General features: G+C 32.1%; 2 protein-coding genes, 4 long non-coding RNA genes and 1 other non-coding gene across 12 annotated transcripts; 3 read left to right on the plus strand and 4 right to left on the minus strand.

Moving 5' to 3' along the window:
- Nucleotides 1-5,267: 5,267 nt before the first annotated feature.
- On the minus strand, nt 5,268-31,550 carry LOC127721725 (calpain-5-like). Of its 2 annotated transcripts, XM_052228522.1 has the most exons (12): nt 31,418-31,550; nt 26,105-26,407; nt 25,113-25,324; nt 23,361-23,556; nt 22,880-23,061; nt 21,494-21,568; nt 17,976-18,132; nt 12,217-12,339; nt 10,042-10,238; nt 8,937-9,058; nt 7,200-7,351; nt 5,268-5,602 (listed from the first exon to the last, which is right to left on the minus strand). In XM_052228522.1, exons 1-12 carry the CDS (start codon nt 31,430-31,432, stop codon nt 5,420-5,422), a joined length of 1,917 nt encoding a protein of 638 aa, XP_052084482.1. In that variant the 5' UTR covers nt 31,433-31,550; the 3' UTR covers nt 5,268-5,419. The 2 variants fall into 2 exon arrangements, with proteins under 2 accessions (XP_052084482.1, XP_052084483.1); XM_052228523.1 differs by lacking the exon at nt 7,200-7,351 and having other exon boundaries at nt 5,462-5,602.
- Nucleotides 31,551-40,613: 9,063 nt separating this feature from the next.
- Nucleotides 40,614-43,413, minus strand: LOC127722436 (uncharacterized). The gene is made up of 2 exons (XR_007991728.1): nt 43,297-43,413; nt 40,614-40,680 (listed from the first exon to the last, which is right to left on the minus strand). It is a non-coding gene; the product is annotated as an uncharacterized LOC127722436 (long non-coding RNA).
- Nucleotides 43,414-44,705: 1,292 nt separating this feature from the next.
- LOC127721726 (periostin-like) lies at nt 44,706-87,609 on the plus strand. Of its 2 annotated transcripts, none has more exons than XM_052228525.1 (21): nt 44,706-45,712; nt 58,618-58,783; nt 60,707-60,816; nt 63,774-63,928; nt 66,302-66,461; nt 67,582-67,696; nt 68,866-69,010; nt 71,934-72,093; nt 72,989-73,248; nt 74,431-74,590; nt 75,840-75,954; nt 76,524-76,671; nt 77,646-77,811; nt 78,481-78,595; nt 82,572-82,716; nt 83,425-83,560; nt 84,245-84,371; nt 85,200-85,359; nt 85,729-85,897; nt 86,210-86,312; nt 87,333-87,609. In XM_052228525.1, exons 1-21 carry the CDS (start codon nt 45,593-45,595, stop codon nt 87,569-87,571), a joined length of 3,174 nt encoding a protein of 1,057 aa, XP_052084485.1. In that variant the 5' UTR covers nt 44,706-45,592; the 3' UTR covers nt 87,572-87,609. The 2 variants fall into 2 exon arrangements, with proteins under 2 accessions (XP_052084485.1, XP_052084484.1); XM_052228524.1 differs by lacking the exon at nt 44,706-45,712 and adding an exon at nt 51,692-54,181.
- A 1,935-nt stretch (nt 87,610-89,544) lies between these two features.
- LOC127722480 (U6 spliceosomal RNA) lies at nt 89,545-89,651 on the minus strand. Its single transcript, XR_007991760.1, has one exon. It is a non-coding gene; the product is annotated as a U6 spliceosomal RNA (small nuclear RNA).
- A 3,281-nt stretch (nt 89,652-92,932) lies between these two features.
- LOC127722437 (uncharacterized) lies at nt 92,933-94,717 on the plus strand. The gene is made up of 3 exons (XR_007991729.1): nt 92,933-93,102; nt 93,921-94,044; nt 94,493-94,717. It is a non-coding gene; the product is annotated as an uncharacterized LOC127722437 (long non-coding RNA).
- Nucleotides 94,718-117,940: 23,223 nt separating this feature from the next.
- On the minus strand, nt 117,941-124,384 carry LOC127721727 (uncharacterized). 3 transcript variants are annotated; one of them, XR_007991416.1, is made up of 3 exons: nt 124,239-124,384; nt 122,050-122,230; nt 117,941-118,336 (listed from the first exon to the last, which is right to left on the minus strand). It is a non-coding gene; the product is annotated as an uncharacterized LOC127721727 (long non-coding RNA). The 3 variants fall into 3 exon arrangements; XR_007991415.1 differs by lacking the exon at nt 124,239-124,384 and adding an exon at nt 123,280-123,388; XR_007991414.1 differs by lacking the exon at nt 124,239-124,384 and having other exon boundaries at nt 122,050-122,644.
- Nucleotides 124,385-129,906: 5,522 nt separating this feature from the next.
- On the plus strand, nt 129,907-136,470 carry LOC127721729 (uncharacterized). Of its 2 annotated transcripts, none has more exons than XR_007991418.1 (3): nt 129,907-130,361; nt 134,376-134,461; nt 135,829-136,470. It is a non-coding gene; the product is annotated as an uncharacterized LOC127721729 (long non-coding RNA). The 2 variants fall into 2 exon arrangements; XR_007991417.1 differs by having other exon boundaries at nt 129,908-130,232.
- The last annotated feature ends 7,709 nt before the right edge of the window (nt 136,471-144,179 follow it).

Consider the following 144,179-nt stretch of genomic DNA (forward strand, 5'->3'; position numbering starts at 1 on the left):
AAAGCTTTTGCGGTAATATACATCAATCAACTTTCTCCACTAATTGGTGAATTAAACGCTATTCAACTTTCGTCAATTGACATACATATTTTCTATGACTAACTTAAGTGAAAGAAAAACTTAAGGTATGTTACCGCCTCTGTGGAATCGTGGTCAGTGTGCTATTTTGGATTGGGGTGGGTACGTTTGGTTGTTTCTCAACGTAGTATTAAGGAAAGAGAGCAACGACTGGCTGTTATATTTCATTGTCATATAGACTGGACGTGTTTTTTCATACATGATCCATTCCTTACATAAAACAGCTGATCCAACTAAGGCAGTGGTCCTTCTATACCACTAGTTTAACTTAATATTTAAGGTCGTCCACACTACAAAGAAGATAGCTGTATCCCACATAGTTGAAATTCCAATGGGAAGAATCAAACACTAATTAAGAAAATATTTTAAATTGCATTTTTAAAGTTTTTCTATCATTGAAAAAAAATGCATTTGATTACAAGTTATCAAAGTGAATTAATGTTTAGTACAGTAACTGTTATTAAACATTGACCTCTGTTTTTTAAAACTCTGAAACAGTGTTTTGGTGTTTGTTGAGTTGCTAGTCTCAAGATTCTATAAACAGAAAATTAAACGTTCATATGGCCAATCTACACTTCGATACAGAATAATTATAGGCATAATTAATGGAAAAAATATCGGAAGAACAACAAAAATTATGATTACTTCCCATTTGCGTGTATCAGTTGTTGTTACTATGGTATAAATAAGAATCAATAGATTTAGGACGACATCAACAGATGCAATTGCAGTTGTAATTGATGCAAATATTGTTAGTTCCCAGTTCGAAATAACTAAACTGTAGAAAAATACAAGCAAGTCTAATTCTATTTCATATATTCTGTACAGTATCATGAAATGTTCAATACCAGTCTCAGTTATATCTGGTAAAACACAATAAATTGTTATTACGACTACTATATATGAAAGCAAAATGAATAATACTATGGTCACAAATAATCCTAATGCATTCGTTCCTCTGATATATGTTTCATTGTTTAAACCACATATAAGAATGAAAGAAGCGCAATTGAAAATAAATCCAATTGTTACTCTAAACTTAAGAATGTTTTTCTTTGTTTCTTTAAAAGGTTGTACTCTATTTTTGCAACAGCACTTTTTGTCAAAAGCATATTGTATTATTGTACACACGATATCCAAGTAAAAATCATCGCAAAAATCCATCACGACTAGACTTTTTAGAGAAACGCGCTTCTGTCGTATTAAAGTATAAGCCTGGTATCTTTGATGAGTTTATATAACTACAAATCACTCACATGAACATAATTATAAAGATAATATATAATCAAAGTTTTAATTCCAGTTTGAAATAAAACGCTAACGTGTGCAGTTAATATTTATTTAAATTCCAGTCAAGCAAAGCCTATGATCCTCATTGATAATGTGATATAACTTATAAAGTCAAATCATTTTGTTTAAATCAATTAACATTTCTACACTCCGTTTAAAACTGCCATAAATATTTCATTATCTCGTATATGTAATTCCTATGTTGTATCGTATTACACATCAAATTGACCTTCAATTTATTTACACTGTTGGCAGACTATCGGTGTGTTTATGCATGTTTAACGCCCTTTTCAGCGAACTTGTCTATAGCAAGGCGACATTTCACGAAACGAAACATTGCATAGTGTACACAGATCCCACGGAACAACTGTGTTTGCTCCTGTAGGAACATCTATTTATATTCGTTTGCGTAAATTTTTGAATGTCAATATGCCAAATGCTCTCACCTTGTTTATTACTTGTGGTTGAACTGATAACATTAAGAAATATTCATTAAAAAAGGTAAAAACAGCAAATATAAACAACAGCCTAAATTGCTCACCTAGACAAATATAAGTTAGTATTTTTGTAGATCTTCAAGTGCTTATAATTTGTCTTGGTTAAAATTTTTGCCTATATATTACAGTTGTCTTGGTAATAAACCAAAACTCAAAAATAAATCTACAATCGTTGTTTCGGGCCAATAACTGCTATAAGGAGTCATCCAATGTTTTTCCCCATATTAGCATTTTGAAGCTCAAGTTTTTTAAAAAGGTTTTGTTTAAATCATATCTTATGTACACCCACCCAAGGTTTATTACAGATTCAGAGGCATCGGGAGCGTACGTATCGCTTTAGATCGAAAAAAAAATGATGATTGTAGCTTAAAATCGTGAAAAAATAGAAATTTCGACCCGCTCTCTCGGCATTATTTTGACTATTACGTAATTCTTTCCTCGGACTTTGGGTTCGCCACTCAAGTATGTCTACTCACATTGGAAATTAATATTTTAGAAATATCCACCTATATTAGTACCATTTTTTAGGATTATTGGGATTTTGTTGAAAAGAAAACTGCATTTTTTAATTCAGGATACTGCACGGAGAGTGATAGGGAAAAGTGATACGAAAACTGCGTTAATTTTGATTGGCTGATCCAGCATCAGGAGACCATATAACGACATTTCCATTGGCTATTCGTTATGTCATTGTTAACTTTCAATGGTTAATATGATGGTACAACGGATATATGTGATTTCTTCGATAATATACAAAACACTCATATTTTCACCTGGAAATCCTCTTTTTATCAAATTGTAATATATTCTGAAGTGAGAAAAATATTACAAATGTCTGATATTAATGTTTGACGCCGGAAAGGACATGTGACGTAATGCTGGTGTTTGCAAAAGACTAGATCAATGATTCGCGGATTTTTTTATTGAACACAATCAGAGGGTTGATCATAAGACAAATAGATTTAACAACTCATGAGAATTGGATATCACTTGATGTCAAAAATCGTTATTTAATTGGGGGCCTCGGTGGCCGAGTGATCTAAGTAGTCGAACTACTGTATCACTAGCCAGTCAACATTGAGGTTGTGAGTTCGAATCCCACACGGGGCAGGTGCACTCGACTCCAATCTTAATTGACTAGGATTGTCCGTTTTCCTACCGAAGGTCGTTGGTTCTCTCCGGGCACTCCGGCTTCCTATATCTATAAAAACTGACCGCCACGAAATAGCACAATAGTGTTGAAAGTGGTGTTAAACACCAATCAATCGTTATTTAGTTTAAGGATTATGTACCCTTTTGTTGTTTCAATGCTAAACATGTGGAAATTTTATAGAAAATCCAAATCCTTTCCTTCTACTCTAATATTTGATCTTTCTTTACTTGATAGATAGATGAGCATTGCGTGCAGTGCTAGCAATTTTTTCCTAAGGACAAGTTTATAAATCAAAATATTGGTCAGAACTAATAAAAATATGGATCATTCGAGTACACCTTCTAGGATGCACTCGACTTTAGTGACTCCACACGAGTTTTTTTGGAATGAAAAGGTTGTTTATGACTTTTTGTAAATAACAAACGCTAGCACATCATGGACAAACAAGTGAGTAATCCATGTTTAAAATTTTATAACGAAACTCTCTGTATTAAAGTCTGTGGACTTTCTACAAAAATCTTGGCTTTATGGGCCATATTATCCCCATTTTCTATTTAATGCACTAAAACAATAAATAGTATAGCTTTAATTGGAGTTTCCTCTTGGTATATGTACACAATGGCATATCTCTAATATTCATTATCTTTGCTGTTTTGATATTATTGCACTGTGAAATTTCGTAATAAACATGGCGACAGAAGGGGTCATAAACCTTAAACAGTAATAATAAAGTCGCCGGAGGCTCGTTTATTATTATATTAAAATTAAATAACTCGAGTTCAGATCAAGCGATCTCCAAATCTCACTGTTATGAAACCTATAATTTGAAAATATCAACCAATAGACAACACTTGATAAAATAGAGCGAACATGGCTGTGTCGAAAGGTATGTAGTGAATGCTTAATACGCAATGCTAATAAAAGCTCAATCAACTCAACAGGATTTTTGTTTCTCTTCTAAATCCATTGTCTATTATATCCGAGTGCAGATATGTTAATCGCACGATGTTATGTTTCTCGTATAATATAGGAAGCCAATACATTGTGAGAACATTGTGATTTAAAGTACCAACTTTACGATCAGTCGCAAAGTTTATTTTCACCGATAGAAGAATAGACAATATTAAATTAAAGAATTTGTAAAACAAAACTATTTGTAAGAGTTCTTGCGTCAATTACGGTGATTCATTTATTTTCGTGTGTACCAATTTACGTGGATTGATGATAATTTTCGAGGATATTTAATTTCGTGGTTTTGCCAAAGTCTGCATACAACCTTTTTGGAAAATTGTAATTCGTTGAACTTTTAAATTCGTGGTTCACCTGAACCCACGAAATCCACGAAAATTGGTATCCAACGAATAATGAAGAATCCGCAGTACATTCCTTCCGATTCTCTTATAAACAAATCTGATTAATATTATTTATCGCAGTGATTTGTTTGTATTTTTTTTTAGTTATTCCGTTTCCTTCAAAACTAATATTTTATATCGAGAGGCCAGCAGGTTTCAGTCAAGTAGAAATATCAGTTCCAGTACGTTGATTTAATTTCAGTCATTCGGCATCATACAAAAGCGGATTGATATATTTATCTTTTGTATCCTTCAAAAACCAAAAAATTCTTAGAGTTCCATATCTGATAACGAGTTCGAGTGCATTGTTGCATTCGGATGTGAAAGAATTCTCTGTTTGTAATTGATTTATTGGCGTCATGACTGGAATTGGTGTCCAGTTCATGGCAAACGAATGTTATTCTTCAATCTCACCACGAAAGTAACTAATCATGTCAAATCAGATACATGTGTTACTAACTTAAAATGGTATTTTAAATTGAGTGATATACCTATATTTTTTTCATAATGAAATGCATTAAAAAATAAAACAAAAAGGATATGAATTTGAACCATACATTTTGCTAGACTGACGAGTCTAGTCGGATTTTACTATTCCAGTTCACAAGGTAACAGAGCTCAAGAAGACACGTCAACCAACCTTAATAAATTATCCTGACTCTGAGCGCACCAATACTTGTCTTCATTCTTATTTCTAGATGTCGCGTGCTTATCAGAAAGGTAGAAAATTTCAATTTCCAAGTCTTTGATTTTACCTGGTCGGAGTGGAGTTCGAACCTACGACTGACTACACTCAAGGCCGAAACGCTACTTGGAGACTTTCAAGAGGATAACACAAACTTTAAGAAAAATATGTAAATGACCGGAAACAATAACATATATATCAAAATATTGAAATCTTAGTAATAATAATGTATTCAAAAGGCATTCTAATATATATATATTTATACATGTATAGATTAAAAAGAACCAGCATCTCAGCAGTGAATGTACGGTTCAAAGATGTTTTGTAATACATACAATTGAAACTGAGAAACAAATACGAGAAGTTACAACAACTTTAAATCGTGACTTGATCGAATAAAAACATGAATGAGTCCCGATCTTTCTGCATACTTCTCTTTCCCTCTTCCAAACACATTGTAGCACTTTTCTTTTCCTTCCTCTTCGCCAGTATCTGTTACTCTTGCTTGGCAACAAAAATCGTCAATTATTGTATTGTTATTGAATATCTGAAAGATTGATTGATTGATTGATGTTTGAAATAAAAAGATGAAAACAACATTTTAAATATTTTATACGTCCTTGACGCTTTCTAGTATTTAGCAAAGAAGTACTTATAAATGAGTATTCATCACGATCATCTGCTGATGTTTGTGAAGAAATATGTTTTTTTAAGACCACAGCGCTGATTCGATTTTTTTTTTCGTGCTTTATTGCAGGGGTGATATTTATGTTAGTTCTGTCTAATGTTATTAGTTACACAGTGTGCTAGTGACCTAATATGATACGTACGGGGTCAGTATCACTAACCACGTAAATGCCGCATTAGGTCATCACTAGCACACTGTGTATCGAATTTATCTTACCGACTGTCTTAATATGGTGAACTAGGATGCATTTAAACCTTGATATCACAATGTTAAACACAACATTAAGCAGTGCGTTTAGTTATTTATAGTGAGAAAGTCAACGTCTCTACTATATGTTTTATCTTAAAAAATGAATCAAATTGAAATTATGTATGTTAACAATGTATGCTAATTTGTGAACAACACAGGTTGGATTGTTTTTAAATACACAACATCGACTGATCATGCATACAAAACAAAACAAGCACATAGACCTAATTTTAAATAAACATGGTTCCCAAGTGTTCGCTTTAAACCAATGAAATTCCGAAAAGTGTATAGGATGTAAGATAAATTCCTAAACCCATGAATGGTACTTTTTAACCAAGGACACGCAATCAGCTTTTCGTGCTTAATATCACCACATTTATTCGACCTTAATTGTAAATTAGTATTTGCTTTTCACAATTTAATGATTTCAGTATACTTACTCTTCCGCTTATTATTGTCATGAAGTAAGCAATTTTCCAGTCGCACAATATGATTTAAAAGTTAAGCAAATCTGCTACACAACATGTCTTAAAGTTGTGAAACAAATATATTTAGTTATGTAAACATGTAGTTAGGATAGGAACTTTGAAAAATACAGCTGTTGAGTTTTGAACAGTTTCAACTTTTCTGAACAATTTAAGTACAAAAATAGGTCGTAGTAAATTAGGACAATAGCATATCAATATGTTCAAATAAAGATTGTAAAAATCTTTGAAATAAAAGTTTAACGTCTTTGAGGAGGTAGGGTCAATTTTTCTCAATTTATTTTACACAACGACAAATTTCATATGAGTCTTGTAAGCATTAGCAATATACAGAATTATTGCTTCGTGTACGAAGCTACTTTAACATGAAAATGATAAAAATAAATCTTCACTTGTTTCGAAATATTCGTTTTTCTGTATGATATAATTTCGTCTTTTTGGAAGACTTCTTAAATTGTATCGTAGCATACATTCTAAAACTTGTTTTTTCTTGTCTGTGTAGCATTGGCATTTCAATCTGAATCGATACCTTTTAGATTTGCTAGTTGGTTGTTTTGTTAAAACACTTATATAAAAAAAAATCTTGATTTACTGTTCCAAAGAACGTTAAAAGAAGTCACATATTTAGTGTGAACGACAAGAATTTTATTGAATAACTTTCATCGAATACCCTTGAGACAATATACTTTGAAATCTAACACAGCAAATAAAACATACTGTACCTCTATAATTATTGGAACATTGGGATTCTTTCGATAGAATGTAACTTTTAAGTCCAACACAGCTTCACATTCATTTTTCACATTCTGCTCAAATGGAATTAATGATACAACCTTCTCACCTTCGCATTGTACCACAATTTTGGGATTAAAGTCTGTAATGAGTTTAACATAAAGATTATAAGTCCCAGCAATTTCCTCTAAGTGAATACAGTTGACAAAATAATACCTATATAGACTTATTGTGTTTCGTAAATATATTTAGAAATAAACTCATCATAGATGAAAAGACTCTGAATGTAAGAAATCAGGATTTCGGCATCTCTTGTATTTCTTGTATTTTTTTTTTTTTTTTTTTTTTTTGTGAAACGGAAAATCCATTTTGCAAATTTCTGATCAAAACCTTTTTATGCTAAATAGCATGCTCACAATGGTGAACAAATTGTTGGTTTTCAGTTTATGTTGTTATATAACTTTAACAATCTTTACAATTTAGACATCCTTTCAAAACTATTTTATTGTCGATCAATGTGGATTCCTTGTGTTTAGGGGAGCAGTTAACGCGGATTCACTGTATAACGCCATCTTGGATTGTACAATAGCAGTACATAATCGGTTTTTTTTTGCCTAGATCTGCAAATTTTGAAACAGATTTGCAATGTATGTGTAATATAAATAAGAAGATGTGTATGAGTGCCAATGAGACAACTCTCCATCCAAGTCACAATGTATAAAACGTTAGACTGTTTATTGTTATACAGAAAAAACAAGTGATTTATTGCATTATCCGAAATGTTTAAACAAATACCAAATATTTGTGTATTCAGAATAATTTTTTTTCAATTTGGCCATTTAAGGGAAGATAACTCTTACAATAAAAGTTGTATACTGGAATGATAGTGAAATTTTACTTGTAGCAAGAAAACAAGTTCGCTGACACCATTTTGTCTTTCTATTTTCTTATATCATATTCTAAAACTTATATATCTTCTCATATTTTATTTCAAAATTCTATCTCATAGATTTCTTTTTATTTACAAAAATGTGTTTTTCTCATGAACAATCTCTGCAAATTTATGCAATTTTGCACGTCTTGTAACTTAAAAAATAGCACGGTGATTCATACTTTTTATTATATTTTTGAAAAAAGGATAGTAATATCTTCACTTTGGCAAAGTATAGGAAAATTTTATCTGATGAAATATATACCGATGATCCATCTTAAAGCAATCATGAAAAAAAATAGAATAGAAAAAAGTGGCTGATATCTTATAATAACTGTTTCTGTAATCTACATTTGCATGTCTATCTCTAAAACATTACTCTATTCGTGATCGTCGATTAGTCCTTTAACCTTTTATAAAGGAAATCATGAAATGAAACACAAGCTCTAAAATATAGCATCAACTAGCAGATAATTACTCCATATGCCACACCCTTAGAGCTTATTACGACGGATACTTTGTTTAATTATAAAGTGTCATGTTCCTCTAGAACGAAAACTCCTGTGATTTTTGTATCCCGTAGAATGTCGGAAGATCCAATTATTCATCTTTAGCTGAAATTCGAAAGGAAAATAAAACAGACATATGACACACATGGACTCTTCAGTATTTCCTCTTTAGTAAATACATGGTAATTTATGTCAAGTTTCCAAGAGTATTGTCACTCTAATGTTACAAAAAAATAGTTACCTAATCGATATGTTAAAAGCAACCATTAATTGCTTGTTTTTCGTACCTTTGTCCTTTGATTCTATTGGTTTTGTTATTTTTTCTATCTTCAACACAGTAAGTGTTGTTACCATCACAGGCATGCTAAAACACGGACATGTTGTTGTAGGTCCGTCTTGTGTGAGTTCCCTTTAAAATACAGTCAAAATTTAAAATATATGCATAAAAAAAGAATCAACCTAAATAAAGCAGCTCTATTGTTTTTGATGTATTGTCGTTTTCTGTCAGAAAAGGATCTTTTTTAACATTATAAGCTCCCATGACCATCAAGAGTAAAAACATCAATCGAAATTAGTTATCAATTGTAGACATTAGTTCATCGGCACCCTACGGAGAGGCATTTTTTATATTGAATGAAGAATGCAGTGCAAAGAATACTTGCATATGTTTTTAAAACATGCTTGAGTGTTTTTGTTCTGTTGCTTTCTTATTTTCGCGATTTTTTTTATTTATTCTTAATGTATGCCCCTAGCACCTTCATCAAATATTGTATCTATTTGAACAATTTGTTGCAAAATTTGTTTAGTACATATACAGCCTGTTCAAAGGTTTTTTTTTAAATCAAAAACATTAAATACAAAACTGTAAAAAAGCAACAAAACAGATTTAAATTCAGTCAAAGCAATATGTCTTGACAAATTCTGCAATACTCATAATAGTTACTTATCTCTGTCTCGGATGAACATGAACAAAACCGTTCTCGTTTCCACTGAACGCTATCAACTAGTGACCTACTGTTTACATGAACAATACAACAGGTGCAACTAGTAGAGAAGTATCTACTTACCCTTCCCCAATACCTGAGATCATCATACGATTTTTAGATGATTCGTGCTACTTAGTTATCTATTAAGTAATTTCTTGTAGACTAATGTTTGTCATTTCATCGTTTTTTGTTTTGGCAATGTGATTTTTTTAACTTCTGATTTTGATTGTTTCTTTTGTATCTTTTGCCTCTTTTTCCTTGTATAGCGACTTGATTAACTGGTACATTGTTATTAGCTAAAATTTAAATTTGTTTTCCATTCAAAATTTCAGATACGTTCATTACATGCAGTTCTCGCTAAAATGAATAACGTATAAGTAAATATTTATTGGTGTATGATATGTACCTTACACTTCCTTTACTGTTGTTATATAGTCGCAACAAAAAATGACCATGTTCCTTTGGATCTTTTGTGCATGGTATTATTACATATCTGCCCTTGGGCAACGTACATGTTCCGAATACGCTCCTAGATTTCACCATCTCGGATGTTTCACACACTTTGACCGGTATATGCAATCTATATATTCTGTTCTCTTCGACCTGTTTTGAGAAAATAAACAGCGCTGTGGGTTTTCTAAAATGTCATTTATAATCAATACAGTTTTTAATGAATCCTGCATTTATATTATTCTCTCAGACTATAATTTGATTGTTGTTAGTTGAATTTTTTCTTTTCTTTTTATTAAATTATAATTTACACTTTCTGAAGATATAATCGTAATGAACGTTTTTGGTGTGATAAACACTATTTAGGAATCAAAATGTGTTTCTTTTTTATCAATAATTGAATGATTTATTATTACAACGTCAAGTGGTAAATCTGTCATGCTCGTTATCATGAACAATAATTACAATAGCCACGGTAGGTCCTTTACTAGAGGCCGTCTAGGATGAAGGTGCGGAACATTTGGATATCTACTAGAAAATTGGAGTTGTTGCAATGGGACAGTAACTTTACCTTGCAACAGACCACATACGGACCCCTCAAAGAGTTGTTGAAAGGATTCGTAACGTGCAGAAATCGTGGCACTCTCTACAAGAATATTACGTCCTCATCATCCTTGAGGATTTTTATTATTAATAAATGAATAGTGTAATTTTCTTGTTTGAAAATTATACGCTGTCACTTTTTTGTGGAAATTATACGCTGTCACTTTTTTGTGGAAATTCAGAATCTGTTCATTGTTTTATTTTTAAAATTTTGTCAGAATTAGTCAGTCGTTATATTCCACTGATCTACGATTACTTCATTAACGCCTGAATGCATAGACAATGGAAAATCTTCAATCAATCATCGGAGTTAGCGCGGGCTTTACCTATGTCGATAAAATTGAGCTGATTGCTGATTTGTCACCTCTTCTACAGGGCACCAATCAAAATCCAAATGGTGAAAAGTTTTTATCTTGTATGGAATTCAGGCCCTCGTAAGTTGGAGAGGTCGATTACGGAAAGGGGCTGAATTATTCGGATTAATATACCGCGTGCTTTTGAAACACTTTTTTCTCTATCTTACTACTAACTACTCAGTGGTAGTCTTAATCATATATTAATACATTGCTTTGCTTAATACGAAAAGCTATGCTAACCGTATCGTTTTATTATTTCTTTTCATATTACTTCATTCGATAGAAGGTTAACGCTATTTTTGTTTGTGTCATGTCTTAACATAGACCACGTTACCTTAGTTATCAGATAGGATAAAGATAGATTTTGAATCTACGTTTAAAAGACAAAATATTAATAATATAACTCAACAAGAAAAAGAATAAGAATAACAATATTTATTGAATCCAAATAAAAGGCCCATTTCTTTTCCGCAAGATTATTATTTTCTGTTTGGTATTAAATTAATAATCAAGATCCATTTTGTTACATCTGGTGATCCGTTTATATGGCGATCGCCATGGCAGTCAGCATTGTATAAAACCATCCGTTGTTCGACCTGCTAGTCAAATGCGTTTTGTTAAAATATAATTTTTAACTTTTTGGTCTTTTGAAAATGTTGTTTGTGCTGTATTTAGACCCTTCTACCAAGAAATCTATTTTGCATGCACACGTATAAAAATTGCGCTTTTTATCCAACGCAACCATAGGTGTGAACGTTGTTTTCAATTTAGACTTATAGTATTAATCATACAGTAATCTTCAAGGTATATTACATTAAAAATAAATGATTAAATAACTATACTCCATACGAGATGGTGTTTGAAAATATGAAAAGACATCTTAAGATCAATATGCACGGATTTTATTCCTATTTCAAACACACTGAGAACACAAAGCATATTTAATGACAAAGCATAAGGAAGTGACAAAGACGATGACGGGCATTTTTGACCTGCGGTACATTTAAATGAAACGGGCTTAAACAAAATTTTGAGTACTCCAACCTTGTAAATTATCGTATAGACTTAAACTCTGCGAAATGTCATCAATTGGAATACTATGCTATATGAAGATAGTTTGGTCAAAGAAGACCAAACGTTGAAAAAGAGAATAAACAAACAATTTTCTGTACCTTCATAATTGCGTATCCAATTGTATTTAACGTTCTTCCCGTGTGCGATTTTTTTAGTCGAATGTCATGCTGTTCTAAGGAAACTCGTAGTGTGTCTTCCTCTTCTTTAATGTCAAAAAGAAACTACAATAATATTTCTTGATAATATAGATAACAAACATAACATAAAAAGAAGGCGATGACAGTAAAAACAAATGCAACAATAACCAAAGGACAAAAGGCATATGCATGGAGATTTTGTTGGAGATATTTAAGATTTGATATACATGATATATTAGTTTTATTAGCAAAGTAAGAGATAGTAAATTTAAAAAAAGCAAATGTTCCATGAATCCTTATCAATCATATCTCCAAAAGCATATTGTATATGTTTATATGGTAACATGTATCTATCCAAGAAATGTAGAAGCAACAGGTTACCTCTGTTCATTAAATCGTCAGGAAAATACAGATCAAGGTCAAAAACAAAAACAGAATCGGTAAAAACATATGAATTCTACGAGGAGGGAGACCAGTTACGTCTACTGGAATGATAGTGAAATTTTACTTGTAGCAAGAAAACAAGTTCGCTGACACCATTTTGTCTTTCTATTTTCTTATATCATATTCTAAAACTTATATATCTTCTCATATTTTATTTCAAAATTCTATCTCATAGATTTCTTTTTATTTACAAAAATGTGTTTTTCTCATGAACAATCTCTGCAAATTTATGCAATTTTGCACGTCTTGTAACTTAAAAAATAGCACGGTGATTCATACTTTTTATTATATTTTTGAAAAAAGGATAGTAATATCTTCACTTTGGCAAAGTATAGGAAAATTTTATCTGATGAAATATATACCGATGATCCATCTTAAAGCAATCATGAAAAAAAATAGAATAGAAAAAAGTGGCTGATATCTTATAATAACTGTTTCTGTAATCTACATTTGCATGTCTATCTCTAAAACATTACTCTATTCGTGATCGTCGATTAGTCCTTTAACCTTTTATAAAGGAAATCATGAAATGAAACACAAGCTCTAAAATATAGCATCAACTAGCAGATAATTACTCCATATGCCACACCCTTAGAGCTTATTACGACGGATACTTTGTTTAATTATAAAGTGTCATGTTCCTCTAGAACGAAAACTCCTGTGATTTTTGTATCCCGTAGAATGTCGGAAGATCCAATTATTCATCTTTAGCTGAAATTCGAAAGGAAAATAAAACAGACATATGACACACATGGACTCTTCAGTATTTCCTCTTTAGTAAATACATGGTAATTTATGTCAAGTTTCCAAGAGTATTGTCACTCTAATGTTACAAAAAAATAGTTACCTAATCGATATGTTAAAAGCAACCATTAATTGCTTGTTTTTCGTACCTTTGTCCTTTGATTCTATTGGTTTTGTTATTTTTTCTATCTTCAACACAGTAAGTGTTGTTACCATCACAGGCATGCTAAAACACGGACATGTTGTTGTAGGTCCGTCTTGTGTGAGTTCCCTTTAAAATACAGTCAAAATTTAAAATATATGCATAAAAAAAGAATCAACCTAAATAAAGCAGCTCTATTGTTTTTGATGTATTGTCGTTTTCTGTCAGAAAAGGATCTTTTTTAACATTATAAGCTCCCATGACCATCAAGAGTAAAAACATCAATCGAAATTAGTTATCAATTGTAGACATTAGTTCATCGGCACCCTACGGAGAGGCATTTTTTATATTGAATGAAGAATGCAGTGCAAAGAATACTTGCATATGTTTTTAAAACATGCTTGAGTGTTTTTGTTCTGTTGCTTTCTTATTTTCGCGATTTTTTTTATTTATTCTTAATGTATGCCCCTAGCACCTTCATCAAATATTGTATCTATTTGAACAATTTGTTGCAAAATTTGTTTAGTACATATACAGCCTGTTCAAAGGTTTTTTTTAAATCAAAAACATTAAATACAAAACTGTAAAAAAGCAACAAAACAGATTTAAATTCAGTCAAAGCAATATGTCTTGACAAATTCTGCAATACTCATAATAGTTACTTATCTCTGTCTCGGATGAACATGAACAAAACCGTTCTCGTTTCCACTGAACGCTATCAACTAGTGACCTACTGTTTACATGAACAATACAACAGGTGCAACTAGTAGAGAAGTATCTACTTACCCTTCCCCAATACCTGAGATCATCATACGATTTTTAGATGATTCGTGCTACTTAGTTATCTATTAAGTAATTTCTTGTAGACTAATGTTTGTCATTTCATCGTTTTTTGTTTTGGCAATGTGATTTTTTTAACTTCTGATTTTGATTGTTTCTTTTGTATCTTTTGCCTCTTTTTCCTTGTATAGCGACTTGATTAACTGGTACATTGTTATTAGCTAAAATTTAAATTTGTTTTCCATTCAAAATTTCAGATACGTTCATTACATGCAGTTCTCGCTAAAATGAATAACGTATAAGTAAATATTTATTGGTGTATGATATGTACCTTACACTTCCTTTACTGTTGTTATATAGTCGCAACAAAAAATGACCATGTTCCTTTGGATCTTTTGTGCATGGTATTATTACATATCTGCCCTTGGGCAACGTACATGTTCCGAATACGCTCCTAGATTTCACCATCTCGGATGTTTCACACACTTTGACCGGTATATGCAATCTATATATTCTGTTCTCTTCGACCTGTTTTGAGAAAATAAACAGCGCTGTGGGTTTTCTAAAATGTCATTTATAATCAATACAGTTTTTAATGAATCCTGCATTTATATTATTCTCTCAGACTATAATTTGATTGTTGTTAGTTGAATTTTTTCTTTTCTTTTTATTAAATTATAATTTACACTTTCTGAAGATATAATCGTAATGAACGTTTTTGGTGTGATAAACACTATTTAGGAATCAAAATGTGTTTCTTTTTTATCAATAATTGAATGATTTATTATTACAACGTCAAGTGGTAAATCTGTCATGCTCGTTATCATGAACAATAATTACAATAGCCACGGTAGGTCCTTTACTAGAGGCCGTCTAGGATGAAGGTGCGGAACATTTGGATATCTACTAGAAAATTGGAGTTGTTGCAATGGGACAGTAACTTTACCTTGCAACAGACCACATACGGACCCCTCAAAGAGTTGTTGAAAGGATTCGTAACGTGCAGAAATCGTGGCACTCTCTACAAGAATATTACGTCCTCATCATCCTTGAGGATTTTTATTATTAATAAATGAATAGTGTAATTTTCTTGTTTGAAAATTATACGCTGTCACTTTTTTGTGGAAATTATACGCTGTCACTTTTTTGTGGAAATTCAGAATCTGTTCATTGTTTTATTTTTAAAATTTTGTCAGAATTAGTCAGTCGTTATATTCCACTGATCTACGATTACTTCATTAACGCCTGAATGCATAGACAATGGAAAATCTTCAATCAATCATCGGAGTTAGCGCGGGCTTTACCTATGTCGATAAAATTGAGCTGATTGCTGATTTGTCACCTCTTCTACAGGGCACCAATCAAAATCCAAATGGTGAAAAGTTTTTATCTTGTATGGAATTCAGGCCCTCGTAAGTTGGAGAGGTCGATTACGGAAAGGGGCTGAATTATTCGGATTAATATACCGCGTGCTTTTGAAACACTTTTTTCTCTATCTTACTACTAACTACTCAGTGGTAGTCTTAATCATATATTAATACATTGCTTTGCTTAATACGAAAAGCTATGCTAACCGTATCGTTTTATTATTTCTTTTCATATTACTTCATTCGATAGAAGGTTAACGCTATTTTTGTTTGTGTCATGTCTTAACATAGACCACGTTACCTTAGTTATCAGATAGGATAAAGATAGATTTTGAATCTACGTTTAAAAGACAAAATATTAATAATATAACTCAACAAGAAAAAGAATAAGAATAACAATATTTATTGAATCCAAATAAAAGGCCCATTTCTTTTCCGCAAGATTATTATTTTCTGTTTGGTATTAAATTAATAATCAAGATCCATTTTGTTACATCTGGTGATCCGTTTATATGGCGATCGCCATGGCAGTCAGCATTGTATAAAACCATCCGTTGTTCGACCTGCTAGTCAAATGCGTTTTGTTAAAATATAATTTTTAACTTTTTGGTCTTTTGAAAATGTTGTTTGTGCTGTATTTAGACCCTTCTACCAAGAAATCTATTTTGCATGCACACGTATAAAAATTGCGCTTTTTATCCAACGCAACCATAGGTGTGAACGTTGTTTTCAATTTAGACTTATAGTATTAATCATACAGTAATCTTCAAGGTATATTACATTAAAAATAAATGATTAAATAACTATACTCCATACGAGATGGTGTTTGAAAATATGAAAAGACATCTTAAGATCAATATGCACGGATTTTATTCCTATTTCAAACACACTGAGAACACAAAGCATATTTAATGACAAAGCATAAGGAAGTGACAAAGACGATGACGGGCATTTTTGACCTGCGGTACATTTAAATGAAACGGGCTTAAACAAAATTTTGAGTACTCCAACCTTGTAAATTATCGTATAGACTTAAACTCTGCGAAATGTCATCAATTGGAATACTATGCTATATGAAGATAGTTTGGTCAAAGAAGACCAAACGTTGAAAAAGAGAATAAACAAACAATTTTCTGTACCTTCATAATTGCGTATCCAATTGTATTTAACGTTCTTCCCGTGTGCGATTTTTTTAGTCGAATGTCATGCTGTTCTAAGGAAACTCGTAGTGTGTCTTCCTCTTCTTTAATGTCAAGAAGAAACTACAATAATATTTCTTGATAATATAGATAACAAACATAACATAAAAAGAAGGCGATGACAGTAAAAACAAATGCAACAATAACCAAAGGACAAAAGGCATATGCATGGAGATTTTGTTGGAGATATTTAAGATTTGATATACATGATATATTAGTTTTATTAGCAAAGTAAGAGATAGTAAATTTAAAAAAAGCAAATGTTCCATGAATCCTTATCAATCATATCTCCAAAAGCATATTGTATATGTTTATATGGTAACATGTATCTATCCAAGAAATGTAGAAGCAACAGGTTACCTCTGTTCATTAAATCGTCAGGAAAATACAGATCAAGGTCAAAAACAAAAACAGAATCGGTAAAAACATATGAATTCTACGAGGAGGGAGACCAGTTACGTCTACAGGGTATCCACTATCTGTGTTGCATGCATCACCCATCAAGTGAAACCATGCCAAGTAAAAAATTCACCAAAAGGCAATATGAAGCAATCTGTAAATTAACTGATCATAATACCATGTTGGTATCTGAAGATCTACGACAACGACATTATGTCGCAAGTAAGTTCAGATGAGACAATCATATCGGTCAGCTGATTCGTGATGTTGATCTTAAACCTTACGAAGGTTCTTTCTCGAAGTAAACAATTGGAAAGTTGAAACTATCATAAATTATGTTTGATGCCCATGTCAAGGAAAAATTCAAGATAATAGGCAAGAGTTCTAGTTTCGGTAGTATTCCTTATTTAAAATTCACTGAGATATATCAAATGAAATGTGGTTTATTGAGTGTCTGTAGTAATAAACATACAATAGATTAACGTGGATCGAAATTAGACAAGAAAATGAAATCAACGAATGTGATCCAATCATTAAACATTTATAAAAATCATCTCTTAGCGATGTAAAAATGCGTATAGCAATAGCTCAAACGGACCTTGTGTTCAAAGTGAACCAGTAACAATGAATCCATATTACACGTACCTGCGGGTTGCTAAGAAATAGCGGTGATTCAAAGTCACAGCCGCCAGAACGACCAGTTAAAGTCCACTCGGAATGCAGTATATTTTCGTTCGATGGTTGCAGTAAATGGCATATGTCAACATTTGTGAAATAGTTTACAAAATCTTCAAACGCCATCCTGTTCAGAAAGGGTAAATTATATAAGAATGCACGAATATGTATCTAAATAAACAAAAAAATATACATCACAAAGTAACACTCAAAATATAAGTACATATATATGATCTTTCAACTCGTTCGGATATATATTGTTCATTTAATTAACAGACGAAAACATTAACGGCAACACAACGTAATAATGAATCGATTAAATCGCGCTTAAAAGGAAAACATGTGTACTTTTAATACTTAATTAAAAAAACAATGTTAAAACTACTGATTTTTTTATATTAAAATATTCAAACTTTTTAGAATATAGAAACATGTAGGAGTTCAATGTTGGTGTGCACTTTTCAATTTGATATTGTTTTCATTTATAATTCGCTGTTGTTCCACAGTTTTATCCGAAAAATCATGTTACCGGAATTTGCACTTCAGCATATAATTCAATGTTGTCACTGGTCACGGATTTGTTGTCATTTCTTTCCTCACATGCAATCCAGTTTTTCCTATAAGGTATTCATGAAAACTGTTGTATTTTGTGACATAATTAGAATCTTAGGACGCGCAAGTAATATTATCCGTATTCAAACTTTAATTCGAATTCGTCAGTAATATAACCACAGATTCAAAATAAGGCTTTCTGCATTTCTTTACAATTTGGTAGTTGCAATTTCGCTGCAGTAAATATTTCTTCAAATTTTAAGGTCGTGTCTTTCTTTTTCTCAATTCACAAAACTGAAATTGAACAACATTTTTTGCGTGTATTAGATCGTATGTTGAAAACATTCTGCAGTATATTGTGTTCTTCTTAATACATTATTTATTCACGAATGTTTTGTCCTTTTCTATTTTGATGTTCACAGAACTAGAAATTAAAGATTGAAACAACAGACACGGCTTCCTCCGCCTCATCATTTTTACTTATACCTGGAATTTGACATCAGCGGTCATCTCAGTAGCAAAATCTTTGAAAAACGAGACCATTTTAATTTTGAACTTAAAAATTTCCTCACCTTAGAAGCAATATACCAACTTCACCTTCTTATGGGATATATATCTGCCAACGTATTCGGTATTCAAGAGCTTACCGATGCTACTTTATAAAACACCACCAGTTTTTAAGCAGATAGTTGATAAAGCAGGGTTATGTCAAAGAACGTGACGTCCTTGTTCTTAAAACAATTTCATCGGAAGATAACAAGGCTTTGCTGATAAATATTCTGCATCAACTTTACGAATAATACATGATGGTCTTGAAGCATAGATTCTAAATACCGACGGTGTTTATCATCTTAATAACGTGTTACAGTGTTCCTTTTAGTTGTCTTTTTTTACTGTTTAGTCCATTTTTGGTAATATCCGACTGCTATACAAATGTTCAAAAGAAGGACGAAATATACCAGAGGGACAGTCAAACTCATAGATCGAAAACAAACTGACAACGCCATGGCCAAAAACAAAAAGACAAATAATAGTACAGATGACACAACATAGAAAACTAAAGACTAAGCAACACGCACCCCACCAAAAATTGGGGATGATCTCAGGTGCTCCGGAAGGGTAAGCAGATCCTGCTCCACATGTGGCACCCGTCGTGTTGCTTATGTTATTACAAATCCGGTAAATAGTCAAATCGGTAGGTCATATTTGTGAAAAAGGAAGGGTATTATAGTTACGACATAAGGAGCATATCAGATATCATCTGTGAAACGGTTATTCCATAACGGTCAACCAACTCGTGATGGCGTCCGTAAAATTTACGAAGGAATGATTTCAACTTCACCATTTGGAACTCTTGGTTTAATAGCTTCCTTGTGAGCAGCATACCTCTATCAAGGAAATCATGATAGGAAATACTAGCCCGAGAATATCGTATCAATTGGGAGATATATACTCCGTATGCAGGCGCTGCTGGAATGTTGCAACATAGAAATGTAGTGAAAGTTTAGTTAGCTATAAAACCAGGTGTAATCTACCATTTTCTACATAAAGAAATGCCTGTATTCGTTTAATGTGTTTCGGATTTCAACTTTGCCGCTGGATAAGTGACTTTCAGCTTTGAGTTTTCCTTGGAGTTCTGTATTTTCGTCATTTTACTTTTTAAAAGGAAACTGCTATTGGATTAGAAGTAGAGGATATAACCTAGTCTAAAACGGCGTAAAGAAGGATTATATAGTATCGTACAAATACGACTATCAGGGTTTCAGGAGGCACACCAATAATAAGTTTCATGATAAATATGAAGATTTTAAAAAATTCTAAAAATAAAAACGAATTTCCATGACGCTGATCGTATAAAACATTTAGTACTTAACATTAAGTAGTTGGTTTTTTTTCTTTCTATCGATTCATCACCAAATAAGAGACTAATTTAGTTTCAAACATTGCCACAAAAACGTGACCACAATGCAACTAGCGTATTTTTAAATACCTGCGTACAAATTTAGTGAGTTCCAAGTTGAAACACTAGATTTTTATGTTCTGTAAGCATTCACTATTTTGTTTTTCAGCCCCCTCCTTAGCGAATTAAGACACGTTTCTGATAACAGGATGGTTGATGAATTAATCTCATACAAATTATTAGCACCTTGGCATTATTTAGTACTACTTTCAACTACTGTAAAAATAGGTCTAGTGTATTGCCGGCTGAATGATATGTTGATCCTTGTAGGTTTTTGATGGCACATGACGAAATCAAATATTGTTGAATATTTGTTAGCTTATAGTATATAGATATAAGAAGATGTGGTAGGAGTGCCAATGAGACAACTCTCCATCCAAGTCAAAATTTATAAAATCAAACCATTATAGGTCACAGGTCGACATTATATGTCGGTTTATTTTTTATCGAATAAATATATCTTAAAACAGGGAGTTTCCTTGATTTAATCTTAAATTCATTACTTGAAATAATTGTATTAACGAGACTGCGAAAATGCTGGAGTTGCTGGAACTGTCTCCTCTCTTTAAAAAAAAATAAAATACATCATATCACTTACTTTTTTATCAAAATATTTATGGAATCGTGGTCCAAAACTATGTAGGTTTTTTTTCATATTTTTTTTTTATTCTAGGTATCCACCTACTAATTTGATGGAGCAACCTTGGTCCCACTCGCAGTATTGCATCACAGTTTTACAAGATCTTTTACACAATTATTAAGTTTTAGTCCATCAATTAAAAATTGTTCTACTCCATATTATTCGAAATTATACACGTGATATCAATACATAACTGCTTTATTTATATTCATGTTGAATGTGTGCATATCTACATTTGAAAATAAAGGCAACAGTAGTATGACGGTGTTCAATAGTCATAAATCGATCATCTCCTATGATACTTTACGTGTGTAATAAGAACACTTTCATTCTTACCAAAATTCTCCTTTGTCTTTAGAAAATTCTAGCTCAGGCTTTAGTAATGGATCCATCTTTTGCATTTCACTCGATCTGTAATAAAAACAAATTTTGCTGCTTTGGACGATATCAAGTGATTGATTGATTGATTGATTGGTGTTAAAGCCACTTCCAACACTATTGTGCTATTTCGTGGTGGTCAGTTTTTATTTGTGGAGGAAGCCGGAATGCCCGGAGAGAACCACCCACCTCGGGTAGGAAAGTTAACAATCAACTAAGATTGGAAACGAGTGCACCTGCCCCGTTCGGGATTCGAACCCACAACCTCAGTGTTGACAGGCTAGTGATAGAGTAGTTCGACTACTTAGAACACTCGGCCACCGAGGCCCCTGACGATATCAAATGACATGTGATATATATGTATACGTTTTAATGGCACGTGCACAAATTTAAAGGAAATACACGGCCTTCATCCTTTGACGGAGACAGGTACACTAGTAAGGTAGTTTTGAAATCAAACGGTCATGTTGGTATGATTGATCATCTTATTAAAGACTGAACAATAAATCAGTCATTTTCAGTCTGTCATTATAAAAAAGAAGATGTGGTATGATTGCCAATGAGACAACTCTCCACAAGAGACCAAATGACATAGAAATTAACAACTATATGTCACCGTACGGCCTTAAACAATGTACATTTTCCTACTTACTTACTGTTGTAAATTCAGTAATGTTCACATATTTTGCTGACAGTCAATTAAGATCGGTTCAGTATTTGTTATGTACCTGTTTACCTCAATAACATACTAAATTGTATGAAAAGCTATTGAAGAGTACTGAATTAGCTGCGAGCTAGTGGTTGAACAGTACTGAATTTGGCGCAGTGGATGGATAAGCCTAAACATATACTTATACTGAACATGACTTAATAATTCATTTTTCAGATGATATTAAGATCAATAAGACACTCACTTAGAAAGTAAAAACCTGAATATGAGAATTTATATTTAATGTCTAAATGATAAAAGCACGATACTCCCAAAACACGAATATGTTATAACCACGTAGATAAACTTGAGTTAGCTATTCATATGAGTGACAAAACAGTTTATATTCCAGTGATATACATGTTCATCTATCTGTCGCTTGTAAAACATTTGTTGACAGAATTATTGCGTGTTTTGATTTGCGTAGTTGAGTCACTGGCTATCAGACATATACCCGCATTTATCACATTTATTCACACATACTTAACACTTTTAAATTTCAGATGACAAAAGCCTTTTATTTATGAAGCTCAAAAAATGAAAAGCGTTTGGTTTATGAGATAAACAATTAGATTGACGATGATATGATTGGCTTTGACTGCTATTTGTTAAGAATGAACATGTTTTAAACGTACTTTTCGGACCATGGACCATTCCATTCCATCGTTCCCCAAGGATTTGCCATTTTAATCATTGATAAGTTACTTGTTCTTTTTCCTCGTTCTATTTTCAGTTGTTTGACATCAGTGACGGTGTAGCCATGCCCGAGAACGAAGCCTTGGGGTAATTCTTTTCCACGCTTGTCACCCGGTTTAACCTGAAAGAAATACAGCTTTGTCTTAAACTAAATTTATATTTCAAAAACGGAAAAACTTTTAGCATTTTCCACTTTCACCAATTAATAAATATCATTTATTTTTCTGTGATTTTTTATTTTTTCTTCCAGGGAAAATTGTATTCAATTTACTTGATTTATGATTTAAATGTGAAGATTACTTTTTTTGGAATCTATACTGTTTTGATGCACACATAAAAATATATTCTTAAGACAAAATGATTAATGTTATTAAAGTTATATAGAAAAGAATATATTAATTGATTTCTTATTTCCTTTACCAGAATATAGCATATAATAAGTGATTTATTTTCCATGGCTTCTTTTAGTTTTCCAAACATTGATCCACGTATACTTTCGTCTTTAAGGTCAATATTGGGATGAAGTAGATTTATTTTTTCACCAAAACCGCCTGTAAAGTCAACCAGTGCATCTATTGCATCACCGTCTGTTAAAGATTCGTAATCTCCAAAGAGCCTGACAAAACATTAATGTAAAACATATTTTCTCATAAATGTGCCATTTGATATAATTGTGTCATTGGTTTGAAAACCGATGTTAAAAACTCGTATATATCCAATAAATGATTACAAACACTGGTTTATTTTAAGTATTAATTTTTCATCTGGTTCCTTCAGAGCGACGTTATTCAATTGCATGAGTTTCTAAACATAACGCATAAACAATAAATTTTGAATTTAAACATTCAAGAGGGGAAACTCATAAAATATTGTACCAGTACCATTTAGACAAATAAACAAGCAACTGACATTTTTGTAAATCTTCTGTCGATATATGTAACGGTTTCAGAGGAGTAGAGATAGCAAGATATAGAACACTCCATTGAATTTTGACCTGGACCTAAATTCAAAATAAACAAAGGAAAATGAATATCAAGGAGTTACCGGATCGCTTCGGTGAAATTACTAACATTAGGGAAAAATTAAATATTCATTTTTTGCAGAGGCAATGGAGTAGTGAGAACAAAGAAACGAGTTCGGTTAAACATATGAGATTCGAAAACGTAATTACTGTTTGATATCTATAATACAAAATATGAAGACCTGTGTCGCTTCTCCGTATTCCAAAAAAAATCAATCAATATGGCTGTTTACCCTAAAGGAAGTATGAAAAATCCGGTTTAGTTTACCTCAAGGTAGTATTCAAAATGCATCTAAATATCCACCCTCATGATAATCTATTTTTGGTAGAGTTAGGAAATAATTCGGAAACCAAATGACTTTCTTGTCAGTCAATTTCTTCCCATCCTGCATCAATGTATAAATAAATATTTTTCTTATTCTCACACAATTTATCCTTTTCCAGACCTGTTGATAATTTTTTCATTTAACGTGTGGTTTGTTTGATCTCAGTTCTTCATTGGTCAAAATTCAATTATGACGTCAAATTTACTTGCTTTCCTCTGCATTTCCTATTGGGACGTCATGAAAAAAGCGACCATGCCTGATGATATCATATAGCATAGAAAGAACAAATCTGTTTGCAGATCCCTAACCAGGAGCCGGGCTTCAACTTTTTCTGCATGTGTGACTATTATTTCATACTACAGGTCGCACTTTGTAAATACAGCTGTTTCACAAACCACGCTTCTTTTGGGGAGATATATAATATTCATAGAAAATTTTTTTGTTAAATAAATAAATTCGTTTAACCATTACATATTAAAAGATAATCCTTAAAAGAGGGACGAAAGATACCAGAGGGACAGTCAAACTATTTATAACATTGTAAAACATGTTTTGTTATTTATAACATTGTAAAACATATGTTTTGTTATTGCACCCAAAATGTATGGATCTTAGAATCATAATGACCTTTTTAAGTGTATAATTCATTACTTGCCTTTAAGATGGTTTAAAACATAACGTTTATATGTAAATTGCATAAAATTTCTGCACCATTTTTTGCAGTTGAAGTAAAAATCTATTTGAATCGATGAAATTATAAGAAGAGCACCGCTGTCAGCATGTCAGAATGTGATAATTTGAGGGAAAAAGATGATTGGTACATACTTAGCATAAGCTTTCTCAAGCAATGAACACCAGAAAACTTCACGAGTTCTTGAATGACAGAATAATAACTTGTTATTCTTCGTTGGAAGCTGGTCATCGACTACAATGGTAATAGTTTCTCCAAACCTCCAAAAACGGAACTGGAACACTCCTGTGTAATCCGATTTGTCCAAAGCTCCTTTCCATTCCTGTTTCTTGAGATTTGGAATAACCTTGATAAGTCAATATAAATCTTTTGAACAGAATTATGCATCCTCCTTGCTTTTTCCTAGCCAACATATTGACAATTTTTTCCAACAATCCCCTATTCAGAAATCAATGTAAAACTTATGTTCTACATATACTTTCGTCTAAGTATTAAAGAATTGCACATTTAATTTTAATACAGGTAAACGTCTGTTTTTGGCCTTACTTTCATACAAAAAAACATTAAGCATCTTTTGCACGCATAAAATTAATGTTTAAAGTGTTTGAATCACGTAAAACATATTTTTCACAACAGAGATGTATTAAAAACATTATCTATTGAAAATTCGTCAAGTATAAATTGTGGTATTTCAGTTTTCGCAAAAACCATTTTTGTATTGTTATTCAATCTTCACTTAAATCTTATTTAACGGTTTCGGTATAGATATACTGGTACGTAGTTTTAGATATAATTCTAAAACTTCTTAATTTCTAAATTTTGATCATTATATGAAATATTTTATAGAAGTTATCAATCCAAATCGCCTCCATTATTTTGTCGACTGGCAGAACTAGAAACAGAAGAGATGCAACCGTGTAACCATGTTGTGCATTTCTTTTAAAAAATAAGGGGTAATAGTTTCTGTTGTTGTAATCTCTGTTTGATTTTTTATTTAACTTTTTTTTTAATTTCTTATCAAGCAAAAATGTATTTTTTGCAATGTTTGTTTGTATGATTAACTGAACAGCAATTGCACCTGTTCAATGTAGATAATAAGACATTTACTTATGATTGTTAGGCACACCTTTTCAACAATGTCCCGGTACAATATCAGAGTTCCAATAGCTGTTACAAACCATGTGTTTCCCAATTCGCCTTCATGTAAATCAAAAGCACTGAAGGCCTCTATGAGCTTTGGATATCTGCATAATTCACCTGGCCTTATCCATTTAATATCATCGTCACTTCGACTAAAGAATATTGATTTACTGTTTGGAGAGAATTCAGGGTCAGTAAAATTTTCTCCTTTCTGTATACAAGATCTTTTAATAGAATCATAGTCCTGATTTTTGTATTTTGACTTCTTGTTCATCACTACATTAAACGCCTGTCAATATAATCATTAACTTACAAAACATATAGGGTTAAGATGTAAACAGTACTTTCGAAATAATTCAAGATGGAGCAAGCGAAGGACAAAAATATCCAAGATTGAGGGCGTTAAGGATTTCTAAAAATGGTTCTAAACTTTCCATTAATAATTATTTTTTATCCAAATGTTTCTATTTTTGTTAGTTTAATAGAATATTCTTTTGTTTACTTGTCTTGTATATTTTATGTTGTTGTACACTTTATATACGTATATAAACTCTTCATAGTTATCAGGTTTTTCGAAGGGGTTAATTAGACATGACTTTGTTTTTGACGGAAATGAAATAATGCTATGGACGCATTAGTTAAAATTGAGCTGTTTGAAGGACAAAACCTTGCCAATTTGCGCATCTAACATTGTTGGGATAGATTTAAAACGGAAGATGTGGACTTTGTTTGCAAGCTCTGTATAACCCAATGTAATATCCGAGAAAGACCGTCTTTCAGAGTATTATTACATCTATACACTTTGAAGAGGTACAACATATTGATGTATTTTCAAGGATAGTATTATTGCATACGACTAACAAGCAGCAATGTATTCCACGTTCATGGAACGATTTTTATCGTTTTTGTGTTACAACCTCTTCAGTAGATGACGATCAAAGTCATCATTTGAAAATATGATTTCATGTTTTGATTGATCTAAATATTTCGGACACTGGACATGGTGAAAGCAAAATTTCTAAAATTATATAGAAGCGTGTGTTTAAAGTCAGCTATGTTAGAACATAAGCAAGCATTGAAAACCAGAAATTTAAAAACGATGTGGCAACTTAGGGTTAGTAAATTTACCGATGGGAGTAAAAAAAAATTATTTCGAATGATGACAGTTCAATTATTATTCTTTCACAGTTCCCAGAACCAAAAGGATTGAAGGGTTACAGTCTTGCACATTATCAGCAGGTCTGTACTTCAGGTGGCATGATAAACTCTTTGTTCAAATAATAAATTAAACTCATTACAATTCAGGAACCAATTGATTTACTATTACAAATATCGAAAGTGGCCAAGATGGGTCTCTGAGACTCATCATTTGACATATATATTCCACTACATAAATGATGTCCTCTCACTAAATAATAAATAAATCAAAGTTTGGTGACTATGTTGGACACAACGAACATGAAATAAAGGGTATAATGGCAACAAATAAGCTGTCCTAAAATCTTGACTTAGAATGGAAATTGACAACACGGTTCGGTTGAGAACAAAACTTTCAACAAAAGAAAATATTTCAGTTTCTTGATTGTGAACTCCCCCTTAAAATGCAGGAAAAATTCCTGCAGCATCTGCATATGGAGTATACATATACTAGTTAATACGATATTTCATTTCCTTTCATGATGTTCTTGATAGATGGTTGCTGCTTACAGGGAACCTATTATACAAAGAGTTCAAAGTGGTGAAATTGTAGCCATCCCTTTTAATATTTTACGAACATCATCATATGGAACATCGGTTTCACAGATGACAACGAATTGATTCTAATTGTCGTAACCACAATCACATCCTCTAGATCTGTTCCTCAAAAGTGACATTACAGTATCGGACTTATCACCTAATGAGTAGTAACACAAGGAACACGACGGATGCCATATGTGGAGCAGAATCAGCTACCCTCCAGGAGCATTTGAGATCATCCTCGATTTTTTTATTGGGTTTGTGTGGAACCAGTCTCTAGTTTTCTATGTTGTTTTTTTTTTTGTATACGGTTGTTGGTCGTTTTGTATGCCGTTGCCTTGTCATTTTGTCTTCAATTTATGTTTTTTTAGTAATTTTGGTTTCACTATGGACACAGTTGAACGGTTTAAAACAGAAAAAAGTTCTTCGTTTTTTTGTAGAATGATATAGATAAATAAAAAAATAAAAAGATGCGGTATATTTGCCAATGGAAAACTCTCCACCAGAGACCAAATGAAATAGAAGTTAACATGCAACTATAGGTCACCGTACGTCCTTCAACAAAGAGCAATGAGATAGTCTTTCTGGTAAGATATGGATTACTATGCAATATGCATTTCAACAGCATAATTCTCACGACTGTGGACTCTTTGCAATTGCAACTTTGAAAACAATTGCAAATGAAATATTTCAAATAGTTCTGCGATAAAATGAGAGAATCTGCTATTCCTGTAAGGAAGAAAGTTGTCTGTTCTCATTATGTTAACGACATTTCCCAACTATATAATATGTTTTTGTTTTAAATTGAATTATATATACATTGCGTGTGCAGATTCAGATACTCATAAAGTTTATGGATTCTAAATTTCCATCAGGAATGTATTCGGATATAACTTCGTCAATATAATGGAACTATAAACAACTGTCATACAAGTAGGCGGTTAAGCCAAGTTTAATCAACCAATATCTTCGGCAAATGCCTGTACCAAGTCACTAATGTGATAGCTGTTTTTCATTCGTTCCTTCAGTTGATGATATTTGTCTTTGTCAGTTTTTATGAACGTCCCTTTTTTTTAATTTACCTTGGAGTTCAGTTTTTTGTTTTTTTTTTTGTTATACTGTTTTACTTTACTGCACTTCTTGTACAAAATTATGATGAAAAAGTACCGTTATTTTCTTTTAAATTAAAATCTATATTTTAACGGAATAACTTAACAAATTATATTACATAGACACATCAATTTCATAATTGATGTTCAAGGTATAGAACCACTAATTAAGGCCCGGTCGGAAAGAACATACAAGAAAGTAGTACATATTTTAAACAAAATAGTTCCTACGCATAGCTGTATCTTTGTCAATAGGTGGAATATTTGGGTAGTTTTGGTATCAAATGAAAGCTTGGGGACTTGGAATCACTGTAGAACCCTTGTTGAAAGTTTCTTTTGAATAATAAAGAAGTATATACAATTTTAATAGGAGGGCTCATTTGCCCTGTTGTTCTGATCAGAAGTACCTGTTTTTGTACTATCAAACTTCCGGGAACCAGTACGCTCTAATATGCAATTAAAGGTATGTTGAATTTTTCAGCACAAGTCAGGATAAGGTATAGTTTTGACATGAAATAACTGCTACTTTATTTGAACTTAAGACAAAGTAGCCATTAATGCTTGAAATTGCAGAATTTAACATAGAAAGCAATGGGGCTATGAATTAGTGGTTTTATACCTATTACTGAAAGGCATGTGAAATTCTATTTTTAGAAATCATACCCTTTACAATGAAAATTAGTCACATTTGTTGTCATTAATCATGTTACATTATTTTTTTGATGTAACAATTATGTTGGTGTCAAATTACAACCCTCAAATTGCTACAATAAGGTATTTCAGCCTTTTTTGAGCATTTAGCATGCACACAGTTAAGATTTTACCTGAAGTTTAAATTTTTCCATTACCTTAGACTGAAACCAATGAAACATGTATATTATGACTAGTTAGTAGTATAAATATTGCTTTTGGTCAAATTATCTAGTGAGTGTTCATGTTTTATTGAGTTTCTTAGTGAATCATTTATTTTCAAATGAAATTGATGTATACTTATATAGGATTTCCAAAATCTCACTTGAAATGCATTTTATAACCAGTTTAGCAAGTTGTCTAGCTGGGAGATACATAAATTGCTCTTTTTGATCCATGTTTATACATAAAAGTATGGTTTTTACCAAATCACTCTCCTTTTTCAACATGTAGAAAAAAGGGGGGTCAAAATTATCTATTATTTTTTATGTTTGGACCACTGTATTTATATTCAAGGAAGAATCTTTGATAAAAATAAGACAAATATGTAAGGACACTGTTATTTGAGTAGATATTAACAAATAAGAACTGGTAAACATTGAAAAAATGTCATATCTGTCACTATTAGTATTCCTATGGAGTTTTCTTTGTATAACGCATATGTTACTACCAGTCCAATTTGAGCTTGAATTCAGTGATATTGTGTTTTGACTAAAGCTTTATGTGTTTTTCTGTGCTAGAAATAGATCATAGAAGGAAATTAAGTCAAGCAGAAGTCAATATAACAAGTTAGGTGCTGTTATAGGTATAGAACCACTAATTAAGGCCCGGTCGGAAAGAACATACAAGAAAGTAGTACATATTTTAAACAAAATAGTTCCTACGCATAGCTGTATCTTTGTCAATAGGTGGAATATTTGGGTAGTTTTGGTATCAAATGAAAGCTTGGGGACTTGGAATCACTGTAGAACCCTTGTTGAAAGTTTCTTTTGAATAATAAAGAAGTATATACAATTTTAATAGGAGGGCTCATTTGCCCTGTTGTTCTGATCAGAAGTACCTGTTTTTGTACTATCAAACTTCCGGGAACCAGTACGCTCTAATATGCAATTAAAGGTATGTTGAATTTTTCAGCACAAGTCAGGATAAGGTATAGTTTTGACATGAAATAACTGCTACTTTATTTGAACTTAAGACAAAGTAGCCATTAATGCTTGAAATTGCAGAATTTAACATAGAAAGCAATGGGGCTATGAATTAGTGGTTTTATACCTCAACTGTTCCGTCGGTCTTTTGTTCCGTCATTCCACTGTTCAGTTTAATGTAAGGGGTGCCATGACCAAGACACCTATAGATTGGTATGTATATATGTGTTCTTGCCAAATATGTATTTATTTGGACTTGATGATATACCGTTTGGGTTTTTTTCTATTCAAGGAAATGACATATTAGTAATTGGAATTTTTTATTTGACTGTTTGGTTCCTCATTTTAACTTTCAAGTTATTATTGTGATAGTATAATCGCCATATATGTGTTCTTACATTTCTTTGAATTATAAGTTTACATCATAAATTTCATAGTATCTTTTTTCCTGTAAACAATGGTTAATCTTTATAATATTATTTTACGTATAATACAAACAAGTCGATAGAAACCAAAGGTACATTCAAAACTCATAAGGTGAAGAGAAATGACAACACTGATTCTTTAATTAAAATTTCATGATCAAAGCTGACATATTAAATAAAAAATATACATTACCCCATCCATGTCCATTAAGAAAATTCTCGCTCAAATTGATTTAAAAAATGAAAAACGAAAAGGTCCCTAAAAAATCCAGATAAATTATAAAATATGAAAATACTTGTCTTACAAAATACATACACTATTTTGGTTGAATAAACCATTTGTTAACTGTTAGACGTTATGCTTTATAAACTACAATTACTTGATTGGATCACAAAGTCTTAGTTTACTTATTCGCTTGTTTCTCATGTTTCCGTTAACTGTTTGTCAAAGTGTTGATTTTCAAGTTCAATATACTGCGTTTAAAAAATACCACGGTTAGTTTATTATCTGATCAGAAAAATCAGAACATACTTAATGTGAGATTAAAATAGTTCATATTGTTTACAGTTCATGAACATTAAGATGGGGGAGTATTTTCCTTTTTTCCAACTTACATATATAAATGGATGTATGCCTATCCAGATTTAAATACTTAAATTTTTCGAAAGATAGTTCTCGTTGATGATATTTGATAATCTTTGTTTTAAATTTTTACTTTTTAATTTTATTGTAATTGATTCATTGATTATTGATATAATGCCACTTTCTGCACTATTATCCCTTACGATGATTGGGTTTTAGGGTCCGGTTATCCTGTAGGATATTGCGGACTATCGTACGTATTGTTACAGGGTTACATTGTAGATCTGCTTGTCTTTTGCTTTCATTTTGCTCCGACTATTAGCCATAATGGCAGTAATTTTTTTTATTTATGGAGGAAGCTGGGGTGCCCGGAGAGAACCTTGGGCTGAAAACTGACATTCCAAGTCAACTACGATTTAAGTCGATCGCACCTGCGACGTGCGGAGTTCGATTTCACAACATCTTTCTTCCAAGCTACTGATACAATAGAGTAACTATTAAAACAACTTGGCCACCGAAGCCTTTTCGAATGTTGACCTTGATATGGTTTAAGTACTGGTGTCGTTGGTGGTACTCTCTTATTGACATATACACTCATTTTCTTTGATAACAATATATTAATTTTTAGAATAAACCTGGAATCTTTGATAAGTTTTTACAGCTCTTCAATCGATACAATTCTGGTGGAAGTTAAGTCCCAGAAGGTATCAACAGCCCGGTAGTCAAGATTTTTGTTCAGACATGCAATTTCATTGATATTAACATTTTCAGTCAATGTACTGCTCGCGAAATGTTGAATAGTGTACATAACTAAGGTTCGTTTACCTCTAGCATAGATTGCCTGAGACGTTTTTTGCACAACTTTCCAAAGTTTTTGATTGTTAATGCTCCTTAACTTTGTATTTGATTTGGCCTTTCAGCTGTTTTGATTCGAGTACCACTGTTGAGTTTTATATAGACGAACCGCGTCTGTGGTACAATATGTTAAGCAAGGTATCAAGCGTACAAGTTAATGCTCGTCTCCAACTAGAAGATAATTTAAGTTGTATCTTATGATGTTTTGTACTTTATATACCTTTTCTTAGTCTAAAACATGTATCTGATATGTGTTTAGACTCTGGGGAGACTTGTGGCATACTCTATGATATAAAAAGTAAAAATACCGAACTCCGAGGAAAATTCTACACGGAAAGTCCCTAAGCAAATGGCAAAATCAAACGCTCAAACATGTTATGCTTTTTTAATGTTGAAAACCAAATAATTTAATTATTGATGTAAAACATCTTCTGATTGGCTGAAAGTTTTTGTCTATCAGCTCATATAAATAATTTTGTCATGTGGCCGTGACGTCGACAACGTTTTTTCATGATTTACTCCTTTAAACTATAAGGAATGACTGTAATATTTATCTGTCTGTTCGAAATAACCTAAACAATGTAGTGCACATTTTTAAATAAACCGCTACGCGTTTTATTCAGTGTGCAACAGATTTTTGACGTTATTTCGTCATAGAGAGAAAAGAAAAGCACAGTCATTCCTTAAATATTGACCAATCAATGCATTTTATGATTTAATTATTATTATACAAAATAGAAAATACTTATATGTTTTCCAACGGAACAACTCTGCATAAGATCATAGGGCAAATTTATGAACAGTCGTTTGTTGGATATCTGTTTCAGTAACGTTATACGCCAATTAAATAACAATCATAACAGAAATTGCATAAGCACTTTTAACGACATAAGCTTTAAAAGACTTTCCTTTTGTTATATTGTAAAAAAATAAATAATAAATAATTGATAAAGTATTATCGTATTTCGTTTGTTATTGTTGTTGTGGACTATAAATGCTTTTTGTGTTCATTCATTTGTTATGTGCCGTAATTCGATACAATTGTTATTGAATATATATGAGTTTACTGGGGTTGTCGTTTCATTGTCGTAAAATGAACTTCATAGTGTATGCCATATGTGATTTTAATTTATAAATCTTCCTTGTCTTTTCATATTACGCAACCATTGAACCGCTAATTCTCCGAATAGTATCTTTTAAATTTTCATTTCTTTTAAAACAAAGAGCATTCTTAAAATGTTGCCAATTGTTAATGTCATAAATTTTATTAGGTTCTTGATTCGAAAAAGGGTGAAAATAATACTTTTGTTTTGTTTAATCCAAACATAGGATTGGTACCATAGAAATATGAAATAATAACACAAAGTAGAATAAAAAGTCACATAACATTCATATTTCAAATGACAATATTTTTTTATATATGACACCAAGCCTTCTCCCGTCATGGATATACTACAGGTTACATTTGGGAATTAACACAGCGTCATTACGATTAAAGTGCCTGTGAACTATCAAATCGGTCATAACAAAGGAAAAGATTTATTGACATAAATTTTTAACTTTTTTATCACAATCCTGGTTAACCTAGGATTTTAGGTAAAAAAACAATACACTTATAGTTAACTAGCTAGGTTTGTTGTGCCTTAAGTTTTTATACGTTCTAGTTATTTATCTATATTGATATTTTTTATTTCCAAGATCTTTAAATATATAAATTGAGTGCTAGTTTTTTTTTTAATTGTTACGAAATGATAGCAAATGACGATCACATGTTGAGCAAGACGCACTTCTGAGCTTTTCGCTACAAGTCATTTGCCTTATTTCGTATTACTTAAAACAAAAACCACAGTTGTCAATTCTTGTTACATGTATGTTATTCTTTAATAAACGTGAACGTGAAAATATATAATCACGTCAATGGTTCTACCGCCGCCGTGTGAACTTGTGAGAGTTTTCAAGTGTTGGTGTCATTGGTTCGGTCCACGGTTGGTGAATCTAGAAACCTTATAATCGGTTGTTGCTTGTTTTCTACCAAGTATGTTGCGTAATGGTCGCCTCGGAGTAACAATGATGGTTCTCGGCAGGTAGTAAGTACCCTTATTATTGTATTATTTTCACTAGCTATTTGCGGCGCTCAATCCCAGTATTCTTGACAAAACGTATGTTGATGCATACATGATATTGGAATCCTTGTAAAATGCAAATAATGGGACGTTATAATTTACATCTTTTTGTCTAGCATAGTATGTCATAAAGCTTTCGAGTCACAATCCAGTTGCGTTAGCTAATGCGAATAAACATTATACTGTTTTGGCTTTTAAGTAGCCAATCAGAATATCCCTGTATATAAGCACCGCTACAAACCAATTGTAATGTAAATATAGTTATCTCTTGACTTTTATATATTTTTATTTCTGTAAACTATAATGCGTTCAAATTGACATGTCTTAAATCCTTCAAAACCAAGTACACATACAACAGGAATAAAGGATATATCTGCTTTCGGAAAGTCCGACACAGCGGAAATATACATTGCGCTATGGTTGACTTAAAAGCCGATTTGAATACTGTTTCGGAGATGGCTGAGTTGATTGTCTCGAAAAACAAGATTATTCATCTTTCCGATTTACAATTTTACACATAAAAATAATAGGCATTATTACAGGGAAAAAAATCGGTAGCACAACAAAAGTACAGATTAAATTGCATTGGCGGTTTTCACTTTTAATTATATTTAATACTAGTATCAATAGATTAAAGGCAATATCAACAGACGCCAAGGCAGTTGTAATGGATGCAAATGATGTTAGTTCCCAGTTGGATATAACTAAACCGTAGAAAAATAATAGTAAGTCTAATTCGATTTCATATATTCTGTACAGTATCATAAAATGAAAAATTCCGGCCTCAGTTATCTCAGTTAAAACACAGTAAATAGTTACTACGACCATTATATATGATAACGAAATGAATAATATTATCGTTACAAATAATCCTAATGCAGTCGTTTCTTTGACGAATGTTTCTCTGTTTAAAACACATATAAGAATAAGAGAGGCGCCATTACAAATAAATCCAAGAGTTACTCTTGTCTTAAAAACGTTCTTTTTTTCTTCTTTGAACGATCGCACCTTGTTTTTGCAACAGCATCTTTTGTTATAAATGCAAAGTAGGATTGAACATAAAATATCCAAGTAAAGATCGTCGCAAAATTCCATCACCACTTTCTGTTGAATTCCTTACTATATGTTATTATCATATTTCATAATACACGTATGTGTAAAGTTAATATTCATTTCAATTCCAGTGACATTTTGCCTTTTGTTTTGATAAATAATCTAGTGCAAGGTATTCAACCAAATGATTTTATTTAGATCGGTATAGTTTTACAAACCGTTTAAAATAACCGTACACAGTTCATTACCTTTGCTCTTTTAAAATAAACCTACTTTATATACTCATCCTATATTTAATTGATTGATGCCAATGATGGGTTTTTCAATTTGATTTTTTCAGAAAGGGAATTTGGCAAAACATATTTTAATAGTTTTAAAATCTTTTTTTCTTGACAAAAAAATAACAAAAATACCGAACTCTAAGTTATACTCATCAACGTAAAGTCCCTTATCAAATGGCAAAATCAAGTTCGACGGGGTCAACTCGTTCAACATAGTCTCCAAGCTTTGTATTATTGAGTGAGAAAACATCATATATATGTGTTAAACTCAGATCGACGTCCGTTCCTCAAAACAACGTCCTATGTACAGTCATTTTCTAAAATCCGTGTCCAATATTGTAACCCCCTATTCGACATACAATGTGATGTCATATGTTCCCAAAACGACATCCTATCGAATAAATAATAACGAATAGTGAATAATGGGTAAAGTAAATAAAGAATTAAGGATGTTCGCTCCTCTGTTTCAAAATAACAAGCTTTCTAAAAGACTGTTATAAATTGATAGTATATAAATAAAGAAACTAAAAAATCAGAAAAAAATGTAGGGTCTGTGTGCTCGTTTTCGAGGTATATACCTTTGAAAATTTGGCGGGAAATGATTCTCTCTAGACTTTTCATACATTAAACATTGTCATCCTTTTTCTTTTAAAACCTATGGAAAAATAACAAGGATTTTATAGGATTTTCAAATATGGCTTTTTAAACTATATATAATAAAATTGTAAACAGAAAAGTAAGGGTAAGCGGGATAAATTTTTTAATGGCACTACATGGATAAAACCAGAGGATTCAGAATATCTGGCAAAAATTCAAAAACAAGAGGCACAAACATCCTTAAAGAAAATGGCCAAAGAAATTAAAGAATAAAGAAATGAAGGATCCGCCATCCGAACCCTCTATTTATTTTTAACGAATGTTATTTAGTTAACAACGTTCGTGTGTTGTATTCAATGTAAATACTAATACCTTTCGTAAGACTTCTCCTTTCTATATCTCTTATGTAGGCGAGACATAATATTTGCTTGTACACTAATTGATACAAATATTTCCAAATGCATCTAGCTTTTCAGTCAAAAATAAAACTTAATCATTCTGAGAAGTTCATTTTGTGGGATTGATAAATGCGCAGCCACGTTGGAATAGTAACGTTACGTGTGAGTGTCACATCTGCTACCATTCCGAAGCACGTGAGATCACTCCTGGTTTTTGATGGGGTTAGTGTTGCTCTATTTTGTACATGTTATATGCTGTTGTTTGTCTTTTGATCGTTCTTATACGCCCGTCAAAATTTTGACGGGATGTTTTATGATATATTAATGTCCGGCGTCCGTCTGTCTGTCTGTCTGTCTGTCTGTCCGTCTGTCCGTCTGTCCAGTGTCCACATGTCGCACCGTAACTTGAGAACGACTTATCCAAATTTCATGAAACTTAACATAATTGTTTCTTATGATGGTCAAACAATCTGTATACCTTTTTGTGAAAATAAGATTAAAACTTTTTGAGTTACGGGACTTTGTAACTAAAACAGGGGGGTGTTTTTTTCATATGTCGCGCCGTATCTCAAAAACGATTTATGGTTATAATTGCTTAAAACTTTACACTCTTCTTAGTTATATTAATCTAAAGATCTGTATACTTTTTGGTGATGATTCAAAATTTTATTTTAGAGTTATTGAGTGTTTTTTGTAAAAAAAAAAGGGGGGGTTCACATGTCGCGCCGTATCTCAAAAACGATTTATGATTATTGCTTTAAAATTTACACATTTCTTAATTATATTAATCTAAAGATCTGTATACTTTTTGGTGACGATTCAAAATTTTAGTTTAGAGTTAATTATTTTTTTATAAAAAAGGGGGGTTTTCACATGTCGCGCCGTATCTCAGAAACGATTTATGATTATTGCATAAAACCTCACACACAAGACGACGGGCGTATCATGCGCTCGTGGCGCAGCTGTTTATTCATTTTTGGCCTCTTCAGTTCGTTTTCGATTTAAGCGTTTGGTATCTTTAGCCTTTCTTTTAATCATATATTTGGTTTTGAGAAATTGCCGCTCTCAATGCATGATAACAAACACATAGAATAATTATCATGGGCCTTCAGATGGCCCGTTGATGCGTTACATTGTACATGTCTCCCTAAAATTTAATCAAGATGAATATTGAATTCTGTATACATACAGCTGGTCTTAGCTTATATACATATTTTTGTATTATTTCCTACAGCTTTTATCACGTGTTGTTGTTGCAGACACTGTAACCTGCATTTACATCTCTCAGTGGTAACTCTATGTAGAAGGCCTAGAAGAAAAAGTTTTCCCTAGCGACGATGCGATATGTTTTTTTTTTATTAACAGCTCTTAAAAAATTATTAAAATTTTGTTAACTATTTAAAGCATGGCCAGTTTCATTTTGTTATATCTAAAATGACATATTGCTCGAGGGTTAAACATTTCAATATTTCAATGATTATTCAACTTAAACAGTAAACTTACAGAAAATTCCCGTTTCAACGTCAGCTCATGCAGTGTCAACACAAGATTGCTGAAAACTGCATGGGCTGGTGTTATCCTTATGGACAAACCCAATGACATGGTCTAAAGTAAAGTCTTGATGTACTTTTAGTTAAATTTTGCCTTATATGGAAGATTTTGATAATATACCCTGAATCGTTGACTATTTTTTTTCTCGTGTAATTTGCCGCCATGTTCATTCTAAACATTGCACAAATCATATTAGAGAAACAGATGCTACCGCTTTACTCCGATGTCTTCAATATTCATCCACTCTCGAAAGTTAGGTTTTCAAATTTTTTAAATGCTATGTAAACCTCGCATTTAATTTTAAAATTGAAGTTTAGAGAGCGTATAAACATCGTAATAAACGGGGTAGTGTGGTAAAATTTATATTTAATAGAAAGATTCGTCGTGGACATTTAAAATCGGTACCATACGATTTTATATCTTTTTTTCTAATTTATTTTAAATTTTGATTTACTACTAGTTTAGATCTTTATATCTCGAATATACCTGACGAAGGTCGTTGCAGAAACACGTTTAACGCGCACGGAAAATGTTTCAAGCGTTTTTTCTTTTTTTTTTTTTTTTTTTTTTCTTTTTTTTTTCTATTTTCCTTTTTTTTTTTAATTCAATAAACAAAAAATTTCGAATATTTCATTTGAAATACGATACATTACATAATAAAATACAAAACAGTTTCTTTCTACCATAAAATAATATTTTCATATTTAACCAAATATAAAATAAAAAATTAGACAATGAAATGATAAAGAAGGTATTTAAATAGACTTCAAAACTGCCGAAGGTTAAATTGATAGCAAATTTGTTAATCGTTTTCTTTAATCTAAATATAATGTCTTTAGATGTTATTTTACAAGGTACATTAGGGGAAAACATATTTAAAATTTTCAATTTATATTGCTAAAAAAAGATAAAACAGTCAACAAGGTGTTAAGAAGTATAAGTTGGGTGTGCAGTATTAACTTTTACAAAAGAACTTTCTTTCATTAAGCACATGTTAAAATTGTATCCCATAAAAAATGGTTTGAAACAACATTTTATTGGTTTTATCTATTTCAAAACTATCATTCGATATCAATTACCGAATCCGGAAAATGGGCTTGACATTTTTCAATATTTAATATTTTCTGAAGGTAAAACATCAGAAAATTAGGTGGCGCGTAGCATAACAAAATAGACCACTTTCGAGTTTGTCCTTCACCGGAAAAAACTCGTCAATTATGCGCGCCTTTATGACGTCATTTACCAGATAGAGGGGATCGCCTGTATCCCTGCACTATTAATGTTCATCAAGCGTCTTAGTGATCGTCATTGTGCAGGATAAAATAGAAATAATGTTTGTTCCGTAGGTACTTAATCACAATTCCCTAATGATAGCAGTGCTGATTGTCAATTATGAGAATTTAATTTTCCGAATAATTCGTGCAATATAGCATCATAGTTTTCCAACCACTCGCTCAACATGGGAACGGAAGTGACGATGCCCCTAAACGCACGAATGATGTTCACTAAAACCAAAGTTATCAAACATATCAAGTCATGCACACATAAATTAAACATATATAGCAAGAGTTCATATCAGTATATAAACATGCATCATAAAAGTTCTTAAAAGCATCTGACAAGTTAAACACACACTGAAACATGCACTTGTGAGATAAAAGCACAAAAGCAAAAATAAAATGGTTTGCACATTAAAAGCACATATAGATTAGTTAGTTACTAAAACTAGCACAAAGCAGCAGAAGCACTATAGTAAAGATAATAAAATAATATTGCCATGCTGAAAATAAAGCATTAAACCAAAAATAATGAACAGAAATTAACTGGTTTTGCAGGCAAAACATTGGCATGAGCTGCCAGACCACGAATTTATCAAGTTCTTGAACTGATTTAAAGATGATTGCTTACGTAGCACATCTGGCAGCTCTTTCAAAAGCTTAGCACCTGCATACCTTAAAGATTGTAGGCCGTATGCAGTTGTTCTTACATGTGGTAGGTCGGCTGTATTCTGGTATCTGAAAGAGTAAGTGTTTTCCTTTAAGTGTATTAAATCATCGAGATAAACAGGACAATCTTTATTAATAATTTTGAAAACTTCAATAGCCAATGATCGCATTCTTCTTATTTTTAAAGATGGTAATTTTGATTTGCAGAGTAGATCTTCATAACTTGCTGAATAGTCTTCATAGATTAACCTTGGTGCTCTCTCTTGAATTTTCTCTATCTTTTTTGTATTAACCTCCCCACAAAAGTGCCAAACTATTGGGCAGTAATTAAAGTTGGACATTATGAAAAAATAATATATTGTTAATTTTCCGAGTTTAGTCAGGTGTTTTCCTATCCTTTTTAATACATTCAACTGTTTGGATGCTTTTTTTACATATTATAGAGACATGTTCATTGAAATTTAGTTAAAATCTATTGTTACGCCTAGAAGTTTAACGTTATCTTCACATTCTATTTCATTACCTTCTAATTTAAATTTTAGGTTTTTGTCTTTAGTTTTTTTACCTACAGCTATTGCCTGAAATTTTTCTGGATTTGCTTTCATTTTATTTATTGAGAACCAATTTATCAAAATTTTGCTTTCATCTTCTAGAGCATTGATTAATTTATCTAAATCTTTATCTGCGTATGAAAGGGTGTTGTCATCTGCATAATTATAGAGTTCACTTTTATGAATAAAAAAGAAAATGTCATTTAAAAAGATATTAAACAATGTTGGCCCTAATATCGACCCTTGTGGCACCCCTTTAAACATTGTTTGCCAGTAGCTTGAATTAGTACCTACTTTAACACACTGTTTTCTATTAGTTAAATAGCTTTCTAAAATTTTAAGAGAAGAAGGGGAGACACCATAGGATTTTAATTTTAGTAGGAGGAGGTTATGGGGTAGGCAGTCAAAAGCCTTGGACAAGTCCATTAATATAGCTGCTACATATTAATTCTGATCTAAAGCCTTTTTCCAATCTTCAATTATTTTTAATAAAGCGGTTTGGCATCAGTATCCTTTTCGGAAAGCTGATAGAAAAATGTGGAAAAATGAATTAAAATATTCCACAAGTTGATTTTCTATAGACCTCTCAAAAATTCTTGAAATCATGGGCAATATACTTACAGGTCTATAGTTTCCTTTATCTAGAGTGTTTGATTTTTTATGCAAAGGTATTACTTGTGCTTCTTTTAATTTATCTGGGAAAACAGCTAATTCAAATGATTTATTTATTAATTTAGAAATTGTATTGGATAGTTCAGATTCAGATAATTTTAATATTTCTGAAGAGATTCTATCTTTTCCTGTTGCCATTTAATGTTAATTTCATTGATTTGTTTTTTAACAAACTCAGAATTTACTGGACTAAAACATAGTTCTTCTTTTTCTGGTTTGTTTTCTTTTATAACTTTAATACTGGGATGGTGTTCATCGATGATAGTATCTTTTGAGCCGATATCTTTGGCAACATTTATAAAAAAAGTTATTAAATAATTCAGCAACTTCATTTTGATAATTAATTATTTTATTGTCTTCACATAGTATTAGATCTTTTGAAAAATGTGAACCTTTGTTAGTTAAGAAGGGCTTGATTGTTGGCCAAAAATCTTTGCTGTTAGGTCCTCCTACACATCTTTCCATGAAATAGTTTCTGATGGATTTCTTTTTAATTTTATTAACCAAATTTCTTTGTTTTCTGTATGATTCCCAATTTGTTTTATTTATATAGTTTTGATATTTGTTATATGCCATTCTTTTTTTTTTTATATATTTCCCTTCGTAAAGTTTGATTCATGAATGGGGCTGGTTTGTTGATGGCTTTCTTTTTTTTTCATAGGTATATGTTTGTCTATAACCTCCATGAAATTTGTCTCAAATGTGTCATATGCTGTATTAACATCTGCTGATTCTTCTATTATAGCAGTTAAGTTTTTTCCATTTAAATCTGTCAAAAAATGTTCCTGATCAAAGTGTTTGAAACTTCTGTAATTTATGAAACCTTTATTTATTTTTGGTAGTTTGTCCTTAATTAGAGTGGAGATAATGTTACAATGTATGTACATCACTCAAACCACAGTTGAAATTTAAAATGTTTTGACAATAAGTTGTTTGGTTTGTAAGAATAACATCATTTAAGGTAGCAGGAGCATGTTTTGTGAAACAAGTTGGTTTATTTACCAGATTTGTGAAATCAAAAATATCACAGATATCATGTAGGGGGGTGCATTTTTGCTGGGAGAGCATGTTATAATTTAAGTCACCAAGTAGAACAAATTTATCATAAATGGTTGATAATTTATCACATGTACATATAAATTCATTTTTAAAATTATCATCTTTTATTGTAGGAGGTCTATAAAGACCTGCAATTAACCATTTTCTATTATTAATATGCATTTCTACCATAATTGATTCAGTAAATTTAAGTTCATAATTTTCTTTTCTATCGCATGCTATATCAGATCTAACATACATGACAAGTCCGCCACCATGGGATGTTCGGTCTTTCCTCTAGAAGTGGAAATTATCGACTTTAAATAGAGCGTCTGGAAAAGATTCATCTGTTTTTGTTTCTGCTATAATCAGCATATCTACGGTGTTTTTACATAGAAGTTCTTTAATGGAACAGAATTTGTACCTTAGGCTGTTGATATTAAGGTATGCACACGTAAATGTTTCAGGGTGCTTCCTTCGTGCTTCATTTAGTTCTGAAAATATATCATATTGATGTTCATCTCCCGAGTCACTGTTTACATTATTTATTTACCCATTTTGTGAACTCCCAGATAGGTTAAAACTGGTATTACAGCTCTGGTTAAATGTGTCATTAAAAAACGATTCCGTAAAGTTTGGGAGTCGCTGGCTGCATCCATAGCAATAAAATGTATCATCTGTCGTTGATAAGATGTGATATTGTGTACTTGAGATGTTTGTACATTTAAGGTGTGTCCAGTTGTCGCAAAAGTCACATTGAAAGGCCTTTTGGTTTGACCGCACTGATTTTTTGCAATCTGTACAGGGATGTTTGATAGGCCCTGGATTGATGTGAATATCACCACATAGTAAAATTGTTAATATAAAACAGAATTAAGATGTACTTTTGATCTTCCTATGTTCAAGTGAAATTTTTTCTGGTCGGCCATGTTGTGAGTAGCCTTAGCGCAATACTAAATGTCTAAGAATGCTACCTCGCATGTTGCTGTATAATTAAATAATGATAAATTTTCCCTGTCATGATCTTTTCCGATTTCATGATCAAAATTAGATAGTCGCTGGTGTTGGGAATAATCATGTACTTTTCCAATCTCCGGCGCAGAGGTCATATTCGTTCCGTTCCACATTACATAACACGGCATTGGTACTTTTCAATAACTTGAAGCATATTAATAACGTCGATATGGTGCTCAACATTACATAGCTTTGCTTTTAATCAATTAATGTGTGTCTAAAATTAAGACAAAATACAGCCCAATTTATTTTTAAATTGGAACAATATTCAAAACTTGAAATATTCTTTTCCAAATAGCAGTTTTCTTCCATCTTTAGACATTTAAGCATACTTCTGCACTTGAATTTTTATGTACAAGAACCCATATAAATTATAATTATAACATATACATGTATATATTTTAAAACCTAAACCTTTAGTGACCTCCTTTAAATATAATTATACGGTGTTAAATTTATTACGACGATGATTTTGATGAAAACAAAATTTACTGAAACGTGAAAGAGAAGAAATTTAATTCAATTTTTAAATAAAGTCGACAAATTCAATGAAAAAAGAGAACTTAAGAGGCAATTGTCGTATAGACGGAAAACACATAATCAGACATATCAAAATTACAATCTGATATCAAATTTAATCAAACATGTACCAGCTAGTTACGTAAATTCATCTGCAATTAGGTCCCAAATAATTACATCATTTAATAATTATGTTACCTTTTATTTACAAAATATCCTCTGGGATGCCTCAGGGATGTACATTCAGATTCGAATTACATTTAAAGGCATTGAAGTTTCCACTAAGCTAAATAGGTAAACATTGACACTGGATCGTTTTCATCTAATTACTTTCGCTAGAATTACTCATTCGGGTAGTTTTGTTATATTTAACAAGTTTCAAGGGTGTTCTGACATTTTAACTTTCATAAAACATGTAGTAAAGTTTGTTTTGCTGTTTGTTTTCCTTGAACTTTTGCGGTTATACATGCTCATAGCTACCATATAATCTAAACACAAGGATCCTTGGAGTTTTATTGTACAAATTACTTTATAACTACATGTGATATTTTAGTTTTCATTTAGAGGAAGGAAGTACGGTATGCGTCAAGCGATTGACGAATAAATCTGTTTCTGTATTATTTAAAAGAATTTTACTGTTTCAACAAAGGAGATATATGTAAAAAAAAAAGTAGCAGTTATATCCTTGTGTCCATTGTTGATATAACGGTCTACAGCCAGGACGATATCGAGTGACTTGATGCAAATGTGACAATCGTACATCGACAAGACATATTTAATCTAGTATTACTGATTATGCTGCAAACTTGGATGGAGAAGTTCTTTTAGGAAGAAAAAAAATGTTTTACAATTTGGGATGTTTATTATGTGCATAAAAAAGCATCGTGAATTTAAAAAGGATTAGTTTCATATCGATAATAATCAACTTTTAATCAGATCTTTAAAAATAATATTACAAATTTAATGCAACTGTTTAAAGGGTTTGTTGAAGCGAGTTATAAATTATAGCAAAACTGCATTAAACTCAAGCTAATAACTTAGTACATCGGTGAAAAAAAATCTATTTGAACCATTTAACACAGCTCAATTAAAACGCATCGCTTGAACGGATCTTTGATTCAACCACTGTGACAGAAAAAAACCGACTTAATTCATACATTATATTCTTGAAGACTTTGGCTACCAGGATGTTCAGGATGGTATTAGTAACGTGCTTCATCTTTGTCGGGATAGTGAATGTAGTGAATGGATATGTCCGGAATTTTACGTTGTATGACGTCATAATGGATGATAATAGATTCCGAAAGGTAAGTTCTCCCAATAAGCATTTATTATAACAACTTTGGTTTTCCTTGTTAGTTTATTTCTCAACAGTTATTTTAACATAAAAATCTAACAACTTGGGAATCAATGAAAATAAAAGCTATTAGCGTCACAGCGGTATGCTAGATGTCTTGCAAAGGATGATTAACGTTATTGAATTTAGATACATGTACTAGAAATTTACTATAAAGTTAAACAGCAGTTAACTTTACAAAAATTGGATATGTCAGGATTTTCAAATGTTTTAGTGAACAATCATTGGGTAACTGTAACCGTCAATTTCTGGGTACTATTTGTATCTGATGTAAACTTCTATACAGAGGGATGAGGAACAACAATATCCTGTCTTTGATTAATCCTCAAAGAGAAAGACTGTCAGTGTCCATTCACATGAATTACACTAATCTCGAACCCATGCTGTACCCTTATTTCTCATATGGTATTTAAAATATATTCAACCTCTTGAAATATATTCAACCTCTCAGAGTAATATATTAGTATGCTGATAATATAGATTCGATTAAACCTGCTGGTTAGTATACAATAACACAAAGAGAAACTGCATTGAATTGAAGGAAAGAGATTTAATTGAATTTTAATAACATGGCATAATTTTCATATCATCTAGTTTACATTTATATTGCACTGCTTTATACAAAATGCACCTAGAAATAAATACCAATAATGAATAATAAAACGTGCATAAGTATGTTCATGTCGAGCAGGGCGATACAACAGATAAAATCATATAAAAATCGTATATGAATGTATATATGCCTCTGTTGAATGATTGGTTTGCTTTCGAACAAGACATGTGCACGGTTGCAAATTTTGAGTAGTACACTTTCCTTTTCTTCCTAAATGAATATGTACATAAGATTTGTTTCAATTTTTTAAATTGTAAAAATCGGTCCCACCTTTTCTCTAAAGTACATGTAACTTGTACCCATCAAATGAGTTTGTATTAATGTACCTAACCATAGTTACCCTCAAAATAAAATGACTCACAAAAAAAAATTAAATGATAACATCCGTCACCAATTAATTCAACTAGGAGTCAAGCTGACTGGGAACGGTTGTAAATTTAATTTAAAATTCGAATAAATGTCTAATTTCAGATATCAAAACAACAATTTAAAACACTTTAGAATATCTTCAAAAAGAAGTGTAAGGTTGTGACACTTTCTGTGTCCACTTAGTTTATTTTGTTTGGATATGGTAATTAGTTTTGTGATAATAAACAATCCCTGGATTAAAAAAGTCTATAGTTCTCGTTTCCTGTTATTTATTTTTGTTTGGTTAATCTAAAGGGTCAATATTTGTAATTGAAACTGGGTAAATGTTTATGTATGTTTGACCTTTCATAAAAAGTACAAAATTTTAAAGATTGGCCTATTTTCAGCTGAACTTTTTCTAGACAACTATACACAAGAGTCTAAGGCAATAAATGTAAGCAACTAATGGTCTCGGTATTGTCTTCATTAATTGAGCAAAACCGAAACCATATTTGTATGCTATAAAAGGCTCCGGCATGACGACTGAATGTGTGTATCAATTTAAAAAAGAAAAACCAACAATAAACAAATACACAATGTATGACAGGCAGCAACCAACGACAACCACTGAATTACAGACTACTGCCTGTGAAAGTCTCAAAAGAAAATGTGGCGGGTTTTTCGAAAATGAATAAATTGTCTAGCAGATATGTTGTTTTTCTATTTAGTTTTCCTATCGGAGACGTTACATGGAAAGCTTATCGTCGCAGAGAATATTAATGCATCTGTTATAGACATTATGGCTTGTATATAACAAATTATGATGCAACTCGGTTTGTTGGATTCAATTAGACTGAATACGAATTCCCCTTACAAATTACTCCCTCGGGATGAAGAATATATCCCGAAGTAAATTAGAATCATTGGCCTTGTTGGTATCAATTGCATTTTATTAATCGGTTTTTAATCATCTGTCTTCTTCTTAACTTTAGTATACGACAAATTGAAAGACAAAAATCAATTACAATTCATAACTCTGCAAATCCTTCTTATTTAAGCTGTGGTAAACAAGATGTTGTTTCCTCACTGAACACTTATTCAACGTGCTATCTTCTTGCAAGTCACTGATAAGAATTTGAAAAAGGCTTATGAAGTCGCATTTGTCAACTTGGAATCATTTTATTTTTTTTCAAATAACTTAAGTAGATTGTACCCTTCTTCAAGGATTAACGAAGATTCTATTGTCCGTTATTGGCCAACATGTGTTCCGAATTACCCAAACTATATCGGACAATCATGTTGTTTGAACCACCTGTTCATACATGGATATTTTCATGAAACTATGAATTTTCTTTACAAATTCTTTGATAACTTTAGAAACAAATAGGAAAAAGCCTACAACACATTCCAAAAGAAAAGGTCTCTCGATCTAAACAAAGCTTCTACACATTGATTTGTACTATTACAAAGAATAACACATGAACTCCCCGCCCCTATCTATCTAACAATGTAGTTCAGTTTTGAATAAGAGAGAAAGAAATCGGCGTACTCGGTTAAATAACGTTGAAAGAAAGGAATATATTTCTGTGAAGAATTTACGAGGAAAGCAAAGGTTTATACTTTTCATGACTATAGTATAATGTCTTGCCCCGTTACCTATATAATTATATAGTAGGCCGTTAAATACATTTGACTTCCGTTGAAAAAACAATGAGTATATACAGGTTCATTATTTATTTAAAAGATTTTCAGCGTTTTACTTCAACATGTTTTATCAGACATGGGAGGCATGTATGTATATTTATTATCAAATGGTTATTTTCTTTATTTCTTTAGAACTGTTGAAGCATGTGAAAATTCACTTTGAACTCATTTCTTTATCATTAAAACGTGTCATATTCTCTTAGCATATTTAGGTTTTCTATAAGCTGGTTCTTGTTTTTACATAAATATATAAATACAATTTATAACGCTAGAAATCGTAAAACATTTATATCCGTTTAATACACAATGCGTTTAATCTTCGTCGGAATGTGTCATATTGTATATGTCATAACATTACGAGAGTGAGAATAGTAGTAAAAACCTGAATATAGATCTATTTAAGATATTTACATTGTGTAAGTGATGTAAGATACGTGTATTCGATAAGAGGTTTAACTTTATCTATGTTTTATAAAAGTGAAACAACCAAGAAAGTGTTATCTGAGATAAACGATTATTATTTCCTATGTAATAAAAAGTTATGCAATCCATTTAAGAGCGTGTGGATAGGGGTTTACAGAATAGAGAATAATGGGAAAAAGTATAAAGAAAAGAGAAAAATGGACCAAAAAAATAAAGAAAAGAGAATAATTGGGTGCTATAATATAAAGAATAGAGAATAATGGTAAAAAAAATAAAGAAAACAGAAATGAAGGACCCCTGGCATCCAGACCCTCATTTAAAGTCCATTGTTTGCGACATAATAAAAAAATTCATATTATGCAGTTTGAGAGGTAAATGTATTATACACACCTATGATGGCGTTAGCCTGATTGGGTGTATCTAATTTACAACAAGATATTATTGTCAATAGAATGATAGTTTTCAATAATTTACGAGGGGGGGGGGGGTCTTTCAGCTATTTGACCATTATGTGTTATTGATAAGCATCATACATGCAGGGTATCCAATTTCATTTAATGACATATTGGTGTAAGGGAGCTACCATTTGATTTTTATGGGGGGGGGGGGGGGGGGGGGGGCTAGGATGAAATTTGAAAAAAAAAAGGCAGGTAAGGAGTTTTGAGAAAAAAAGGCAGGATGAGACGCTTGCAAAAAAAAAATCAGGACGACAATTTAGGTAAATAAAAGTCAGGATAAACTACAAAAAAAAAGCAGGGCCGAATAGAGTGAAAAATTAAAAGGCAGGACAAAATTTTTCATCCCCCCCCCCCCATAAAAATCAAATGGTAGCTCCCTAACGTATAATAAAATTATTCATATCAGACTGAGAGGTAAATGCGTGCATGGACTATACATTGCAAAATATTTATTTCTTATAAAGATTCTTTTTTTATTTAGATGGGAAAAAAAGGGTAAAAAGTTGAAATAGGTTTTCATAACGCTTCAGAATATTGAGACAAATATCTACAGCCAACATATGTACATGTTTGTAATGTCAAAGTTGGCTGCTATCCGAAATACATGTAAATCTTCCATGGTTATTTCCAGTTATTAAAAAACATAAACAAGTGTCTTTAAATGCAAATGATAAACGGCGAAAAAGGCGAAAAATACATGGCATCTTTTTTGTTAACCATACAAGCCTGCAGGTGTCGAAATGTACCATTACTCGACGACACAGTTACATACAGAAGCAATGTCTGCATATTATGAATTACTAAGTGTTACTTGCTGTTTGATGTTCAGGAATTTCAGTTGTGTGCTTTCTTAAAATAAAAAGATGGGTATAATTGCCAATTAGACAACGATCCACTTGAGACAAAATTACTGTTCCTTACTGCAAACGTCAAATAAAAGTAAAGAATAGAAACATAATTGATAGTACATGTAAGTACGAACAATAAACCAAAAAAAAGCAGACATCGCTTCCTCGTCAGTTGATACGTGGAAGGACGAGATTTCAACGTAGGAAGAATCTAGCAATGAACCGAAAAGAATTTGTACAAATATTTACACAAAAGATCTTAAATACTTTAAAGGTTCTTCAATATTGACGGCGATCAAAGTCTTTCGACAGCTGTTTTGAAACTACTAACGCGATGAGCTTTGATTTGAAATAATATTTACATGGATGACGAGACACTAATACCATTTTGTCCTCTATAATTACTCGGAGATTATAGAGATATTGGTTTGTATTGAACATTCACACAATACATCTGATTGGTAATTATGATATAGATTGAATTAAGTTTTTCAACATGCCTGCATGTTAAATTATTAAATACTTCTTTTAGTTATTTTTTTTTTGTCGTCTAGAGTGATAGTGTAGTGGACTGATTTGAAAGGTGCCATTGGAATAGATTTTAAAATGTTCAAGGATGTTTTATTTTGTAAAATTGTTCCTTAGATAAGAAATACGTCTTATGTATAAAGTTGTTTTCAAGGGTGGATGTATGAATACAAAATCTAAATCAACTTTTGAATGATGTACGACGAATAGACACACGAAATTGCAGTACTTATCGTGACATATATATTCTCTTTTTTTGGGAAGGCTCAAGCAACTTCGAAAATAACTATCTACAAACACACACTTTTAACATGTTAAAATATAGCTCCAATTCCCTAAAATATATGCATAAAGCTCTCTCTCTCTCTCTCTCTCTTACATACACACCAGCTCAAACACAACCGCAAACACAACTTCTTTAGAAAACTCGTCTAAGCAAGATTGTCAAATGATGGACGAGTTCGAACTTTGCGATCGTCAGCTTATATCATCAATATTTCCTGTTTAAGTGGCTATTAAATAACGTTTTACGATCGATTACGGTAAAACAAACTGACCGTGGTAAAGTCACTATTGACAAGGGTTGATAACGTTGGATCAATATTTTATTTTGGAAGACTTGACACACAAGACTATCGATCGGATTTACATGTATAATGACTACCTTGGAAGTTTTAGAAGTTTTGATTGAATACTTCATTTTGGAACATTGACACACAAGATTATTGACCTCGGACGTTTTGATTGAAAGGATTTTATTTTGTAGATCGAATTGATATTAGACTACTCGTGATTCAGTATAAATTTTTCTATTCGTTATAACTGAATATTGTTCTTAAAAGGACAATTTTATCGTGAACAAGTTACTTTTTAATACATGTTCGGTATATCACGTGATTATTTAAGAAAACATATTTTTATAAAGGAATGAATGATTTGATTTGGACTATTTGGATTACCTATTTTTATAAATAACTTTATATTTTAAATGCATCTGCAATAATATACATAGTTGGATTTTATTTGGATTTTTTTATTTGCAAGAACGTTGCGGGCTTTCTCAACAATTTTCTGCAAACGATAGACTAAAGCTATTTGAAGCTCGTGAAAAATCTGTGGGTTTGCAATCAGCTCAAAAACAAATATATATATACAGCATACAGTTGCACATATTGCACTCAGTATGTTACAGGACTTATGTGTGGGAAATGTAATGGTTATGCAATTGTCCAACCGCCTCCATTTTGCGGATAATTGTGTTCAAATTTATTGAAGTCCGCCTACACTGTGACAGATCTGCTTTATGTGTTTTTTTCCTATTCCCAACCGTGTAGATACATGTCGCCAGTGCTGTAATAACTTGATATAATATCGTGAAGTGGAGACGTTAAGTTGGTAGCAATACCCCGCCATGCAAAGTTGTGCAAGACAATTACTTGATAAATTTCAAAGGTCAACATTACTTTGTGTTAAAACATTGGTTAATTGGAAGTTAATACAAGTTGTCATATAGAACTTCCAAAGCTGGGCTGGTAATTTCGTAACAGAAGAAAGTTAATTTATCAACATTTTATTATCTAAAAACGAATCAGTAAAATTAAAGGAAATCAAAATAGGAACATTCATATATCGTGTATATGTTTAATGAACGATACTGCTATTATCAGTGTTCGGTTGTCTTATGACGTAACACATAAACTTTGGAATAAGGAAACTAAACAGAAACATGCATAGTGTATTTGTTTTGGCCATACGGTAATTGAAAATGTGCATTTCTCGTAATTGTTAACAGAATGCCGTTAATAAGATTATTTTCTCATAATGTATGTAAAAACAAGATCTTAATTAACTGTATAATGATGATCACTAAGAAGTGATTTCTCATTCATTCCGCTACCCGCAAAAACTGCTCATATTTTTATATTGGATATATAATATACCGCTTTAACTACTTGGCCGTCTGTATGCAAATTGTGCACATGTTCGACTGACATTTTGAAATTTGCGGCATCAAAGTGATTAGGTGATGAAATTTATTAATGAAATTGACAACTAATTCGGTGGAAAGGTGATTCTAATTTTGGAAACAAGCAGATGTGTTTATATATAGTGCAGCAGACGAAATGTTCTAAATTTGGATAATAGCATCCAAATGTCACAATAATAACGATATTTTTGTGTCTTGAAACAAGAATAATAAACATTCTTTCAAATCTACTAATTTTCAAAAGGAGATCGTAATTAAAAATGAGTATTCTTAAAGATATGTAATCGGATTATACGTGAGAGCTGATTTCCGATAGATTTAAAATTAAACACAATTCGTGATTTTTTTTCGATGGACACAAAAAGAACAAACGCAAATCCGATGAACGCATACATGTATCATATTAATTATTTCAAGTGGCTATCAAAATTCAATATCCGGACCTTTTAGTCGTAACACTAAACAATACAAAAATACGTTTCAAGTTCTATATTTATCCGAGATTTTATCGAGACAATTTATTAACTAATTCCATTGTTGACAACCTCACATTCCTCACTCGTCAACGTGAACAATCTATATAAGTAAAAAGGACTACGATTTGTAGATTGTATACTATTACAGCTACAATTGTATACCTTAGTGAACACGAAACAATATAGCTTTAGTGTACGTACATTGCATCTTTATACTTACACGCAAACTGAAGCATATACGGAAGGTTAAAACTTCAGCTATTCATGCAATAAATAGTACAAATTCGGTCGTAAAAGTTTTTTACGCCTGTGATAAATAAGAAAATGAAATATTTCTACACATAAAGTGTACCTTTGTATGTGTTGTTGTAAGAATTACGGAATTAAGAGACGAATCTAAATTTTTTTGAGGATTTTCAGTGATGAATAAAAGTTTTATACAAATACAGTTCCTATATTTCGAAACCAACAGTTGAAGAATATTGAGAGTGCATATATGTCGCGAATAAATAGACGACTCGAAGTTTAGTAATTAATATAGATGAAATATATGAAGTACCTAACAAGTTTATTTGTTTAGGAGTGTTGTGAAAATTTAATTGTATACAACAGGGAATATTTTCCATTCATAAAACGCATGTTAAGAAAATCGATGACTTTTGTGAATGGGAAAAGACTACAATTAACACTCGTACTGATAAATTATTCAAATTGACCCATTTTATTTGTTATGGTCCATTGGACCTCGAAATTGTTGTCCATGCAAGGAGTATCATTTCCTTAATTCACAAGGGAAAACCACCTCCGTAAAATGTGAATAATTGAAAATAAACAATCAGATTTAGGATTACATTGCTTATTATTAGAAAAAAGTGTTTATTCAGCTATAAACAACTATAAACAAAATGAGGATCTTTGTGGAATATGCACTATTAGGAATTTTGTTCAGTTTTAATGGAGTTTTTCCGGAAAACCTATACACAAGGTCTAAAACAATTGTGGAACTGGTATCAGGAACGAATAGATTGCGACAGGTAAGTTCAGCCATCTGTCAGTTAATGACCATGAGAAAATAATTTAATATTCTCCATAAAACATCATATGGGAAGTACGTTGGTCATGTATCATGGGAAAATAGATTGTGCGTCCGATGTTAGAGATTGATAATCAATTGAGAGAACTAGTAAACTCTTGGCTTTTTATATTACATCCGTTGCAAAGATATACTTTGCAGTATGGGTTTTGTTCATTGTTGAAGGCCGTACGGTAGCCTATAGTTGTAAACTTCTATATCATTTGGTCTCTGGTGGAGAGTTGTCTCATTGGCAATCATACCACATCTTGTTATTTTTTCATTATAAATAATTTTGTTTAAATCTATAGAAATAAGTAGAACGAGGTATTACTTTTATTGGATATATACATGTCCATGTATATATATATATATACGGAAAGAAACGGTATACATTACAATACACATTTTAATTCTAAGCTATTTAGCCTTACGTTTCATATTTTGTATACTTAGTAAAAAGTGGACTGGAATTGTTTTATATAATGACTACCTATATTGGCAACAATGTGTACACGCAGTACGTTTACCTTGACTCAAGATAAGAATACAATACAATAGATAACGATAAATGAAAAGTATTCATTGTTTAAATACAAAAGCATTTAAATAAAAGGTACATACAGCATATTGATGTATTTGTCTTTATATTGGGTTTAAAAACTGAAACAGGGAAAGGGGGGGGGCACTTTCTCAAGAAATGTTGTGTTGTTATGAAAAATAAGGACGAAGGGAAATAAGGGATTATTTATATTACCATACCAATTGGCGGATTGTAAATTTAAAATGCGGGTCTAGTGACGACTGTAAATATGAGCTGCACCGGGTTCTGTTGTATTGGTGAAAATAGCAAAACAACACGAACAACCTACGTTTTAGGGGACTGAGACTTGCATTTTCTATTTGCTACATGTATTTAACATTTTCAAATAGTTTTAAATGACAGGAATCCGACATAATGATGTTACCATCGATTAAAAAAAAAACAGAAATCACGCAGGATATAAACGTTGAAAAAAAGAAGAAATGAATATGGCAGTCACTGCATTTGTAAGTTGTACGTTCTGAGATGGACTGAACGACTACATTTGCAAGTTGGACTGAATAAACGGGTAGGGGTTACATGTCCCGATCGAACTTGTATTTATTAGTTAACCGCGTTATCAAAGACAAGTCGTAATATTGTGTAAAACGTCATCAAATGTAGATATCTGTCAAATCATATTGATGTATTGGCCGCCGATTATTGCCTTATTGATTTAATTAAATGTTAATGTCCATCGTTATGTTAACATGACATGTTTATTTACCAAGACAGATCCCAAGTTGTCTCAGTTTATCTTGTAAACGTGTGAAAAAGTATAAACAAAAATCTCGAAAGGGGGAGGTCCATAAAACCTGACGTCCCAAACGCTAGACTATCAATAAACGGAACGAATGGAACAGAATTATCATATTCCTGACGGAGACGTTTAAAGCTTACTATGCGATATGGGTTTAGCTCATTGTTGAAGGCCATACGATGACCTATAGTTTCTAATTTCCACATCATTTGGTCGTAGTGTAAACAAACATTCCTGCAACAGTGCCACTGTGCGTTTAAGTATGTCTCGGTATAAATCATAGTATTGCTTGAAAACAACACATAGTTTTGCCATCCCATGTTTTATATGGCGTATTATATTTGTTGTGCGTCAACGAGGTTGGATAACCTTTTAAACTCATAATACGAAACATATCAAGTTGTATTATGTAAAGAATACGGTGCATATATAACGCATACAGAAATGTATTTGAACCATAAATGTGCATTTAAAGCCTTGTATCGCAAAATATACCGGTCTTGAACTTTGTCATAAACTTATGTTGACTGACGCTTAATATCGATAGTTTCATTGATTCTACTATCTTGTTTTATGAAAGTATATATTTACATGTAGTAAACATGCATGAATTGACAACACATTGGACGTCACTGCGCATAAATTATACCAGGAGTAAACAGCGTACTTTATATGTTAAAACAAGAGAACGGATTGAAAGTTGATGAACAAAAAAGTTCAGGTTTTTTTTTTTTTTTTTTTTTTTGGTACTTTTTGTTGTGGTATTTAGAGAAGTTACTGTCGATGGTAGATCTTTTATAGCTTCTGTTGGACGTTTAGCAACCAACAATCAATAGCTTCTGTTGGACGTTAAGCAACCAACAATCAATAGCTTCTGTTAAATCAATATAATTTTATTACATGTATGATTCTTTATAATCTGTAGTTTTGTTTGACTGACAACAATCACGAGGCACTCCAATATCCTATTTTATTTCCGCATAAAAACACAACAGCTATGACTGCACATGCCATCCGTGTCAATGTTAAAACAATGCACAGAAAAGCTTAATCTAGACATCTTAATGTGATAGTTGTACCATAAAAATGAAATTTTTAGAATCAAATGCTTCTTTTTATAATTTTAAAGGGCTATAAAAGCGTTGATCGTATGCACATTTTTAATATGAAGCGTTCGGTGAACGCTTTTACATCCCAATAAATTTAATAAAAAGAAGCATTCAATTCTTAATCTTCCTTCTGTATTACTGATTCCTGTTTATGTGGTGGTCTCTCCTGTATATTTCGTCCTGAATATGTATGAAATATTTGCCACTGGACGTTAAGCAACCAACAATCAATCAATCTCCTGTATATTTATATCATTATTTAAATTGCTGTCTTATTGACGTTCACCGCATATCCCTTGTATAATTTTCCTACACTTTGAGAGCTATTTACTTTGATAATGTATACAATAAAGAAAAAAAAATGTTGCTGACTTTAAAAATTATTTTCGATGTTCAACAGTTTATAAGAGCAGCCCTTTTCTCACCAGGAAAGAGTTTTTAATACATGTCATAACAATCAAAAGTACAAAATTAAAAGGATTTACAAAATAAAAAGGTAAAGATATGCACGAGTAAGACCTAAATAGATTCAAATTGACAATAACTTAATCTTTTATCCTATTCATATTTGAAATACGATGTTTAGAACGACATAATGATATCCACCAAGATTTAAATTACCATGTTATAAATAACATCTGGAAAATAGGCGTTATTGACAGCAGATTATTAAACCATAATATACTTTGACACGGTATTCGGGCAAAGAAAATCTCACGACTTTTTCTTTGATTATGTTTTTTCTTTTAAGACTGAGACGAATTATGTAGTAAAACATGTATCTGCATGCTCTTCTTTTTCACTTCAACGTATTTGTTTTTTATTGTATTGGTGTATTAACAATTTTGAAGAAGTATATTACGAATTGTACATTTTGTAACGTAGACCTCACGTTCTATGTTCTTACTACGATGTTTTGAAAACAAAATGTACATAAGTTTCAATTGATAAAGTTTTATGCCTCGCTTAGCTAGTGCACCGATACAAGCGTAATTTTGTTGACATTTACTAGATATAAGAAGATGTGGTATGAGTGCCAATGAGACAACTCTCCATCCAAGTCACAATTTATAAAAGTAAACCAAAAGGTCAAAGTACGGTCTTCAACACGGAGCCTTGGCTCACACCGAATAGCAAGCTATAAAGGGCCCCAACAATTACAAGTGTAAAACCATTCAAACGGGAAAACCAACGGTCTAATCTATATAAAAAACGAGAAACGAGAAACACTAATGTCTTATGAACCACACCAACAAACGACAACCACTGAACATAAGGTTCCTGACTTAGGACAGGTGCAAACTGTTCATTCTACGCTACATCAGTTGTTCAAACTGACTTGGTGGTCTCGTGGTATCGTGCGGGAGGTCGTGGGCTCGATCCCCGACCGCGTCAGATTTTACAGTCGGTATTTATTTGCTGCTTCTCCGATAGACATGAGGCAAAAATAGGTGCAAATTCTGGTCGGCTCGGATTTATAATGATATGTCTTTTTGCGGATTGTTGACGTGTGAACTAGAACGTTTACAATTCGGCTCAAACTGTCGGTCTTATTCAAAGCAGGGTTCATAATCATATTGAATTAACTTTTACCAGTCCTAAATATGCATTTATTTGTCACTGCATGGGCGTTAAGCAACTACCAATCATCATCATCTTGTATGGATTGAACTTATCGATTAACTTATTTCTCTAGCTGTCATTATAAAATAAAGAAGATGTAGTATTTTTGCATGCCAATGAGGCCACTATTCACCAGAGACAACATGAATTAGATAAAAGCAACTATATATTACATAACGGCCTTCAATAATGCGCAAAACCCATACCGCATAGTAAACCATTAAAGGCCCCTACATGTTTGTTTTGTGTTAGAAATAAAATGTTTTCATATTGTATTTCCTTTGCCTTTAATTATCATTGATTTAAAATCCGAAATGTTGTAGGTATCAACAATGATAGAAGACGCCGGTTTGTCGTTGTTCTTTGAGCAGAACCATATTACTGCTTTCATTCCCACAACAGAAGCTCTATTGACGTTCGACGAGAAGAAGTACGGTTACGATCTGACAGACAGGGAAACAGTCAGATCTCTTCTGCTATATCACATGGGTAAGTGGTCTAATAGCATAATTTTGATATAACTGTACAAGGGACCCAGGAAAATAGCGGACATGGTCGAGTGTTTTTTTTTTTTTTTTTTTTTATATTTTTATTGTCGGCTGTCATCCGATATTCGATAAACAAAACATCCGTTCACGGCTATGATATTGACTCTTTTATACTTTCCAGTCAATCTATACCTTGACAAGTATTTGATTTAATGAATTGTTAACTGTTTGTTTAATAACAGCTATCACTCCGTATCCGTATAGTATTTGTTGGAAAACAGTGACCATTGTATTTTCACATGTCAACATTTTATAAAATTCAAAAGTTGACCTTCTGTGTCAAACCCTTTTGCTGGTCAGCTAGATGTCAAACAGATCAATGGAACTTGAACAAAGAAAAGCTCTCTGTAATTACTACTAAATTAAACTCCCCGACCTCCTAGAAGAATTCGTACAATGTAGTTAACATACGGTTTCTGCTATTATACACACATGCGCTTAGGGCATTACCCGTTTTTTTCTCTTTTTTTTTTTCTTTAGCTTTATTTTGTTTTAGTAAACATTCTTTTATATAACAACTTATTTTCACTTGTTTAATGCATTTTTGTTCTTACTCTTATACGAAATTTGAAAAAAAACAATAGTTTATTTTTACTGTTCCTCTCAGTATTATTGTGGAAAATATGCAAAAAAATCAACTGCATCATATATAACTATACAGTTATTTTGATATTCGATGGATAAGAACAAAACACTTTAAATAGGTGAAATAAGATGAAATATTGAAAAATATTTACTTTAAAAGGGGGTCCTAAACACATACGAATAAACATGTACATTGGATACGATAATAAATTGGATATTTTACGGCGTTTTATATATATTACTAGTAATGTTTATTTTCTCAATTGTAGTGAAAATGTAGTCGTAATTTAACACTCGAAAACTATTAATTCATTTGGATATCAATAAGGTAGGAATGCCCTTTATCGTCAAGCGTCAAACGTTCGTTTTTCGCTACCGTTAGCGTCAAATGAGCCTTTTTTTTTCGTCATTCGTCAAATCTCATTTTGTAGCTACCGTTAGCGTCAAATGGAGTAAAATGTTTATAGTTAACGTAATTTTAACAAACGTCCTACCGTCATTCGTAATGTGAGGTACCCCATTACTACCGTCATGAATATATAGTGAGAAGTTTTGTTACCTTAACAAATACATTTTGTATAGTATCAGCTGTTATGGACGGATGGCTACTATTCTTTATAAATATTTTTTACCAACACAAAATTTTGCATGGTCTTTGGTATTGCAGGTCAATTGTTTCCTTAATTTCCAGGATCGTAGTTCTGAACCCCCCTAAAAACTAGTAAACAATTTACATTTATTTCGCATAACGGAAAACTCAAATTTCAAATATTTGGGACTTAATTTTTAAGAAGCTTGAAATTTTTCGTAATGAATAACGTTGAAAGATTGACTTGTTTTTCAACTATTTAAACACAATATGAATACCAGCTTAGACTAATAAAAATAACAGTCTATAAATTTGGTGCGTAGAGTTTTGCGTGAGGGTGTTGGAACCTTATATAGTTTCTTAATAAATTCTAAATTTATCAATGGAGTATCTAAAAAAGTGTGTTATAAAACATGTCGGTACCGTGGCACTGACTACTGATAATGAGCTGATGTTACCCGCAGGAACCACCCCTCGTGAGTCAACCAACATCAGTGTCGACCCAATTCTAGATCGTGAAAGTGTCTCTTAATAAATTTGGTGCGTCTGAAGCGCTTTTCTGAATTTACCTTTATTAGGAAAGCTCAAATCCAAAAATTTGATAATAGCATTTTAAAAAATATTAGATATCAATTGGAAAAAGTTTTATTCATTTGAAATTGACAAAGAATGTTCATGTTTCCTTTTCAGTTAAAGGGCCGTATCTCGACAGTGATTTACCAGCAGCAAAAGAAGCAAAATCTCTTCACCCTTCCGGTTATAAACTTTATTTCAACCAATTTACAGAAGGAAGTGAAAAGGTCAGTTGGTTTGCTTAACAGTTAGGGTACCAGGTTATTTAGATTGAAACTTTGTATGAGCGACATCGTTCGAGTAATTGCACAGGCTACGAAATAACCCAGGGAAATCAACAGAAATGTCACACAACTAATAATTAGAGATAATTTTCGCTATATATTATACATGATATATATAATCAACAAAAGCTTTCGCTCAAGTACATATATATATAATATACTATACGTATTTTTTAGTAATTCTGTTATTTGAATAATGCCCACGACTAAAATGCAACCATATTACAGCATTTTTAACGTTCCAGCAGCATAAACATGAATATCAGTTATTTTTGTTTTCTTAACTTTTTACTTTATTCATTATAAAAAGAATGAAAACAGCACTTTTAATTATAAATTTCATGCGTCTGATGCCCATTTCTGGATTTATCTTCACTAGGAACTGTCAACGCCGAATATTTGAAAGCCTAAGATGTACATGTGTGTGTATATATATAAACCGAAACTGTTGTGGAGCTATATGACCGAAAAAGACCTGAAGTTAATGGCTAAGGTCAACTTTGTCTGGGGGAGTTAAATATAAGTATATCCTTTTCTTTCCTTATCGTTTGCAATTAATTTTCAAAATAAATGTTTTGCATAAAATATTTATATCTATCCATTTCTTTCATAAAATAGTTCCCACGTGTAAAAAGTTTATTTTGATTAATGACGACTTCACTCATGTACTCAATGGTTTGAGAAGTTATATTCACACGAAAATTAATTCAGGCATATTTGTGTGTAAAGGTTTTTTTTAATGCACAGTAAATCGGAATAGTTAGAGAGATTTGCTAATACAGTTATTTAAAAGTTCGTGACAAGAATTTAAAACATAGAGATATTTTCTTTGTTCGATTGTAAAAGTGGGTAATTACAAAAATGTATATGTAGTTCGGCTTTCTGATGCCTATATGAGGGTCTGGATGGGGGGTCCTTCATTTCTGTATTCTTTATTTTTTAGGCTATTTTTCTCTATTCTTTGTACATTTTGCCCATTATTCTCTATTCTTTATATTTTAGCACCTCATTATTCTCTATTCTTTATTATATTGGTCCATTTTTCTCTATTCTTTGCCCATTATTCTCTATTTTGTAAACCCCCATCCACACCCTCCTATATCATGTTAAGTTATTGCGATTCACTATTTTGTTCAAACTATTTCGAACTTTAGTACATATATGTATTTATGTTTATTCAGGTACATGTATATGCACGCAAGATGTATGAATAGTAAGACATTGGAAAATTGGTATTTTCATGTAAATTATATAAAATATATATGACTATTAAAATGATTTATAGCACCCGAGTCAACTTAGTAATTATCCAAATATGTAAATTTAACCAAGTTTGGATAGTTGTCTGTATTGGATTATATTTAATGTGCAATATATTTAAAATTGTGGAAGTTAAAAGTTTTCAATAAGAAAATAGATGTTTAACTTTAAAAAAACCAAAAATCTATTGAACCATACCTGTGGTTATATTCCCAATGACTTCATGAGGTCCCTCACGGAGGGGGAGGGAGGGGTTGACACCACATACCTATGTATAAACTATTATTGGATTGAAGTTTCGTGTTATCGGATAAAAAAAAAACACATTTTTTCTCCCTGTTGTTTTTTTTGTGTCATTTTGTTTGTACTTTTTGATTTTCAATGCGTTTTCTTTCATCTTTTTTGATTTTCTTTAATTTTTGTTGCTTTCTCGTCTGTATCAATTAATGGGGATATATGATATACTGTCTCGTCTGTATCAATTAATGGGGATATATGATATACGGTAAGTAGACAACAAATCAACAACAAAAACACTAGACAAGATATCTAAAGTTTTTGATTGCAGAATGTGATGTTGTTCCGGGTTAGGAACTTGTACAGCTCTGCGTATTTAGTAAATTTTCCCCTTTGACGCGATATAATTATACAATCATATAATATGGGCCCTTGTCAACTTTTACGCTCTGTTTAAAGATATTTTTATATTAAATAGCAATGTTGATTAAGTTTTGATATAAAGTTGTTGTTTCATTGTGGTAAACCCCACACCTTTTTCAATAACATTTCTAAATTATTATCTTTTGATTATTATCAAGTAAACGTGCCTTTTTCCATTATAGATCAAATTGAAATCCAAGGTGTTGGATGTCAAAAGCATATTTAGGAACGTGTCTTATCTGGTTTGTTTCATAACAAATAAGTGATAAAAACAAACAATTAATATTTTCAATTTATGCAGAACGTGACCAAGTTAGTAATAAGTCAGATATGCTGTTGACAATTGCACTTCTTCTTTTTTTATATAGTAATCGGATATAACTAAATATGATAATCAAATGAATGATCGTTAACAATTAAGCAGGTCTAGACTATCTAAATTATTACCGATAAAGTCAGAGCTTCTTATGCAAAGTTGACCTACACTCTAGCATTTAGGCTCTCTGTTTGCTCTCCAATTGTCCAATTGAGTGATAAATCAATAAACAAACTTCGAACGCTGAAAATTTCTACTGGTTTGCCTTGACTTCACACGGCATGCATATCAACATTGACCCCGTGACCAATAAAACGACAAGGATGTTATCATAAAATCAACGTCGTGACTTCGGAAAACTTCGGTTGTTTCCGGTAACTTTGGAAATAATACCAAATAACATATATATCAATTTTCAGATTACATTGACATTTGAAAATGACAATTTCATTTTTGCCGATCATAGACAATACGGTTCGGGTAATTTAAGGTGTGTCTTTGTCCTTCTTCTTCTCAGCCATTTGATAGATAAACATATATTCCTTGATTCGTTTTTTATTGTTGTTGTTATCTACAGTACAAGGTTTAACATTAAATGACGATATTGTTAAGCAAATGTACGAACCCAGTAATGTATTCAATATTCAAGCTTTATTTCTTTCAGATTTTCACTGTGAATGGCGCAGTTTTGATAACTTCTAATATCACGGCAAGTAATGGTGTTTTGCATATCATTGACAGAGTTATGGCCCCAATCACAAGTGCCAAAACAGTACACGACTACATTTTATACCCTGAGATACCAAGTTATTCATTTTCGTAAGTCTATTATCTTTTATTTGAAGTTCATCCATTTTGTTTTTAATCTACAACGCGTTTAAAAATTCGATTGAAAGTATGGAGTATTTACAGTTGTCAAATAAGTTCCGGCAAAATTTTGCGTCATGATTAAAAGTAATGATTGTTTCATGACGCCATAAAGTTATTCGGAATCAGACCTAGGGTAATTCAGAGTAAATTTAGCTAAATACATAAAAGTGTAAATTCGTCTTTTCGTTTGAAGGTATAGTTTGTGAATGAAGACTGACATACACGATTGCACTCTTTTATCCCTTGTTTTAATGGTAATATTTAAAGAGATTAGCTCTTTTGTGCGTAATTCGCCGTTTTAGAATCTAAAGAACTAAGTGTATCCTCATTTTCCTGTCCCGAACTGAAAATAACTTTATATACTGAAAAGCTTATTTTTCAAAACCCTGTGTATATAGCAATGCCCGAAATAGAAAATCGCTATACTGAATGAAGAAGATTAATCAATGGAGACAGAAACTATAGATATATCTAATATGATAATGTTCATTTTTATCAGGACCATGACTCCTATGGCGCCAACAAATACATTTAGTATATTAAAATAGATAACGGTTAGTTTACTGAAGACTATATTTGACAATATGGAATATTGGACGAGGAGTGTCACTTTAATGAAAATGATTCACAATTTATTTCCAAATACATTTTTTTTTCTCACTTTTGTCAATAATGGACTTGCTAGTGATGTTCTCTGTTAGTATCTTACAGTTTTTGTCAAGCTGAATACTGAACAGGCTATTGTCTTGTCTAGTCTTGTCTTGTCTTGTCTTGTGTGAAGATCCTGCCTTTCAAAGGCACACCTCTGGTTTCAGAGTAAAATAAATGGTATATTTAACACCCACTAAAACGTTTATTACGCTTTTAAAATCTAAAACAAAAGATAATTTAGACTTTAAATATTCACGCCTTGGCTGAGTGGTTGCATGCAACCCTTTCTTTTTATTCACCGGTAATGTTAATAATATCGTATTACGTCTAATGTGCAGAGCAAAGCAGAGTTTTCTACTGATGTATTCTACAAGATGAAGAAAGTGTGTACATCCACATTTACATTGACAGTTACAGAGCAAGGCACTAGCATCCAATATTAGTTGTGTACTAATTTCTTATTTCTCTAATGTTCCACATTTCGCGCAGGGCTTTTTATTACATTATCTTAGTCTTTAAGGTGTTTCGAGTTGAGGGCAAATATCGGTAGTCATCATATATTACATTAATCATTTCTCCGTACAGCATCCTTTATGACTTTTTTCATTTTAAGGGATATAATATTGCAAGACTTTTGACAGGTACCCAACAACTCATTGTATAAAACGGTTCAACGAAATACGGAGAACAGATATCATTTTCTACCATAGAACAATTGTGTCATATACGTAAAAATTGATTGAATGGTTACATGTATCAATCATTTCCCAAAATATTTTGTTTTTCTATTTATTTTAATATACAATGTACTCTTATAGAAATGCAGAAGTTCCAAGTCAAAAACCTGGCTTCAGTGTTATATCCTTTTTTGTCTCAATTTTATAAATTTATTTAAAACAGTAGAACGAATAAGCAAGAATTCAGTCTTGCTATGTTGTTTTTAAACTGACAATTTTTTATACCATATGCAATATGCACCCAACGGGATATACAATGTATGGTAAAAACGTAACACTGGAAAACGTGAGTTGACCGTTTGTTGTTCTCGTTGACTTTTTCCTCACATCGCCATCATTTGAAATTGATTCTCTATGTGCCTGTCCAAAGTCAGGAGCCTGTAGTTCAGTGGTTGTCGTTGATTCATGTCTGTCTTCTTTTTTTTTCGCAAATTGTTTTGTTATAAATTAGGCCGTTAGTTGTCTCAATTGAATTGTTTTATATTTTTCATGTCGGGGCCTTTTATAGCCGACTATACGGTATTGGTTTTTTTTTTATTTTGGAAGGCCGTACGGTTGCCTATAATTGCTTACATCCACTTCATTTTAACATTGGTGGATAATTGTCTCATTGGCAATCATACCACATCTCCTTATTTTTATATACATGTATTGAATGGTTTTACACTAGTAATTTTTGGGGCCCTTTATAGCTTGCAGTTCGGTGTGAGACAAGGCTCCGTGTTGAAGACCGTACTTTGACCTATATTGGTTCACTTTTATAAATTTTGACTTGGATGGAGAGTTGTCTCATTGGCACCCATACCACATCTTCTTATATCTATTGGATGGAGAGTTGTCTCATTGGCACCCATACCACATATTCTTATATCTATTGGACATGTTGGGTGGAGAGTTGTTTCATTAGCACTCATCTTCTTATATCTATTTATAGATCTATAAATAATGCATCCATAGTGGACTTGGATTTACGACAATGGACTACAGAGACAAACCGGAAGTTTACAGTATTCTTACCAAATGATGGCCATTTAGTCTCTATGCCAAGCTACGGACAGGACAGATTATTCAAAGACTGGTACCTAATTAGAAAGGTAAAACAGATAGTTTTATGTCCACGATTTGCCATTTCATAATCTATTGTATTAAAGTATTGTAAATAGTTAAATTGTTCATACACCATAATGAGCACACAAAAACAGATTGAGATGCTGCAGCCAAGCGAGAGAGAGTGACTTGTCCTTAAGACAAATGTCAATAAAACATTACTCTAATACTAATGATTCAAAAACTCGAATCCAACTGAAAAACATGGAAAGATGCTCCGAAAGGCATAACTTGTCAGTTATATTTAAGATATAAAAATAAGAAGATGTGGTAAGATTTCCAATGAGACAACTCTCCACAAGAGACCAAAAGACACAGAAATTTACAATTATAGGGTACCATACGGCCTTTAACAATGAGTGAACCCATACCGCATAGTCAGCTGTAAAAGGCCCCGAAAGGAAGGAGTGGTGTATTATATTTTCTTGCCATTTCGTAAAATCATGATTTATTAAGGGTAATTATAAAAAAGAAGATGTGGTATGATTGCAAATAAGACAACTCTTCACAAGAGAACAAATGACACAGAAATTAACTACTAAAGGTTACCGTACGGCCTTCAACAAAGTAGCAAAGCCCATACCGTATAGTCAGCTATAAAAGGCCCCGAAATGAAACAATTTATAAAACAGTCGAAGAATTTTTACAAAAACTATATTGAACAGCCCTACAGAATGACGTTAGTAAAACAAGACAGACATATAACAAACATTGGGCTTATTTTATATATTTTTTATGTTACACACGTGTTACGTTAATTGAAAAAACATGGAAAAAAATCATATTAAGGTGGTACCCAACACCTTGACTAAAATTAATTTGGCTCGTTTAATTTTCATAAAATTTTTACAAAATGTTTACTTTGACCCTTTGACAAAAATATAAAAATTTCAAAAAATTTGAACCAACCACTTTATCAGAAAAATTTCTTTGGTTATATAGCAGTTTGACAAACACTAATTTTGATCATTGAGAAGCTTAAGATTTCATTAACAATACAACGTAATTAAAACGTTTAGCTGATTTTTACAGAGTTATCTCCCTGTAGTGTTAGGTACCACCTTAAATGACTATTGAAATGTAATCTCCTTTTTTTAATATCGTTAGGTATACCATGCACACACAGTCCTAGATACATTTTCCTTCATACCGTCTAAGGGTGATATTCCAAAACTGACCTCTATGCAGGGTGATATTACCTTCTACAGGGAGAATAATAGAGGTAAGGATATTTAATGTTTATATATGATATATAGTACGTAAACATATTCTTCTAATCGTTTGAAAGGAGACGTGTATAATCTTTAAAAGAAAAATAAGTCTAATACTGGTTCTTTATAGGCCATATTTTTATATATCGACAGTTGGGGTTCGTGTTGCTCAGGCTTTTTGTGTTTTGGTCTTTTTGCTTTTTTTCTTGCCATAGCGATGTGAGTTTATTTTTGACTTACGAGTTTAAATATATCTTTGGCATCATTCGCCTCTCTTTTGCAGATTTGTCTGGTAAGTTCCTTCTGTCTTACATATTTACATACTGGTGAAGTTCCATTTATTTGCGGTGTTACGATCTTCCTGTTTATCGAAAAGTCATGGTTTTTCATAATCATGATGTCAGAATTAAAATTATGCTTTTTAACATTTCTTTTTCGTTCCACACTTCTGGTTTTAAGTTTACTTGTACCATATGAAGGGTTTTCAAGAATTATATATGTTTTGAGAACTGAAATTATATCATTCCTTTGATAAATTTGATAACCAAACAAGAACAAAACACTAATGTAATTGTGGTCTGTGTTATTTTCAGGTACATTTATTTAACACTCGTATTTTGTTCTGCAAATGTATATTGAATTTAACTGTTTTAGAAGTTTTTCATGCGTTTAGGATGAGCATACAAAATATTCTACTTTATTATAAGTATATCAAACGATTTTATCTCGAAAAACATTTTGTTGTTCACCCAACTAGCTATATAATATTACATAATGTAGTATTAGATTAGATAGGTTTGATAATCACCGGACTAAGTATAATAATACATGTATAATTCGACACTGAAATTTGTACAAATAGGAAAAATTATATTTAAGTACGTCGTTTAGTAACACTAAACAAAATATATATATATATATAAAAAAAATTAAAGATAGATTAAATAAAACGACACTTGTTTTTCATAATGTCGCGTTCGAAATAAGATCAGTGTCAATAAATTTATACGTAAAAGACGCTCATTCTTTTATTGTTTAAAACGCGCAAAATGGAAGTCCGCGGCTACACAGATATTAATTTACTCTTTCTAGTATAACATTCTTGAGCAGCCAAAAGATGCAGGATTGTTTTCGTTTGCTTCTGACACGTCACACGTAATCGACATGTTCTCTTTTTCAGTTTATGTGAAGAGTAATAGAGTAAAAGCTTTAGTAATTCAAGCTAATGTACCTACTGTGAATGGTATAATCCATGTCATAGACAATCTACTGTACTTTATCTATATGAACATTGTACAGACAATACAAAAATTGCCTAATACTCAGTAAGTAATATTTTATACCCTTTACAAGAGGGTCTAGATGGGGTTTACAGAATAGAGAATAATAGACAAAATGTGCAAGCAGAATAAATGGCAAAAAAAGGGCACAAAAATAAAGAATTAAGAATAATGGGGTGCTAAAATATAATGAACAGAGAATACGGGACAAAAAAAATAAAAAGAAGACAGAAAAATGACCTAAATAATTAAAGAATACAGAAATGAAGGACCCCTTATCAAGACCCTCATACAAAAAATTCAATCAAAGATACATATACGAGGGTATTGATAGGGGTCCTTCTTTTCTATATTCTTTAATTTTTTAGGCCATTTATCTCTATTCTGTATACTTTTGTCCATTATTCTCTATTCTTTATATTTTAGCACCTCATTATTCTCTATTCTTTATTTGTTTGTTTCATTTTTCTCTTTTATTTATATTTTCTGACCATTATCATCTACTCTGTAAACCCTCATCCACACCCTCATATATTACCAGTTGGAATGTACAATTAATTACTAAGTGGTAGAGTATTAGAAACCGACACTGTAAAAACAAAACGTGTCAAAAAGAGAGGCGAAAGATATCAGAGGGATAGTCAAACTCATAAGTCGAAAACGAACTGACAATGCCATGGCAAAAAGAAACAGACAAACAACAGTATACAAAACACAACATAGAAAACTAAAGACGGAGCAACACGAACCTCACCAAAAACCGAGGGTGGTATCAAGTTCTGCGGAAGGGTATGAGAACCTGCTCCACATGTGGCATCCATCGTCAAAGTCTGGAAACCTGTAATAGCATCATTGTTAGATAAAGTTCGAAATGCCGTATTGTTATTTTTTTCCTTCATCTTTCATCATTGTATTTTTAAGAAAGGGTTAGAGCTATGGTTTCTACCTGATCTTGTTCAGGCAAAATTGACCATGAATACTTTAAGTGCGATTTGTAGCCCATTTGTAGCTATTACGCTCTTTAATTAAGTCTCCCAAACGAAGTTTGGGAAGACTTATTGTTTTTGCTCAGTTCTTATTATTATTATTCTTCTTCTTCTTCTTCTTCTCCCGCCGCTTTTAAATTTGAACTTGTCCGCACCCGTTCTCCAAAACCGCTTGTCAGATTAACTTAGGGTTTCACAATATGTAAGACTAACATGTCTAGTGGTGCAATAAGGGTTTTGTTTGTGCAATGGGGTTTATAAAGGGGTACTTTGAGGGGCAAAAAGAAAAGAGGGTTTTACTATAGAACCCTATGGGATTTTATTTTTTTAAATTTTCAAATGATTATAAATTGAAAACCGTTTGTGATAGACACAATCTTTTTAATTGAAAATGTTCTAAATGATAAAGCCCATTAAATGAAATACAGGGTTAGTCCCCAGGGGTCACCCCACCCCCTGCCATTTAAGAAAGTTCTAATACCTTGTAAGTGGTCAAGATCCCCACCCCTAAACCATATATATTTTGGTTTGTCATGCTAAGATGGTTTGAATGATATACAGGGTTAGTCCCCAGGGGTCATCCCGACCCCCTGCCATTTGAGAAAGTTCTAATATCTTGTAAATGGTCGAGATCCCCACCCCTAAACCATATATATTCTGGTTTGTCATGATAAAGCACATCAAATGTAATACAGGGTTAGTCCCCAGGGGTCACCCCCACCCCCTGCCATTTAAGAAAGTTCTAATATCTTCTAAGTGGTCAAGATCCCCACCCCTAAACCATATATATTCTGGTTTGTCATGCTAAGATGGTTTGAATGATATACAGGGTTAGTCCCAAGGGGTCATCCCGACCCCCTGCCATTTGAGAAAGTTCTAATATCATGTAAATGGTCGAGATCCCCACCCCTAAACCATATATATTCTGGTTTGTCATGATAAAGCACATCAAATGAAATACAGGGTTAGTCCCCAGGGGTCACCCCACCCCCTGCCATTTAAGAAAGTTCTAATATCTTGTAAGTGGTCAAGATCCCCACCCCTAAACCATATATATTCTGGTTTGTCATGCTAAGATGGTTTGATTGATATACAGGGTTAGTCCCCAGGGGTCATCCCGACCCCCTGCCATTTGAGAAAGTTCTAATATCTTGTAAATGGTCGAGATCCCCACCCCTAAACCATCTATATTCTGGTTTGTCATGATAAAGCACATCAAATGAAATACAGGGTTAGTCCCCAGGGGTCACCCCCACCCCCTGCCATTTAAGAAAGTTCTAATATCTTGTAAGTGGTCAAGATCCCCACCCCTAAACCATATATATTCTGGTTTGTCATGCGAAAATGGTTTGAATGATATACAGGGTTAGTCCCCAGGGGTCATCCCGACCCCCTGCCATTTGAGAAAGTTCTAATATCTTGTAAATGGTTGAGATCCCCACCCCTAAACCATATATATTCCTATTTGTCATGTCTCGAACATTTGAATGACGTATACGGTCAGTCCCCAGGGGTTCCCCCCACCCCCAATGTTCTAATATCTTGTAAATGGTTGAGATCCCCGTCCCTAAACCATATATATTCCTGTTCGTCATATAATGAACATTTGAATGACGTATAGGGCCAGTCCCCAGGGGTTCCTCCCCACCCCCAATGTTCTAGTATCTTGTAAATGGTCGAGATCCCCACCCCTAAACCATATATATTCTGGTTTGTCATGCCAAGATGATTTGAATGATATACAAGGTTAGTCCCCAGGCATCACTAATGCATATAACTTTACTGGACCAAACCAATTTTCACTGGACGTTGCCCAATGTCAGGCGACCCTGGGAATTACGAATTATGGGAGCTTCGTTTGGGAGACTTCGTAACAGCATCCTGTTACAATCATTTTTTGTTTCGCATATATTTTGTTTTTTATCTTTTCGTCTGCAGCGTTCATTTCAATGATATTTCAAGAAACACTTTCTACTTTTCAGAACTTTTAAATTATATTTAGAAAGACAATCAGAAGTCAGGTCGTATCTTGGAAGTCTAAACGGAACAAAGACAGTATTTGTACCAACTGATACAGCGTTTGCTAAACTACCATCAAATAAACAACAACAGTTTACTAATGACATTACCTATTTGTCTCAGGTAAATTATTATCGCTATTCACTTATAACTTCGCTGTTAATATCACGTGTGGCCTAAGTGACCGAGTGGTCTAAGTAACAGGTGCGTTCCACTCTGTTTTAAATAACTAGGATTGTCAGTTTTCATGTCGAAGGTCGATGGTTCTCTACGGGCACACCGGCTTCCTTCATCAATAAAAACTAATTACCCAGTAGTGATTAAAGTGGCATTAAAAAGCAACGATATATCAATATCAACCAATTGATATCATGTGACTATAAAAATATTAATATTTGATACCGATCTCAATGCGTACAGCAAGTTTATTTAAAAACATTTACCCGGTACGCTCCAGATAAAAATTGTGGATGAATGATACATAGACTATACTGTTATCACCTTCCTATCATAGGCTAACAGTTATGTATCTTTCAAGATCTAGGAGTTACATTTGAAAGTTTTAACATTGTAAAGGGAGGCTGAATATACCAGTGAAATATTCGTTGTAAAAATGAAATCTTAAGTGCAATTTAGAGGCAGAAGATATCAATGATACATTTTAACTTAAACTGAAAATATTATGACCAAAACGAAAAACGAGAAAAAGACAAACGACAGTCTACAAAACAAAACATAAAATATAAAGACTGAGCAATATGAACTCCATCATTGATCTTAGGTTTTCCGGAAGGGTAACCAGTTCCTGCTCCACATGTCCCACCCGTCGTGTTGCAACTTAAATCTAAAGCGATCATAATAGATTTAAATGCAGCATGTGTAGACACTGTATACGATAAGCGTTTCTGATGACGGTAAATCCAGAAAAGTGGTTTAGATTCAGGAAATTTATGAATTTTTGTTTTAATTTTTACACATGTTACTAATAAAAACAAAACAAAAAACTATATATTTACAGATTTTGAACAATCATATTCTGAGTTCAGAAGTAGACGAAGGATCATTAGTTGACGGACAAACATTCACAACGCTGTCAAACAAGACTATCACAGTTATAAGAAAAGATCAAACATTTTATTTGGAATCCGAAGATATGCAGATAGAGGTTGAGGAAACAGACATTGGTTGTACAAATGGTATTGTCCACTTAATAGATAATGTTATACTCAGGAAAGATTATACCGTGTGGGAAGCAATTACAGGCAATGATCAGTTGATGTAAGATTTTATTACTTAATACGTTTTACCTGACCGAACATGATCGGTAAATTTAAGCTACAACCTGACCAAACATTGTACCGTTAGGAATGTAATCAAAATTTATGATATTTATTTTGTATGAACATGATGAAAAAGCGTATTCATGTTAGGAAATATCGATCTGCGAGTACCTTTAAAACTTCAAGAATTTAATTTTTGATGAAATCGAAGTTTAATTTTGGACACTTTGGACCTCAACGTTGTTGTCAAAGCAAACAGACATAATAGGTAAAATGTCAAAAATTGGGTACAGCAGTCAACATTGTGTTACAAAATAAATCACTATAAAACAAATAACTATTTCAACAAAGAAAAAACAAAATGGCATATATACTTTTATAGACAAAGTTCATGAGCAAAAATGAAAGACAAGAATATAAAAACGACCATAGCACAATAACACAATGGCGGGATGTATAAATACCTAGCCACGTCATAAGTATATTACCAAAAATGGACTAAACAGTGAAGGTTAAAAATGTGCAAGGACAAATAAAAAGAATACCTTCCAAGTACTTATTTTATGATGATATCAACGACTGAACGTCAAGATATATTAAAAAATATGTTAAATAGATAAAACAATACTTCATAAAATTCAATGTCTCCTGAAATTGTTTAAATGATGGTTTGGAGTAAATGTCGTTAAGAAAGAACAATAATGACAAAAGTGTATCCAAACTATTGATTTAGAGTTTTGTATATATTGTCAGCATTAGACAAACACTTAAGCCATGTAGAAAGTACATGCATTCTATATTACTGATAACCACATCGGTTGTCTGGTGGTAGCATACTCCATTGCTTTGGTCAAGCTTATGTTTTGAAGAATTAGTATATATGCTGCCTCTTTGCAAAGCAAGTTTCTTTTGGGAGTCAGAGCAAAGCCTGGTCGGCTTGGAGTCAGAATAACGTGATGGGTATTGCGACATGTCTTCCTGTAGACTATTACTGTGTGGAGTAGGTCATTTAAAATCCATATTAGCGTTTCGTTCTAGGACATAGTATTCATATTCTTTATCGCATTGATATGCTCTCGTCTAGAAATGCGAGTGATATTTGCCACTGGATTAAATTTGTGTGGTTAAGTACGTGATTTGTACAGAACTTATAATTGTTATATCTACAATATTATTTCAGAAAAATGAAAAGTTTTATGCAGAATTATAACGATTTACCATCGTTATTGAACAACGGTGGTGTGCATGTTACAGTATTTTTACCATTTGATTACGTCATGGATGATATTCCAGGATCTACACTAAGTAGCTTTTCTACAAATCCGGATCTTTTGTATGACGTAAGACATACTTTTATAACATATCAGTTAGAGGCAAAAGTAGTTTATCACCTTCACATCTCATTAATCCATTAAAAAAATACAAGTTAAGGTGAAAACTAACAAAAAAACTGAGGGAACATTTGACTCCAAAAAGGAGTTTATCGATAGGATAAGGGTCTCTATCTACGTGGTATGCGTTACCTGTCATTTTAATCCGAACTGAATAGATTATTTATACATACATACAATTACATTAAACTATGATATGAAGAACAAGTGCACAGTATGTAAGGTATTATTTTCTGTCAGTCTATCAACTATAAAACAAACACACACCATAACTTGAAAATGCTTGCTGCTCGTCATATGGCATGCTATTGTCCCCGCCATGAGTGACGGAGACTACTGGTTCGATCTCTTACCACTTATACAAATGATACTTGCAGAATCTACGCTAACTAGTCGGCTCGGAATCGGAATAAAAATGTCTGGAAAGTTAATAATAATACACTAGTTAAAATGAATTCTAGTCTTAAACGGTCATGATGATCTTAACATCATCTGAAAAGTCTGAACAATAAACTTATTTAGTCGTGTTTAGTCTTTCAGTCAAATTTCAAAAATTTCTACTGCGGTAAATACTATACTGTTCAAACAATTTGCTTGCAGTCAATTCAGTACTACTCTGTAGCTTTGCAGGCAATTCAGTATGCTGTTGAGGTGAAGAGGTGAATACCAATTTTTGAACAGTCTGAACATTCCCTGAATGGATTTTAAATGGCTGCAACTGAATAGTCTGGACAGTACTGAATTAACCGCAGAAGATAAGTTTGGAAATTGAGTGAAAGACTGAAGATTACATAATGAATTAATGTTCAGCCCTTCAAGAGCTGTGTAGATCAAAATTATTAATTTAGATCAGAATTGGTTTACTAGTGATATGTGATAAATTTCCAATTGTTTGCGATCGATCTTCTGTAGATCTGTAGATGATTATTTGGAGATTTCTAGGTTAAATTTGTCATTGATAATTACCAACAATTTCATTCCATGCATGTAGCATATTCTTACCTTAAAGTGTTTGAATCTATTGATTTGATCTTGCCAGTTAATCAACACTTAATAATTTGCTTTACTTAAAAGCTAAACACACCTACCAAGTCTATGTTTTATTACACATTGAAGCAACACGTTTTCCATTACTCAATACATATAATAGTGTTTGAATCATTTCTGTGGTAGACATATTCTTTGTTTCCAATTGAAGGCCTTGAGTGGACACATCATACTTGGTCATACGTTAACTACATTTAACATGAGTAGCAAGGAAACATTTAATACATATGGAGGACACCAACTGACTACAGTGTTCTCTAAGGAGGGTAAATATAAAATATACGAAACTGAAAGACTTATCTTTATATACATCTTAATAAGAATATTTATAAATGCAGAGTTATTTAATGTACGTTCCGACGTACTATAATAAGGATCAACTCCAATTATAACGCGTTGTGCCAAAAAACAAAGAAGAATCCAACAATTGCGTTTCTGTTAACGAAAAAAAAAAAACACATTAAAATTGATGTGTCATAAGCGCTAACGATATTTCGAATACCGAAAATGTAACATAAAAAATATTCGTAATATTAAAAAAACCCATTAAAATAAGATTAGAATTTGTGGAACCCTAGAGATATTTTTGAGACATTGTACGAGATGTGTTAAAATAAAATTTAAAATGCTCTGAAATAGAACGTAAAACGGTAAAATTTACAATGAGAACGAATTTAATATAATGTAGAACGCCGCGGTTGATATAACATTAAAACTGAATTAGACAACAATGAAAAAGTTGAACTGTTAAGAAAACATTAGAATGCGTTGAAATATCATTTAGAACGGTTCAGATAGATAAAAGTTTAAAAACTATATATCATGAATGTTTCAGAGATATCTGTGACTGGAAGTTACATTAAAGCTGGAGTTATTGTTAGAGATATATTATGTTCTAATGGTGTTATTCACATAATTGACAACTTAATGCATGTGGCAACAAGGAATGTTTTAGATGAAATGAAAAGACATAAAGAAATTAGGTAAAACAATAATCAATTTTAAAATTTATCCCAGAACATTGTATTTTTTGCAGAACGCATCCGTAGTAAAACTTATTGCAATTACAAAAACATATTATAAGAATATCAGATAAGTCCAATATGTTTCCCGTAAAGTATTAACCCACTTCATGTAAAAAAAACTCATCATGGATACCAGGATTAAAAATTTGTACACACGACGCGCGTTTCGTCTACTAAAGACTCATCAGTGACGCTCTCATCAAAAAAGTTTAAAAGGCAAAACAAAGCACGAAGTTGAAGAGCATTGACGACACAAAATTCCTAAAACATTGCCAAATACAGCTGAGGTAATCTTTTCCTGAGGTAGAAAAAATTAAAAGTTTTGTAAACAGTTATGACCATATCAATGATAATTCATGTCTAAACATAAGTGCTGACTACTGTGCCGACAACTTTAAATGGCTGACAACTTAACATAAGCGTAACAGTGATATATAAAGTTATTTCCCTTCAACTATGTCTGTCCCCTTTTTTAATCTCTTGAATATGGATCAGACTTATCTATTGACATTTTTTTCATTACAAGGGCAATACAGATAGTCATTTTCAATCTTTACAAATTCATTCCTAAAAAAGGTTATAAAATATACCAGGTGTTACGCCTGACGCTCGTTTCATCTAGAATAGACTTAAATCTGAAACAAAGTGTTGCTTTTCCCTTGAACAAAGCTACACGCAAACTTGAAAAATTGAACGTGTAATAAAATTGAGAATGGAAACGGGGAATGTGTCAAAGAGACAACAAAAAGAGCAGAAAACAGCCCAAGGCCATCAATGGGTCTTCAACACAGCGAGAAAATGCCGCAGCTGTCCTCCAAACAAACATGTGTACTAGTTAAGCAAAAATGGACGTACATATATTCACATAATAACGGCCACGCTGATGAAGTTAAATGAATGTTTTTTTTTTCATAATTTATATATCATTGCAGTGTTGTATCTTCATTTATTGGCCTGTACACGATGCAAATGCTACAAAATCTCCTCTCTGATAAAGATGAAGATATTACCATATTTGTTCCCGTCAATGAGGCTTTCAACGACATACCTAGATCTCGAGCTGATAAAATACTCATGGATAGTCTTCTTTTAGAACGGGTAAGATATAAACTAAAAATACGTCATTGTAATCCTATTTTATCACACTGTTAATTGTTAACCGTCGTAAACGGTGATCATATGTTTATACATATAATAAATGACACCAGTACGTTCAAAACCCAATATAAGCAGTCTTAACACACTTTTCAAAAGTAAATCTGTAGAGTAAAAATAGTCATAAGTTATTAAGTGTTCGATTGACTCTTGTGCAATTCTTGATAGAGATATTTCCCTTTGCCCCCCCCCCCCCCTTATTCCCTTATTGTAGGGTAAGTTACATAATCCCTTTATTATTTACCAATTAAAAGTTTTAACATTAACTGATAATCTTTAGAAAAAGGCTTTTAAAACTACCTTTATTTCTTTAAACCTTTTCAACTCGTCTCTACGATCTAGTAAAGATCTTGTATTATACTTGTTTATTCCACATGTTCGAACTTGGTTATTACATGAGGAAAATAAACCAGTTTGCACGACATGATTTCCAAAGGGCTATAATTCCGATTTCAATTGAAAAGTATCTATACTGTCAAAAAAAAATTAGGCCCAAATAAAAAGAAACGAAGGGTAACGTTTTTTTTTATTTAAAGAAGTACTTTTAATTTGTGTTCGATATTTAGATTTATACTTTAGCCATAGCATTTGTATAGTACCTTACTTTTGTAGATTCTCCAAGCCCATGTTGTAACATCAGGGAGTCATTTAGTAGAACAATTATATGCTGAACAAAACCTTATATCTGTGGAAGACACAATTTATATTAGAAAGGCTAATAATACAGGTATTCAGTTGATATTTTATAGTGCGTCTTTCTATGTTGTGATGTTACACTATTGTTTCAGAAAAAGGGTGAAGGTTTGTTACCATTAAAACGTTTAAACCCACTGCATTTGTTTGCACCTGTCCTAAGTCAGGAATCTGATGTTCAGTAGTTGTCGTTTGTTGATGTGGTTCATAAGTGTTTCTCGTTTCTCGTTTTTTATATAGATTAGACCGTTGGTTTTCCCGTTTGAATGGTTTTACACTAGTAATTTTTGGGGCCCTTTATAGCTTACTGTTCGGTGGGAGCCAAGGCTCCGTGTTGAAGACCGTACTTTGACCTATAATGGTTTACTTTCATAAATTTTGACTTGGATGGAGAGTTGTCTCGTTGGCACTCATACCACATCTTTTTATACCTATGTTCAGTATTTGCCGTTTGTTGATGTGGTTCATAAGTGTTTCTTGTTTCTCGTTTTTTATATAGATAAGACCGTTGGTTTTCCCGTTTGAATGGTTTTACACTAGTCATTTTTGGGGCCCTTTATAGCTTGCTTTTCGGTGTGAACCAATGCTCCGTGTTGGAGGCCGTACTTTGACCTATAATGGTTTACTTTTACAAATTGTGACTTGGATGGAGAGTTGTATCATTGGCACTCATACCACATCTTCTTATATCTATATAGTGAAAATAAATACATGTAGTTTTACTAATACTAATTTGTATTTCAAACATATAAATAAATATTTAAGTTCGAATCCATATTAATGGTGTAACACCACTAATTCGGCCCGGCCAGAAAGCACATACCAGAAAGTAGTACATATTTAACACAAAATAGTTCCTACGCATGAGTGTAACTTTCAAAATATGTAGAATATTTTGGTATTGTTGGTATCAAATGAAAGCTGAATGACTGGTGATCATTGAAGAACACTTTTTGACTTATAATTTTGAATATTAAAAAAACTGCACCAAATTTTATAAAGAGGGTACTTTTTGCCTGTATGTCAGATCTGAAGTACCTGTTTTGGTACATCCGAAGTTCCGGGAACCAGTTCTTTCTTATATGCCATTAAAGGTATGTTGATTTTTCCAGTACAAGACACCATAAAGTGTTGCTTTGACATGCAATGATTGTCACTTTATTTGAACTTGAAACAAAAGAGCTGTGTCTGCTTGAAATTGAGGAATTTAACATAGAAAGCAATGGGGCCATGAATTAGTGGTGTACTTCCTATTACAGAGAATCATCAAAAATTCAATTTTTAGAAGTTGTACCTATTCCAATGAAAATAAGTCATATTTGATGTAAGTAAACATGTTTAATCATCTTTTTTGGATGAACAATTCTGTTTATGGGAAATTTCAGCTCTTAAATTGACATAATCAGGTATTTTAGCCTTTTATGGTCACACAACATGCATGCAGTTAAGACTTGACTCCAAATTCTTATTTTAGCATTATTTGGGATTGCAATCAATAAAACATGTATATAATGACTTCTTTATGGCAAAAAAATAGCTCTTGGTCAAATAATCCTATGATTTTTCAAGTTTTATTGGTTTTCTTATGATAGCCTTTTACAATCTAGGCAATTGGTATATACTCATATAAGAATTCCAAAATCTCACTGTACATGCAATTTTGAACCAGTTTAGCAAGTTATCCAGCTGAAAAATATATAAATTGCTCTTTATAATCTATGTTGTACCACAGAAGTATGGTTTATACCAAAAATGTCCCTTTTCCAATTTGAAGAAAAAAAGGGGGGACAATTTTCTCAATTATGTCTTAGGTTTGGTCTAATATATTTTTATTAAATGAACAAACTCTGGTGAAATATGACTATTGGTAAGCACATTGTTTTCCCAACAGAAATTATTAAATACAACAATGATATTGAGAATAAAATAAGTATATTGGCCATTTATAATATCCATATGCAGTTTTCTTTGAATAACCTATATGTTACTACCAGTCCAATTTGAGCTTAAAATTAGTAAAATAGTATTTGGACTTAAGCTTTATGTGTTTTTTATTGCTTGAAATAGATCATAGAATGAAATAAAGTGATGCAGAAGTCAGTATAGCAAGTTTGGTTCTGTTATAGGTGTAACACCACTAATTCGGCCCGGCCAGAAAGCACATACCAGAAAGTAGTACATATTTAACACAAAATAGTTCCTACGCATGAGTGTAACTTTCAAAATATGTAGAATATTTTGGTATTGTTGGTATCAAATGAAAGCTGAATGACTGGTGATCATTGAAGAACACTTTTTGACTTATAATTTTGAATATTAAAAAAACTGCACCAAATTTTATAAAGAGGGTACTTTTTGCCTGTATGTCAGATCTGAAGTACCTGTTTTGGTACATCCGAAGTTCCGGGAACCAGTTCTTTCTTATATGCCATTAAAGGTATGTTGATTTTTCCAGTACAAGACACCATAAAGTGTTGCTTTGACATGCAATGATTGTCACTTTATTTGAACTTGAAACAAAAGAGCTGTGTCTGCTTGAAATTGAGGAATTTAACATAGAAAGCAATGGGGCCATGAATTAGTGGTGTACTTCCTAATATTGAAATGTATGATGGTGGTCATTTTTTGAATAAATAAACAAGTGTCAAACAGGATATAATTCGATTATGTTTATGATAAAAATAAACAAGAAAGATGTTTATAATTGGTAAAAGAGAGGCGAAAGATACCAGGGGGAAATTCAAACTCATAATGCGAAAATAAACTGACAACGCCATGGCTAAAAAGAAAAAGACAAACAGACAAACAATAGTACACAAAACACAACATAGAAAACTAAAGACTGAGAACACGAACCCCACCACAAACTGGGGGGATCTCAGGTGCTCCGGAAGGGTAAGCAGATCCTGCTCCACATATATTTCCCAAACTACTCTAATATACATTCCTGAAGTAAAACATAACACTTATTAAAAGAATCAGGAAGCAAATGGTCAAGGATTTCTTATTTGTTTAAAAAGTCTAGAGTTGATTCAATTGTTCAACTTATGGAAGGGTATACAGAGCTATTTTAGATGGACAGCATATGTGCTAGATAATCCCTTAAAATTATGAATGATGTTAAATGCACAGTAATAACATGACGTTTGTTTTCAGTTCTTACTGAAAAGATCGAATCTAGATATTAAAAATTGAATAATCGTCATATGATTCATAGTTCATTAACTGTTGATTTACGGGCACAAATATTTCAAACATACAAGGTACCAGGATAAGTCATCTACCGTTGTGGAAGCATCTGTGCAATATTACAGACTCTACTAATTGCGAGAGGTGTGATCCTTACGCGAAAAGTGCCGCAACAGGAAAAAGAAGAACGACTGATATTCACATTTTATATATTTGATGGTCACTATCACGACATGGTTGACTGATACAATATGGCAATGTTTCAACACTCTAGCGACCTAATTTTCATAGTCTCAAATCTATAGATACCAATCTAGTAGTCTTATTTGTAATTTTACCGATTGTGTTTAATTCCCTATTGTAACATTTAAACGGAGAGTGTGGATTTGGATTGCGGGTGATGCAACCATATCATCAAACGCTTACCCTGTCGACGCATCTGTTGTCCTCCAATTTGGAATTAATCGATTTTGTTGGTATTTGTTATTTTACCTTGATGTGTCTTCTGAATCGATTGATAACATTTGAAGATCGGTAAACTAGTTTTGCAGGGTTTGAAATTAGCAGGGGCCCACTTGCCAATGGCCCCTAAAATTTGGTGTGTGTTACTTAAATTTCTGATTTTCTTGTATAGGATTATATATGTGGGCTACAAAATTAAAGCTGTGGGCTACAAAATAAAGCTGTGGGCTACAAAATTAAAGCTGTGGGCTACCATGCCAAAATTTTAACTTCAATCCCTGTTTTGCCTTGAATTAATTGAAATTTTAATTTGCTTTGCTCATATTCAGTTAAACATACAATTATTTGTTATGTTTCAGTGGGTTTAGTAAGTAACAATGTGCATTCAAAGATTACTACAAGCAACGTTATAGCTACTAATGGTGTAATTCACATGGTGGACAGATTACTGTATTATCCTTATTTCACGGTAGCAGAAACTATGTCAAAAGATGAGAGACTGATGTAAGTTGTTAACATTCTCATTAATAGAAACTCGAAGAGTATGTGAAAATCAGAAATCGATTTGAAAAGGGAGTAGCAGAACAATATTGTGCAAATCTTATGACAAATAAAAAGGATATGTTTGATCTTTTGATTTTGCCATTTGATTAGGGACTTTCCTTTTTTTAATTTTCCTCGGAGTTCAGTATTTTTGTGATTTTACTTTTTACATACATAATGGAAAAATTAATCAATAGTCACCGAAAAATTTCTATGAAAGTCATTATTTATGCTGATATGACGAATAAAAAAGGACTTATCTGTTGTATAAAAGTTCCATTTAAACCAAAAGCAATGTCTACAGCAGAAATAAAATGATCATTTGAATGACAAGTAATTTAAGAAAAATGGATGTCATTGTATTAATTGATATAATAATTAATTGATATAATAACAAGGTACAGATTAATGTTTAATTTCATTTTAGTGTGTAGTCCATTCTTTGATATGATGTTTCATTACCATGCTGATATCACGACTATACAAGAAACTATTAATTGTAAAAGTTCCATTTAAAAAAAAAACAAATTCAAAATTATATCTACGGCAAATGAAAAAATTATCTGTTAAATAACATGCAATTAAAGATAAATGGTTATTGTTGTATTAATATAATAACAAGGAACAGATGGGTGAAATATCATTTTTTTTATTTATTGTTCTGTTTAGACCATTCTTTGATATGCTGTTTGAAAATGAAGACTTTCAAGATTTATCAGATGCACCTGACGAAGATATGACTGTGTTTGTTCCATCTCCTTCATCACTGGCAAATATAACTACAAATCCATCAATTTTAACACAGGTAATTGATATTGTATTCACAAGTCGCTACATATTATTGTACATGTAGAGTATTCGTCACTTGCAAATATAACTAAAAGCCCATCAATTTTAACACAGGTTGTTATTACATCATCTACAAGTCGCCACATGTTCTTGTAAATTATTTGTTCAGACATTTCCACTGACTATAAATGCAATAACAATGACCCAATAGATATATATCTTAAAATTTCAAATTGTACATGCTATGTTTTATAATATTGTATATTTGTTTTGTCTTAAATAAACAGTGACGTCAACGACAGAAATGCGGATCGTAAGATGTTCTTTAGATGGAGATAAAGCGCTGTTCAATGAATATACATTCTTGGCTATGTTCCAGTTTAACTCGTAAATAGTGTCTTGAGTTTCACATCAAAAAGTAAAATCACAAAAATACTGAACTCCGAGGAAAATTCAATCGGAAAGTCCCTAATCACATGGCAAAATCAAATGACAAAACACATCAAACGAATGGACAACAACTGTCATATTCCTGACTTGGTACAGGCATTTTCAAATGTAGAAAATGGTGGATTGAACCTGGTTTTATAGCGCTAAACCTCTCACTTGTACGACAGTCTCATCAAATTCCGTTATATTTACAATCATTCCATTTCCCCGCAATAAATATGACAACCTTTTTACACATTATTCTTTTCAGTTATACCTGGGTCATGTTCTGCCAGGATTGAAAATTGATCAGAAATATCTTAGTAAACAAAAATCTAGAAATACTGTTAACGTGACAGAAAACAACATTACATTTTCAATGATGAATCAAACAATAGGTGAGTAGTAAAGTAGTAATGTACAAAAAAAATGAGCGTGAATAAGTTGCCTACTTTTTGTATCAATAAGTCTATTGTAATAGTCAGTTTAATCAGTTATTTTAAGCACTAATGTAAAACAAACTTTGAAAATAATGTTACTATGAAATTTATAACATATAAAGGAAATAGGCTGACTAAGACATGTTTCTTACCATATATATGTTGTTATCTGATGAAAATTAATGCTTCCAGGACACAGTCGTTGCAATACTATTATTTCAAATACCAATTGAGATATTTTATTCATAGATTATCATCAAAATGTATATACTGTTCTAATAATATACTTTGAATTTCTGATAATTTAACCAATATCAGACCATATAACTTATTAAAGAAAATTGATGATACCACCGACAGACATGGTTATCTATCAATGTAATTGGTTAAAGGGAATGTAAAAATTGATAGTCACTTGACGTGACTTAGATTTCAAACCCCTCAGGAAAAGTTGACATAGATGGATTTGGTTATTCCTTTTATGTCCCTTTTATCATAATGCTCTTTACCAGTTCAAGTACTTATACATCCTTGTCGTTCTTTTTTTCGGTTTGAGCATTCCTGATGAAGGTAAAAAAGAAGGCAATACATTATAAAAAATAATTCCCCAAAATAAAGTATCGTCGAATGTATCATTTATAATGACTATTGCTCATGTGCACCATTTAAACATGCTGTACGATTTTTCATAATTTTAGAATACTTTAATTTTTCATTGACTTCCAACTGAATTTCAAAAATTAATCTAGGTAGACCATTTTCATTGTTTTTCTGTTTATTTTCTAGGTTATTCGATTGATGTAGGATATAGTAACCTTCGATACTACTTTAACAGCATATCAGACGGTATTGCATGTAGCAATGGTATAGTGTATATGATTCAGGGACTGCTGAATTTCAATAATAAAACTTTGATGCAGGAGATACAAAGTGACAACAGTTATCTGTACGTATATTTTTAATTTAATATACTTTGAATTTTGAATTTTCTCAGTCTTTTAACTACGCAAAAGAAACACGTATTAAAAAACCAAAATATCTGTGCATATTTTCATAATTTTCTATGTTTATTTTTTTATGTTTCAGTTTTTTAATACACGAAAATTAAACCAATTGTAAAACGATTCCCCAAAAACTAATTAGAATAACTAGAATTATTTACAAAAATTAAATATGACTACGGAATGCATGCAGTGGTTGTGCTTGAATCAACATTAACAACAGATAAATAAATGGAACGTGTTTCTAATAAAGTGTTATTCAATAACATTGCAGATGTCAGGGGGTGTACATTTTCTTTTTATTGTTGTTTCAGACATGCCTTAAACTACATGTTGAGGTTTTGGCCATCTGATAGTGGTGACAGACTTCGACAACCTGATAGAAATTTTACACTATTCCTGCCTGCAGCCTTTGTTGTTGACAGTCTTTCTAAAACAGCAGTGGATTTTCTAGATAGTATTACAGAACATGAGAAGGAAGAGGTACATGATTATTTAGTCTTTTGTAGAAACAAGTTTCAAATTATAACTTAGGATTAAGTTATCCAAAATTGACTTTCTATATGGTCTTTTAAGTCCATATAAAAACATTAATTTATGACTGCTACTGCGGTGAAAATCTTGCAATTACAATACACATTGTTAATGTTGATGAAAAACAAACTATTCAAAACTTTGTTTCCTGTGACTTTAAAGGTCTTTCGGTGACCGGTAATTGTTTAAATTCTTTGGTCTGTTTTGAATAGTTTTCTTCTTATCAATCATACCGCATTTTATTTTATTTATATTTTTTAGTTTTATGCACGACATATAATAGATGGACATGTGTTAACAGTAAAAGATATATCTCAGAAAGGGAAAATGAAAAATAATGTTACTGCCGAATATGTTGAAAATGGTATGTATGGGTTAATTCCTGTTTCAAAGCCCGCAGAGGATACAAATACAAAATTAAATAACTCTTTGGAAATTGAAAAAGTTCGAATTGTTTTCTTCTGAATTTACTCTCACCAAGAACTCAATCCCAAATCTGCGAAAGCTAAAGGTATATAAATACCTGATCGCGCGAGGAGCTGTGTGACCATAAAGGCATTTGAAAAGAATAGCCAAACCCATATATGGTCAATTTTGGTTTCGTAGAAACTTATTTTACCTTTCTATCATTTCACAAAAGCTCCTGTGATTGTCGTATGAATTGTTTAAACGGTTTAGTTGAAATATAAAGGAGAGAGTATTATTAGAAAACATTATTTCCCGCTTAAAATCGAAAATCACGACGTATTATAAATCTATCAAAATCATCATTGATATTTTGAACTGAGATTATTCAAACAGAATTCAACATCTATTTTTTCTGTAGGTTTGCGTAATAAATAAATGTACTGATAAAAACAGATAATTAAGTACATAAAATCATAAAGGAGCCAAAACTAAATATCCGAACAATTATCTTTAATTTTAATTCATCAAAGATACCAGGCTTATAATTGTGTGCTCGATGCGCATGTTTCGTGTACAAAAGACACTCCAGTGCCTCCGAATAAAAAAGGTTCAAAGGATCGAATAAAGTTCGAAGTTCTAGAGCATTGAAATGTAATTTTTCTTTCATGTCAATAATATCTGAATAGTTACTAGTACAAATAATACAACATATTGCATTTAAAATAGAATATCTAAAACATCACATCACAAACATATGCACTCCTTCATCAAGCTGTCATAAAGGAAAGGTACTACAAATTGAAAACTATTGAAAAAAATTACAGACACATATAATGAATATGTATGTCAGACACAACAATAATTGACATGTATATTTTGCTTTGTTTTCGTGCCATAAAAATACCAAAATAACAGACAGTGAAATAGTATTTCATTATATCTGACATATTGAAAACATTTTATTTTCTTGTTTCAGAAATGTTTCTAAAGTGGAATAATACTCATTCAAGAGTAGTACATGCCAATATTTTATCTTCAAATGGACTTATACATATAATAGATAAACTATTTATAGACTTACCTGAAACGCCAACAACAGTCTCACCTAAAGGAACCACTAAGAAATCTTCACATACGAACGCTTCTGAATCTGTTTTAATATTTAGATCATTTTATACAATAATTTTAACTATTTTTGTGATTTTGTTAACATAGTTTTGTATTGTATTGTATTAAATCATAGTATTTTTGTATTTCATTGAGTCTTTACTTTACTCAATCATACAAACATTGAGCACTCATTTCACTAAATTGTCATTTGAGTTGGTGGTACATGTATCAGTAATATTACCTTTAAGGTAAAATGTTTAACATACATAGTACACAGCATATGTGTGCAATTTAGGACCGACTAGAGGACTAATGAAAGTATATGAAATATGTTTGATTGTATGATAAGTGTACATTGCATGTATTTGTGTATCATCTATCGAATTACGCCATAGGAAAAAACCAAAATAACAAGCTAGATAAGTATAATTTTTGTCTAGAGGTTTAATCATACCATAAAAAAGATTTGAAAATGAGCCTACTATAATGACAAAAATATATGTATGTAAAAAGAAACAAGTAAAGCGTTGATTAATCTACAGCCTTCCATCTTTACGGGTAAAGAATAAAACATATTTTCTTGTAAGCTGAATGATCATGTCACTGCTTAAGGAAGTAGGCCAAAAGCCTTTAAGTTACAGAGACTATTTCAGTTCTGTTTCACATTAGTGCAAAGAAATCATTGATGAAACTAACTAACGTATTGCTGATAAAAAGAGTTATCTACCTTTTCCCAGGTCTACCCTCTTAAGAATGTTCGCTACTCATGTTTTTGACTGTTTATTAGATATTAGGAAACCTCTTGTTTTATCCATGAAGTGCAATTACGCATTTTCCCCGCCAACCCCTATTTTTCATTTCATAGTTTTATTACATATAGTTTAAAAGGACTTTGTTTTTAATTTTTCAGAGTCCTTGGTAGTTTTAATAGTTTTTGAAAGAAAATAGTGTAAATGTTAAAGGTATGAAAAATTTCGAAACAGAGCACATATATGTCGTGTTATAGAAAAAAAACATAGTGTTTCGAAAGAAAATTCTGCATCAATAAAAGCAACAGTAGTATACCGCTGTTCAATAGTCATAATTCGATTAAGCAAAAACAAATCCTGGTAACAAACTAAAACCGAGGGAAACGCATCAATTATAAGAGGAAAACAACGGAACAACAGTAACACTGAACTACAACAAAAGCAAACGCCAACATACATAGAAACGGACTGTCTGATAACAACTGCCATATTCCAAACTTAATTGGTACAGGACATTTTATGAAAAAATGGTGGGTTGAACCTGGTTTTATGGCAATGTTAAAATACCGCTAAAATGACAATACTACGTGACTGGAATACAGTACAAACAAACGCAAGAACACTCAGCACAGAGAAATGTCTATTAAGATCTATCATTTCAACCAAATTCTCAAAACATCGAAAAACATTAAAATGTGACATACAACAACTACTAACGAGGTTGCTGAATTTTGGACATACACATGGAAATGTTGGGTGGAGGTAAACTTGTTTTTTTTTTAAGATCTCAACCTTTCCCTTTTTTGTATAACTAGTTTATAATTATGCTTTGTTAATTACGATTACTACACATATTTTGTTATTCGTCATTTTCAAATTACTTATTGAACAACAAATTTTAAAGCAAAATGGAGGATTAAACCTAATTCTATGTTGTATTTTATTAGACCCACAACTTACACAATAATCTTTCATGATATCTTATAATTAAGTATTCAAGGCAAAATTGAACAAAGAAATTAAAATATATCAAACAGGAAAATGTGTACACAGAACACCATGCCCCGCTACCACTTTATCATTAAAGTATTCCTCCACGGGAAATATATTTGCGAAATCTTAGTCTGTAAATTCAGAAATTAATGCATGAATCTATTATTGCAGATCACTGGTGACTGGTAACAATACAATACCTAATTAATGCGATTGCAAAAAGTGTGTGAAGAAAAATCCCTGGTGCAAGTTCATATAATGGGGGGGGGGGGGGGGGGGGGGGAGGGGGGGGGCACAAGACCTTCAACATTTAATAATTGAGAAATAAAATGTAGAAAAAATATGGAACGCTTCACGAATTTGCGTGTCATCCTTGCGCAGGGGCCATGCTAATCTTCTCTGTATCGTTCCAATTTTAGTATATGTACTGCCGAAGCGAGTACAACTATGCATGTAATTGACTTGTATTTATAGCCTATATTTTACAATAGTACTATACAAGCGGTACGTTCTATTTGAATACTACCATATTCAGCTTGCAATTAAAACATCTATCTACGGCAAAAAACATATCAATATCTATCTGGGAGAAGACGTATATTATTAATTAGCAATAATGTTTATAATCAAGAGAAAATATTAGAAAAAAATTTTGTTATTTGGGATATTATAAAAAAAAAACTATTTCGCAAAGGGAGATAATATCTAAATTTCACAGGTAAACATGGCAAGATTTAAATCTCCAAATAACCCCAAATAATCAAGTTCTTTTGCATGATAATAATATTTAAGTTATTTAAATTTTAATGAAAAAAATGTTGATAGATTAATTTGTCTTTAGGGAACAATATTTGTTTATCAGACGAGGAAGTCTGAGCATTTTTAAAAAAGCGGATACCAGATAAGATATGATCAATCAAAATCGATTAATTTGAATATGTGAAGTCATTATGTCCTGATCTTTTCTCGTAACTATATAACATGAATTAAGTGACATCCTTAATAAATCTAGGTACGTGTATGTGTATTTTGATAATTTCTTCAGGATAAACGTCTTGGTTAAAAGGTGAAACAGAGCTATAAAAAATGAAGCAGAAATGATGTAATTTTGGTTGATTGTTGTTTGCTTTACTCCCATTGTATTATCCATGCTAAGTATTCAGAACTAACAAATCAGCACTAGGAAGGTCAACATGATTAAAGAAGGGGATTTCGAACTTTTACTTGAAAAGGGGATGTGTCGGGAAAATGGCAAAACAAATGACTTGTAAAAATTCAAGTAACATACAGAATCGGTTGTGCTTTTATACAAAAGCACAGTCAAACAAACAGTCCAATTCAGCAAGGGTTTGTACTGCCATTATGTCCATATTTCTACATCCCAGTCAAACCTTGTGGTCGACATGATACTTATATATGTATAGCTGCATATGTAAATGTTGTACATAGTGGATTAACATCGTAGTGTTCAGGCCCGTAGCCAGGAATTTCCAAGGGGGGTTCGATACAATCATACTAAACTTTAACAGTTACAATTCAAACAGAACGTCGACTTTAACAGTGCTTATTTGTTTTCAGGGGTGAGAGGGGGGGGGGGGGGGGGGGGGGGGTTCGTACGAATCCCTCGAACCCCCCTGGCTACGGGTGTGCTGTTGGTCAAAACACATTGTTCGATTATGAATGCTAGTTTATCCCATGAATCAGTGACGTCGTTACATCCATATCAAATCATGTAAATATTATATTAAAGAATGTTCTATGGTTTAATCTGTGTCTCTGGTTTTGGCTTATTGTACATAAGAGGAAGCAGTAGCTTCCCGATGTTCAAATCACAAGGTAAAAACACAAAACCTAAAGGAATTGCATGAACTTCAAAAGGAGCGAGACCTGTGCGGCGTCGATAAGGTTGGTCTCTACTGCGATGCATGCATCACCCGCAATGCAAATCCACATTCAGACAAATTGTCACAATCGGGAATAGAACAAAAACGGTTAATTTGCAGATCAGACGATTATTCCCGCATCTAACAATCGAAAACCGCGAAAGTTAGTTCTAATTGTAGATTATTATCACTTACGCGAGGAATCCCGATTGAACTGAGACGTTAACAGGAATTTGGACGTTCGGTCAATGTCAACATAAGCAGGTTACACGGAGAATAATCGTATATCGTTCGGCATCTCTTCGGCTTTTCTGTACACCTGATGTAATAATCTACTGTCGATTGCAATTGACTTTACACTTTAAACTACTTATATACCAAAAACGAATGTCATTCAAGAGAATCGAACCTACACGTTTCTTCAATATCAATCATGTTCTGAAGTTTCTGCACGATATTATTCGACTATGAGAGCTGACGTTCAACTATTGATAACATATTCTATTAAACATATCATCGACAATAATGCAATCGTATTAAAATTCGTGTCAAATCGAATTCAAGTTATGTTTCTTTTTAGTTGAACTTAGTTCATGTATATCAAAAATATATTATCGAGTTGTTTTTTTTTTTGTTTGTTTTTGTTTTTTTTTTTTTGCATTTTATTGTTTTTATTTTAGTGTTACCTATTTCGTACGAAGTATTATTCTTAACCTCTATGAATATATCGTTCAGCATTTCTGAAAGAAGATATTCATAAATAGAATTTAACTTTAAACATAATGTACACTAAATAAATGTAACATTTCCAGAATACAAAAGTCCTCGCTTATTTATCTTTTTGACTAAACAAAGTTAGAATATGAAACTATTCAAAAAGGAAATAATAAAAACTGTTGCACTAAACGCTTAAAACATATTCTGATTCATAAGTTGATGCAAAACTGATAGCCTTTTTTAAGTAAGAAATACGTTTTACAAGGTAAAATACGAGAAGAAGAAAAATTATACACTCCAAAGATACCAGGATTATAATTTAATACCGCAGACGCGCGTTTTGTCAATCCAAAGGAACTCAATAGTGCTTAAGTCGAAGTAGTTGAAAGACTGAAGTTTATAAGCATTGAAAAAACATTGAAAAAAAAATAAAATAAGTTGTGCTAAATCTGCCTGGGGGAGGTGTATGTTTAAGAAATGGATAAAAAAAAAAATTTAAAAACGTATATTATTTTTGTTCGGCAATGTATACACTGTAAAAATAGCGTTCAGGATTGAAACGCATCTACAACATGTTTAGGAAACATTTAGGATCTAAACTGATATTTACGTAAACACAATGAAACCCAAACATGTGTAGAATTTAAACGTGTTGCAGGTTTATAATCTGCAAATGCTATAAGTTAGCTAAACATTAAATGGCATCTAAACACTTCTAAAACACTTTCTTAAACACCTAAACACATTATACCACTTCAGTTCTGCTTTCACCCGATGTTTCTACGAGTTTCAACGTATTCTGTGACACTATCTCGGTTGTCTTGAAATGAAAATTATGGAACAGATACTTATTTACAAATCAGTACCAAGTATGAGTTACTTTTAATATAACTATAGTTGTCGAGAACATATCTTTCTCAAAAGTTCCCCCTTTTTGTATTGTAAACTCATAATAGACTAGATTATAGATTTACTTTCAATTCAAATGTGTATATATTAAGCAATTACTTTTTTAATATGATCTTTATGGTATCCATAAGGAAGATATGAGTGAATATTTTATCAAATTTCCGGAGTCGTTGTCCGACTGCGATCGGATATTATCAACGAACAGAGTTATCCTTCGTTGTAATTTGATACAGATGCCTTCAGACCCGCCAAAGACAAACAAAATTTAAAACAATAGATCTCATCGACCAAGCATGTTTATATATTGCCGATGCAACAGATACAGATCATCTCATTAGAATAATGAAGGAATCAAAAGCCAGCTTAATAATTACAGCAGTGGAAGGTAAGCAGATGCAGATTTTGTAAAAAGGAGACTCGGGCACAAACCAGGATACATTAGGAGTGGGACATGTTAAAAATCTATGCATGAACCTATATGTATTTCCAAAAGTGGTGCGGGCCCCCTGTCCCACATAATTCCGACTCTGAAAATTGGAACGAACTTAATTCAAGGGGGAAGGTTGTGTGGGCTGGAAAATTTAATGGGAGCAGAATATTTATTTCCCAATAAAAAACGACTAGATAACTTTTTTATTTTTTTATTTTCACGCAGGCGGCAAAAGAGTAATTATTTTTTGCTCACCCATAAAGTGGCACAAAAACTGCCAGCTTCCCTTTCCCTTGCTCACACATCGCTGTCAATATAATTGAAATTCTATGCGACTGTCATACACGTGAGAGGTTTAGTTAGCTATAAAACCTGGTTTAATCTGAAAATTTCAATCAAAATGCCTTGGATGTTCAATTGTAGTTCACTGTATCATCAGAAGAAACAGTCAATCTATCATGACTATCAACACGTTTAAATATATGAATCTTGATTTTGTTAGTGAAACCAAAGATTTGTATTTGCGCTATACAAATCCTTGGTGAAACATTATTGAGATTTTATGTACATACTATACAGGTGAAATTCTTCGCACCCGTAAATAAAATCATAGTTTTAAGTATTTTAAATTTGCTAGAAATAAGATTCCAATGGCCCATAGTGCAACATCCTTTACACATATAAACACTGAAATTTTAGTTACACTCTATTTGTCAAGTTATGAAATATTATTTAAACCTATAATAATTATTTGAATATGCATGTATTTATAGGACTGTGACACTGAAGAGGGAATGAACAGACCTAGAATTAATCCATTTTATTGATCACATTGAGGCAAAGATCAGATATAAAACAATGAAGAAAGAAAAGGATGACCTTATTTAAAAATCAGATGTAAGTAAACATATATAAGCATATTATTAGGTAGCCAATTGAAAAATTAAGGTTAAATGATGCTCTAGTATTCATCCTGTTGATAAAGCAAAATAGGTAAATCTAGAAAAATATTTAATTGATAAGCATGATAAGAGAAAAGGCTGTATCTTTCAAAAAACGAGAACTTTGTTTTAAAAAATATAAAACCTTGCATGCTATTGTTCCCTTTGATGTATTTGCTTTGACATGGTGTAAAGTTTGGTCTTTTTAACTACAATGTTGTATCTGTTTTTTGTAAGAATCTTTTTTGAGAAACTTGTTTAATGTGTTTTATTTTTAGAGACAGTTGCATATTAATTGATTAATGTTTGAAAATGGTGTTTGCATGGAAGCAAATTCATCCTATTTGGAAGACTGTTGAACTACAAATGTACATGTACATATAGCTTTAATTTTTTCATTTCAGATTACAAAAGTTCAACTGACAACCGAAAAGAACTGCCCACCAAGCACCTTTATCATTCAATTATGCTGTTAAGACCTTAGAAGTATTAGACTACTAGTACTATTTTTTTTTACAGGAACTACTTGTGGTACAGCAATATAGATTGGATAGTGCATTGTATTGTAGAATTTACAATACATGTGAACATTTCTGCTAAAATGTCCTTGAAATGATTTTTTCCATCATTCGTCCTCATCAATATAGTATACTAAAGCTTAGACCATTTTACTAGACAAATACAAGTGTAGAGATAAACCGAAGTAATATACGTATAATCTCCTGGTGTCATGCTGTAACGCTCAAACTATCGTGTACGTCACAGCATTCTGGTTTTCGCCTGTCAGCGATAAATTGCAGGTTGAATCAATATTCATAAATGGTCAACAAAATTAAATTTAGAGTATACTCACTATGAAACAGGAAAAAGAATATTTTAAGTCAGTTGTGTTTGCATGTCTGTGATATATGTTCACACAGTTTGACTGACGAATCCCAATAGTTCTCACGTTTGTGATATATGTTCACACAGTTTGACTGATGAATCACAATAGTTCTCACGTTTGTGATATATGTTCACACAGTTTGACAGATGAATCCCAATAGTTCTCACGTTTGTGATATATGTTCACACAATTTGACAGATGAATCCCAATAGTTCTCACGTCTGTGATATATGTTCACAAAGTTTGACTGATGAATCCCAATAGTTCTCATGTCTGTGATATATGTTCACACAGTTTGACTGATGAATCCCAATAGTTCTCACGTTTGTGATATATGTTCACACAGTTTGACATATGAATCCCAATAGTTCTCACGTTTGTGATATATGTTCACACAGTTTGATAGATGAATCCCAATAGTTCTCACGTCTGTGATATATGTTCACACAGTTTGACTGATGAATTCCAATAGTTCTCACGTTTGTGATACATGTTCACACAGTTTGACTGATGAATCCCAATAGTTCTCACGTTTGTGATATATGTTCACACAGTTTGACTGATGAATCACAATAGTTCTCACGTTTGTGATATATGTTCACACAATTTGACAGATGAATCCCAATAGTTCTCACGTCTGTGATATATGTTCACAAAGTTTGACTGATGAATCCCAATAGTTCTCATGTCTGTGATATATGTTCACACAGTTTGACTGATGAATCCCAATAGTTCTCATGTCTGTGATATATGTTCACACAGTTTGACATATGAATCCCAATAGTTCTCACGTTTGTGATATATGTTCACACAGTTTGACTGATGAATCCCAATAGTTCTCACGTTTGTGATATATGTTCACACAGTTTGACTGATGAATCCCAATAGTTCTCACGTTTGTGATATATGTTCACACCGTTTGACTGATGAATCAAAATAGTTCTCACGTTTGTGATATATGTTCACACAGTTTGACAGATGAATCCCAATAGTTCTCACGTTTGTGATATATGTTCACACAATTTGACAGATGAATCCCAATAGTTCTCACGTCTGTGATATATGTTCACAAAGTTTGACTGATGAATCCCAATAGTTCTCATGTCTGTGATATATGTTCACACAGTTTGACTGATGAATCCCAATAGTTCTCATGTCTGTGATATATGTTCACACAGTTTGACATATGAATCCCAATAGTTCTCACGTTTGTGATATATGTTCACACAGTTTGACAGATGAATCCCAATAGTTCTCACGTCTGTGATATATGTTCACACAGTTTGACTGATGAATCCCAATAGTTCTCACGTTTGTGATATATGTTCACACAGTTTGACTGATGAATCCCAATAGTTCTCATGTCTGTGATATATGTTCACACAGTTTGAATGATGAATCCGGATAGTTCTCACGTTTAAGATATATGTTCACACAGTTTGACTGACGAATCCCAATAGTTCTCACGTTTGTGATATATGTTCACACAGTTTGACTGACGAATCCCAATAGTTCTCACGTTTGTGATATATGTTCACACAGTTTGACTGACGAATCCCAATAGTTCTCACGTTTGTGATATATGTTCACACAGTTTGACTGACGAATCCCAATAGTTTTCACGTCTGTGATATATGTTCACACAGTTTGACTGACGAATCCCAATAGTTCTCACGTTTGTGATATATGTTCACACAGTTTGACTGATGAATCCCAATAGTTCTCGTGTCTGTGATATATGTTCACAGAGTTTGACTGATGAATCCCAATAGTTCTCACGTCTGTGATATATGTTCACACAGTTTGACTGATGAATCCCAATAGTTCTCACGTTTGTGATATATGTTCACACAGTTTGACTGATGAATCCCAATAGTTCTCACATCTGTGATATATGTTCACACAGTTTGACTGATGAATCCCAATAGTTCTCACGTCTGTGATATATGTTCACACAGTTTGACTGATGAATCCCAATAGTTCTCACATCTGTGATATATGTTCACACAGTTTGACTGACGAATCCCAATAGTTCTCACGTCTGTGATATATGTTCACACAGTTTGACTGACCAATAGTTCTCACGTCTGAGATATATGTTCACACAGTTTGACTGATGAATCCCAATAGTTCTCACGTTTGTGATATATGTTCACACAGTTTGACTGACGAATCCTTATAGTTCTCACGTCTGTGATATATGATCACACAGTTTGACCGACGAATCCCAATAGTTCTCACGTCTGTGATATATGTTCACCCAGTTTGACTGACGAATCCCAATAGTTCTCACGTCTGTGATATATGTTCACACAGTTTGACTGACGAATCCCAATAGTTCTCACGTCTGTGATATATGTTCACACAGTTTGACTGACGAATCCCAATAGTTCTCACGTTTGTGATATATGTTCACACAGTTTGAATGACCAATAGTTCTCACGTCTGAGATATATGTTCACACAGTTTGACTGACGAATCCCAATAGTTCTCACGTTTGTGATATATGTTCACACAGTTTGACTGACCAATAGTTCTCACGTCTTAGATATATGTTCACACAGTTTGACTGACGAATCCCAATAGTTCTCACGTTTGTGATATATGTTCACACAGTTTGACTGACCAATAGTTCTCACGTCTGAGATATATGTTCACACAGTTTGACTGACGAATCCCAATAGTTCTCACGTTTGTGATATATGTTCACACAGTTTGACTGACCAATAGTTCTCACGTCTTAGATATATGTTCACACAGTTTGACTGACGAATCCCAATAGTTCTCACGTTTGTAATATATGTTCACACAGTTTGACTGACCAATAGTTCTCACGTCTGAGATATATGTTCACACAGTTTGACTGATGAATCCCAATAGTTCTCACGTTTGTGATCTATGTTCACACAGTTTGACTGACCAATAGTTCTCACGTCTGAGATAAATGTTCACACAGTTTGACTGACGAATCCATATGGTTCTCACGTTTGTGATATATGTTCACACAGTTTGACTGACCAATAGTTCTCACGTCTGAGATATATGTTCACACAGTTTGACTGATGAATCCTAATAGTTCTCACGTTTGTGATATATGTTCACACAGTTTGAGTGACCAATAGTTCTAACGTCTGAGATATACGTTCACACAGTTTGACTGACGAATCCCAATAGTTTTCATGTTTGTTATATATGTTCACACAGTTTGACTGACCAATAGTTCTCACGTCTGAGATATATGTTCACACAGTTTGACTGATGAATCCAAATAGTTCTCACGTTTGTGATATATGTTCACACAGTTTGACTGACCAATAGTTCTCACGTCTGAGATATATGTTCACACAGTTTGACTGACGAATCCCAATAGTTCTTACGTTTGTGATATATGTTCACACAGTTTGACTGACCAATAGTTCTCACGTCTGAGATATATGTTCACACAGTTTGACTGATGAATCCCAATAGTTCTCACGTCTGAAATATATGTTCACACAGTTTGACTGATGAATCCCAATAGTTCTCATGTCTGTGATATATGTTCACACAGTTTGACTGATGAGTCCCAATAGTTCTCATGTCTGTGATATATGGTCACACAGTTTGACTGACAAATAGTTCTCACGTCTGTGATATATGTTCACACAGTTTGACTGACCAATAGTTCTCATGTCTGTGATATATGTTCACACAGTTTGACTGACCAATAGTTCTCATGTCTGTGATATATGTTCACACAGTTTGACTGACGAATCCCAATAGTTCTCACGTCTGTGATATATGTTCACACAGTTTGACTGATGAATCCCAATAGTTCTCATGTCTGTGATATATGTTCACACAGTTTGACTGACGAATCCCAATAGTTCTCACGTCTGTGATATATGTTCACACAGTTTGACTGACGAATCCCAATAGTTCTCACGTTAACAAATTCACCGTTTCAGAATCTAAAGGACTATGGGTAATCTCGTACCCCAAAATTAAGGACTATGAGTAATCTCGTACCAATCTCATAGTTCGTACCCTAAAATGAAAACAGCTTCACGTCACGTCATTGGTGGAATTTCAATTGTTTTGGACGTTGTAAGCCAGTACGTTTTGGTATACTCTTTTGAAATTTTGTTAATATAGCTAAACTATACACAGTTGTCATACAAGTGAGAGCTTAAGCTAGCTATAAAATCAGGTTTGACCCCCCTCCCCCGATTTCTTCAGACAATGTCTATACCAAGTCAGGAATATGTCAGTCGTTTGATATAGTCAAGCGTTTGATTTTATCAGGTTTTATGGACGTCGCCCTTTTTTTTAAATTTACCTTGGAGTTATTTGTGTTTAATATAGGTATGAAGTCAAACATAAACACTAACCTATTTTTCCATATGCTTCCAAATGGTTAAGACGAAAGAAGAAGATTTTGAGTCACTAAATGTGTTTTTTGTTTATTTTGTGAGAATTTTCATACCAAAAAAAAAAAAAAAAGGGAATTCAAAATGGTGACTTTCCTTATTTACGACCTGGTAGAACTTAAAATCAAATACTTCAAAATATTTGTCAACTTCCTATGAAAATTATCGTTACACACGAATTGCATTAGAATACTATTTTACTGTCTGGTTTGCAATTCCGTTTTTAAAGTTATCTCTGTCCATATTAACGAGATTGTTACACAGTTGGTTCTTATGAGATCAGACCTGATCATTGCTCAGAATTATTTCATAGCACAAAAATATATAAAAACTTTACTAACCTCATTTCTCTAAATGCTGCAGCCATTTGAATTAAATAGCTGTTTGTCAAAGCAAAACACAACTCACCAAGCTATGATACGAGGCTAACAATTTGGTACACCAGTCACGCGTTTCGTCTACAAATGAATCAAATGACTGTTATTTGTAGCTGTTATCAACTTATCAGCCTATAGCCGATTTAATTGATATGGTTTGCATCAAAATTTATTACCTAATTGTTTTGTTTTGTATTATTATGAATCAAAATCGCATTGAGATCAGATTGGCCATGTGTCATGGTTTTTAATTATGTCCTACCGGGTTGATTACATGTATGTGGTATGTATGTTAGATGGGTTTTCAACAAACATATTACTTTTGCAAGTATGTTCTGATCCCCTTTGGCTGATAAATAATAACCGCGTTCCCTTAACAAGTTTGTGTTCCTAACTTAACATTTACTTTCTTTTACGATCACAAAAGTGTTTAAGTCGCTTACGATCATTAAATATTCCTTAACTAAATGCGCTGAGATTATTTTCATTTGCCAGGACGTATTTAATAAATTGACTTAGTGATATCTTTTGATCATATACCCGCTCAAAATCATCCGACTTCGAATAGGGAAATTTAAACGTTCCTTAACATGTTAAATCAAAATTATTTATCTTATAACATCTAGGTTTATGTAACAGTTTATTCTTTAGTGATGATATTTATTATTAATAGTTTGGTGCATATAATTTTTTCATTCATTGGCAGACAGTCAGAATAACAAGTCACTTAAATTTTTATCTTTTACTGATAAGTTCATTAATGCATGTATTCCTGCCCCTTTTTCTGGTACTATATATACAGTCTACTGGCATCGGTGCTGGTATTCACAATACAACAAGCATGTAATAGGTGAAAAATATCATTTTAAGATTTCACTGACTTCAGGTAAGTAGATATTTTTTTTTTTTTTATAAATACATAGATTTCAAACTCACAGTCCACATTCAAAGTAAACATTAAATCTAGTGTGCCATTACTACTTAACATAATTTTTTTCTGTAAGATATAGATAACAAGCCACGATGCAAATTGTCTGAGTTTTAAAAATTTGAATATCTTATTTTTTACAAAGTACAAACTTTCAAACGTGATGACATTGTCAACATTTTTCCACTTGGATATATAAATGCAACATTTCAAACTCAAATATTCTGCTCAATGGACATCGAAATAAAGTTTGAGTTCTATATATTTAGTGTATTTGAATAATGATATTTTTTAAGGTAAGTAAGGCTTGTCTATAGAATAATATTTAAAAATTTTTTTTTTATTAAAGTTGCAATTTATGAAATAATGTAACGTTGCGGAAATCGAACATCATGTTTCCTAACGGAAGAGATTGTGCTTGATTTTCATATGATCTTTCAATCAGTTTAATTGAGGTCTGAAGCTGGGATGTCAGTAACTGCTAGTAGTTATTTTATGTATCATTGTCATTTTGTTTAGTTTCTTCTGTTACCTATTGTGACATTGGACTCGGACCTCTTTTAAACTGAGTTTTACTGTGCGTTTTGCTGTGTGTTTGTTTATTCCACATTGGCTAAAGGTATAGGGGGAGGGTTGAGATCTCACAAAACATGTTCAACTCCGCCACATTTTTGCACCTGTCCAAAGTCAGGAGCATCTGGCCTTTGTTAGTCTTGTATGTTTTTTAAATTTTAGTTCATTTATATGTTTCGGAGTTTAGTGTGACGTCCATTTTCATTGATACATTCATACACATTTTTGTTTAGGAAGCAGCTAAAATCCGCCGCCGGGTGCGAGATTTACTCGCTGGGTTGAAGACCCATTGGTGGCCTTGGGCTGTTTTCTGCTCTTTGGTCGGGTTGTTATCTCTTTTAAACATTCCCCACTTCCATTCTCAATTCTATTTAACTCGTAAAATACTGACACTCAATTAAAATCCTGCACAGTGTAGGATGATTGTCACGAAGAAAAAAAAAAGGAGTAACAAAGCCATAAAGGGGCATCTTTTTTGAAAGTGTTTATGATTCCTTGACACCCTATCAAATGTTGCTTCTATCGATGTAAATCAAAATAGGTCATTACCTGACAGTTTAATATATACTATCTGTTTCGCTGAACTACTATACAGTATTGCTTGGGGCCAACCGAAGCCCGACTCTGGGTGCGGGATTTTCTCGCTGCGTTGAAGACCCATTGGTGGCCTTGGGCTGTTTTCTGTTGAATTGTCAGTTGTTTACTCTTTGACACATTCACCGTTTCTATTCTCTATTCTAATATATTGCATCATTTTAAAATATTGATTTAAAAGGTAGAAGTATTTTGGCATAGGTTAATTGATTAATGAAAATATGTAGTGTTATGAAACAATGAGTAGTAAGAATACGACCTTTTTTGTTTGTTTCGTTTTTTTATTTATTATTTAGACTTTTGAGATGAACTGAAATATCATTGATATGTTCTTTTTGTGTCCTATTCATATCTGGTGTTCAAATGTTTGTGGTTGGGTGACAGCGTGTCAGATGAAAGAAAATCCAGTTCTACTCAGGCATAAAATGCCATATTTGGCACAACTTTTCGGCCTTTTTCGGTTTATATTGCTATAAAACTTCATATTTGATTTGGCCTTCAAGTTTTTTTTATTTTAACACCACTGATGAGTTTTTAAATGACGAAACGCTCTTCTGGCGTGCCAAATTATAAACCCAGTATGTTTGGTGAGTTTTTAAGCACATTATTTGTTTGAAACAGTTAGTGTCTTATTTGCGTCTTTTTACTTGGAGTATTTACACCTCCGCCCCGATGGAAGGGATATACTGTCTGTCCTGATGTCCGTCCGTCCGTCCTATGAAATTATTTTGCGTTATGTCAGAAACTACAAATCAAAGATTCCTTGTGTTCCAGAAATGTTTTACATGCTTTACCGTGCGGCGCGGTTTCAGATTCATGGATAATCAACTTCATTTTTACGGAATATTATATGGGATAATGGCCATGTATGAAATTTTCATTGCAATTTACTACAAGTAATAGCTTCATGAATTTTGTTATCAGGTTTCATGTCAACATTCTTTATCTGACGACAGTTTCAGACTCATCGTTCATCAAATTACTGTTTACCAAATACTTAACCTATAGTTTTAAAATGGTGTAATTATATGAATGAAGCCAGAGAATAAATCACAATAAACGAAAATTACACAATAGCAAAGTATGGTATCATTTTTACAATTATTCAATAGTATATCTGGACTTCGAGAGAAAGAAAGCAATCACAAGGGACTTAACCTTGTCCGACTGAATTTTTAGATATTGAAACAAAGGTGATGTGGGGCCACTAGGTCGTTCAACCTATGCCAACATTTTAAATTTAGGTATAAAATTGTGTTAAAATGATGCCATAGGTTAAATAATTTATAACAGATTAAGAGTTATGAAAACATAAATTGATAAGTCAATTTACAACCAGTTTAAAATTAACGTTTATGTGTACTCAATACTATTTTTTTTATATGTAGTAGTGAAAATGTAGGCTATTGTATGTGTTGAGGATTTCTATTGCATTAGGAATTAATACAAAATTAATGCAGCAAAACAATGGAAAATAAGGATTTTCATAATTTTATTAAAGGAATAATCCTCTATTCTTATTAAATATATACCAGTGTCATTCTTATGAATAATATAAAATATATGATCAAAATATTTAATGATAATTAATAGACTCCTTCAATTACAGTGAAATACTAACTATCATGACTTTAGCACTATTGAAACATATATTTCATAAAAAATGACTTGTGTAAACATCAATTTTGAATGTTCACTATTAAATCCGACAATATTGACCGAGTCACAGAATAAGATAGAATTCACTATGACTGTCACAAAAGTCATGCACTAACTAATATGTAGAAGATATGATGCTGTATCTGCCTACCTAACTGGTGTCATATTGCTATCCTGGAGTCTCTGGTTTAGGTCAGCTGGCCTGTTGTCACTTTCAATGTAAACTCTATAGCTACTTGCTGTTTCTTCAGTAGTTTTACCAAGTTGAAGTTGGTTGAGTGTGGTGCTAAACATGATTCTTTAGTTTATGATGCCGTATTTCCAAGTGGTTGTTTGTTCTTGGGCTTACTATTTTGTACTGGTTCATGAAGTGGCGGTTACCCTCAACCCAGAATTCTGTGACATAGTCGGTAAAGTTATCTCTAAAGTGTCAACTTGATGTTTGTGTTAGTTTCTGCGATTTCTTCTAGCGCATTCAAACAAACATCTTCTACATGCTACAATGGTACAAGCCGAAGCAATGCTGCAAAACGAACCAATCTGTTGATGTCATTGTTGTTCTTAGTTTGGAGTACTTCTTTTGGCTTAACTTTGTGGTTGTCATGATCGTGCCTATTTGGTAGCTCAGTGTGTTTTTTTTTTTTTTTGCGAGTTTTCAAAGTAGCTGTACAATTACATGTAGTGTCCACTATATTCTATCATCTAGTTTGGATTTAACTATGAGCTTGTACCCATTGTGGATAAGACTCTGGTTGTCTAATATATTGGTAACAAACTGAATATCTAACTGTGCATTTGCCACTAGTGGATCACGATCTTCTTGCTCTTCCGGGGCACTTGCGACCAACCCCTTTTTCATGGGTTTCGTGTTGCTCCGTCTATAGATTACTATATAGTGTTTCGTGGACTAGTTTTTCTTTTTTTTTGTTGTTGTCGTCTTTAATAAACTATCATTTTGAGTTTTTTCCTGTGTATGCATATACTTGGTCCAATCCAAGACAGACTCAAAAGCTGTCAAAAAACCGGAAAAGCTAGTACAATTTATAAAAATATACAATTTTGTCATGATTGTTGTTATGGTAAAAGAAAATAAAAATCACCTTAAAGTTCATTACAAATTAAAGACAATCACTTGAAAGTCCTTTCATCGTTTAAGGATGTTCGCTCCTCTTGTTTTTGAATTTTTGTCAGATATTTGGACTCCTCTGGTTTTATCCATTTAGTGTCAAACAAATTTTGCGTACTTAACCCTACTTTTCTTATCATAATTTTATTACATATATTTTTAAAACCAATATTTGAAAATCTTATAAAATCCTTGTTATTTGTTCATAGTTTTAAAAAAAATAATGTTAAAAGCAAGAAAAACATAGAGAGAATTATTTCCCGCCAAATTTCCAATGGCTTATATTTCGAAAACAAGTACACGGACCCGTAATTTTTTTCTGCTTTTTTATTCCATTTTTTTATATACTATCAATTAATAACAGTCTTTTAAAAATTTTGTTATTTTGAAACAGAGTAGCAAACATCCTTGACAAGTTAAACAAAATTTATAACAAAGAAACAACTGATATGACGCATGCACCAATTCAGTATTTTGCATATAAATAATAAAACATATATTGGATATTTATTATTGTACCTAATGCTTGATTTGAAATTTAGAAAGTAATATAAATGATATGTTTGTTATTTAACTAGCATTCATGAACGATCATAGAACTCAATATTTCTTTTTTTTCCATAATCTATGAACAATTTTAATAGTTTTACACTTTTTGCGCATTAAATTGCTTATGTTAAAGTAAGATAATATAGTTTTATACAGTTTCCAATTATTTCAAAACATTATATGACTTTTTGTAAATGGAAATTTGTTGCACTAAACTTCAATATGATCTTTGAAATTATCCATAAATAATAATATTGTAACATGTATAATGGGTAAATTTGGATCCGGTTGAAAATAGAATGTCTGTGATGTATGTTTACACAGTTTTGGCTACAGCTTTGTCACGTCAGCCAATTATGTTAATATGGGTTTCTCGCCCAAGTTTGTCAATGTAACGGAACTAATAACAACTGTCATACAGGGTGGAGGTTTAGTTAGTTATAAAACTAGGTTAAACACCCCGGTTTTGTACCAAGTCAGGAATATGACAGTTGATTTCCATTTGTTCCGTTGGTTGATATATTCTAGCGTTTGATTTTGTCAGATTTTATGGACTTTCCCTTTTTTAATTTACCTGCATTTTAATTGTTTCTAATAGATTTTTTTTTATATGGATTTATAATCTGATTCTTTTAAAAAAGTCAATTGTTCATTAGTCGTTATTACTTATTCATCTGCTTATATTTTAAGAATGAAAAATATCTTAGGAAACATATTTTAAGGCTATTCTTTTTTATGGTTTAATGACTCCAAAGGCATCATATGCTTTTAACATATTTTGTCCTGCTGGAGTGTTTCCGTGAACACTAAATACAGTAAAGCTGGTAAAATGGTTCACTCTGATAGGTTGATTCCACTGCTAGAAATAGATTGTTTCTTTAAAACAAATCTACCTTTACGAATTATTTAATGTTTGCCGATTGATCATTGTTTGTAAAAAAAATCTTAATAAGTTCTATATACATATCGTTTTTTAACAAAACGTAAGACTGAAACGATACAGAGACAAATTTTAAAGATACGAATAACTTGAATAAACGTCGTACCTAAGAAGGAACCCAACATTTTCAGTAAATAGATTTGGCTCGTTTATCTTTTTATCAAATATTTCTCAAAATATACACTTTGCTTATTTACTATCGGAATCAGTTCTAAGTAGATATAAGAAGATGTGGTATGAGTGCCAATGAGACAACTCTCCATCCAAGTCACAATTTATAAAAGTAAACCATTATAGGTCAAAGTACGGTCTTCAACACGGAACCTTGGCTCAGACCGAACAGCAAGCTATAAAGGGCCCCAAAAATTACTAGTGTAAAACCATTAAAACGGGAAAACCAACGGTCTAATCTATATAAAAAACGAGAAACGAGAAACACTTATGAACCATATCAACAAACAACAACTACTGAACATCAGATTCCTGACTTATGACAGGTGCAAACAATTGCAGCGGGTTTAAACGTTTTAATGGTACCAAACCTTCACCCTTATCTGAAACAATAGTATAACATTACAACATAGAAAGATACACTTTAAAATATCAATTCAAATGGCTTAACTCAATCAAAAGACATATTAACACAAGTGAACATACACTGAACAAATAAATTTAATCTATGATACAATGTAAATATAAAATAAATAAACTAAGGGAAGAATAATTAAAGTTACATGTTATACCGCTGTGAAATGTTAAACAATTTAAGAAAAACAATATGCTAGAACAAAAATATCAGCCATTTGCAATTACTTTAAACACAGGTAAATGAAAATAATTTTGTTGTTAGGTATACGTGTACAGTTCGAATGGAGAAAGAAAATATTTTTACAAAATAAATAATTTTGATGTTCATAGTACGAAAAGTGAAAATTTATAGTAATACCAAACACTTATCAAAGCTTGTATAAAGACCAGCTATAACCCTGAATAATATTAAATAACAAGAAAGCAATACAATTAGTATCAACAGGTTAAATAAACCAAAAAATACGATTTGATAGTACTCGCAGTTACTGACAGCTAGTTCAAAGCCAAAAGCAATAAATAATAAAAAAAATCATGCATCAGAGACTAAAATCACCTAAAACACATCCCAGGGATTTAGTATTTTAACGTCATGGACAGTCAAAGAAGACATGACTTGTGCAATGCCAAAAATAAATGTATCGACAGGCAGTAGGATAGTTAGGAGTTAACCTCTTTATAGATCAAAATGAACGTGGGTGTGTTTTTATACATGCCCAACGGTTTGAAAAGAATACAAATTTAGTTATGTTTTAATTTGCTGATGACATGTATGTGCCAATGTAAACTATATTCAAAGATCTAATTACAACATTGGTAAGATAACCTTTACTAATAAGTTTGTTTAAAGGTTCGATGAGTTTACACGGATCACATACATATGCAACTATTCCAGTCATAGTTACGTTCGATAACTCTGCATGTTACTGGTTTAATAAGAATTATGTCAAATTTACTGGTTACCCGTGTGATGATTAGAAAATTGAAAAATATAGATATTTCACCTCGGTTACCATCCATTCGAGGTTTTCTTTTATTGATATGAAATAATAGCATAAAATAATTTCATTAAGAATCGAACAATATTAATCTACATGTACACAGGTCTTGTCAAAACTTACATCGTGATTAGGTGCCATGTTTGTTTTCTTTGATCACGTTGATGACTTAATATCTCCTTAATCTAGCAATGTCCTTGGTTATTATTAAAGTGACAATAACGAGACATACTTAATTGCAATATCAACAGTGACATCAAATTGACTTATTTGCATGGGTAAAATTAGTGTCGAACATCGTCTACGTTTGAAAATTATTTGGTCGCCATTTTTTACGTAACTTCGAAATTTATCAAAACAAACAGCATGTATCCACTTTAACAACGAGAAATAATGTTTGATTCGATGCTGCTTTAAGTTAAGACAATTACTGAAAACGCATGCATCCAACATTTATTCGATTTTCATCGTAAAAATCTTACAAAATATATCTTCACAAGTCCGCCCAAGCTGTCAATATAAACTGCATGGTTAATGCATACATGTATAATTCTTTATTTTGAGTGCGAGAGACTGTTTCTAATAAATATATTAAAGAAAAGGTGAAATAAGAAATTTCGTAAATACAATAAGACACACTTCAATAAATATTTGAAATATTACTTTTTGATTAATAACTAAATGAATACATGTCGTGTCGATGTTTACTTCCAACAGCGGCCGCCATTTTTAAAATATTGCTAACGAATGCCAAAATGTGAACTTTTCAATCGAATTTTGAAGCAAAAAGTTTGATACCTAAACAGATATGGTTTTCGATTTCATTTAAATGAATATGTTGTGGATCTTTTTAGAGGTTAGGAGGTTATTAGTAACAATAAATAAGTTGATTATATAAGAAGGTCCCATTGCAATTTTATCCGTTAAAGTCAACGGAGGCTGTGTGGTTATGTCACCTCAATTTTCAAACTTATTTTGAAGCAAGAAATCATATATCTGAACTGAAACTTAAAACATTTTTACTTGTAAAAATGAATATACTGTAAAATGCGGGGTTGGAAGGTAAAATACACAATGTAACAAACAAGTTATGACCGTTTAATCTATGTACCCCGTTCATTTTCATTGATAATCAATCGGCCATTAATGATATACAACTGAGGTGTAAATCACGTGATGACCGCTATAGTTGGATATGGTTTGAAAAGAATACAAATTTAATTATGTTTTAATTTGCTGATGACAAAATCGATATTAGTGCCAATGTCAACTATATTCAAAGATCTAATTACAACATTGGTAAGATAATCTTTACCAATAAGTTTGTTTAAAGGTTCGATGAGTTTACACGGATCACATAGTGATTTCCACGCTTTAAGTACAATATTACCGTAACATTTAGGATGTGAAATACCGTTTTTAATCAGTTTTCTACAGGTACAGCCAAATTTACTAATTAAATATTTGTATCTATGAAAGAATTTAGTAAAAGTTTTACGTAATTTATGGTAACGAAATCCCTGACTTAATAATTTACCAGTGATGCATTGATTACGATTTAAATTACCCAAACTGTTATAAGGTAAAACTGTCAGGTTAAGTACTAGGGTGAAACTATTCAGATTAGTTTTATGATATACTAAGTAACTGTCAGAATCTGTTCAAAGATAAAAACAGTGCTGAACGACGTCAATAAGAACAGCCAGCTCAGTCTGTGAAACTGATTTCAAAAGTTCTATCTGTGTGTGTTCTAGTTGACGAAGAAGTTAGGGGCAGATATCAAAATGTTCCATGTAGTTCATATATTAGAAAGAAGATCAATCAGTATAAATAGTAGTAATCTTGGATATATCTTATATACATTGAATATAAAAATAAGGAGATGTGGTATGATTGCCAATGAGACAACTATCCAACAAAGTTTAAATGAAGTGGGTGTAAGCAATTATAGGCAACAGTTTGGGTAATATAAAAATAAGGAGATGTGGTAAGATTGCCAATGAGACAACTATCCACCAAAGTTTAAATGAAGTGGATGTAAGCAATTATAGGCAACCGTACTGCCTTCAAGAGAAAAAAACATACCATATAGTCGGCTTTAAAAGGCCCAGACATGAAAAATATGAAACAGTTCAATTGAGAAACCTAACGGCCTAATTGATTACAAAACAATTTACGAAAAACAAATATGACAGACCTGAACCAACGACAACCACTGAACTACAGGCCCCTGACTTGGGACAGGCACATAAAGAAAGTGGCGGATTTATGTTTGTGAGCGCGCAACCATCTCCCAACCTAGGAGAGTGATGTTACAGCACAATATTAGAACAAACTAAAAAAAATCAATTGAAAAAGGGCTTAACTCATCAAATCAATACAACGCAGAAAAACATCTAATAAAACACAGAACGGACGTGGCAGGGTATTTATACATCAAAACAAAGAAGACCCAAATTACAGATCTGAGAGTATTCGCAGTTACTGGCAGCTTGTTCAAAGCCAATAATAGATAATAAAAAATCATATATCTAAGACTATACTATCAATCAGTGCCCATCCAACATCCAATGGATTAAGCGTAAAGACATCATTAACAGTAAAAAAAAACATGACCGTGTGCAATGCCAACATATATAGGTATCGATAGATTTTAGTCCCGTGAAAGTGCAAACTTGTATAACAATAATATGTTGTATGTTTTTAATTTACTGATAACAAAATCAATAGTTATACAAACAAAACAATATTCAAAGATCTAATTACAGTGTTGAATTGTTAACTTTTTAGAATAAATTTATTTAAAGCATTCATGAGTTTACCTGGATCGTATCTAAATTGATATGAAAGTAATGATTTCAACTCACAGAAGTTTTAAGTAGATATGATTACATTTTGAAACTGAAAAAGGTTGTGTTTGTGAAATTTGTTTAATCATTAATATTATATTAGATGGAATTATAATTCATTGATGACATACTGTGGAAAACTTTTAATATGCTGTGTTTTAATGTTTTAAGGATAATCTGTATCATTGATCTATCCATCCATCCATGATTCATGCGTATCATATGAAAAACCGAGCAAAATATTTCTGCGATCAAAAATGATAATAATGCATGCTAAATGATTGTGAGTAAGTAAGTAAGTAAGTAAGCAATACAGTAAAAATAAATTCACCGAATGAAATATGACATGTTGAGGGTGATCAAATAATCATATCTGATAAAGTCAACATACAAAAAACAAAAATGCCATTGTTCTATATGACCTGAACATGGTGTACTTCCTTGATAATTAAAAAGAAGCCTAAAAGAAAGGCACGTCTGGCGCACAAAATTTTAATAATGGTATCTATGATGAGTTTATATATATACTATGTTCAGACTATCTGCATATGAAGTATATATCTCCCAGTTGATACGATATTCCAGGCTTGTATTTCCTATCATGATTTCCTTGATAGAGGGTTGCTGCTCACAAGGAAGCTATTAAACCAAGAGATCGAAGTGGTGAAGTTGAAATCATCCCTACGTAAGTTTTACGGACGCCATCACGAGTTGATTGACCGTTATGGAATATCCGTTTCACAAATGATAGCGGACATGTTCCTAATGTCGTGACTACAATCCCGTCCCCACTTTTCCCGAATATGACCTACCGAATTTGACTTATTACCGGGTTTTTACTAACATGAGTTATACGACGGGTGCCGCATGTGGAGCAGGATCTGCTCACCCGACCGGAGCACCTGAGATCACCCCTCAGTTTTTGGTGGGGTTCGTGTTGTTCAGTCTTTAGTTTTCTATGTTGTTTTTTGTGTACTATTGTTTGTCTGTCGGTCTTTTTCTTTTTTAGCCATGGCGTTGTCAGTTTATTTTCGACTTATGAGTTTGAATGTTCCTCTGGTATCTTTCGCCTCTCTTTTAGTGAATTTTTTTTTTTTAATATGTATAAGAACTGCATCTGGGAAAACAGTTATTATATAATATAAGATATACATGTATACATTTTGTATTTTTTGGTGAATTCTGTATTAAAAGCAGATCTTGAATATTTTGTGTTTAATTAAATTATAACTTTTATAAACTGGTGACTATGCAAAGCTTGATATATGAGGGTCTGGATGGGGTTGACAGAATAGAGAATAATGGGTAAAAGGCACAGAATAGCGAACCAAAGATAGAGAGAATAGAGAAAAATGGGCTAAAAACAATAAAAAAAGAAAAGAATAAAGGGCAAAAAAAGAAAAAATAGAGAAAAAGGACCTAAAAAATTGAAGAATACAGAAATGAAGGATACCCCATCCAGACCCTCATATATGTACAGCTACTGTCCATTCTTGGACTAAATCGTTTTAAAAATAACGTATAACTAGAACTGTAAGTAAACTCAGAAAAGGATATCCCGCCACGCAAAATCGATTATCTTTCATTTAACATGTTGGACCGGACTTATTTGTTCTTATGACAGACTTTTCCCACAGTAAATGTAATATCAAGTAAGGGAACGACCATTTAACTTCAAAGAGGGAGGAGTTATGGTTTTTTTCCAGGAAAAAAAACTATTCCGATCCCCAATTTGATGAAAAAAATATTGTGGTCAAGCAGATGACAAAAACAAATATTCTGAATCCAGATTTTCCCCATACCTTATAGTGTTAAATTTTGAACAAAATAATTTGATTGATAGCGTCGAAAAACTCAAAAACAATTCTGACTGAGATAAAAAAAAAAAAAAACCATTCCCCCTTGAAGTTAAATGGTTGCTCCCTAAATAAATTGGATTATCTCCCCTTTATATTAAAATAAGGAGATGTTGCTTATGAACATCCTCATGTATTGTTCTACAATTGTGTAAAAAATTAATTCTGACATGACGTTCTTCATACGCTTTGAGTACACACTCGTGGTAAAATATGAATATATTGTTTGGGCTGTTCCGATCGTACTCCCACGTCATATGCTTTTTTATGAATGAGCTAACCGACGTCATGCAGCGATGACGTAATGATATAAGGATTTTACGGGAAAATACACGCTTGTGAAACCGAAAATCATCACAACAAGGAAACGTAAACAAACGATGCTAAAATGTGTTATAGACCAATTTGTTTATACATATTAGACATATAAATAAAACTCTTATTTAAATTCATCTAAACCTATTTATATCAGTCGGAAAGCAAGCCCTTAGAAACGACCGTTGTTGCTACTTTCTTAAGACAACAATGGGACTGATATTAAAACCCGCCATTCTGAAATTGCGTTAATTTCGCGGAAAAAATAATTTGGCGCCAATTTGGAATTTTTTCTTTTTTCTGTTTCTTACTTGCCATTAGGGTCAGAAATAGATTTCTTTCGATTTTTCAAGCATGGTTCTTATTATCAAAGAAAATGATACTTAAACATGTTATAAATTGTTCGTCTTTTAAAAATAACGTAATGCCTTTGATCGTCGTTTAAGAATTATGCGAAATTGTCTGTTATTTTTTTCTTCTTTTTTTTTCCAGATAAACAAAGAATATACAAACTATATAAAAAATTAATAATAAGTATCTCAAAGTTAAAACAAAAATCAAGTCTAACGTTCTATCACCCCTTAGGAAACCCCGTTCGAACTAAATTCCAAACGAAAGACATTTTTTGACATTGTAGTTTTTTTATCTTACACATCGATGTCAACTTGCATCTTTACACAATGTACACACATTTAGTGTGTTTGTTTGAAAAAGCAATGGCGAGTTCAGTTGTGAATATTTGACTGGATTAATTATTCTCTTTAAGTCAGTGAATTGTTTGACTTAACTAAAACAAGGTAAGGAAATCGTATACTGTCTTTACACAACCTTAACCAAAACTCATTCATTGTTTATAATATTATAAAAAAATTTGTGATGAAGTAATCCTGCAAAACTGCAAAAGGTAAATGAAAAAGTCTTGTCCTAAATATGAACTTAAAACAATCTCTTTCAGACTAGCATTTTAATCACTCTTATTCAAAGCATGTTCATACTGACATGAAGTGTGACTTACTTATGACTTGTGATCCAAAACATAATATTGTTGACTTAGCACTCAGAATCTTCTCTGAAATACTTTTTATATAAATATAAAAATGCCTAATTGTTAAAAAAAAAATTAAATAGAAGAAGAAAAATATTAGACCCATTTATTTATTGGTTTAGTGTTTTTTTTTTATAATTTGAGTCCATTCATTAGAATCTGCATGGAATCAGTGAGACAAAATTTATTGTTATATTTAGTTTGTTCATACAAGAATTGCAAACTAATTTCCTTTTAATTCAAATAATGAAGAACTTACATTCAAAATACTTTCATTATGGTCTCGTTTAAGTTTAAATGAAAAAGGTAGGATCAGGTATCAGTAATGAAAAGGAGTTCCTGTATTTGATCATTTTAATCCTGTCTTGATCCATTATTCATGAATATTTTGGCTAGCCTACCCCTTGTATGATTAAAGTAGAAATTTATTTCTGTGTTGAAATAATTTGGTTACAGCAGTATAAATACTTACCAAAATATAAATATTAAATTAACTCTTGGAATAATAATATTATGGCACATACTGACATAGGGCCTATTTGAGTATTTCACTGAGACTGAGTTCTGAAAAGTGATAAATGTGTTTCGCTAATTTTTTTGCACATGTCTTTAGTATCAAAATATATTCAATAAAATTATTTTAATAATATCCTCATGTAAATAACAGCACATGGTGCTTAATATAATAATAGTTTGATCATGAGAGTGTCAAACAAAGGGACGTAACTCGTAAATTACTATCGGCCCCGCTTCGTCAGAAATATCGACACATCGAAGTGGCACATTTGCGTATTACAGCGTATTAAGTGGCACAAATTTGACATATCATAGTCAAAGTTATGCTACATAACATAATTTAAATTCAGCATAGCTTCCCTAGAAGTTAAGAAAGAAAATTACGATTTTAATTTCCAGTGACCGATTTTTTTGGTCAACACCTAGACTTTGAAGACACATTTTAAGAGAAAAAATTAGTTTAATCCATAATTGAGTGGATCAATATATTTCGTATATACTCAAGAATGTTCACTTAAAAGCAAATTAGTTTTAATTCATGCAAAACACTACAAATTCCAAAAAACGGGCTTCACTTTTTTTGGTAAAAAAATGCCCATATATGGTAATCACATGACTTCCATTGTTGCTTTAAGAAATGGGGTCAAACCGGGGTCAGCTTTCCGACTGTATACATTATTGTAAATAGTTTAAGCATGTCACTAATTCAGTTTGCTCCGTTCTTTTACGTCAATTGAATAGTGCGTTTGTTTATGGGAACGGCAAATATTTGCCTTCACCTAGAGTGCTTCGATCCAAAAGAATTGCCTTATTTGTCCTATTAGAATCGAAATAATTCATGGGGGCTTGAATATATCGCTCAGGGTAAAATATTTAGCATAAAGTGCCAACCTGTGGTAAATTCACGATATATTCAAGCCCCCATATATTATTTCTTAATCAATATCCATCTACCATTCTAAGAGAAGTTTCGCTTACATGGCGCATGAAGAGACAAACAGACGGACATGCACATGATGCAGGGTGATTCTTATATACGACCACACAATAAAATAAATGATGAATGGTGGTTTATTTGTACTGTTACAGAGATCTTTGTCGTCACAAATATCACTACGTTCTAGAATCTCTAGAGGATCTGGATGGGCTTTACAAAATAGAGTATAATGGGCTAAATGTGCTGAATAAAGGGCAAAAAAAAAAAGGAAGAGAGAAAAATAGGACAACACAAATAAAGAATAGAGAATAATGAGGTGCTAAAATATAAAGACTAGAGAATAATGGGCATACAATGTAAAGAATACAGAAAAATGACCTAAAAAAAATAAAAGAATACAGAAATGAAGAACCCCCCATCTAGATCATCATCTCTCAGTTCACTGTATGTGTTCCGAACTATTTCAAGAAAATATCTAGTTTGGATTTAAATAAAAACATTGTCTTTTGATAACACCATAGCCACATAAAATTACCGATACTGTTGCTTGCATATTCATGAACACCACAAACGTTTAGAAAAACAAAAGTACAAACAATAGACGTTCATAACGCGTGTATGACAAAAAAGACAGAAGACAGAAGAAACATCTACCAAAGGGATATCAAAACCCATAAGAGAGACATACAAAATCATGGCAAAATACTAAAAACTATGAAAAAACAACAAAACTATCCATAAAAAACAACATAAAGACTATAGACTATACAGCACGAACTCCAAAAACCGGGGGATCTGAGGTGCTCAGGAATAGCAAGCAGATCCTATTCCATATGTGTTACCCATCGTTTTACTCGTGGTAGGTAAACATGCGTTGTTGATTCTCATTAGATTTCACAATCGAGGAGAAACGAACAGGAGTGACAGATTTAATAAAGGGCAGTTAATAAGATGAAATGCATACCAATTTATATTGACAAACTGGCAGAAAGAGAAAAAGAAGTAGCACACATATGAGGAAATATTACAAGGAAAAAACACAATACATTTGTATCTGTAAACATATTGAATTAATGTATACACAATTATGCTTCCGTAGGCACGGGTTCATACACAAATTAAACAATATCAATTTATTCAAGAGGCTGCACATAAAGTCAGACAGAAATGCATTGTTTAGGATCCATTCGAGGGGAGGGGAACATGGTGGGGATGTCAAAATAGAAAACTGGGGGCAATGACCTATGTAGATAATTCCATTTGCATTCCATACAGCAATGTAACATAATACGGCTTTTTCAGGTTGCACTTCTGTACATATGTACAATGCAATTTCCCATAGGAGCTCCTTTCACGGCTAAAACTGTGCCACTTTTACTATTAAGTTTCGTAAAAAATATATCCTAGAATGGGAAGTTCATATGCACTACTATGTTTTTAAAAGGTCAAAACATAGGGCTGTTCGGCATATTTTCAACATTTATATGCCCGTACTTCTAAGAGTTTAAACGCATACTAAAATTCTGTACTACTCCCTTCACTTTGGGTCTTCCTCACAATTCAATTTTGCCGCTATCAATGTGTATTTATACTGGTAACATTCCCAAGTTATCTCTCAATGAGATGAAACATAGAGATCATATCCTGGAACCAGTACGTAAACAAAACAAAATATCTATGAATATTATATATACAGTTGTATTTACAAAGTGCAACTTTCATCCTCCAAATTCAAACTACAACTATCTCGGAACTCGGCTATTAATAACATCAAATATCAAACAATAAATCATTACCTGGACATTACCTTGATATAACCTGGACATTAAATGATAAAATTCATCAACTAAATCACATTTCTAACAGAAATGTAAACTATGAAAACAACAGAACAACGATTTCATACAGACGTTAATAAGGGCTTAAGTAAAGGAGAAAACACTTGGTTGTGGCTCGGCTACCGTAATATCCAGAAGAAAAGGAGTTCCAATCTTTTTTTTCTTTTTTTTTGTAGAAGTCATAAAGTAACTTTTTTTAAATTATGTGTCTATTGTTTAGACTACGCTTGGCATGTTTTAGAAGTCAAGGTATGGTTTCAAAGTCAATTTTTAATACTCAAAATACTACAAACACTGGACACTTTTAATTTGCAAAACACTCATTTGCAAATCTGCCGCCGCCTCTCCTTACACCTACAGTGTCGTGTATATAACCAAAATGTGCGGAATTACATGGGATTCAATAATTTAATTGCTTTTCTGCTGTTATTATTATAGATATTTTGTAATTTGATTTAGAAAAACATGGGATTTTCAATATCCCATGGGATAGGGCAAATCCCATGGGATTGACCATTATCCCATGGGATTTTGGTTAAATCCCATAGTTTTTTGGGGTCCCATGGGATAATTGTAGTCCCATGGGATATTTGTTGTCCCATGGGACAAAAAAAATCCCATGGGACTATAATTATCCCATGGGATTTTTAATATCCCATGGGACACATGGGATAAAATAAAATCCTATGGGATTCAAATTATAAATATACAGTAAATAAATGTGTATGTTACAATGAATTCTGTTTGGTAGTAAATTGTTTTAAGATGAATCTTTTTAGTTGAATATCTTTTTTTCCTTGGAAATGTTAATGCAATTATATTGTTCTATAACTGTTCAAAACTAAACTTTTAAACAACAAAGCAGATAATGTAAGTATCAATATATGTTTATTTATGAATTCTAGAATACTTTTTTGAAACACAATTTTTCCCATTTGAAATCAATGAAAACTCTATTAATAGGCTTAACATACTAGTAGCTTTTTACATAAATCTATTTTTTTTTCAGGATATCCCTCCACCCAAAAAATTAATAGTTTCTTATCATCCAGCATTGTGTGATCGTAATGTATAGTCCACTTTTTGGTCATTCGGCACAGAACATAGTCATTATTGTGGTTTTAATATCTTTAGATATTTAATAGAACTTCAATTCATTGACTGAGTGATGAAAATAATAACTGATCTGACTTTTGTCTTTGAATTTATTTTGGTCTTGTTTCTGTGTTTTCTCTTTTTATTCTAAGTGATGAATTTCAATCCTTCTGAAAAAGAACCAATAAAATCCGAAGTTATGGATAATAAAAAATTGTTTGCATACATGTAGCAATAACATATGATTTTCAATAAAAATAGCTATGCAGTATGGATTTTACTGATTGTTGAAGGTTGTCCAGTGTCATCAGTTGCTAACCTCCTACATCCTTTGGTCTCTGATGGAGAGTTGTCAAATTAGCAACATACCACATCTTCCTATTCTAATATTATATAACAATCAATTTATAAAATTGAGAATGGAATGTATTCTTCTTTATAACATTTGGGTATTTTCCCCAGTTATATATATATATATATATATATATATATATATATATATATATATATATATATATAGATCAATGTTAAAACTTTAGGCAATTACAATAAAATTCCATTTTTCACAAGAATTTGCAATATATTATACAGAAAACCAACAATAGAAACAGCACTTCTTCAAGCTTCTGAAGTTCTGAAAGAGTTCCACTTGTGTTTTATTTCAATTAGAAAATACATTGAACTCTTTGGACATGTTGGAAATTATAACATTGATACAAAAAATTATATTGTTTTTTTTCTTATTTTTGTGTTGTTCGGTTGCTGTCTCATTTTTATATATGGTTATACATATATCCTAAATCTTCTTTTTTTTAAAACTTAATCATTAAGGCCAATTAAAATTAATTGATAGATTTTCATCCCCGCCCGCCCCTCTCAAATCGTTCCGCCCGAATTTTTTTTATTTTGAAAAATTTACGATTTTCGGATTTTGTTCATTTTCGTTACCGGTAACTGTCGATAATTTCGTTTCATTAATAACATCCTGTTTCAAATTTTGGTTTTTGCATTTCTTTGTATGTTTGATTCGTTATACATGTATATACATGATAGAACCTTATTATTACACTTGCATATATGAAGAACACGTCACAAGAGCGTTTCATATCTAATAAAAAATAAAAAATAAAATCCTCCCACCCACCCCATTTTTTTAAAAAATTTGGATGAAAATCTACTAATTAAATTTACTTGGCCTAATAGTAAAAATGGGATATTTTTTTATTTTGATAATCTCAAAACATAATTATTCTATCAAATAACTTATTTCCAAGTTCACAAAACACCAATGTGTCAGATATTAAATTTAAGACATGTATAAACATGATCAACAAGCAGTTGACAGGATGTCATGCAAAAATCTCACTAATATTAAACTTTCACAAAAACTCCATACTCAGCGAGTACTATTAACGTTCTTTATAGTACATGACAAATTCCTAATACAGGACACCATGCCTGGTAAACACTAGCATGTGTCAATGTCTAGTCAATCATGTAATCAGGCTCAAAATCTTAGTTTGGCGCTGAATTTAAAAATTCAACACATAATGAACATGTGTATGAAATTCAACTTTATGGTAAGCTATATACCTTAACCTAAAACTTTAACCTAAGAATGTACTATAATTTCACATTATGACATTTCTATGTTCAGTGATTCATAAAATCAGGTTAAAAACAGTAAATGTGGTGTATAATGTATAAACAAGAGTGCACACGCTGAAATGTTGCGCCTTCCTTACTAATCATTGATATCATGTTGATAGTCCTAAATATAAAGCTTTACTACAACTATCACATAAACTCAACATGATCCAAGAAAATGAATTCAAGGTCATATGAACCTGACAAGAAATATATGTACACCTTACAATCATTCAATATACTAAATACAGTTGAACTATTGCTTATAGTTTCTAACATTGTCTAAGAAGCAGACTTAACCAAGAAAACTAAACATTGACCAATGAACCATCAAAATGAGGTGAAGGGCAGATGAACCATGCCAGGCAGACATGTACAGCTTACAATCCTTCCATACAACACATATAGCTGACGTATTCATTGCTTATAGATTAAGAAAAACAGACCAAAACACAAAAACTTAACACTGAGCAATGAACCGTGAAAATGAGGTCAAGGTCAAATAAAACCTGCAAGACTGACATACATGTACATCATAAAATGTTTCCATACACCAAATATAGTTGAACTATTGCATTTAGTATTAGAAAAAAAGACCAAAACTCAAAAATTTAACTTTGACTACTGAACCATGAAAATGAGGACAAGGTCAGATGACACCTGCCAGCTAGACATGACCACCTTAAAATCATTCCATACACCAAATATAGTAGACCTATTGCATACAGTATAAGAAAAACAGACCAAAACACAAAAACTTAACTATAACCACTGAACCATGAAAATGAGGTCAAGGTCAGATGATACCTGCCAGTTGGTCATGTACACTTTACAGTCCTTCCATACACCGAATATACTAGACCTATTGCTTATAGTATCTGAGATATGGACTTGACCACCAAAACGTAACCTTAAATATAAAAAAGAAGATGTGGTATGATTGCAAATGAGACAACAACTCTCCACAAGTGACCAAATGACACAGAAATTAACAACTATAGGTCACCGTATGGCCTTCAACAATGAGCAAAGCCCATACTGCAGTCAGCTATAAAAGGCCCCGAAATGACAATGTAAAACAATTCAAACGAGAAAACTAACGGCCTAATTTATGTACAAAAAATGAACGAAAAACAAATATGTAACACATAAACAAACGACAACCACTGAATTACAGGCTCCTGACTTGGGACAGGCACATACATACAGAATGTGGCGGGGTTAAACATGTTAGTGGGATCCCAACCCTTCCCCTAACCTGGGACAGTGGTGTAACAGTACAACATAAGAACGAACTATAAAAATCAGTTGAAAGAGGCTTAACTCATCAGATGGATAAAAATACAAATACTACAAATACAAGTGGACGTGGTCGGGTACTTGTACATCCAAACAACAAAAAGACACTAAGTATAGATCTGAGAGTACTCGCAGTTACTGACAGCTAGTACAAAGCCACTAACAACTAATAAAAAAAATCATGCATCTAAGACTAAGTTCTTGTTCACTGATCCATGAAATGAGGTCTAGGTCAAGTGAAAACTCTCTGACGAGCATGAGGACCTTGCAAGGTACGCACATACCAAATATAGTTATCATATTACTCATAATATGAGAGAAATTAACATTAAAAAAAATCTGAACTTTTTTTTCAAGTAGTCACTGAACCATGAAAATGAGGTCAAGGACAATGGACATGTTTCAGACAGAATTGGTATCATGACATGCATGAGGCATCTATATACAAAGTATGAAGCATCCAGGTCTTCCACCTTCTAAAATAAAAAGCTTTTAGGAAGTTAGCTAACGCCACCGCCGTAGCCGCCACCGGATCACTATCTCTATGTCGAGCTTTCTGCGACAAAAGTTGCAGGCTCGACAAAAATACATGTATGGCGTTCATTATCACTGAACTAGTATATATATTTGTTTAGGGGCCAGCTGAAGGACGCCTCCGGGTGCGGGAATTTCTCGCTGCATTGAAGACCTGTTGGTGACCTTCTGCTGTTGTCTGTTCTATGGTCGGGTTGTTGTCTCTTTGACACATTCCCCACTTCCATTCTCAATTTTATGAACATTTTAAAGTACTAAATTTTAAGTATATACATGTAAAACCACAAGTTACTAACTGAAGTTCAGTCTCATGGTGTACTGTAACCAAAAACTTTAAGTGAATACAATTTAGAGAAAGACAGATGGACGCACAAACACTATCAAAACAGAGAATAAAACTTACCGAACAAGATCTTTCAGAAGCAGGAAAATTGAAGTGTTTCTTTTCTTTCTCTGCCCTCCATGATATAAACTTCAAATTCATTCATGCAAAATATGAAAATCTGCAAAAGTAGGACCTTGTACTGCAGCTTATCCACATTTTGACTTTTGAACTGCATTGTTCTTTTCATCTTGCTGGCAACCTAAACATAAAAAAAAAATGATAAACACATAATTCTGGATTAACTTCGTGTATTTATTTTTGTTGGTACAAACAATTTTTTCCAACTTTAAACTAAATCTGCCTCTGCTTTAAAAAAACAACTGGAAACCATTATTAACTGCATGTATTTATCTTAATTGAAAACAACTTCTTGAGTTTTTCTCATTTGTATCACCCTGTTATTATATATAAATTTTATTTTTGTCCCTTTTTAAAAATAGGAATGCATGGTTTAAATTCCTCAATAATCATGATAATTCTAGGTCAGTCAATTAAAAATGTATGAATAAATTATTTAACCTATATACTATTAATATCAATATATTTATTTTTTGATAAAAACTAGGCTCTGTGTTAAAGACCGTACCTTGACCTATAATGGTTTACTTTTATAAATTGTTAATTGGATGGATAGTTGTCTCATTGGCACTGTCATACCACATCTTCCTATATCTACAAACAGATTCTATGGGCGAGCAGACATTACACCCTGGAGGTGGTTTTATAAAAAGCATACGACTTAGATGTACCATAAGCATGGGAAAACAATTCAGCAGTCAGTTTCACAAAAAAACTTACAAATAATATTGATAGTAATTATGTCATGTACAATACAGTATACTTTATACGATTACTTGTTTTTTTTTTTTTTTTGTAAAACCGACTCAAGTATACTTATAATCAATCTTAGTCGTAAGTATTAAGTATTATTCATCTTTTGGATAATTTTATGTTGGTTTATTTCATGAATATGCAGTGGCGGATCCAGAACTTTTCATAAGAGAGGGCCGGCTCCAGTCATGCTTCAGTGATCCCTATATAATCAACCAAATTTTTCCCAAGAAAGGGGGCCCGGGCCCCCTCCCCCCCCCCCCTATTTGAACTTTCAAATTCACAACATGCCGGTGCCTGTGACTGTGTTCAGGTGGGTTTTCACCCTCGTTGTATTGCGGAATAACGATTTAGGCAAATTGAGAAAAACATCATGTCTGTGGTTGATAATAGTGTGTATGCATTAATTTTCTATACCTTCTTATTTAATATTTTTCCAATTTTGAGTACTGACGGCAAGTGTTGTAACGTATAGTGTACCAATGTCTTGTCTCTTGAGACCAATGTGCTATTTCCACAAGTGCGATCGAGGAATGCAGGGGAAAGAAACTTATCAATTATGTTTTTTCTTAAGACAAAACTGAGCCGCCGTAAAAATGAACCGTGTCGAGAATGTTACTGACACGTAATAGGGCAGAGACATATATACACATATGTGAATATATATGTCTCTGTAATAGGGTCATCCCTCGAGAACATTAACTAGTACATTGATAATTTACTATGCAGTCAGTATCCCGAAAAAAAACAACGTATGGATGCAAAACGCTTAGTGGTTTCGGCTGACTGCTGATACGTGCACTTTGTCTCAAAATATCCCGGATAGTTGTTTCATTACCAATCATACCACATCTCCTTATTTTTATATATACGAAAGCTTTATTCATATTTTTTGGTGTATTGATGAATGTGTAAAGATACATTTTAAAATACAGCACAAGAGATGCAGATTATATAAAACTTATAGGTCGAAGACATACTGACAACGCCATGACAAAAACTTAAAAACGACCAAATGACGTACAACAGTCTATAAAACTTAACTATAGCATACAAAACGCAAATATTTAAAACACATAAGAAGCACGAAGACAGTCAAATAGAAATTAAAAGAATAAATAATTTGTAAACTAGGCCTACAGCTATATTTTCTTATCATCTAACAGTAAACATAGGTTCTGGTATTATGTGATAAGTCATTTTTTCATGCAGACCCAGTTTCATTGATACTTTGAACTTAAAGTGGTTTTATGCATATCAGCCCAGATTATCATATGTGTGTAATTTTATTAAACAATTCACCAATACACATTCTAAACAGGTTAAATTCAATTTACAAATTCAGATCTACTGGCATTCAACACCCAATTACTTACTTGCTGTATATTGCTAACTTTGATTGTATATTGTCAATCCCTCAACATCGTGAATACGCCATGCGAGGTGTTGGCTATGTTTGATACAGGGTGGCGGCTTCGAAGCGTAGAACAAAATCCAGGTAAATGAAAGTATAAAATTTTGTTGTTGAAATTTTAAGTACTAAATTCCTAAATTTGTACTTAACTCCGTTCTACGGGTAACATGGTTGTTTGATATGAAAATAGAATAAAAGCTTCCGAAAATTATCACATTATAAGTATTCGTAAATGGATATGAAAAAACCTAACAAGGAATAAGTATTGGTAAACGGACAGAAAGTCGCAGTACAAAAGTTTAAATTAATTATTTTACAATTGTTTAAATATATGAGAGAAAGTTCTTGACGAATTGACTTTATTTATAGATAAATGTATTTAGTTGAGGAAATGATTAATTCGCCTTCAAATAGTTTTTTTTTTTTATCAAAAACTTATAAAAAGGAGACATTTTTGACAGCATGAAGCCAGTTAATTACCAAACCACTTTGGCAAATTGTTTTCTTAACAATCATTGTTCAATATTAATATTCAAAAATAAATTTTGTTTACAAGTCCATTTCCTTTTAAAAATATTTCAGAAAAATGCTGAAACGTTTTTAAAATTAAGTTTATTCAAAGAAAAAAATATCCCAAAACTGAATCGTGACTTTTTACTTGTTACTTTATGTTGTACGTTCTAAGTGTCAATCCTAGCAAACACAAATTTGGAAATAAAATCGATTACAATGTAATTTTATAGAAGAAAAAAGGGGGTTAATGAACAAATTATTACTATACACTCATATACTTCTAAAAAGATTTGAATTTGTAAGCTGTCTATAGATAATGTTAAATCATTTCAAGAGTTTCAATTAATTTAGGTGAAAAAAAAGATTATAAACAGTTTAGTTTTCGTCGCCTACTACTATAAAAAATAGTGATTCTTTTTGTAGATTTGGTACTTCAGTTTCGACTCAAAATTTCCTATTGAAATTGTTAGAAATATTTAGGAGAAGATTGTATTTGTAATTTATGTAATTGTGGTGATATTGGCGACGCGATTCATTATATTATAGCAAGGATTTGTACAAATCCTTGATTATAGAATGTTCGACAATAGACGAAAGTAGACAAACCCTATTTAAACGGGGTTTTGATATCCAAGGACGCCACATTTTACATCGAATAAGATCTATATTTTTTAACGTTTTCAAATGAAATAACTTGAATTGAAAATTTCCCGACTATGTGAAGATTTCTTATATTTCGAAATGGCTTCAATTATTACATACAAAATGAAAAATGTATTAAACTTCTTTTTGTAAAAACAATATTCATGTATTTTTAGAAACATAAGTTATACAGATGTTCTCAATAAAAAACAATCATTAATATACTTTATGGTGATATTTATAATGACTGGCAGACTGCTATTTAAAAGTGAGGTCATATGCCTCAGTGTTATAGGTGACTGCAATTTAATAAAATTGAAATTAAGATTTTTATTAATATTTTGTATATAGGTATCCCTCAATGATGTATAGCATGGGCAGACTGAGAAGAAATGGTATTCATCCTCAATTTCTTGTCTACTGCAGGATAGGCAAATAACATAAGTTTATTTGCTACTTTTTTTCTTCTTTATTTTATATAAATGATTTTTTTTTCTTCAAATTTTAACATTTTTTTCTTCGAAAAATTTGTAGTGTTGCAACAGGGAATGGACACAGATACTTAACTATATTTAACGAAAGAAATTTTGTGTAATGTCATCAATCTGTATTACACATCGACAGGATGTTCTCTAGAAAACTATGGTATTTCTAAAACGTTATACACACCCCAGGGTACACGCACTGTCGTAATGGAAAATTACTGCATGCTTTAATTACCTGTAATCAGCCATGCAACAAATCCGTTGACTGACCATGTCATTACAGTTTAATTTTTTTTCCTTAGATCAAAACGGAATATTTATTTTAACTTTAAAATTTAAAACTTTAAAAAGTATACTTTGACATAATTATGAAGTAAAAGAATTTAACAATTTAATAATTGGATTTTTCCAAAGATTAAGATACAATTATTATATTTATTATTCTAGGACTGACAGATATATCACAGGCACTTGTCTCAGATTTTTTCCCCTATATACCTTAATTAAAGTATATAGATTTTTTTTTCTGAGACAAGTGCCTGTGAGATATATACATGCATAAGTCCCAGACATATATACTTGTAAATCAAAATGATTTACATAATTACTGGGAAATAATATAATGTTTCAGTTTTGTTGATGTCACAAATACACATGAATTATTTGATGATGCATGCTGGAATTTCTTATCTAAATGCATTTTTTTTCTCAAGAAATTATAGAATCTGTAAATGGATATATGTCTGTAGTCACTACAGACATATATCCATTTACAGATTCTATAATTTCTTGAGAAAAAAAATCAGGAGGGAAGTCAGAGGGAATTGAAACAAACATTTTAAGCTTTTATTAAACATTGTTGGGAAAACAATAAAATACGACACTGAGTTTGAAAAAAAAGTTTATGATTGGTCTTGATTTTTTTTTAACAATGATAGAAACAATTTTTTGTCCCAAGAAAAAAAAACAATTCCCCCTTTTTAGCCACACCGACACACGCCGATGAATGGAGAATTCCAAGTAGGGTCACAAGGTCACATTTTAAAACTTTTTCAGTCGCCCAGTCTCAAAAAGCAATTTTGACTGGCTTTGTTTTCAGTCGAATTATATTTTTGCAGGTCAGGTTGCAAAGTGGCAGGTCGGATTTGACCATGTTGACACCGGTCCTTAAAATATCCGAAAAAACGTTGAATCAAACGATATGAACCTACACAGTTTTAATTATAAGACTGACACACACCATGCAGTGTGCTAACTGTGCTGGGTGAGGTGCTGTAACTTGATATACATGTATCATTAAGTTACAGTACTGTTAGGATTTGCCTGCCTTTTTACAGGGACTTTCTATACTAACTGTTAGTATAGACTGACCCTGGCTTGAAAGTATGGTTCTCTGCTCAGCAACGGTCGCGTGATTGTAGCAGTAAAATACATCGGGGGGTGGGGAGGGGGAGGGGGCACTTCAATACTTAATTGATAGGGGTGTCGCTTGGGTTCTGTGACCCCACCTTTTCATATAATTTAGATCTTAAAAATGTATACCTTTTCATATATTGCGTCGGTAAAATTGTAACCTTTTCCCATATTGGTTGGGTTTCGTGGGGTGGGTGCGTCTAAACACTGCTAAGGAGACCTTAGTGCACTAAGGACTTATGATATGCCACTAAGGATTAGATGGGGTGCTATTACCTTTAATGTCTTTTCATATTATGGTAGATATTGATATTTAATGCATATATTTCAAATTTTATAGAAAAATAATCACAAATAAATGAGTTATTCAACATTGTGTAGACACGTGCCTGTTTTTCTTTGATATGCCGAAAATCAATGAACCGTTAGACACGTGTCAAATTACATAACTGATTACACGGGAATCCTGCTATCTGTTGTGTTACATCGACAACATTGGAAAAGTTGGATACTAATAAATGAATTGTTTTTCAGATTATATTTCAGTGATCAATTTTGATTTGACTTCGCACTGAATAAGTTGTTAAAATTTTATTCATGGTTTTTTTCAGATTCTCAAGAGTATTTTGTAATTATTTCTTGTAAATAATAGATTTGTTTCCAGAGCAATTTATCTAAATTTATTTTCATATATGAAGACGTTAAGCAATGTATTACTGGACAAAACGAAATCAATTAGATAATAAATCTTTATTACATGCAACCACACTAATTTCATATATGAACTGTTTGGGCAGAGATTATCTTATTATCTTCGTTTGCTATGGTTCATTTTCAAAATGTTTATCATATGAAGAAAACGTTTGAGCAATATATTTCTGGACAAAAACGAATTCAATATGATAAAAAATATTTACTACGTAATACCAAACTTATTTAATGCAAGCTACATGTAAACAGGCGTATTTAAAACATGAACAGTTTGGACAGAGTTAATATATCTTTTGCGTTAGCTATGGTTCATCTTCAAAATTTTTATCATATGAAGAACACGTTTGAGCAATATATTTCTGGACAAAAACGAATTCAATATGACAATAAATTTTTACTACATGCAACCAATATAAGAAAGAAGATGTTATATGATTGGCGATGAGACAACTCTTCACAAGAGACAAAATGACACAGAAATTAATAACTATAAGTCACCGTACGGCTTTCAACAATGAGTAAAGCACATACAACATAGTCATTATTTCATACAATATCTTAAACAGACAATTTGGTTAAAAAAATACAAATCGGATTTCCTTCTGACATACTTGTTCTTCTTAAAGAAAAAATAGATTTAAAGAAATTATATTTGAAAATATTTCTGTTGGTTTTGTTTCAAGGATTTGTATAGTAATATACTATACAAATCCTTGTTTTTTTCATTTTTACACGTGATAGATTGAGGTATAAAGTATTCAAATTATCTTGTATTACAAAAAATGATTATTTTCATATCATGAAAAAGCATATTTTCACATCATGAAAAAGCATATTTTCAAGGCATTCGTACGAAGCATAACCTTTTTATGTCAAAATTATATCTATAGCTCTAAATTAACACATGATTTTTTTTTCAATTCAATCGTAATTCGTAATAAGTTTGAAGCAGTAATAGAAAGTGGAGAAGCAAACACCAGGTTTTGATAGTTTTTTTTCGGAATTTACTCATAAATTTTAATGAAACACGCATCTTTGTCGGAATTAAAATTAAAACAAAAAACTTATAAATATATCTATTCCTTTTGTCTTGGTATCTCTAAATATTACTTCCATACTCTTACATAAACATTTAACAAGCTGACCACACTCTTAACTTATTAGTTGGCGCACATCATAGTCGTGCACAAATGGCAAATAACTTTGTCAAAAAGATATAAAAAATAAATAAAATTATTTGTCCTTTTAATCATTGCAAATAACAACATATTTAATTATAAATTATTAAGCATTCATCTTTTCGATACAATTGTTAATTACTTAAAATAAAAAGATTATGATTGTTTATTCAGTTTTCATGTTATATGGCACGTGTCAATCGGTTCACTGATTTTCGGCATATCAAAGAAAAATGGGCACGTGCTTAAACAATGCTTAATAACTCGTTTATTTGTGATTATTTTTCTATAAAATTTTAAATTTATGCATTAAATATCAATCTTTAACTTAATATGGAAAAATAATGCATGTAACAGCACCCCATCTAGTCCTTAGTGGCATAGTATACGTCCTTAGTGCACTAAGGACTCCTTAGCAGTGTTTAGACGTACCGTTCGTGGGGTGTGTTGGAAAAGTGGAATATTTAAGGCTAAGATTCTGTGTGTAATGTTTACTTACGGCGAGACTTTCGGCTGTGAAAAAATGACAGGGCTTTGCATATACAAGTACATATACAAGTAATTGGAACTTTATCGACCTTATCACTGATGATATATTTCTGACAGTTTTCCCCACCTATTCCCATATTTTCAAGCTGGAAAAAGTGACCTATTCCAGCGGCACGTCCTATCACCTTGTATATAGGAAGTGCCCCCCCCCCCCCCCCCCCCCCCCCCCCCCCCGAGTAATATACGCAAATGTATAAGTTAATACATTAATTCAGGAGCACAGTCTGTCTTTAACGTAAATAACTTCGAGATTAATATGTAAGTTTACTTTGCTTATCGATGTTCCTGTAATTCAGATTAATATTTATTTGTGAGACCCCCGTCACTAGTTATATTCACTCAAGAGTCACTCAAAGAAAGGGGTTCTCCGTTACTGGGAAAATCTTATCTGATTTAGGATCAATTTATTGGTTACACTCCCCTATCACCAGTGATTCTTTGTCGTAAGCTGACATTTTGAAAAAGGTATACTGTTGACTATCAATTTGCATGATTAGTTACAGATGTCGACTCGGACTACTGCAAAAGACAATAATTCAGTTCACTGATTTAGATTGAATAGTGGTTCGGTTAATTCTCCTTTTCCCCAAACAAGTAAGAATTAGGTTACATCTTTAGGTAGTCAAAATAATACACCTTATCGCTATTTGTCCGCCATTACTGGACATCACACAGGTTCCCGTAAAATTTTGACGTCACAATACAAAATATCTGACGCCACAATGGAAAAGTGATTGTTGTATGACGTCAAAAGTTCAAGCGGGACAGATTCTCGGGTCAGCCGGGAATAGCGATAAGGTGTATTATGACGTCTTGCAAGACTATTTTAATTTTTTTTCTATCTATCTATCTTCATATTTCCGCACTCAGTCACAACTTTGACTATCATGTGGCCAGAAAAAAGTTAAAATAGCCTTGCAAGACGTCATAAATTTTTGGACTATGGTCGTACAACAGGGGTTTAATTGTTACAATTTGCCGGATTTTCTATCCTTACGAACCCTGAAAAACTAACCAGGCCAGGTGATGAATAACCTGTCTCCACTTTTTATCCCACCAGAAAATCAAAAGGTTGTCTCCTTATGGAGCTTCCATTTGATTTTTATGGGGGGGGGGAGCTAGGATGAAATTTGTAAAAAAAGCAGGACAGGAGTTTTGAGTAAAAAAAAAAAAAGGCAGGATGAGCAACATGGCAAAAAAAAAGGCAGGATGACAATTTATGTAAAAAAAAGTCAGGATAAACTAATAAAAAAAAAGCAGGATCGAATAGAGTGAAAAATATAAAGGCCCCCCCCCCCCCATAAAAATCAAATGGTAACTCCCTTACACCTACATGACAAAAACATATACAAATATGGTATCATTGGACATTGCCAATGTGACGGCTCTTCAACAGAAACTAAAGACGTAGAAGTTAACAACTATATAGGTCACCGTAGGCTCTTCAACAGAAACTAAAGACAGAAGTTAACAACTATATAGGTCACCGTACAGATTTCAACAATGGGCTAAAAAGCCAAACTGCGTAATAAGCTACAAAAGGCCAAAATAGATAGACGATATCTGACAAGGGTAGAAATGATCAGAATGTTGAAAAATAAAATCTACTGTCCATTTTAAATGGCATCAAAACTGGCAGCTGACTCATAGGAGTTGTTGCCTTAAATACAGATTTTTACCTTTTTTTTTTCTTCATATTTCTTGGAATTTGCCTTTTTATCTCTAAAACTGTGACATTTAAAGAGAAACTTACATTTGTAAATCTTATTAAAAAGTTATTGCTTTTCAATGATGATTTTGATCCAGTTTTTGCAAAAACTTGGAAACTTTAAATCTTGGGTAAACTCCTTATATTATACTGCCTGGTCTCGTGGTAGCGTGTTAACCTCAAGTGCAGAAGGTTGTTTATTTTGAACCCAACAGGGTAAAACCAAAGACTTTAAAGTTGGTATTTGCTGCTTCTCCCCTAAGCACGCAGTATTATTAAGGAGTAAGAGCAAATACTGGTTTGTTCAGAGTCAGAATTATGTGTCAAGGTAAGGTGACATGTCTCTCTGAGAACTAGTGTAAGAGATAAATTAGTCCTTGTAAAAATTGTCTGGTCAGACAAATATAACTAGTATAAAAAGTCCATGGACACAGAATTTACTAGTATATTTAGTCTGATGTCAGTAATTTATGTCCCCAAACTAATTTTCCTAGTCCAAGACATCACTATTCCTAGGTAAAAATGTCCAGTTTTTATACGGCCGCAAACATTTTTGCGGTCGTATATTGGCATGACATTGGCGTCTTCGTCCGAAGACACATTGGTTTTCGCACAATAACTTTAGTTTAAGTGAATGGATCTATACGAAATTTTACCATAAGGTTCAATACCACAAAAGGAAGGTTAGGAATGATTTTTGGGGTTATGGTACCAACAGTTAAGGAATTAGGGGCCAAAAATAAGCATTTTTGTAACTTCCAGACAATAACTTGTGTGTTAGTGTATGGATCTCTCTGACATTGTACCACAAGGTTCCATATCACAAAGGGAATGCTGGGATTGATTTTGGGGGTTATTGCCTCAAAATTTTAGGAATTAGGGGCCAAAAAAGGGGCAAAAAACAAGCATTTTTCTAGTTTCATGACAATTACTTGTGTGTAAGTGTATGGATCTTTCTGAAATTGTACTACAAGGTTCCATATCACAAAGGGAAAGCTGGAATTGAGTTTGGGGGTAATTTCCCAAAACGCTTAGGAATAAGGGGCCAAAAAGGGGCTAAAAATAAGCATTTTTCTAGTTTCCAGACAATAACTTGTGTTCAAGTATATGGATCTCTCTGAAATTGTACTGCAAGGTACCATACCACAAAGGGAAGGCTGGGATCGATTTTGGGGGTAATTGCCTCAAAATATTAGGAATTAGGGGCCAAAAAGGGGCAAAAAACAAGCCTTTTTCTAGTTTCAGGACAATAACTTGTGTGTAAGTGTATGAATCTTTATGAAATTGTACTACAAGGTTCCATATCTCAAAGGGAAAGCTGGGTTTGAGTTTGGGGGTAATTGCCCTAAACGTTTAGGAATTTGGAGCCAAAAAGGGTAAAAAAAAAGCATTTTTCTAGTTTCCAGACAATAACTTGTGTTCAAGTGTATGGATCTTTCTGAAATTGTACTGCAAGGTACCATACTACAAAGAGAAGGCTGGGATTGAGTTTGGGGGTGATGAATCATAAGGGGATTAAAATAATGGGGGGGGGGATTTTTTTTTCCTTTTTTTTTTCTTTAAAATTTTCCATTTTAAGTTGGTTATTTTTTATTTATGTATAAAAGCAAATAATAATGATATGATTTGATTTCATCAAAAATTGAAATATTGGGCTTCTTTGATATGCTGAATTTAACCGTGTATTTAGATTCTTAATTTTTGGTCCCGTTTTCAAATTGGTCTACATTAAGGTCCAAAGGGTTCAAAATTAAACTTAGTTTGATTTTAACAAAAATTGAATTCTTGGGGTTCTTTGATATGCTGAATCTAACCGTGTATGTATTTAGATTTTGGATATTGGACCATAATAGGTAAATTAAAAAATTTTAAGTTCTTAGACCACATTCATTCTGTGTCAGAAACCTATGCTGTGTCAAAAATTTAATCGCAATCCAAATTCAGAGCTGTATCAAGCTTGAATGTTGTGTCCATACTTGCCCCAACTGTTCAGGGTTCTAACTCTGCGGTCGAATCAAGCTGCACCTAGCGGAGCATTTTATTCTAATACTGTATGCAACATGTCAAGTATATTTGGTGTATGAAAAGTTTTAAGGATGTACGTGTTAGTCTGGCATGTTTTATTCGACCTTGACCTCATTTTTATGGTTCATTGCTCAATGTTATTTTTTTGTTTTTTGGTCAGTTTTTCTATTTTCTGATTTTCAAATTAACAATAGGTCAACTATATTTGGTGTATGGAATGATAGTAAGGTGCATATCATGATATGTTTGACTGAGAAGTTTCGTCTTACCTTGACTTTATTTTCATAGTACATTGGACAATGTTTAGTTTTTGTGGTTTGGTCTATTTTTCGGATACTGTAAGCAATAAGGCCCCTATATTTGGTGAATGGAATGATTGTAAGATGCACATGTCTGTCTGGCATGTTTTATATGACCTTGACCTCATTTTTATTGGTTCATTGGTCAATGAAAAGTTTGCATTGTTTTGTCAGTTTATCATATGCTTTAAGCAACAGGTAAATTATATTTGGCGGATGTAACGATTGTAAGGTGTGCATGTCTGTCTGGCAGATTTATATAACCATGACCGTATTTCATGGTTCTTTGGTCAATGCTAAGTTTTCTTGGTTTTTTCTTTTTATCAGATATTATAAGCATATGTCTACTTGTAAGTGTATGGAATGACTGCAAGGTGTCATATAAGAATAAGAAGTTGTCTGTCTGCCAAGGTTAATATTACTGTGACCTCATTTTCATAGAATATTGATAATATTAAACAAAAAAAATGATGAGCATGACAAGATATACAAATGATCCAAAATTGTCAGTTGCCTACTAATTATGTAATAGTAGTTATTGTCATTAAATGATAATGTTTACCCTTTTATGTGTAGGGCAAGAACATTAAAGATAAAGGGAAACTATAAACAAAAGAAATTATCAACAAAAATAGATTTCAGACGTCAACAAAGCCTAAATGGTAAGTCCACTTCTATAAAAGTTATTGCCCTTGAATAATGATTATTATGAAAATAAGATGTGGTATGGTAAATGAGAAAACTATCCACCAGAGTTCAATTAAGTGGATGAAAGCAATGCAATTACTTATTAGAGGCCAATGATGACCTGTAAATAATGAGAAAACCCATAACCTATACATGATATAGTCATCTATAAAAGACACCACAAACAAAATTTGGAACAAAACATCAATTCAAACTTCAAATATACCAGACTAATTCATAAAAATGAACAAGTTATGAAAAAACAAATATGACGGACGTGAATCAACATCAACCACTAAACTATGTACAGGCTCCTGATTTCAGACAGGCAAAATATGGCAGGGTTGATATGAAAATAAGAAGCGGTATGATTGCCAATGAGACTTTTCTCCAATAGAGATCAAATGACATTAAATTTAAGAAAATTAGTTCACTGTACAGCCTTCCACAATGAGCAAACCCTATACTGCATAGTAATCTATAAAAGGCCATGAAATTCAAAAAAACAAATGTAAAACAATTCAAAAAGGGCATGGCGTCATTTAAAAAGGGCATAATGTCTATCCATACTAAACATGCTTGGGGGATACACCACAAAGGCGAAAGCTAAGTGCCTGATTTTTGCACAAAACAATAAACAAAAAACAAATATGATATATAGCAACAATTGACAACCACTGAATAATAGACCCATGACTTGGGACAGACACTTACAAAATGTGGCATGGTTTAACATGTTTGCTGGCACCAAATCCCCCTCTAATTAAGGACAGTGGTGTAAGTGTCAGTTCAATATAAAAACTATAAAATCAGTTGAAAAGGGCTTTTTTCGGCTCTTGGGTCAGGTTATTTTTATACATTCCCGTTTTCATTCTCAATTTTATTAACTCATTAGAATGCAACAAAGCAGAAAAACAGCTACCAAAAACACAGACCGGATGTGGCTGGACATTTATTCTTTCCCTGTAACAAAAAAGACTCAACATACAGATCTATTAGTACTCACAGTTACTGACAGCTAATTCATAGCAAATATCAACTAATAAAATAAACATTTTGTGAGCACCCATCCCACCCCTAACCTAGGACAGTGGTTTTAATAACAGCACAACCTTTGAACAAACTGTAAACATTTGTTGCAATTGGCTTAACTCAAAAGACTGCAACAAGGCACAAAAACAACTAATATGAAAACCATAGACACAAAGCACTGAAATAAGAGTACTTACAATTTTAAATATTCAAATGAAAGTTTTATCAAAATGTACATAAACATGATAAAGTAGCCATTTTATTGCTGTATTTCTCTTCATTTATAATTTTGAGTTTTGTGTATTTGTAGGTCAGACATCTTGGTTTTTATGATCATCATTCAACAGGTCAATACTGAACAGAAAACTTAAAGTTGATATTTTTCTATATAGTGTGACTTTTTTATTAATTTGAAATGGAATGTGTTTTTTTCCTACATAAGAAAGAGGAAATTTGAACATAATGACTATAAACAAAAAGGAGTCATATTATCATGATCATAGATGCACAAGAACTAAATCATGTAAATGCAACAACGCAATTATCAATTGAAAGAAGGGAGGAATGAAAAAAATATATTAGTAATTTGTTGTCCAAATGAACTTGCTTTGTCCACTCATTTAAATCGCTCCATCCAATAAAGATGTACGGAGGAGGATTTTTGAAGAACAGATTGCAAAAATGTTTTGTCTAAGAATTGTAGGAATATTCTAGTGGATGAAATAATTTATTTACTTGACTCTTATGTAGTGGACTGAATAATTGTACATAGCAAGCTGAAACAAGAAAACTAAAACTTAACAGGAAAAGTGTTTATTTTATAAATTTGCAAATATAAACGTAATATTATGAACACCACAAAGGTATAAGATTCAAATTGTTTGCATATTCATGTATTGCAATGGAACTATAACAAAGAAAACTTTACCTCATTAAAAGAGTAAACTATTAACTGTGCTTTGTCAATTTATTCAGTCAGAATATGAAATATTTTTTTCAGTTCTATTTTTCATAATAAAACAAACAAGACAAAGATTTCAAATCAATATTTTTTTCTTTTATTAAGACATGTCATCATTTTATTTCAGTTAAAGGATTTTATTTTTTAACTTTAAATATTATACTTTCCAAAATAATAATAATCTTTATTGTCATATAAACAAATTAAAAACATGTTTGTGACAAAATGAAAAAACCCAAAATACACTAATATTTATATTTTGAATTCCATAGGATTTTATTTTGTCCCATGGGATATTAAAAATCCCATGGGATAATTATAGTCCCATGGGATTTTTTTGGTCCCATGGGACAACAAATATCCCATGGGACTACAATTATCCCATGGGACCCAAAAAAATCCTATGGGATTTAACCAAAATCCCATGGGATAATGGTCAATCCCATGGGATTTGCCATATCCCATGTTTTTCTAAATCAAATTACAAAATATATATAATAATAATAGCAGAAAAGCAATGAAATTATTGAATCCCATGTAATTCTGCACATTTTGGTTATATACATGACACTGTAGGTGTAAGGAGAGGCGGCGGCGGATTTGCAAATGAGTGTTTTGCAAATTAAAAGTGTCCAGTGTTTACAATATGTATTTAGAAATACAAGTGCAATAAATACTTTATTTGAACTAGGTCCTCACTTTACTTTTTAATTCAACTTTTAAAAAGGCTAATTGCTTTATACAAGGATTGGATATAAATGCTATATTCAAATTTAACAGGTGTCACAGCTGTCCCAAGGATACAAGTACAATGTACATACGTTTGATCAACATTTTAATAAAGATTATAGTGAAAATCAATGCATGTAGTTTTTACTAATAGCATGTATTTCAAACATATAAAAAAGTATTTAAGTTCGAATCCAAATTAATACTGAAATGTATGATGGTGGTCATTTTTAAATAAATTAACAAGTATCAAACAGGATCTAATTCAATTAGATTTATGATAGAAATAAACAAGATGTTGATAATTGGTAAGTATAATTGTACTACGTCTTTTCTAGTTTATTTCGTTTGACTGACTTATACCTCGTGAATAAAAAAAACCCAATCATTGAGATTTTGTTTTCCTTTCAAGAAAGAGAGAGAGAGAGAGAGAGAGAGAGAGAGAGAGAGAGAGAGTTTAATACTTAATGAGCACAAGAATATCAAAACTTTAAAAAAACACTTTTGTTAATGTAGCGAAACCTACCAAAGAGCAAAATTTTTTGTTTTTTGTTTAAAGTACTCAACAGCTGAAAAGCATTGTGTTTCTTTTTTTATTATTATTAATTTCAGTTACATAGGAAGACAATAAACATAGAAAAGCTTTACGCTTTCTAAAAAGGTCAGTCCCCATTCGGAAGATATACTCACAGTTCCCTCCCAATTAATGGATAACACATTAAATACATTGAAGAGAAGCCATTTTGGAACACAAATAAAACAACTGCTGCTGTTAATAAAAATATGAAGCGATGATATGATTTCCAATGAGACAACTCTCCACCAGAGACCAAATGACGTAGAAGTTGACAACTATGTGTAACCGTACGGCCTTCAACAATGAGCAAAACCCATACATGTACCATTTATTTAATAGTAAGCTATGAAACGCCCCGAATTGATAAATGTCAAAAAATTCAAACGAAAAAACTAACTGCATCATATATGAACAAAAAAATGAACGAAAAACAAATAAGATGTACAGCAATACACATCAACCACTGAAATGCAGGCTCCTGACGTAGGACAGGCACATACAGAATGTGGCGGGAATAAACATTTTTGACCAGTAGTTAATTCAAAAGTTATCAAGAATTTGTTAAAAACATTATTATTTTTTGTAATTCGGAAGGATCCTCGAAGACATACATATACATGCAGGACAAAGCCTGTGTATTTTATATTTTCTGAAATGTACATTACTCATTGTTGAAGGCCGTACGGTTACCTATAGATTTTAACTTCTATGGCATTGGGTATCTGGTGGAGAGTTGTCTCATTGGCAATTATACCACGTCATCTTCTTATTTTTATATACACCATTTTTATCCAGCAGCTTAACGTTGAGACTGCAAATGTTTATTATTTGAAACTCTAAACCGTTATCTTCGAATTTTATCAAATCGAAATATGATCTTAACACGGACCGCGAAGAGGACCCCTAGATGAAATGAGGCAAAAACAGTAGCATTACAGTTCACCCAACATAGTAATAGGACAGACGATAACAGGAGACATCATTTTAGTATATAACATACAAATAAAGCAGACGCATATTTGATTTTTATAACTCTTTTGTTTAATAGTTGAATGATTGTAGGAAAAAATTAGAAATCCATTCTTGTCGTAAAAAGTGTTGAAATGAGTAACAATAGGCTACCGATGTTTAGTCCAATAGTAGACTTAAGTTTTTTCATTTTTTCTTAAAATCAGTTCAAAAATTTCAGTGCTTTTGATACCTCAGGCTGACTGGTATAGCAAAATTTTTTGACGGTATCAACTAAAACTGACCATATTTGCACTTTAGTATGTAAATCTATATGGCTGCATTATATTTAATCAGAAGTTTTTTTTATGTCAGGATGTATTGTATTATTATACAAATGAAAGCAATATTGGAAAACAATGAATGCACTATCTTTTCGGCATCAATTTAGATTGTCATCATTTCATCTCTGTATTCATAATATAAGACCATCACTAAAGTTAGTGGTTCAGGATGGTGTGTACAACAAAACTATTTGACAGTATCATCCAACACTGACATGTCTGATTTCATTTTTACTTTATAATGAAAAGTATAAGAAGTTCTCTTCTGGGAATAGTATACTGTTAGTACATTATGTCGGTTGATTGATTTTGTTTGTAGCTAAACCTCAAGTTACAACTAGTTCATTCATGTGCACAACGAGTATATTTTTTGGAAGTCCCATATCTAGCTATGTCAGGAAAAAAATTAAAGTTCAGTTTCCATATATTTTTTCTAAATATTCAATAATTTATGACTTTCACCTGTCTCAAAACACTAAGCAATTCTATTGGTTGTCTCTTTAAACTATGCAATTCCCCTTTCCAAAAATATGACTATATAGGGATTTTCCATTAAAATGTTTTAGCCAAGAGAGGTAACTCTAATTTATTTTTTTTCCTATCATGAAATAAATGACACTTTGCTTTTATAGTCTGTTTCTTCAAATTAGTTTCTGCAAAGATTAAAGGAAAGTTATATTTTATTGATATTTATATATAAATAATTGTTTTATATATTCACGAAATATTAAAACATGATTTTAAAAATCTTAATTATGTTTTAATAGTTGAAAAAAGGTAATCTATATATATAACTTTTATCACATGATTGAAACCTAACTGTCTTGGTTTTTTTTATGATATATTATGTTATTAAGCACCTTGTATAAACAAACATCACAAGTAAATAAGTAAGTGTAGTTTCTTGCTGTATATCATATCTGCTTTTCATTTATCATTTTGTACATAAAATCAGGCTAGTTAGTTTTTTTCATTTTAATTGTTTAACATTTATCAATTCATGGCCTCTTATCGCTTACTATGCAGTATAGGTTTTGCTCATTGTTGAAGGCCGTATGGTGACCTATAGTTGTTAACTTTACGTCCTTTTGTCTCTGGTTGAGAGAGAGTTGTTTCAATCATGCCACATCTTCTTATTTTTATATAAATCTAAATCTGCTAAAATGCTCAATATATATTGAAATCATGTGCTAGCACATGCAATTACGTACACTTGTCTTACTTAATACAAATAACGAGCAGTGTTTTCCACGTACTGAATTGCGCAGTGACCACCTCAAACTTTATATTCAAATATGGAATGCTTATATATAGAATTTAAGCTTATCATGAAATCAAATTATAGTTTTGAATTGTGTATGGTATGATTATAATAAGAAATTATTCTGAACACATGTGAGTTTAGGTGTTGCAGTTGAACAGAATATGGCGGTAAGTATTTAAATATTTGAAACATGAAGGATTTATGGATACCTTGAATAAAAATTATATTATTAAAAAATTATATATTAATTATAAATAACATTCCAATGTCTTTTTCGGTTCAATTGTGATCTTTGGTTTCTGTCCAATTACCTATTAAAGAGTTCTGTCCTTTATTACTGTTTTATTAAAATGGTTTGTTATTCAAAAATAAGAAATGCGTGAAATTTATCGATGGATGAACAAGGTTTGTTTTTTTAAACGACATTGACTATCCATGTATAACTGATTGAGGATGGTTTTTTTAGGATCTTTACCCATGAGGAGGGGGGATTTTTTAACAACCTTGACTACACATAAGGGTCTTGTAAGGTCGGAACATTGATATGTATCGACAACGAGGATTGTTTCGCACATCCTTTACGAAACCCATGACAGTCTTGCACGATGAATTTTATCATCGCGAGTGGTTTTATCGACACAGTCGTGAATTACTTCCTCTTTCAATCAAGAACTATTTATAAAAATATCAAAAGTTCTAAATTTTGGTAAACAAAAAATCAAAACATTTCAAAATAGACAATAAATAACTGAATGTTGATAACTATTTTATATAACTAAAGTTATAAATACTACTATTTATTAATTGTTATATAATTTGTAATGATTAAACATCAAATTAAATAATTATTAGTAAATTGAAATAATGAGCTTGTTCAAGGGAGACACAATATGTGTGAATGGTGTTTTTACCCCATACTACACATTAGAACGGACAGTGTCACCCTCATCCCCCCAACCCCCAACCCCTTAAAAAACCCAACAATTCACACATTCTCATATGCTTTCATCCAAAAAATAATTGTATTTTGTATCAACTGACAACAGCAATAAGGTGGGTTTTTTCATATCAAATTTATATCAGCAATAAACGCAACGCATAACCAAAAAAATAATAGACTATAATGTCAAGGGAGATAACTATCGACATGCTTTTTAAAAAGATTCATTTGGAGATAATTAGACATTTTATTTAAAAAAAAAATTATATGAAATGTCTTTAATCATCAACTTGTATATGACTTTAAAAGATTTTTGAAGGTATCGACGTTAAACAAAATAATTTGCCTATATTATTCAACAACGTCACCGTTGATTCATTTCAACAAAAAGTAAAGCTTAATAGTAACACTTTTACACTTTTGTTTGTTACAAAACATATTTAAATCGTTAATATTATGCTTAAGGATTGTTATCAATGTGGTATTTTGATAAATAATCACTTGCCTACCTCAATTTTATTATCAGTCAAAATATCCCCTGTTGAAAGTAAAGCACGTGGTATCAAAAGTGGTTCAAGGCCAAATTTGTTATAGAGTTATCGTTCTTGAAGAACTCTTTTGTGTACCTCCTTTTGTCTCCTGACGATGCTACCATATCATCATTTTTAATCGGTAAAGACAAATCTGACGAAATTGACGAGATTGTTCATAATTATTCAACACCTTATGTATCCGGACACTGTACAATTTTCGTTAGAATATTTTGTCGAAAACAGAATCGTAAATCCAATGCAAACAAGGTGAATTACGATGAAATATCCATGTACATATGTAATGCATAAAGTTAAATTTAGGAAGAGACTGTAAAAAATGGGGAACGAAGCAACGTCGACAATGATGTTGATATCCCATGACATAAAAATATTGTTCCGATGCGTTGATAACCTTTCTATCCACCTTCTAATTAAGTAAAAACTTTCCTTTCTTTAATGATACATCATGTGATTACAAGTGTGTAATTTTATAGCCATTGTTTAATGTATATAAGAATAAGAAATGAAAAAAAAAAATTTTTTAATGTGTATAATATCGATAGAGTCTAACGAGTAAAGACATTTGCAGTATGCTGGGAAACAGAACAATGCGATTATTGTTTACATATTAAAATCAAAAGTCTTAAACACGGTAATCTGTCATAAGACCTGTTCCCAGGTCTGGTCAATAGCGGACTTGTCCACAGGTCTGGTCAGGAGCAGACCTGTCCACAGGTCTGGTCTGGGGGCAGACCTGTCCTCAGGACTGGTCAAAAGCAGACTCGTCCACAGGTCTGGTCTGGAGCAGACCTGTCAATAGGTCTGCAGCAGTCCTAAAAAAGCAGACCGTAGGTCTGGTCTACCAACGACAAAGTTAACTTGCTTGTCTGCTTAAAATTTCCTAAGTTAACTTGAAAAGCAGTCAACAAGTCTGCTCAAAGTTAACTTGTGTACAGGTTAGGACCGCACCCATCTGTACGTTTATTCAAGATTGAAATAATTAATACACATTTAAGAATTGAAATTGTTCAAATCAACTGCCTGTACCATTTTTATTGTATGCTTTAAAAATAAGAATAAAAGAACAAACAATCCGTAATTCTTTTCCTATTAAAGTATTAGGGTTTGGATGGGGTTCCTTAATTTCTGTATTCTTTAAATATTAAGCCATTTTTTATTATCTTTAAAAATTACGCTTAATCTTTAAAACCTTCTAGAATGATTTTACAATTAAAATTTTCTTGTAATGATATGATTTCTTTATCATTTTAAACTCTAAACCCCTATCTTTGAATTTTATCAAATCGACAAACGGCCATAACACGGACCGCTAAGAGGACTAAATGAGGCAAAACCAGTAACATACTGATGACTCATTTAGTCCTCTTCGCTGTCCGTGTTAAGGCCATATGTCGATTTGATAAAATTCGAAGATAACGGTTTAGAGTTTAAAATAATATAGAAATCATATTATTACAAAGTAATTCTTAAAAATGTATTAATTATCTTAATCTTGAATAAACGTGGAACTGATTTTAAGAAAGACAATTTATTTTTAATCTAAACTTAAGATTATTATTGGACTAAACATCGATAGCCTTTTGTTTTATCATTTTAAAACTTTTTACGACAAGAATTGATTTCTAATTTTTCCTGAAATCAGTCAATATTTTGTACATCATACTTTTTAATCATCAGTATATTGATACCTTATTCTGGTATTTTGATACCTTATTCCGATATTTTGATACCTTATTCTGATATTTTGATACCTTATTCTGGTATTTTGATACCTTATTCTGATATTTTGATACCTAATTCCGATATTTTGATACCTTATTCTGGTATTTTAATACCTTATTCTGGTATATTGATACCTTATTCCGGTATTTTGATACCTTATTCCGATATTTTGATACCTTATTCCGGTATTTTGATACCTTATTCTGGTATTTTAATACCTAATTCTGATATTTTGATACCTTATTCTGGTATTTTAATACCTTATTCTGATATTTTGATACCTTTTTCTGATATTTTGATACCTTATTCTGGTATTTTGATACCTTATTCTGGTATTTTCCAAAGTTATTCTTTCTACTTTGGCACCCAATTATTGTCTATTCTTTATATTTCTTGCTCATTTGTCTCTATTCACTATCTTCCCAGGCCATTATTCTCTATTCTGTAAACCCCATCCAGCTCCTCAAGTGTCTCATAACTGGTCGCTTTCCATAAAGCTCCTCAAGTTTATCATAACTGGTCACTTTCTATAAAGCTCCTCAAATATCGCATAACTGGTGACTTTCCATAAAACTCCTCAAGTATCGCATAACTGGTCCATTTTCATAAAGCTCCTCAAGTA

Source organism: Mytilus californianus, unplaced genomic scaffold (assembly GCF_021869535.1).
Source record: "Mytilus californianus isolate M0D057914Y unplaced genomic scaffold, xbMytCali1.0.p SCAF_12, whole genome shotgun sequence".
NCBI lineage: Eukaryota > Metazoa > Mollusca > Bivalvia > Mytilida > Mytilidae > Mytilus > Mytilus californianus.

Coding starts and splice junctions, on each gene's coding strand:
- LOC127721725 (XM_052228522.1), bottom strand. Junction 25,325..26,104: donor ACCGGGACATTGTTGAAAAG/GTGTGCCTAACA, acceptor TGACTTATCAAG/GTTATTCCAAATCTCAAGAA. Junction 9,059..10,041: donor AACAGTAAAGGAAGTGTAAG/GTACATATCATA, acceptor TGTATTTTAAAG/GGAACTCACACAAGACGGAC.
- LOC127721726 (XM_052228524.1), top strand. CDS start 54,053: ATGAGGATCTTTGTGGAATATGCACTATTAGGAATTTTGTTCAGTTTT. Junction 58,784..60,706: donor TCTTCTGCTATATCACATGG/GTAAGTGGTCTA, acceptor TTTCCTTTTCAG/TTAAAGGGCCGTATCTCGAC. Junction 84,372..85,199: donor AATGATGAATCAAACAATAG/GTGAGTAGTAAA, acceptor TTTATTTTCTAG/GTTATTCGATTGATGTAGGA.